This window comes from Haemaphysalis longicornis, unplaced genomic scaffold (genome assembly GCF_048455015.1).
Source record: "Haemaphysalis longicornis isolate Haplotype H1 unplaced genomic scaffold, Haemaphysalis longicornis Haplotype H1 scaffold_1, whole genome shotgun sequence".
Lineage (NCBI taxonomy): Eukaryota > Metazoa > Arthropoda > Arachnida > Ixodida > Ixodidae > Haemaphysalis > Haemaphysalis longicornis.
The window spans coordinates 218,807,829-218,952,007 of record NW_027526203.1 but is presented as its reverse complement, the minus strand read 5'-3'; the positions used below and the strand labels follow the sequence as shown (position 1 = coordinate 218,952,007).

General features: G+C 47.9%; 2 protein-coding genes and 1 long non-coding RNA gene across 3 annotated transcripts; 2 read left to right on the top strand and 1 right to left on the bottom strand.

The window, feature by feature from the left end:
• Positions 1-46,824: 46,824 nt before the first annotated feature.
• On the bottom strand, positions 46,825-72,001 carry LOC144168376 (uncharacterized). Its single transcript, XM_077697379.1, has 5 exons — positions 71,775-72,001; positions 69,317-69,532; positions 66,326-66,432; positions 56,763-56,912; positions 46,825-47,003 (listed from the first exon to the last, which is right to left on the bottom strand). The coding sequence occupies exons 2-5, from the start codon at positions 69,494-69,496 to the stop codon at positions 46,898-46,900; spliced, it is 543 nt and encodes a 180-aa protein (XP_077553505.1). The 5' UTR covers positions 69,497-69,532; positions 71,775-72,001; the 3' UTR covers positions 46,825-46,897.
• Positions 72,002-72,359: 358 nt separating this feature from the next.
• On the top strand, positions 72,360-75,687 carry LOC144142072 (uncharacterized). Its single transcript, XR_013316815.1, has 2 exons — positions 72,360-72,583; positions 73,040-75,687. It is a non-coding gene; the product is annotated as an uncharacterized LOC144142072 (long non-coding RNA).
• A 25,361-nt stretch (positions 75,688-101,048) lies between these two features.
• Positions 101,049-107,973, top strand: LOC144168365 (nucleoredoxin-like protein 2). The gene is made up of 3 exons (XM_077697371.1): positions 101,049-101,401; positions 103,544-103,647; positions 107,684-107,973. The coding sequence occupies exons 1-3, from the start codon at positions 101,210-101,212 to the stop codon at positions 107,907-107,909; spliced, it is 522 nt and encodes a 173-aa protein (XP_077553497.1). The 5' UTR covers positions 101,049-101,209; the 3' UTR covers positions 107,910-107,973.
• The last annotated feature ends 36,206 nt before the right edge of the window (positions 107,974-144,179 follow it).

The following is a 144,179-nucleotide window of genomic DNA, read 5'->3' as shown; positions in this document are numbered from 1 at the left end:
GTATGCACAGAGGAACGTTAATTACGACTTACGTTTGCATTACACGTGATGCCGTACATTTGCAGTGTGCGCGCTTACTTCATCTTAGTAGTCAATGGCGCAGCGTATCCAGTCATTGCGATTTGAACCAAAACACACTGGGCGACTATATTATTTTCAGCAGACGTATTTTTGTCCAGCAAAGCGCTTGCTAAACGGGTTTAGTGTAGCGAGTTGAGCGGACGCGGCACTGAGCAGATGCGCGAACACGAATTTGACCATGCTACGGTAGAACAGTCACTAACTCCCTTCTGCAATGCATTATTGCCTATATTTGCGGAGTGTTTGTGGCGCATCTCAAAATTGGTGGCGACATTTCTTTTCCCTTCTCAATAGGATTATTTCACGGATCAATTTGAGCAACAGATATTGGAGAAGCTTGGCGTTAAAAAAACTAAACCCAAATGCCACTCCCAACATTTTTTCTCACGGGAAGCCACGTCAGCAGCACAAGCCACCTGCACGACGTCATTACGGACGTTTGTTCCAATAAAATATCTATTTGCTGGCACCGATTCATTTTTGTGATTTATTGTTTTCTCTTGATAATCATCGTGACATTGGTCCTCTTTCGAATTTCTTTCGGGTGTATCCCTGTGTTAGTGCTATGTACAAATCTGCCAGAATATATCCCAGCACAAAACAATTCTGTCCAGGCGCCTCCATTAATAACGGCTGTAAACGACCGCGCCCGGTGAAAAAACGTATTGCATGATTAATTAACTGCAGTAACTAGTTACATAATTTGTACCTAGAGGGACTGTAATTTCAGTTTACCCGATCGATTGATCGCAGTCTTCTCTGGCGCGTATTCCCAGAATTACAAGTCTGCGTTTTTCACTAGGTTCGCACATGAACGTACGGCCGCGAGTGTAGTTTAGTGTATCCGGCTGCGAAGTCGGGGAAGCAGGGGCTTTTCACGTCGCTGTACGCGTGCACACACGCACAACAGCATGTGTATGTTTTTAGTCTACTCACAGCAGCCTATAACGACATGAAGGTGAAGGAAACATTTCTACAAAAACGGCAAAGCACTCTAAACTGCGCGTAATTAAGGTAGGCTGTAGGTCGTTAGTAAAAGCGGGCGCAGAGTGAACGCCGCTGAGGATACACAATTATCGGCATTTGCGAACTACGGCATTTGCGAATGAAGCGCACTGTATACTGCCGCGAATGCGCAAGACCTCTGTGCAGTGATTGCACGACCACAGTCACGCGAATGCAAGAACGGAACTACCGAACAGAGCAGTTTGAAATGTCCACGCTCGATTCTTTCGCATTCACGAGCTATCCTGAGGTGTTACAGAATGCCGCACACGTAAACAAAAACCGCGCTGTGCGTATGCGCCAGCGGCATCCGCCCCGCAAATATCCCCGTGTAGACAAAAATATAAAACAAAACACTTTCACTCAGTGCATGTTGGTTAACGGGGCTCTAGAAATCCTATAAATGCTACCAAAGAGCGATTTCGGCGCGAAAACAAGAGCAAACTGCAGCGAGCGCCCTGAAGCGTAGCGAGGGCGTCTGCTCTCAAGTGGCCAACAAATATGGCGGCCCCGCCGCGGAGTTAAAGGGACGGCGGCGCCGCGGGTGAGGGGAGAGAAAAAAGAGGAGGGCAGCGGAGAAGGAGGGAGCAGTTGGCGCTACCTTAGTTCTTTCAGGGACCTTAGTCTTGCGTAGGGTGCCTGGATGTTCCTCCTCGCCGCCCCTCCGTGACGGAGGGGCGGGCGAGGAGGAACATCCAGGCACCCTAGGTAGTCTTGCGCTACTCCCGGCGCGTCGTCTGCTTCGGCGGCGGGCGGCCGCTGCATCCGACCACGGCGGGCCGCCGCGCAGACGTACCGCGGCAGCTTTCTAGTACTGCTATTGCTAAACTTAAAGGGAAGCTGAAGCGCTTTCCAAAAAAATTGAGTTAGATTAACAGTTATGTAGTTTCTTTCGCGCTGATTCTGAATATCACATTGAAATTTGTCGTACATGAGTCCAAGTGGCATTTATCTTGCAAAAAGCGCGGCCCCGTTTGAAAGACGCGCGCTTTTCGTCTTTTGACGCCCCTGATTGGTTGCGCCCCGTCATGACGTCAAAGGAGGACACCCTTCGGCCGCGCGGGTTGTCGGAAGCATTGCGAACGATCGCACGGTCGCCTTTGCGGCAATTTAGCTTGCAGTCTAATTTTCGCACATGACTGGAAGTTTGTTTTATAATTTCCCGTGCTGTTGGTTCAATTATCTTGGAGCTTAAATTTGCTTTACACGACAGAGAACCCCAAAGCAGTGACTGTGACGTCGACTAGTGGGTTCCATCAAAGTATTTTTGAATTAGGCAACCAGCATAGGGGGATTTTATACCTTATGTTAATATTAGGTACTGCCTTAACTGTTTCTTGTTATACACAAAACCATTTATGCCGAAGATTAATGGGCGTTTTATAAACAATCTACCAGTGAAAAGCACGTACGTGCACTGCGCGAAAAAATAGCGTTCATGCGCTGTAAACGTATATGCGAGACACATCTTGCCGGTACACGCATAACCCAACAAGCAGACTCTGCTTCCGCATTTCCTTTGTTCGTTGTCGCCCACCCCAGCCCCGTTACTCATCCCCGTATACAGACCCACACGCGCGCGCCATTTCGGCAGCGGCGCCGCGGCGCTACGACGCCTACGCGATTGCTAGCTGCACTTCGATGAGTGGCGTCTTACTGCTTCACATGCATTTATTCTGAAAACACTGCAGCATACTAGTGCCTGCTCAGCATTATTGGCTGTAGTAGGGCTTGATTTTCGCTTGTGCGTTGCACATTCTGCTACAATATTACGGCAACATCGTTATAATTAATGGACCAGGCGGACAAGGCAGTTACGTTGTAGTTACGTTACTTTAGGTAACAATCACCAAACGTTTGTGATAATGAATCGTTGGCCTGTTTCAGCATTTCTAAATTTAAGCATTTACCGCGCTAGTCGGACAGAGGCAGTATATTTACTCTTCGCTCCTAAATTTTTTAGTATCATCATTATATATTTCACCGACTATCACTGGAGAACACTTGAGGTTATATTATGCAGCCACGCGGAATCTTGGGCAAAAAATTAGGCCCCGCAGTCAACACAAATTATGGCACGGTGGTGGTTCGGAGTGGTTTTTTTTTTTTTTTAATTCCAGACAAACATCATCTTATCGTGACATGTATACTTGCAAAATAAGTAATCTGGTTGTCTTGGTTCTTCTACTTTGTAGGAATACCGTTTCCTCTTAGCCGGGAGAGAACTTCTATCAGGATTGGCCCCGTGTTTTAGTTTCGCCAAAAAATTGTTTTTTTGAACACTGTCCTGAGCCCATAGGGAAAGAAAACCGACATGTTTAACGAAACAAGTATTTCCTGAACAAATGTGACTTGGTTTCTGGAATGGAACGAAACATCCCCGTCCAAAGTACAGCAGTATTCCCCATCCTTCCTAAATCTAGAATCTAATGTGAACATTCACGTCCGTCGCATCAAAAAAAAAAAAAAAAGACCGCATTGGATCGGTTTACAAAGTATTTAACGTAGTGTAGTACATTCTCTGTCATCAAGCACAGCCACGTCGGCTGTCGCTTCCGTATGTTATCAAGCATCCCGGCGTGGCATTATTCTGCTTAGGAATACGGCATGATAACGTATGCCTCGTTTGGCGTTCGTGCACACTTTTTGAACACGAAAATTGTACAAATGAGTGCTATCAACCACAACAACAACAAGTATCATTCACAAGGCAACACGGCGAAAAGAGCATGGCCGAGGCGGCCGATCCGGCCGGAAGTCCAGGTATGACGTTTTTCAGCCGGTTTTCGCCCGCGCTCTTCGGTCTTCCGGCATCGCGCGGCGGGATGGGGGCGGGGCATCGGGCCACTTTTGTTTGCTCATTGCGCCGCTTCTATTGCATGTATTGCGAAAATATTTCGTACACATGAACTATTCAATGTGTACTTGCGGCTAGTCAACTTTTCTTTTAATTCTAAAACCGCTTCACCTTCCCTTTAAACATCTATCATCTTTCCAGTCGACTAGTTTAAACGCCTTCGTCCTTCTAGTCGACGTTACCGCATCACATTTGTGCACTGTTTAAGTGGAAATGCGTTGGGTCGCCTGTATGCACTGACCTGGAAGCGTAGCTCATTGGTTAGCTAAGAATCGACGGTCGCCCTATATTTTAACTGTCTACATTGCGTTTAACTTGATTGATTGTGGGGTTTAAAGCGCCGACGCAACGCAGGCGATGAGGCGCGCCGTAGTGGAGGGCACCGGATTAATTTTGACCACCTTGGGGATCTTTAACGTGCGCCGAAATCTCGTACACACGGGCGGTTTTGCTTTTCGCCTCCATCAGAAAAGCGGCCGCCGCGGCCTGCGTTTAACTTCATGCACGGTAGTTTCTAATCCAATTACCCTTTTCAGCGTAGTTTTTATAACTACTGCGCCGTCTTACCTCGACCAAAAACGACCCAAAGAGTTTGTGAAAGCAGCGCTTTTATAAGTGCTTTTATCTCCACGCGGCAATAGGACAGTTTTTCTGAATCTCGTCGGTGCAAGGTCCCGTTAACCAGCTTCCGATGTAGAGTTCCTATGCTCAACTTTTATATCCGCTGGGCTGGTCCCACCTCATCTCGCCTTTGTGCACTCTGCGGTGCATACGAACATTAGATCACCAAAGATGAAATTTCGCTTTACAGTTCTTACGCTCAGTTCATCTGTGACAAACGCACTCGAATTTTGTGAGTTCACATTAAAGCTTGAATCCGCAATTTAAAGGCATGGTACGCCTGAATTCACAACGATCTTTGACCACCATTCTGATGTCTTGAACTCAAGAAATCCGTTCAGCTGGTCATACAAGACACCTCTCCGAAAGGCGAATCAGTCTTCAATTAGGACTTTTTTTTTAAGGCTGAATTGTACATAACATGACACAAGGATGCACAAGAAAAACCAGTGTTTGAGGGCCTCAAGAACACTGTATTTGCAGGACAACTTATATGTATGCACGGTGTCAGCACCTTTTGATGTGTTTGTGGCGACGGGAAGCTGCCGAAATCGCTCACCCTCAAGACGACTCAATGCCACATCGAAACTTTTTTGGTTGCGTAAAAAGAAAAGGGTGGCTAAAACAACAGATTACTGCCTCCCAAAGCAGCTGTTTACAGAATTACATATGTGCCCTACGCGATTACATATGAGCGAGCACTCATTCAGCCGTTCACGGTGTAAGGCATATTTGCTCGAAACGTTCCAGAAGAGAGGCACACGGAGGAAGCAACAAACGGTACACAAACTTTATTCACCCCAGGGTTTACACAATTTCAAAAGAAAAAAGTTACACACGATAAAAGAGTAACCAATTAAAAAAAAACTGCCTGATTTATCACAACGTAGGCTATGAGGCGACTTATACAAAACGCACACACTTAAAAACCGCAAAAAATACGAAGGCATACTCTAGCCAGCTTTCTTCAATGCTGGTTCTTATCTATCGTTAGCATATTTTACGAAATAATAGTCTTTGTCTGCTGTGCTCATACACCGCTGTGCGTGCAAGTTTTTCGGTTGATTTCAGTCGGAATGGGCTGAACCTGATTATTAAATAGACGTTGGCAATCTTCTTCGACAAAACTTAAATGTGATTGCCGAATGCATCGCAGTTCAACAGATGAGGCTCCAACTCAGCAAGTAATATTTGTTCAAACAATACTGTCAACACTTCCACTATTGGCGCTCACTATTTGCATATAACGGCTGCATTAAACGTGTAGAACATTAACCATTGCTGCTAATTTGCATTAAACCTGTAAACACTAAACCCTTTTTCTACGACACGGCGCAATTTCAAGAAGTATTTTGATTGAGCCACGAGACCACCGTTTGTTTTCGCAGAAACGATCTGGAAGCTCAGTGGACATCAGTGTAGTGCAGTATTCATTGGGGGATGTGCCTCCATATACTTTCCGTGCCCCAAATACTGCTGTATATAGCACTACTGCACAGAGAACAAGCGAAAGGCTTGTGTGGAAGTCGACCCGCTGGGTGTTATAGTTATCATCATAAAGTACCTGCAACAGCGATGATCTTCTTAACGAGGCGAAAGCTGTTGGCGTTTCAACGAGGTTTTCATCACCTGAGGGGCAGAGATCAGTCACAATATCGCGAGAGGAGTTTCCAGTATCTGATGATGCAACTTCTGTTCTAATAAAAAGACGCTTGTAGGAAGCTGTAAATTAACAGGCAGTAGGGCTGTTGTTTTAGCCGCCCTTTCCTTTTTACGCAACCAAAAAATGTTTCGATGTGGTATTGAGACATCTTGAGCGTGAGCGAATTCGGCAGCTTCCCGTCGCCACAAACCCATCAAAAGCACGTGCTGAGACCGTGCATACAGTCCTGCAAATACAGTGTTCTTGAGGCCCTCAAACAGTGATTTTTTTTTTTTTTGCATCCTTGCGTCATGTTATGCACAATTCAGCCTTTTCAAAAAAAAAGTCTTCATTGAGGCCTGATTCGCCTTTCGGAGAGGTGTCTTGTATGACCAGCTGAACGAATTTCTTGAGTTCAAGACATCAAAATGGCGGTCAAAGAACCTTGTGAATTCAGGCGTACCATGAGCACCTTTAAATTTCGGATTCAAGCTTTAATGTGAACTCACAAAATTCGAGTGCGTTTGTCACAGATGAACTGAGCCTAAGAACTGTAAAGCGAAATTTCATCTTTGGTGATCTAATGCTCGTATGCACTACAGAGTGCACAAATGCGAGATGAGGTGGGACCAGCCCGGCAGAATATGAAAGTTGAGCATAGGAACTCTACATCGGAAGCTGGTTAACGGGACCTTGCACCGACGAGATTCACAAAAACTGTCCTATTGCCGCGTGGAGATAAAAGCACTTATAAAGGCACTGCTTTCACAAACTCGTTGGGTCGTTTTTGGTCGAGGTAAGACGGCGCAGTAGTTATAAAAACTACGCTGAGAAGGGTAATTGGCTTGGAAGCTACCGTACATGAAGTTAAACGCAATGTAGACAGTTCAAATATAGGCCGACCGTCCCAATGAGCTGCGCGTGCAGGTAAGTGCATACAGGCGACCTAACGCATTTCCACTTAAGCAGTGCACAAATGTGATGCGGTAACATCGACTAGAAGGACGAAGGCGTTTAAAGGAGTAATGACACGAAATTTCTCGCTTTCAGTTTTTATGCTGTAAAGAATACCTATGGTCCCAGTAATTACGAAAATCGAACCGAAAGGCGTCAGCCACCAACATATAATTAATTATAGCACGTTTATTGCAACCACTTTCAAATTCGGTCGCCGCGCGGGAAAATGGCCGTTCGAAGGAGAGCCTGCAAGCGGACTGCCTGACGTCACGGTCTCCGTGACGTCAGGGACGTTCGCTGCATCGTCTGCTACGGATTGCACGCGGTTCACACTAAAGCGCTGGACACATGTACGATTTGTACACTCGATTCGCATGCGACTGATCGTTACGACTGTCACCACGACTAGTCGTACGCGTGAATTTGAGACACATGACCCGATGCGTGCATGCGATGCGTCGTCGGCGTCGCTCCGCCCGCCGTTTTTGCTCCATGGTCAACTACGACTATCGCTGAGCTGAATTTGTAGATCCCGCGCGTTTAATCGCAAAAAATGGATAAAGCAGGCAATCGTGAAGCGTTTCCTGCCTTCGGAAACAGTTCGCGCACACGCCGGCCGCGCCTGCCAGCTCGGACACTCAGCGGCTCGATCCGGCGCAGACCACGGTAGCAAGACGGTAGCAACCGCTTGTCGCTGCTCTTCTGAATCAATCTGATCGTTAAAATGAAGTTCCACATGCGAGAAAGTAGGTGTTAGTGTGGTGAAAAATTGTGCTTGGGATTGTTATCAGGGCTTATTTTAAAAGCGGCGATCAGATATCTGCCGCGATGCAAGCGTATACGCTGACCGGCCCCCCGCGGCGCGCGGCGGGCGGTGCGCCGACCGGTCGAGAGATGGCAATACCTGCGCGGAAACGTGAAGTGCGCACTTCGCAAGCCTTGCTCACAGCGGTACCGCAGCCAAGCCAAACCTCCTATCATTAACTCTATGCTCCTATCGAAGCGAGACCGCCCACAACAACAGCGCAGGCTATCGCTTCCGGTTCCGGAAACAACTGTATGACGTCATGCTGAATCGGCCGCAAAATCGCGGATAGCCTGACGTCACACCCTAAGCGATTTCGCTAGTGCTGCCGATTTGTAATAGTTCGCGGCCAGGGCAATTAAAATCGATTTTTGATGCGTTTCCAGCCTCGGATCGCTCCAAAAATTTCTGTGGGTAATCTGTACAAACTACTGAAGCCAATTATATCGTTATTTAGGCCTCTAAATTTGGTGTCAGTACTCCTCTAGTTGACTGTAAAGATGATCGATGTTTAAGTTTAGCAACAGCAGTATTAGAAAGCTGCCGCGGTACGTCTGCGCGGCGGCCCGCCGCGGTCGGCTGCAGCGGCCTCCCGCCGCCGAAGCAGACGACGCGCCGGGAGTAGCGCAAGACTATGATCCCTAAAATAACTAAGGTAGCGCCAACTGCTCCCCCCTTCTCCGCTGCCCTCCTCTTTTTTCTCTCCCCTCACCCGCGGCGCCGCGGTCCCTTGAACTCCGCGGCGGGGCCGCCATGTTTGTTGGCTTCCTCAGAGCAGACGCCCTCGCAACGCTTCGGGCCGCTCGCTGCAGTTTTTCGTGCAGTTTGCTCTTGTTTTCGCGCCGCAATCGCTCTTTGGTAGCATTAATAGTATTTCTAGAGCCCCGTTTTACCAACACGCATTAAGTGAGACTGTTTTGTTGTATATTTATGTCTAGAAAGGGATATTTGCGCGGTGGATGCCGCGGGCGCATACGGACAGCGCGGTGTTTGTTTACGTGTGCGGCATACTCAGGATAGTTCGTGAACGCGAAAGGATCGAACGTGGACGTTTCAAACTGCTCTGTTACATAGTATTTCTAGAGCCCCATATTACCAACACGCCCTAAGTGAGGCTGTTTTGTTGTATATTTTTGTGTAGAAGGGGATATTTGCGGGATGGATGCCGCTGGCGCATACGGACAGCGCGGTGTTTGTTTACGTGTGCGGCATGCTCAGGATAGTTCGTGAACGCGAAAGGATCGAACGTGATCGTTTCAAATTGCTCTGTTACAATAATTCCGTTCTTGCATTTGCGTGATTAAATTGTGGTCGTGCAAGCGCTGCACAGAGGGCTTGCGCATAGTTCGGGGTAACCTTGGTTCGTGGCAGTTCGAGCGCTGCGCTGGCTTTTTTGCGTTCGCGTTTTTTGCGTTAGTTGTAGATCATTAGGCAGCGCTCAGTATGCGCCCCGCATTAGCTACTGACATTCATGCCACCTTTATTTCGTGCACTTTACGGTGCTTTGACGCTGTTGCAAAATATATGTCACCTTCACGTCGTTATAGGCCGCTGTCAAGGTCAAAGTTCTCGCGTCTCCTCGTTGGCCTCGCCCAAGATGGCTGTACTTTTGGCAGTGCGTCCGTGGCATAGCAATGTTCGTGCGATTGCCGTTCACAATTACTTCGAGTACGGTCCCGTCGGGCATATCTGGAACAGGCTCGCACAAAAAACGCGCAGTTAAAGAATGCGCTCAGCTTACAATTATAGCTGTAGCGCCCAATTCTATAATAACTACCGTATTCCAAGGCCAGAAGCACGCTAACAAGCGCAATTGTGAATCCTTTTCATGCTGTACAGCTAACATTGATTCATGTGTGGGCTTTGATAAATTACAGCTTGCTACAGCCGAGCTGGCCGTGACTGCGCTGACCTTATTCGAGCAGCCGAAGGCACAACAACTCGGCATCGCGAAGCTACATAAAGAGACGCGGACGCAACACTTGTTTGAAACGAGCAGCTGACTCTTCGGTTGTTATCGGTTGTTATACGCTGGCGGCTTCGAAGCCCTGCTCCGAGGCAGCTGAGCCTAAAATGGCGAATTTAAATGGACAGTGGAGGCGAAGAGAAGAAAAAACAAACAACGCGGGGACGAGGTATTACGTCACTGGCCGTTGGCCAATGGCGCGCGGCGTTCGCCGGCGAAAAAGAAAATGGCAAAAAAAACGAAGAAGGAAAGGAGCGCGGGCGAGGGCGAAAGGCGGCGAGATCTAAAGATGGCGCTACCTTAGTAATTTCAGGGACCTTACGCAAGACTTGACTGCAGCGCCGCTAGTTCTCGCGACCGCCACGCGGCCCGCCTCTCCGGCGGAGCTTTCAAACTTAGTTTATTCTGGTAACGTTGGCTTGTGCGTACAAAGCTCCGCCTGAAACGCTGTGGTGCGACGACAGCCCAGGGACGTTAATTGTACATTCTCAGAATCTTCGTTATGTTATGCTGTTTCTTTTTTTGTTTTGTTTTGTTTCTCGTATGTGGCTGAGTGTTGTCAAGTGTTTCCGTTTGGTTTTGGTTCGTAAAAACTTTATTGTCGTAAAAACTTTATTATATCATCAACCATCTACTTTTTGCCGGGGCTTCTAAGCTTTTTTTCCCTTCATGACTGAGGAGGCGAGAACCGCGGAGGGGGGACGTAGCAAGAAAGCAGCACTTGCAGGAAAGTGTTAATTAGCAATAGTAATAAAGATTAAAATAACCGCTCTGGGGCACGGTAACTTCAACGTTACCGTTGAAAGCGTTGTCTGTAGCTTCCCGTAATTGAATTCCTTATGTGCGCTTATTCTTCTCATTCAGGCGTTTAGTTCATTGAGTTCGTTCAGTTCATTGAAGGTATATTTGACAGCATTCTTACAGCAGCCGAGCAAGAACGTCTCCACGCTTCTCAGCGTCGGAGGTATATAGTAAGTGAACAGGTAAACAATGCAAAATGTATAAGAAATGCTTTTTATTGCACACACGCACCGTAAACAATGAAAAATACATGAAACAATACCTTACACGAGCACCGCATATCAACCTCTTGGCCGCAAATGTCCACGTGACCGCTAAGCACTTTCTCAGTGATAAATAATATAAAATGTCTTAAGCAATATTTTTGTTGCACACACGCACCGCAACAATAGAAAATGTCTTAATTATTGCACACAACCACACACACACACACTGCGTGTCAGCCTCTTGCCCATAAATATCTCCACGTGACCACGAAGCCCTCTCATGCAGTCTCATGGAAGGGACACTACTCGTATATGCTGGAAGCCCCTGAGTAGTTTGCCGTCATTTTCCGAAGCACTTCCTCCGGAACGACGTAACTGGATGATGTCTTTTTTTGCAGACGGAGACTGAACTTGATCCTTAGGATGGATTTCGAAAGGTCCAACTTCATCTTATTATGAAGTTCTGTTTTGGTCAGTGTTACATTAGAAAAGACTCTCTCCGCTTCGGCATTTGACACCGGAAGTGTCAGAGCCCGCATGGCTCCAGCGGCGACTGCGGCGAAGGGGCATATGCCAGCAGCGTCCCTGAATGCCAGCGCTTCATACCAGAAGCTTGTGGCAGAAGTTGTTTCTGTTGTGGCGAATTCCGAGCGAAGCAGTCGTACCTCCGCTTCTAGCTGGCTTTTAGGCACGCCAAGGAGGTGCGACGGCAAGCTGAAGATTTCCCAGCAAGCATTGGGCCCTAACACAGTTTCCGGACTGATTGCTTGAAGCCTGCGGAGAGCAGAAGTTGCATTTGGAATGGGCGTTTGCAGCTGCGTGGCCATTTTCTGCAAAAAGTTAAAGCACCGCTCCTTAATGCAGGTCTGCTCCTGGGCAGGTAATCCGCTTGCCGCGAGCCGTTCAGAAAATGCTGCTCCGAGGTCTGCTTGTACAGAGTCCAGGTAGATGCTCTCCATGTTTTTTAAGTCCAGCGAGAGCAGGTCACTGTTGCTGTTGTGCCGTAACACGGCCGGTTTTAAGATCCGCTTAAGGACATCATTGTACAAATTTTCCAATTCTTGAAAAAGCTTCAAAGGGTCGGCTGTCTGGCTCTGGAACAACAGATTTACCCGTTTCACATTGTGGAGCACCGCTGCAAGAAAAATCAAGTAGACGTGGTTGCAAGGGTCATTGTACATGTCCCGAAGAACACGCATGTTGTAGTTTCGGCTGTCGACGCCTTAAAAAAACTTCTGCAGGCTCTCAAACTGGCTCAAAATTCTTTCGATGCAATCGTACATTGCCAACCACCTTGTTGGAGACCGAGACAGGAGTTTCAGTGGCTCTGCCTTGTCAGTGCATTCGTGGTCTTCCAGCATATGGTTGAACAGTTCCTTGTAGGCAGCCAGCCTGACTGCGCTGTGAGCGAAGTAATTGTGCGATTCCCGGACCATGTACTCCAGCGCCGAAGGCATTGTCTCCATTGACTTGGCGGCAACGAGGTCTAGCGAGTGGCACGTACACTTCACTGAAATCAAATTTTCATTTTCATTTCGCAGCCGGCTCCACAGAGAGTTGTGCTCTCCACACATCGAGTTTGCACCATCTGTGGCTATTCCCACACAGTCTTTGAGGGCTAGCCCATGATCCGACAATACATCCATGACGCACTGATACATCACTTCTGCTGTTCCGTTGGGTATTTCTTTTAAGTCGAGGAAAGTGTCCGAGATGCAGTTCGTTCCGGAATTGTAAAAGCGCACAGAAACGCACAGCTGTTTTGCGGCGGAAACATCCGTGGATTCATCCAGCATTAAGGAATACCCCGGGGCTTCCTTCACCATTTTGTCCAGCTTGTGCTTGAAATGTGGTGCCAACACATTCTTGATGACCGCTGCACACTTGGTACGGTGCATCCGAAACTTTCTGTCGAATTCTTGGTTCAAAATTTCACCAAGTTCATCGACCGTGCTTACAGCTGTGTGCGTCGCAGTGTACAAGGCGATTCGAACTTCACGCCTTGGTTGATCAAAATCTGGCTTGCTCACCGTGTCCAAGAACTGTTTGAGCTGCTGTGTTGCCGGCACAATGTAGTCCTTGTGCTTTTTGGTGTCAGCGTGCTTCAAAAGATCCGTGTAGTGGGGTCTCAATACGCAGTTGCAATATTTGCACTTCGCTGCTAGTTCATGTTCAGTCGACGATATCCAGTCTGGAAAACATTTCGAAAACAAACAAATTAGACAAACATAATGGCTTATACCCCTGTCACACGCGCCAACCTAATGTCATTTTAGACGAATGAGATTCGTTTCAAATGAGATTCGTCTGCTGCCACACGGGCTCAGTCTAATGACATTCGCTGTGAATGACATTCGGTACCGAATGAGTCCAGAGAACTCATTCAACTGTGAATTCGGACCAACTGCGTACTCTCAACAGCAGAAGACCAGAAAAAAATATCTTTAAAAAATAAGAAACTTATTGTTTGCCACTTTTTATTTGATCTTGCCTGTTTTAAAAGCTTTTGCTTGCTTTATTGACCACTTTGAATGAATTACTTCCGCTTTCAGTGTGACCGCATGGGTTCCCGGCTTTTCCAACTTTCAACCATTTCAACATGGCTGCCGTCGGCATGGGGACGGAAAATGCGCGCGACCGCAATGCCGCGGTTCTAGGCACTATAGCCGCGGGAAACCCAAACGAACGAACGCAATGGTCCGAGAGCGAGACGTTCGCTCGGCGACAGCCTTTTTCACGTCGCTCATCGCGGCGTCGTCCCCGCGCGCCGCCATGTTTGTGGACAAATTGCGGTATGGATCATGGCGGATCTGCTTGTTATTTGTCTTGGCTTCGTATGACTTATTGCAACAAATTACGGCCTAAAAAGAGTGCGCATAACGCATGCTAACGCATTTTATATATACTTTTTCTCAAAGTATAAACGCTTATCTGGATTACATCATCATTCCATGCAATTTCGAGTGCGCCAAGTATACTACCCATTGCCATTGACATCACACGTGAATGACACATGAATGACATTTGGTTTGTTCGTGTAGCACCTATGCAGAAAACGAATGTCATTTGAAACGAATCTCATTCGTCTAAAATGACATTAGGTTGGCGCGTGTGACAGGGGTATTAAATGCATAAACTTTGTTTACAAAGAATAATACCGCCGCGGCAAGGATGTCAAGCATCTTCAAATTTAAAATTGATTGATTGATTGTAGGGTTTAACGCGCCGACGCAACGCAGGCGATGAGGCGCGCCGTAGTGGAGGGCTCCGGGTTAATAAGGGGGACGCGGCTTTCAACTTCAGAAAAATGACCAAAACATCGTTTTTTTGAAATCCACATATTCGGCTTCTATGTTTCCTAATCTGTATGTCTGCGAAGTTTTTCCGCTGAAAAGCGTCGCAAAGTGGCATAAAAAATAGTTTTGCCAGGCGCGGTGACAAACTATCAGCGCAAAAGGGCGAAAAAACGGCGATTTTCGGAGCGCTGTATCTCCGCAACGGTGCCACCGGGCGCGGCCATTTTGATTTCGTTAGATCGGCCGAGCGTTCATCTTTCCGGTTCCCCTCGTCTCTTTTATCTTCGTTCATTCACAAACGCACGAACGGCAGAAAAGAAATGACGCACAAACGAAGCTAGAAATAGATGCTGAAGCGCTATTCGCCTCCGGTCGGGCCGCGCCAAGACGGCCCTCCTAATTGGGTGTCGCGGCGCAATGCAAGATGGCGGCCGCCAGAACTGCGTAGCGTGCGGTTTGAGTTCATTTTCGGTGCTTCGCTCGGCCAAGTTCCTATTCAATCGGTGGTATTCAGCACGGACGCTATCGCGATAGGAATGCCTGAGATCACGAGCCAGATTACGGGAAGTTGTGTGGCTCGAAAGGCGGAGGTCATCGAACGGTTCGTGGGGCGCGTGACTCTACCGTCGCCAGACCCCGGAGGGTGAAGGGGTGTGCGCGCTTGCGATAGCGGTTCGTGAAGTGAACTTTTAGTCGGATTTGCGATGTTTACACGCTTAGTTATTGCTGTGATTTGATTGTGGCCTCGCTAGACTTGGGAAAGAAACGGTCGACGCGTCAAACGCTGCGGCGCGCACGGCATAGCCGACGCGCATTGCAGCATCACATGTCTGCGCAACCGGTTACAATTGAACGCCAGTAGTTGTAATTAATGCCTGCGACGTTAGATTTAATCTTAAAAGCGACCTGACAAGCCATATCAGGGATAATAAAAGTACGATATGTCGCGATTAGCGTGCGCTGCGATGCCCGCGAGCCATATCGCCTTTCTTGCGCAACGTTTCCCGTGCGCTTCTAATAATCATGCAAACAGGTTTGATTTAGAAATATAGGAATAAAAATATGTTCTCTGCGTTAAAAATTTACCTTACTGTCGCAGTATTTAACAGTGATTTTTGTAGGGAAATGATTGACACCAATGCATATAATCATGGCTTAGGGCATGCATACTGACTGTGCTGTGAGAAATGTTGGATGCCGTCAAAAGTAGTGAAAAAAACCCCCTTCCATCAAAGTTGGAGTTATGCACAGTATTATACCAAGCTTCAAAGTAGCTCATTTGCACCCTTATGGTATGTAAACTTTTGGCAATGAACACCTGCACGTATGAGTACTGAATTGCTGCACCAGGCAAAGTAATAAAACATAAAAGAAGCCAGAAATTTTCAAATTTAAGTAAAAAAACGCTTCACTTGTTGCCATGGGGACAACACTGCAAAGGGAAGTTGTCCAGTGCGATACTGCCAACCAGCTAACCTACTTTGCATTGAAAGCCCATTGAAAGCCATCTCCCCCTCCGTTTGGTCTGCTAACTGGGCTATGTACTGTTCACAGAGGAGCTGAAAATGATGTTTTGTGGAAAGAGAAAGGCTGTAAAAGGCAATCCAATTTCAAGGCAAGGCCTTCCAGAAGCCCCATGTTCAAAAGGACATGAAAGGCTACAATCGTGACAACTTTTGATAAGTGAAACCTATGTTACAACTTCGGTAGCCGTTTTCTCAAAACAGTTTTTTTTGCCACCTGTGACGCTTGTTCCAGGGATTTCTTTGTGACCGCTGGGTCTATTTTGATTCCGTTTCTTGCATTACATTCCTTGATGAACAGTTCAGGTCGTGACACTCTTGGTTTTCCAGATTTATTTTTTGTGATTTTTTAATTCAAATAGTCGTTCGCAGTCGACATGCCTGTTGCTCATTAACCTCTAAAAAAATGAAAACTAAAAAACATTGTGTTGTAAAAAAAAATTCTAAAACTGTCACGACCTCGTCCGTTCATTTGGGGAATGCAAAGCACTTTGAACAAGTTTTTTATCATGTTATATAAGTTGCTCAAGCTTGGTACAAGCGGAACAGAAAGAAAATTTAATAAATGAAAAAGTTATCAAAATATTACCTTGAAATTTTTATGGTGTTATAACAGAAGCATTTCCAGTTGCTGTGCCAATTTTCATCAAAATCCACAAAGAAATAAAAAAGTTGATTTTGAAAGCCACGTTCCCCCTTAAGTTTCACCCCCTGTGGATCTTTAACGTGCGCCGAAATCTCGTACACACGGGCGTTTTTTGCTTTTCGCCTCCATCAGAAAAGCGGCCGAAAATCGAACCCGCGACCTCGTGCTCAGCAGCGCAACGCCTTAGCCACTGAGCCACCGCGGCGGGTGAATTCTAAATTCCCTCGTACAATTTATGACATCGTAAACCTAAGGCATGTATGGCCCGTGTCAGTATAGAAACCACAAAATGCCGCTACTGGCAACGGAGTGAACCCGTCCGACCCCTTATGTTCATACGATCATCTTCCAAGGCCAACATAACCACAAAGCCCCTGTATATAACACATACCTTTAATTTTTGGGTCCCGCAGCCATTCATCACGAAATCTTCTTTTCACATTAGCGTGCTTCCCCATGCTCCAGTAGTTCTCCTGAACAACCGGAGAAGAAAGGGGTGTGCAGGCTTCCTGTAGGTAAGTTAAAGAATTTCATTGCAGTGGCATCATGTGAAGCAATCCAGGTAAACCACTGAAACATCACCGCTGTCGCAAATTGGAAGATTTGAAGCAAATTCTAGACATAAAACACAAACATCCACCAACCTGCCACGAAAATGAATTTTGTCTAATATCTAACTCTTCCTAATAAACCAAGCGGAAGCGAACGGGTATAGAAAAAAACGGTGCTGGAACAAATGGTTTTAGAATAAATGGTCCAACATACAGGTAGGAAAACATGGTCACGGAACAAATCGTTCTCGAAGGAATAGTTCCGAGACTCTCTGCAGAAAAAGAATGACCCCAATAAAACAACTCTACGGGTGCTGTTTGTTGAAGTTTGTCTAGCTTGCTATAGTTCACTATTGTCTGCTCTCACAAAAACTGTCATTAAATTATCTGTTAATTTTCACTAAGGCCCAAATTAGTGCCGTTTCGCTTGATTCCAGCTGCAGATATTCCATCTTTTTTAAATTTAAGAACTACTGCAAGCCAGAGGCCGAAGTAGGTGGGGAACAGAGCTAACATCATCTGCACAAAGCAAGCGGCAAAAGTGGTAATTACCAAAGGAAGTATAAAAACACTGGTCCCGAGGCATCACTAGACATTAGCTTCTCATAAATCAAGAGAGTTCAGAAATTGCTGGGGTGTATTGTTCCAATCGTTTATGCTGTGGTGGCAGAGAACAGATTGGTGGAAGCGAACAATGGCGTTAAATACAGGGAATAGGAATGACGAGCACGACGAGCAGCAACGGGTTGCAGGAGGGGACTCCAATCTAAAGCAAGTTTCCGGGGATATAATACAGGAATTTAAGGTGGAGAAACATTCTCCTGATGCTTGAATGCCGCTGTTTTGCTTCAGTTCAGAAACGAAATCTGTGCGACGATATTTAAAATAAACATACCGAACAGCTTTAAAATAAACATACCGAAAATAAACGTACCGAAACATACCAAGAATGAATACATGTGACATGTCCCCCTCTCTTTCCCGCATACAAGTGCTCATACATAAGTGCAGCAGTGCTGGGGCTATGTTTTCCTTCATTGGAGTTGGGACCATTTGTTCCGGGACCATTTCTTCCGCGACCGCAAGTGAAACAGATACGCTTGGGCAGAATAATTACGACATACATGCAAGCAATTAATTAACGACAGAAGTGGTGCTTTGGGAATGCTGTCCACGCTACGTGACAAGCAAAGCTTGTTTGACAACTGACACACCGATTGCACCTGATTACAACTGCATGAGTGAGAGTCTCGGCACATCACTGTCGTTTCCCAATATCACATGGACCCGTAACACACAAGCACACACAAAAGCTTCATAACATTAGCATTACATTTTAACTATGTAAAATCTATTCCAGCCCCTAGAGCTGCCTACAGGCGGGTTAAATGCGCCGTAAATAACTGCCCAGAAAGTTGGGCATAGCACTCGATATGCTCGAACAACGCTTCAGTCTGTCGCAGGGCGGTCAACCTTTCATTGCGCAATGAGTCCAATGTCTAACTTGGCTCCAGTGCAGTTTCTCGAAGCTGTAGAGGCAAGCTGACTGAAGTGTTTGCGTGCTGGGGTCCGGGGCAAAAGTAGAGGTGGGCCGCCCAGAATTTGGGAGCGATCCGAATCTTCTTAGGGAATCTTAGCCACTCTACCAAAAAACGATTGATCGGTCGTTCCTATAAAGGCGCGACAAAGAGGAAAAACGGAGAAAAAAACCGTAAAAAAAAAAAAAACACTGGAAGTTTAATTGGTCATGTCCAAACATCATTTAACCAATTGGAAGGGTGGGTGGTTCTAATTGGTCCAGCAGTGTATTGGGCGGGCCCAAATTTTAACTTCAACAGATTTCTTTTTTTCTTTTTTTTGGCTAGGAGATTGGCGAGTGAGCCGTGGTTCAGTGAAAGGGAGCTGCGGATGGTTCTTTTGGAGAGGGAAGGCGTTTTCCTCCCCACCACTGATCTGTGCTGAACCGTTCCGTAAGAGCCGGCAGCCAGGTCTTCGGCAGGGTAAGATTTCCGCTCTATCTATTAGTGCTGCGAGAAAGCAAGTGCCCTCTGGCCGCTTCCACCCTTGCACGAGTCGCTACAACCCCTGAACAGCTCAAACCAATTTTTGTTTGATTGAACCCGAGTTTGTTCCAAGATCCAAGATGCCTGTTTCCGACACCCTAATCGAACGTTACTTCTATTACCATTTGTTCCATGGCTCGTTTGCAGAAACTTGGCGGCTTAGAAAACATTTAGAAAGAAAACTCCGGTCTCCCAAACGAGACGTGGAAACTAATTCATGTATCGTTTAAAGCCAAAAAAATGTGTTATGCAATGCAACCATGGTAAATGACACAAGTTATCCTACTAATGAATATATCAATTCTCAAGGCCAAATAACTAGAGTCTGCATAACACTGGCTAAAGATTTAAATAAGCCGCTGAACCGCTGAAATGAACCAGTTTATTTCAATGAGCTGAGCTGTTCCGAGCCGCTTACTTAAGTGAACTGTTTTTTTTTTTTCATCCACCCTTTGGGCAAAACTGTTTATTGTAGCGAAGTGTACAGTATACGTTGTAAGCGAGTGAGTCCTGAGAGGATCTGGATGATGAGGAACCTTGTGGGGATATTATTCAGGACTACTCCCAATTGCGCGAGCATACTAGCCCGCGATCCCCTCTCTCGGAGGGGCGAGGATAGCCCCTCGTGCCCTCTCCCTGTAAGGGGGTACAGGTGGACCACGTGGTGTGTGACGTATGGCCCCGCCCACAGGCTCGCAGCGGTGGATGCGTGATTCGGTCTGACGTCAGCCAAGAGAGACTCGGGGGCCCGGAGAGACTGGGGGGTGCCGGCTTTGTCAGGTACCTCGTTCGTGCTCACACACTGCTCGCTCGTTGAGTCGCTTCGGCTTGAGCGGCCGCCGTTTTCTCACTTCCGTGAGGTCGGCGAACGTACCGGGAGTCGGATTAGCATGCACCCCTTGGCTTCGTGCTCCCTGCTTCCGCAGGTGTTTTGAGTTGTTATTGGTTGCTCAGTCAGTCTGGTGTCGGTTGCCGTTCTAGCCGGGGCCCATCACCCGCTGCGCTTCGGTGGCTTACGCCACTGGACTAACAGCTGCCGATTACCTGCCCTGCGCGTCGGGCTCCGTGGCTTGAAGCGAACGGTCGGCGGGTACCCCCCTTTCTGCCCCAGGGCTAGGAGTGTCGTACCAGGGCTGGCTGCTGTACCGTGAAATACCCAGAATTGAATCCAGTTCTGAGGAGCTACTTCGTCTTCTCGGGGTGGCTGCGCACGCGTGGCGAGGGCCGTCGCTGCCGTTTACGGCTTGGCTCGCTCGAACCCATGGTGGGCACCTTGGCAGGCTAGGCTGCATTGCACAGGTGAGGGCCACATCTCTGGCGCCAGAACGTGGGGCCGCTTTCGTTCTTGCAATAGCTGCCTCTCTTTAGCGAGCTTTGCAGAGCTTCGCTCATGCATTAGGCCGCTGGCGTCATGAACGCTTGCCTTGAGTAGACGCCTACGCAGGTGTCGCTAGTGTACATCGCATCTTTCCGTGCTTCACCAAGCGTGGACGCGATGCGATGCGATGAGGTTTTTAAGTAGGGGGGGGGGGGGGGGGGGGGTAAGAGGGGGAGAAAGAAGCCCGTAACTGATGATGATGATATCTGGATTTTAATGGCGCAAGGCCAGCTAAGGGCAAAGAGCGCCAAACAAAAGTGATTTCATGACAGCGATGTGAAAGTAAAAGTAGAGGGTTTCAGTAAACATACACAAACTAAAACAAGCTAATGAAGATGACTGGTGTAAAGGGCCATGTTGTCATGATGCATGATAAGAGATGAGATGTAAAAAATTGACATCGGTGAGAAACTTAAAAACAAGCTTGGTGGAAAACATGGGCTCGTCTCCTAGAAAGTACAATGGGTGAAACGGAACGTGTTGTCTTATAGTTGTGGGAAGTGTTTGCGTCGCGTTGTGTCAAGTGCCTTGCATTGGATGAGTACGTGGATTACGGATAGGCCCTCTCCACACCTGCTGCACATGGGTCTTGGAGATCCAGTTAGCAAGTGCGAGTGTGTTGCATGTGTGTGGCCTATCCGTAACCTTGCTAGGGTCACTTCAGTGTGTCTGTTGTGTGAGTCAGTTGTGTATCGTCCCAAGTGTGGCTTTATTACATGTAGCTTGTTGTCTGACTGTTCACTCCAGTGTGTTTGCCATGTTTTACGTAGGTGTTGTCTGATGACTGGCTTCATGTCAGTGTACGGTACTGTCGCTATGTCTAGAGTGTTTCTCAGTGCAGCAGCAGCGGCCATTTCATCAGCAAACTCATTGCCCGCGATGCCAGCATGGCCTGGAACCCAGCAGATGGTAACATTCAGACCTGACGCATACGTCGACATCAAAGATTTAAAAACCAGATTGACAATGTAATTTTTGGAAGACCTTTGGGATGATAATGTACGCACGACGCTTAGTGAATCCGTGAAAATGATGGAGTTTGCGATATTATGTTCATTGATGTGATTTAAAACAAGGAGTATACCATATGCCTCCGTTGTAAAAATGCTAGAATTCACATGCATGGTTTTACAAGCACTGAAATTGGGTCTGTGTGCAGCACAAGACACCGCAATGGATGTTTTTGAAGCATCAGTAAAAAATTCTGTTGCCCCATATTTCGCCTGAAGATACATGAAATGCTGCAAAACGGCAGTTGTGGGCACCGTGTTTTTCTTAAATTGCGTAAACGACAAATCACACAATACAGGACGAAGATGCCATGGGGCTATAGAATCAATGAGAGATGTTGTAAAAGTGTCTAAAAATGAGAAAGCAAGTTCAGAGGCTTTCTCCCTCGCCCTGAGCGAGAAAGGCGCAGAAATAGATGGACGATTTAAAAACAGTTGGGATGTAGATGTATCGTTCATTATAGACTTAATGGGATGGTGAGACATTGATGAAACTTTAAAAGCATATAGCAAATCGACATACTCGCGCTGGTACCCCAGGCACCATCTGTCACACTCGACGTACAGACTTTGCACGGGGCTAGTCCGGAAAGCACCAGATGCAAGTCGAAGGCCCAAGTGCTGCACTGGGTCGAGCATTTTCAAAGCAGTTTCCCTTCCTGAACCATACAAAACACTCCCATAGTCTAACCTCGAGCCTACCAGGCTGGTAAACACTCGCAGCAGAAGTTGTTTGTCAGCACCGTACAAGTGATGCGACAAGACCTTTAGAATATTCAGTGTTTTAATACATTTTTGTTTTAGTTGTTTGATATGAGGGATAAAGGAAAGTTTTTCATCAAGGACTATACCTAGGAACTTGTGTTCTTTTTTGACCGGTATCGAGACACCATTCAGTTTGATGTCTGGATCTGGCCTGATCCCACGCCTTTTGGAGAACACAACACAAGTGCTCTTAACTGGGTTTAGCTTAAAACCGTTCTGATCAGCCCAGCCAGCTAGCTTATTAACACCAAGCTGGACTGGCGTTCGCAAATTGACATATTATTCAAATTGACATATTATTACACGACTTAAAAGATATTTGGACATCATCTACATACATTGTACAGGAAATGGTTCGTGGCAATGCCTTTCGAAGTGAGTTCATCTTGACTATAACAACGTACAACTCAAAACGCCACCTTGAGGCACACCATTTTCCTGCACAAAAACATTTGAAAGGGCAGTACCAACTCTTACACGAAAGGTTCGTTCTGCCAGGTAGCTATAAAGAGTGTTAAACATATTGCCCGAAACACCGAATGATTTCAGGTCGCTAAGTATCCCGTATCGCCAAGCGGTGTCGTAGGCTTTCTCAAGATCAAAAAAGACCGTAGCACAAAACTGCTTGTGGACAAAGGCATCCTTTATATACGACTCAAGGGCGACGAGTTGGTCGTTTGTGGATTGCCCCACCCTGAAGCCGGCCTGGCAGCTCTCGAGAAGACCATTGTATTCTAAGAAGTACACGAGTCTCCTGTTAATCATCTTCTCGAGAAGCTTGCACAGGCAGCTGGTAAAGGCGATGGGTCGGTAACTGGCGGGAGAAGACGGGTCCTTACCCTCCTTCAGGAATGCCACTACAATAGCCTCCCTCCAAGATTTCGGAATGTGCCCCGAAAGCTATATGTTGTTGTATACGTGTAGGAGTGTTTCAAGAGTATCTGGGTGTAGGTGTTGTATCATTGTGTATGTAATCTGATCTGCGCCTGGAGCTGAAGGTTTACATGTGCTCAGGGCAGCCTTCAGCTCATAGAGAGTAAATTCAGAGTTGTAACCAGAATTTGACCTGTTATTATCACGTAAGGACTTCTTTTCACAAGCGGTTTTATGTCTCAGGAAAGTGTTTGTGTAGTGTGCAGAGCTGGAAACGTGTTGAAAGTGTTGTGCAAGAGTGTTAGCCTGTTCTTCCAGTGTGTCCCCTGTTGTACTAACCAGGGGCAGGCTGTGTGTCTGTTGTCCTTTTAGTTTTCGTATTCGTGTCCAGACTTTGTGTGTGTCTGTGTATGAGTTAATAGATGTAAGGAAGGTGCGCCAACTCTCTCGTTTTGCCTCACGGCGCACACGTTTTCCTAACGCCTTGGCCCGTTTGAACAAAATAAGGTTGCCCGACGTGGGGTACCGTCGAAGGATACCCCACGCCTTGTTCTGGGCCTCTCGCGCCCGCCTACAGTCCTCATTCTACCCAACCTCCTCTGATTGCGTGGGGCACCAGAGGCGTGGGGAATGGACTTCTCGGCGGCGTCGAAGATGTGCGCCGTGAGGAGTTGGGTAGCTTCTTCAACGTGTAGGTGTTCAATGGATGTGTGGCGTAGTTTATATGTTTCTGTAAATGTACTCCAGTTCGCTCTATCTTCATTGAACCTGTTATGGGAAGATGGACTGCTCGGGCCTTTACCTAAGTATGTTAATGTGGTTGGGAAGTGGTCACTACCATATGCAGGGTTCGTACAGGTTTCGAAGAGAAAAATTCAAGGGTTTTCAAGGACTTTCAAGCCCCTGTGGGAGGATTTTTCAAGGCCCTCTGCGCGAGGTTATTTTGATTTTTTTACATCAAAGATCTGCAGACAAGGCTTTCAAAAGGCCCGACATATTTATTGCACAAAGAAAAAAATCTCACAATGCAAATTTGCTTGCACTGAACAGAAAAAATAAGAATAGGTTTATCATATATCACAATGCAGATTTGTTCATGTCACACACAATAGAAAATTGTCCTATTGCACCAAATAGCATTAACTGCACAAAGCAAAAAAAAATTAAGCAGCTCCTCCTAGCCACCCTCTTCAGGGGAGCTCCAGTCGCTTTTGCTGAATTTGGACCTTGATCGAGTGAAGCTCAGCTGTCTTGTCCTTTGCCGTCTTCCTGAGGCTATTTGACTTGACAGTGTGTGTCACATCATTTTCTGCCTCTGCTTTTTCCGCATAGGCATCTGCAGAAGCCACGAGGTCATCAATTGTGGCTTCCAGCTTTTGTTTCTTTCTTTTCATTGCGTCAAGCTCTTCCTCTATGCAGTGCTTTTTCCTCTGCTTTGAAGCATCAAGGTCCTGCTTTTTCTGGGCTTCCAGGTATGCTCCGTACCTCTGCCTAGCTGCCGACACAGCAATCCTCAGTTCCTTAGTGATTGGAATTTGTAGGACACCACCTGCCTTCTCAACCGCATCACACACAACCCGTTGCGACACGTATGAAAGCTCCTTCAAGTTCTCTACGCACACCTGCCGGTTCACACTGAATCCACGTTCAACTGTTGCTTGGCCGTGACTGAGGACAAGCAGAAGTTTCACAATGCTCCACAACTCCGAGTAGGTTGAATTGAACTTCAAGAGGTCAGGATAGAATTCATCCAGCCTATCAGTGCCCTTGTCAAATTGTCTAAGTTTATGTTTTTGCTCATGCAGGAGCTCCGTGTACTCAGCCAACACTGTGTCTCGAATGTGGTCAGCCGTTCTACCCACAGTGATGAGGGTATCCAACACTTTTCTGAAAAGAGGAAGGCATTCGTCTGGCTTTGTACACATCTGTCTTGGGTCCAGTGAAGAAAGGCCCCTAACAAATGCAAACTTCAGGGGGCTTCTCTCTAGAACCTTCTTTGTGGCATAGATCAAGAACTGTTTACATTCCATCCGGAACTGAAACACATCCTTTGCGCTTGCATGAGAATTCTTGATGATTTGCTCTGCCTTGTAGCCTATATCCACCTTTTCTAGTGGAATATGGTTCTCACATATCAACACATTGTCTCACATATCAACACATCACTTTCACTGAACCGAAGAAGCCACGTTCAAAAAGCGCTGAAATCACGATTAGACGAATACTAGCGCACGGACGCGGCCGTATGACTCAGCGAGTGATGGCGAGGTAGCGATGCGATAGCGATGGGGATGGAAACGGCTCGTTGTCTTCAGTGTTGCCAGCTGCCTAACAGAATCGGCTACAGAGGTATAAAAACCGGTGTTTTCTTGACTGCGGTTCAGAATGATTAAACAAGAACAAAAGTTCAGCAACAAAGTCCGTTTTCTTGATGACAATTACTAAATTAAATCTAGAATTCAAGAAATTCAAGACTTTTCAAGGACTTGTAAAAAATTCAAGGTTTTCAAGGGCCTTGAAAACAGACTTCTGGAATTCAAGGGTATTCAAGGTTTTCAAGGACCTGTGCGCACCCTGCATATGGGTTAGTGCCAACGTCTCATTCTAGAGATGGAAAGAGTACTGCAGAGGCAATCGCCAAATCGAGGTGTGAATAACTGTTGTGTCCTATATTATGGTATGTAGGCTTGTTTGTATTGAATAGACATGCTCCCGAAGATGTTAGATATTTTTCGATAAGGCGACCTCGGGCATCTGTGAGAGCAGAGCCCCAAAGAGAGTTATGTGCGTTGAGGTCGCCTAAAAGAATGAAAGGTGTGGGTAGCTGATCCACAAGGCCCTCGAAATCCGAGCTCAAGAGCTGGAAATCAGGAGGGATGTAAACTGAGCATAGAGTTATTAACCTATTAAAAATTATGGTATGAATGGCAACAGCCTCAAGGATGGTCTGTAACAGGATAGAATGACACGCCAACGACTTTCGGGCAATGATGGCCACACCCCCGGAAGATGTACCACCACCAACCCTGTCCTTCCTAAATACCTGGTAACTATTCAAAAAGTTTGTATGTCTGGAATTTAAGTGAGTTTCTTGTATACACATGACACTTGGCTGATTGGAATGTAGTAACTCATAAACATCATCAAGATTTTCAAGAAGGCCTCTGCAGTTCCACTGCATGATATTTTCTCTTCCCATTATTGAAGTTTAGATCTACTGGAGTATGACTGTGTTTACGTGTTGGCTTTCGGGGCTTGTACACTTGGAAGGGGCTTTTTCATTTTCTCTACTGACCTGGACGCCGGAGCCCGTTCCTTCCGCTGTGGTGCACGCCGGAACGGCTCGACGTCTAGGTCGTCATCTGAGGGCAAGGGGGTGCCCAGCGGACTGGGCCCCCTAGACTTGGACTGGGCACCCTTTGCGGTGCCCTTCGTTTTGGCCGCGACCGCCGAGGGCGTCAGGAGCGCCCCGGGTGGCACAGGCGGTGCGGCGGAGGTGGGAACTGCTGCGGTTTCCTCCAGCTCCATCTCCTCCGGGCCCTCGCAGGTGCTTCGGGCCGGTGGAGAGGAGGAAACAGTGGGTGCAGCAGCATCCCCACAAGACGTGGTTGCCACCACAGCCGCTGCTGGCTCAGCGAGCGGTGCGGAGGCGGGTTGGGCTGCCAGAGGCAACCCAGAGGGGGGCGGGGGCGGGACCAAGTCCGACTCGCGGTACTGGGTCCCCGCCGAAACAAGACGCCGCTCCGCCCCCCCGGCGAGCTGCGTCGGCGTACCTCCCCAGGGGGAAAGAGGCGAACCTCTTTCGCGCCTCAGGGAAGGAGATGTTCTCGGTTACTTTTACATGGATTATCTTCTTCTCCTGGTGGAACTTCTCACAGCTGCGGGACCATGCCGCGTGCAGCCCCTGACAGTTTGCGCAGGTGAAGGTGGTGGAGTCACACTTTTCAGTGGGGTGGTCGTGTGCGGCGCATTTTGCGCAGGTCTGTTTGCCGCGGCAAGAAGTCGTAGCGTGCCCGAACCGCTGGCACTTGTAGCAGCGGCAGGGGTTAGGTATGTACGGACGTACACCACACCTAATGAAACCAGCATTGATGTGCTCAGGAAGTTTTGAACTGCTGAATGTTAAGATTACGTGCTTTGTTGGTATTTGTACATTGTCGCGACGGATGGTGATTCTCCTGACCGCTGTTACGCCCTGATCCTTCAGGCCTTCCAGAAGGTCGGCCTCTGTTTCACTTAGCAGATCTGGCTGAGATATCACCCCCTGCGAGCTGTTGAGGCTGCGGTGGGGTGTGACAGTGATGTCCAGATCTGCCATGCGGGTTTGGGTCAGGAGATTTGTGGCTTGCTGCTGTGTCTTGACTTCAACCAACACTTCGCCTGTTCGTAGTTTTTTTGCCTCGAAAGATTTGCCAATGATTCCTTCAAGGAACTTGGAGACGAGGAATACAGATTGGGAGGAGACGAATTTGGATTTGTCTATTGATTCAAAGACCAAAAAACGGGGATAGCTGTCTTGTTTCGGAACGTTGATAGTTGGTAGGGGTGGAAAGGAAACTTCGGTGCAGCCCCTTTTCGGGGGCCGATCACGTCTGGGGGGGGGGGGGGGTTGAAAATGCCATATGATACATTGGAAAGCAGGGAGACGGGGGTACTTTCTCCTTTGACCTTACCCTGGTAGTCAAAGAGGTCCCGGAGCTCCCTGCCTGGTAGACAGGCAGGGAGCCCATCGGCCGGAGCTTGACCAAGGCTCCGACGGCCACCTTTACGGCTTCTACCCTTCACCTTTAAACACCTCGCCACTGTTGGACACGGCTTATGTTGGGAACTCGGGGTCCGCGGTGTCGCTGCTCACCGTCACCATGAATACTCAAGGTGCCCCGTGCGGGGAAGAAGCCCGTAACTGTCTGGCATGGGGTGCCGACACCTTATCAAGCCCGGGGGGGGAGGGGAGGGGGATATAAAGGTGGGGATAGCAGGAAAAACTAGGAGAAAAATTAAATTAGGCTAGAAGGTAGAGTGTTCAAATTTGGGAAGGGCGATAACTGCTAAGCGATTGCGCGCAGAAAGAAACGCCGAGCGGAAGGGGTACCGCAAAGGCGAAGGAAGGACCATCGGCGGCTAGGGATAGAGGTCAATGACGAAGGGAATGCGCTCCGGTGGTTAGGGCGACGCGCGTGCGGACGGATGCAGCCTAGCGGAGTTGGCGGTTTGAAGTAAAAATCAAAATAAAAGCGGTCTGAGCAGCTCGGGGAGACCGCAGAGGGGAGGGCGTTTAGAGGCGCGCAGCCACGCTGGTCGCGTCCAGAAAGGCGAGGAGGATGCGATGGCAATGGCAACGGGGGAAAAGCTGGAAAAGCTTAGCAGATCCTCTTTCGTACTTCACGCAACTCCCAAGCGTGTGTACGTGGTGTACGCCTGTCGCAACCGACAAGGCAGTGGCCGGTGGACTCGCAGAGCCCGCAGAGAGGGCATGCGGGGCTGTCTATGCTGAAGCCGCGCGTTGGTCGCGGCACAACCCGTGCGCAGCCTGCTCAGTAGGGCCGCCTCTTGTCGCCCAAATTTCCGAGGAATGCGGGCTGGAGCGCTGTGTGCGGCGACGCGGGCGTCGGGATGGTGCCTGACGAGTTCTTGCGTGATGAGGCTGCGAGCCTCGTCGAGTTTGGTCACCGCTGCAGTGATGGGTGTTGCAACGGAGTGAGCAGCTTTTGCCAGGCAGTCCGCGGCCTCATTTTGCCGGCAATCCCACATGCGTGGGCGCCCATGCACTGCACGCAGACCCTGCAGCCCCGCGAGTACAGCAGGGTGAGCTTGCTGTGGAGTGATACGACTGTGGGGGCGTGTCTGTTAGGTTGGCTTAGGCGCTGGAGAGCAGCCTTAGTATCGCAGAATATGGTGACACTTGGCGGCTGTAGTTCCGAGGCAAGCTCTGCTGCCAAATGAAGGCCTGCTATTTCGGCGGTGGTGGTACTGGCAGGGAACAGCAGGCGGCACTGCCTAGGCCTGTTGGTCGGGGGGGCGATGCACGCCGCCGCCGCGCTGGCCGGCGGGCTGGGGAGCACCGAGCCGTCTGCCCTTCGCCGCCCGCGTCAATAACCTCGAGCGCACCAAAGCGAGTGCCTGGGGGTGGGGGGTCGTGTTTATTTCCCTTGACGCGCGGGAGTCCGATGTTGATGGGTCTATTCGATTCAGCCTGCACATCTTGAACCAGTCCACAGCAGTGCAAAGTGGGTTCCGCCATCGGCGGAACCAGCCCTGCACTTTTTTCGTCTGCTGCTGCACGTCCTCGGCAGGGAGTGCAGGCAAAGCCGTGAACTCGTCCTGCACCCGTCGGCACCACCGGTGAATCGAACGGCGCGGTTCAGGTGCCGCGAGCTGCACCACGGAAACGAATGGCGAAGTGCTGCATCGCCTGAACTGGTTCACGTGGTGCAGGTGAAACTAGCGTCACTAGGTGAAACGAATAGACCCGATGTTTACGTTCCTCGCGCAGTGTGGAGGGAGAGGATCAGCTGGAGGGGGTGGCCGCGTTTGTCTTGGTTTGTCCCGTCAGTTCGCTGTGCGCGGCCGCTAGCTTGCCGGCTATCGTGAGCGGTCACGATTGAAGCCGCAGAAACAAAGCAGCGCCGTCGGGCGTGCGGGCGAGCCGGGCCCGCCTGCTGCACTTGAAGTTGGGCCGGCCACGTGTTGCCCTCGGTGAGACGGTGACCAAAGTGATGTGCGAGTATCGGGAATTCCCGAGTTCACCGTTCCTCCGTCGCCTGAGGCCACATGCGTTGGGTCAACACCGCTCCTAGCTGGGAGAGCTTTCTGGGCCCTGGCCCCTACGACCTCCACCCGGTATTGTAGAGCAAGGTGAGAGGCCGCACTCAGCTTATGCGGGGAGTGTGCCCAGTGGTACGCCGGGTTTGGTTCAGCCAGGACTCCGGCGAGTGTGTTCACTAGATAACAGTCGGTACTGGTTGTGCGATAGTTACGTGTGTGCGGTGCAATCCGGGCGTGCTCCCGTAGAGAGAGGGGAAAACTTTTATTGAGCAGTTATATGTGTAGGGATGGCTTCTCAGTCCAGAAGTCCAAGCGTTGTCTTCGCATGTTCCGCCCTCTCTGTCAGCATGACCTGGTCGGCGAGGTGTGCGCTGGACAGTGCTGCCTCCCACTGCTCGAGGTTGGGGCTAGGGAAAGGGGGTAGCCCCGGTTGGTAGCGCGCGCGCTGCGATCGCATAAGCGTATTGAATGCATCCGGGTGTGCTCCTGTAGCCCCGGATGCTAGTGATGATGTGTATGTATGGTAATCAGGACGTGCTCTCATAGACCCGGATGGAAACGTGTGCGCTGGCGAGCGCATAGGCGTATTGAATGCATTCGGGTGTGCTTCTGTAGCCCCGGATGCTAGTGATGTTGATATGCATGCATGGCAATCCAGGCGTGCTCTCGTAGCCTAGGATGGAAGCGCGCGCGTTGGCGAGTGCATAGGCGTATTGAATGCACCCGGGTGTGCTGTAGCCCCGGATGCTAGTGATGTTGATATGTATGCATGGCAATCCTGGCGTGCTCTCGTAGCCCCAGGTGGAAGCGCGTGCGCTGGCGAGTGCATAGGCGTATTGAATGCATCCGGGTGTGCTTCTGTAGCCCCGGATGCTAGTGATGTTGATATGCATGCATGGCAATCCGGGCGTGCTCTCGTAGCCCCGGATTGAAGCACGCGCGCTGGCGAGTGCATAGGCATATTGAATGCATCCGCGTGTGCTTCTGTAGCCCCGGATGCTAGTGATGTTGGGGTCTAGGTCTTTTCGGTACAGGGCGGTTCGGTACAGGGCGTTTCGGTACGGTCTTTTCGGGACACGGGCGTTTCGGTACAGGACATTTTGGTACAGGACATTTCGGTACAGGGCGGTTCGGTACGAAAACGAATTAGAGCGAGCGTTTGAGGCTGCCAAATTCGCGTGCGTTGTTAACATGAGAGTTGCAAGCACGCAAATCGCACCTGTTTATTACAACTGTTGTTGCTTGTATTTCTGCGTTATTTTAGGTCAGTAGAAATTTATGCGGCCTTGCCAAAAAAATGCCCATTTGCGTAACCGTAGCCACAAAATGTATAGTTTGTCCATTACTTCGTTTCTTTAGCGACAATATCATCATGTATTTTCTACCCGCCGCGGTGGCTCAGTGGCGTTGCGCTGCTAAGCATGAGGTCGCGGGTTCGATTCCCGGCCACGGCGGCCGCTTTTCTGATGGAGGCGGAAAGCAAAAATGCCCGTGTGTACGAGATTTCGGCACACGTTCAAGATCCCCAGGTGGTCAAAATTAATCCGGAGCCCTCCACTACGGCGCGCCCCATCGCCTGCGTTGCGTCGGCGCGTTAAACACTACAATAAAAAAAAGAAATACTAAATATCCGTCCTCTCACGGGGCTGAATTTTTTATTTGCGCCCTCGCGTTTCCCATCCCGTCGTCGCCCACGTGATCGCTTGCGCTTCGGCGCATTCTGTGAAAAAAACCATGCCTTGGTACCCCGAATGGTTAGCGGCACAAATGTCAGCGGGAGCCCGATCTTAGGGCGAGCATTTTAGGCAAGCTCCGCCGCAAGCCATGCACGCTCCTCCCCCACTCCCCGTGCGTCCAGAGAAATTCTGGGAAGACAGGTGACTGACCCCATGGGGAACCTCCATTGGGATTCCGCAGCCCCTTCCGTCCAAAATTTGGTCCAGAATAAAAAATCTACAGGTTTAAGGAGTTTTCGCTGCATGTACATATCAGTTAGTTCTTTAATTTGTTTTTGTTTTGATTTGATTTTGCACAGGATCTCTAGGATCTATTTTTTAAGACAGCTTCTGAGCTCATATTGTGATTATTTAACGCCTACTTACGAATCCGCATACTTTTCAAGCGATTTCTCCCGTAAATATTATTTAAGGGTAGTTCCTCGATCCTGTTTCATTTGTGTACTTTTGCATAAATGTTCTTTGAATCGATTATTCAATTACTTAGACATTCTTTTATATTTTGTTCTGAGTAGCGAAGTTCTTTGTCACAAAAGTACCGTATGTAAACTTCAGAGGTACCAATAAGCCGTGATCCAACGTGGCTCCTATTCGGGGGCGCTGCTTTGACGTGCATTTTTGCTGCGGGAAATATTTTTACACACTAAGCGCTCTTCCGGGCTGTTAAACTAAGTAAACACCTATCTTATAAATAAGAATGAAATGGTTTAACAGTGAAGTTAGCAACATTATCCGTCGGAATAGCGCTGAACTGTTACACTGGGTTTTTCACTTACATCATCCCACGCGATTTGAGTTGCAGCGGCTCATTTTAACCTACAGCATGCCTGTTGCAGTCGGCACTTGTTTTTTTATATATATGCCATGTATAATGTCGTGCCGACACCTGCTTCTGCGAACATCATTTTAACGGTGTGCGGCTCAAAAAAGTACTGATTATGGGGAGCAGCAGGTGACATTGGTCTCAGGTCACGACCATATTAGCAAAACGCCAAGAATTACAGATGAGCAGTTCTTGCGAAGATGAATAACTATGTAAGCTGCATAAAACATTGCAGAGTGCTTTCAACGTCATTACACAGCATTTCCAAATTTGATTCACAAACACAATAAACCCGCCGCAGTCCCTGCTAACTATGAATAAGTCGGGACGGAAGAGTGCGGCGAGGTACAATAGGTGCCTTCCATAATGCATTGCTAATAACACCTCAAGTACTTGCGTTATCAGAAGAAAGCAACGCACACAAATGCAGAAACACAAGAAATTGCAACTTCTTCGTCATTACGTTATAAAGGGACAGGTTCCTTCCCCGTGCGGTGGGACTCATTCCCGCAGCCGTTGTCGAAGGGTCTCCGCAAAGTGCAAAAAGAAAATATTTACCTCACTGATTTTCGAAAAAATAAACAGGTGATAATAAGTCGTCAAAAGAAGGAGTGAAAAAACACGATGATACTGTCACTGATTTGTTATATAACATTCTGGTGATAATAGGTCGCTAAGAAACAAAATAATTAACACTTATAGGTTGTCGGAATGCTACAAATATCGCAGCTAATATTTAACAAATCAACAGAGGTTTTTTTGGGAAGGCCGCATAACCAACTGCTGGCCTAAAATAACGCAGAATTTTGAATAAGAACATCTGTAATAAATAGGTACAAATTCCGCGCTTGTAACCACCCCGTAAACAACGCCCGCAGCCTAAAGCGCTGGCCGAAATTCGTCTTTGTACCGAAACGCCCCTGTCCCGAAAGGTCCGTGTCCCGAAACGCCCGTGTCCCGAAACGCCTGTGTACCGAAACGCTCGTGCACCGAAAAGACCGTACCGAAACGCCCTGTACCGAAACGTCCTGTACCGAAAAGACCGGAGCCGCCGAGTGGCGAGTGCATAGGCGTATTGAATGCATCCGGGTGTGCTTCTGTAGCCCCGGATGCTAGTGATGTTGATATGTATGCATGGCGATCCGGGCGTGCTCTCGTAGCCCTGGGTAGAAGCGCGCACGCTGGCGAGCGCATAGGCGTATTGAATGCATCCGGGTGTGCTTCTGTAGCCCCGGATGTGATGTTGATATGTATGCACGGTAATCCGGGCGTGCTCTCGTAGCCCCGGATAGAAGCGTGCGCGCTGGCGAGGTTGCTGCTTCGCGCGAGCAAAGCGAGCGCCTAGGTGTTTTGGGGCGCCTCTCATGCCGGGCGAGCTGCATTGCAAGCACCGGCCGGTACTGTCATTGATGGACCGAGAGGCGCAAGTGATATGCCCCTCCCAGTTAGTACTGGGGTTCAGCCATGTATCCAGCCAGCCACAGGATTACCCGGGCTTCGGCAAACCGCCCCCGTCGCCACTCTCGGGGCGTGCGGTGGCCCCGCACCGTTTGACACCGGCTACGTCGCCGCTGAAGGCCTGGGTCACACCAGAGAGGCTTTCTTGTCGCACAGGCCACCCGTTTTCAGGAGCAACGCAGCAGTAGACCACGTACGCTGTCGTCGCCTCGGTAAGCGCTACTACACGTACGCTGTCGTCGCAGCGGAGGCTCGGTAAGCGCTACTCACCAACACCAGCGGGCTTAGTGCACGAAATCTCCGGAGACTCCAATCGCCGAGCCACCGAATGACCAGCGAGAATTTTCTCGCCCCGCCGCGGACCCCTCGCCGCGCACGCAGTCGTTCCCAACGGAGGTGCTCCCCGAGATGCAACCTCGTTGTTGCAGCAAGCCAGTAGCTTGATCGAGCCCCTTTCAGGCGCTCTCCAGGCTTCCCTGGGGGCACCAAAGCTGTCAAGACCACTGGTCAGACTGGAAATACCAGTTTACCGCGGTTACGAGGATACCATCAGCGTGACCGACTTTACTGAGGCTCTCACGCACTACCAGACAGCCGTGGGACTCAGCGACAGCGATATGCTCGCTCGTGTCGTGCCAGCCGCGCTTACGGAGCGAGCAGCGCAGTGGTACCAGCTTGCCGGTCACCGAGCCGCCACGTTCACTGAACTCAAGGCGGCAATCCGTCGCTAATTTCTTCTGGTGGACTGCCATCGGAGGATGCGGCGTGAACTGGAGCTGCGCACACAAGCTCCCGAGGAATCCCTCCTAGAGTTTGTGCGGAGTACGGAGGAGCTATATGAAATCACCAAACCGACAGCCCCGAACGATGAACGCGTCGAGAGAGTTATCAGGCAGGCGCACCCCACTTTTGCGGCGTACCTGCGTGACGTTCGGTTCCGCGACCTGGAGGAGCTAGCCGTTGAGGCGAAGCGGATACAGGGCCACATACTCGCTTCAAGAGCGTATCGCCCTCCTCCTCCGGCAAGCGAGGCTCTCGAGCCCCGCTGCGCGTGGAAGGGAGCTTCCTCTTTTCCTCGCCACCCACCGCACGCCGCCCACGCAGTCGGAATGGAAGACAAAGTGGGAAATTAGCAAACGAGCTTTGGACCCATACACCTACAGACACCACATGGCCAATGCCGGGAAAAAGACTGCAAACAATTCTGCAGCGAACAACCGCCCTGAACTCCCAGGTCCGGCGGCAGGCGGAGACGCGCCAAGGGATGCCAATCGCGGGAATACCCGTGGTGGGCTGCGCTCCTATCGTTGCAGAAAAGAGGGCCACATGAAGCGCAACTGGCGCAACTGCTCCCAGCCGCCGGCACAGTTGGGAAACGCAGGTTCCGGCCGAGCGGGAAAGCCCGTTCGGCCGAAGTAATTCTGGCCCCCTCCCTAGGCCGCCCGGGTTACCCCGTTGGCGGGCCTGCGCCGTTCATCAGTGTCGTCATTGCGGGCCGAGCATTCCCGGCTTTATTGGACACGGGAGCTAGCGCTTGTTTGTGTGGAGACGAAGTGTTAAACGTCTTGAAACAGCGTTCTGTTCGCCTCAGGGAGTGCCGAGCTGTGTTCAGCCTTGACAGTAATGTGGTGCGTGCCGGCGGCGCCGCAAGGTTGACAGTTCGATGGTAGGGGCGAATGAGACGATGTTGTTTTATCCACCTGCCAAGGCAGAGTGTCCCTGTGATTTTAGGCCACGACTTTCTTCGGAAGTCCAGAATTACGATCGACATTACGATCCCGCTATCTGACCCCCGATGCCTACCCCTGCGCCCATAGAGTTAATACTACTGCCTGCGCCGCCGCCTAGACATGCGCACGCCTCGGGCGAAATAAGACACTGAACCTTTCGAATACCGCATCACGCGCAGAGCCATTGCGGCCGTGGCAGAGCAACACCGACTAGGCACAGCCGTCGGGACGGACGGAAAAAGAGAAGTGGGGGAGCGAGAGTCCTCAGCCGAAATTCTCGCCATAAAATCGCCATGTCGCCATTTGTGATTTTCGGTCACCACGGGCCTCTCAAAGTCGCCAATTTGGAGAAAAGTAGCCACCAGTGGCAACCCTGGCAGCGCCCCAAACATGCCCGGACGCGGAAGAGCGGGCGGGTCCACGAGTTCCACACAGAGGGGGAGGCCGGCAGACACGCCCGTTCGCGCGTGTTGCCAGGCGGCTTGTTGCCATTTTAGCGCGCGGGAGTTGGCGGCGGCCCTGCTAGCGGGGGTTTTCAATCACCTCGTCCGTAATGAGACGTTAACCGTCGTGCGGTATAAGACATTGACCTGTCGGTCGCAAAGCGGTCAGTAAGTGCTCGTTTTGGGGAAAAAAAGGTTCGTTATACCCACTGCAAGGACATTTTAGGTTCGTTAAAACGAGGTTTTAAATACATGGGCATCTATGGGAATTTCTAGGGGAAATATAATTGCTTCGTTATATCCATTAGTTTGTTATATACCGTTTCGTTATAACGAGGTTTTACTGTAGTTACAGCAGAAATTAGCTTTATTGCTTGCAATAAATAGATTTTCTGTGTATGGTAATGGCATACTTTATTGTGTTCGTTTCTGCATGCGGGGATGGCAGGAGGAGGGGGTAGGGGGTGAGGGGGTCCCGCGTATTGCAAACTCGTAACAAAAACCTTGTTGTAGGCGTGTTCGGCTATTTTGGACTATTGGATATATCGAACTAATCGTGGAGCATATTGCAGTTCGCTATAAACCGGGTTTCACTGTAGGCGTTTCCTAGTCAGCACAACCAGTGATGCATGGCGCCATTTAGGGGCGTGTTTCAACCTATATTCCCATGCTTGTGGCACTCAATATAATCGTTCAGAGCAGTTTGTTCTCGTAGTGTATTGGTGCTGCTCCTGTGTAGCAGACATCCAAACCAGGGTTCGAATCCTTTTGCTGCTGTTCTTTTTTTATTTTTTATTATTCAATAAGTAATACTTGAAGAGCAGAATTTTTTATCATACATTTATGACATATTTAATGCATTTTAAGAGAGATTTCGGGTAATTTCATTACCTTTAGGTCAGCTTCAGCTACTGTTTTTGCACGCTTTTATGGTTTTGCCTCTTTTAGGTCAGTTTCGGCTATTTGTGTTGAATCTTTTTAAACACCATGGTTGTTTCCTGTTGGGTCGGCTCACTGTTTTTTTTCTATTTGCATTATTTTGCCTGCTTTAGGTTGGTTTTGCCTTTTAATACAGGTCAACAAAGGCCTGGCTGAGCTAGCTGTGGTGAGGATTTACGTACGATTACATTGTTTCATCTATTGTAGGTCCATTTTGGCTGTTATTTATTTCAGCTCGGGTGGTTTTGTGTGCTTTAGGCAGGTTTCTTCTGTGACCCCCTAGCAAGCACAAACGACCACTGGCGCAGCTGCCTGCTACTAGCACGCACTTGGCAGCTGTCGAAGCTTACCGTCATCTGTGTTGCGCATGCAACACATTTTGATAATCCAATCAGTTATTTTTTTTTTTGAGTTCTCAAAAGCCGGACATGGCTAGCTGTGTGTGTGTGTGTGTGTGTGTGTGTGTGTGTGTGTGTGTGGGTGTGTGCGCGTGCGTGCGTGTGCGTGCGTGCGTGCGTGCGCAATTAGTTCGTCACTGAAAATACAGCAGTTAGATGCCCCTCGTGGGAACCTCATTGACACTTTAATGATTAGGACAGTACTCCTCGAGTAAGATAATTACATTTAATTAACTCTTTCGTTACCACGCCTATTCAAATCGATCACCGGTGATCGATGATTTATATTGCCTACTTCGACATGTTGTAGTCATTTCTCATGCACCTAATGCGGTCAGTGGTTAGTCTAGGCACTGCCCTTTTAGAATCAGTTTAAATTTTCCCGCTCTGGCGACATTGGGAGTTTTGACGGCGTTTTTTGCGAGCTGAGGTGCGTGAGTTTTTGAGGAAGGGGGCGTGGCCGCTGCCCTTGAGAAAAAAGCATGCAGATCGTCGCTAGGCTGCATTACCATAATATGTTTTTTGTCAAAATGCTCCCGGCAAGTCAAATACCAAATAATGCGGTCAGCTTTGAGTCCGACAGCGCTGAGAGGTGATAATTACTTGAAAATGGCCCCAGCTATTCACTAATGATCTTTGGTTCGGACAAAGGCCAGCTTTATTCTCCCAAAGCTTATTTCTGATGGTCCCCCGCATGTCTAGCAAGTGCGCCTGCCATTTTCAACCAGTTTCCAGAAGTTTCGGTTTCGTTTTTGCATTGCGAAATTCATATTTGGCGCTACTACGCAGTTACCCAACTACAAGCTCATTTGCCATGGCGCCTCCGTTTCTTGCTACTGCTTCTCAAACAAGCATGCCGCTCGCGCTTCCACTTTATCTACGCCTTGCTTCTGCGATAAGAGCGTCCGCTGAAAGTCAAACGATAACACCAAGTCATCGGGTGTCAGTTCAGACGAGGAAAACGCTTCCAATCGGCCTTGAACACCGCCAGCTATTCACCGGCCAGTTTCGGTTTCATACGAGGGTATTTCCAGAGGTCTAGTGTCACTTCTTAGTAGTACTGTCTATTCTGACAGAGTTTCCAAAAGCCTTGTATTTGTTTCTCTTCGAAATTGTTAGGTGGCGCTGCAATGTAGTAGGCTTGGAGTGCTGAACTCTTTTCACAGCCCGATGACGGCTTGGTGCTGAAAGCTTGCTGGGCATGATTCTAGCACATCGTACCTCATTCCTGCAAGCAAGGCTACCATAGTGAGTAAGAACATGATAATAAACCGCAAATGAAAGTTCTGACTGATAAGTGATCATCAGAACGTCAACAAACATCCACCAAAGAGTTTGGTTCTCAACGCCAAGCGGATTTTTTCACATCGCTTGCTTGCCTTCAATATTGTGCCGGTCATAATCATTGACAAGGTGTTTTTACATGACGTGGAGGCTAATTTGGGCCTTTAATAATGTCAAACCACCATATTTCTTCTAGAGAACCATCCAAAATAGCAAAATTTGAAATAGTGGTTGGGCTTCACCACATGGCACGGGCACCACGTGGGCTAACATTTTCTTTTATATCTCGCAAATTGTACTGCACAACTCAATTTTTTTTCTAGGACGGGTTTTTGAAATGTCGACCTACAAAATGTATATTCTCAATTTTTTTCTACTACTGGTGGTTTATTGTACACAACTTACGTTTTCTTATTTTATTCGACGCGTGGACAGAAATTTCGAATTCGATAATTTTTGTCGCAATCATTATTTAGGAAAGCCTTATTAAAACTGGTGTCGTTGGAAAGCGCGTGGAATAACCTGCATTTATGTCACTGCAATGTGTGCCTAACCAATATGTACAACGCAAAAAAATGTTTTGTTAGACCCTTAAAAATTGGCCAATTTCCCGCGGTAACGAAAGAGTTAATGAAATCTCATTAACAAAAAAATTACTAACCGCTTTTCCACTCTACTGGAAACATTATGCACGAGGTTTTCTTCGAGTAACGCCATTGCTCTTTTTTAAAATCTTGGTGCATGATAGCTAAAGCACCCTGTATATATATGTGTGTGTACGAGTAAAGAGACTATGAATGAATTCATAGCTTCCGTAGGTTATATACTTGGATTACACAGTAGCAGTGCTGTTGTATTGTCATTACATTGGCACGCTAATGGTGTTGAAGTGTGGAAGGCAATCGTCTTTTTTTCCGCCATTTATGCACTTGACTTTTTCAGGGACCCTCCTGAGAGAAGTCTGAGAAAAATTGTTCCTGCACAATCCATGTGATTTCAATGCATGCAGCCCAGCAATAAGTGATAGGACAAATAGTGAATGCAGCGTCTTCTAAAGTGATTCGACAGACTTTCAAATGAGGTGAGACAAACACATGATCCGCTGTAGAATATGTCAGAAGAGAAAAGGCAGCATTCCGACTGGGCTTAAGTTCCCTGTCACAAGGCTAGCTGTTCTCAAGGAATGTATTGCAGCTACCAAAGAGGCGAACAAAAAATGCCCACAACATACTGAAGAATGGCTTGTATGCGCAGCCTGTCAGCATACCCTTTTCCAAGAGACAACAATGTTCTACCCCTTCCTAGTGCGACAACCGTGAGGAAATGGTGGTTTCAAGTGCGGCTCCACCACATGGTTTTCGACGCAAGGGCTGACGGTTTTTGCTGACCCATTTCAAATTCAAAATATTCCTTGCCCTGTTGTCAGCCAGAGTTTTCGCCATGCTTCGCATTTTGCCACAGAACTATCTGCCATGTCCCACAGACAATTTCGTTCCTGAAGACAAAGATACTTGGAATGCCCATTAAAAAAATTGGCTGCCGACTGATGCCTTTTCTCTGATGCTCCTTTGTTAATTGAGGGGGGCAACAGATGAAGGATACTCTACAGCAGGGGTTCTCAAGCATGTTGGTCCCAGGGAACCCTGCTAAGTTCCGTTAAGTGCCAAGGAACCCCCCCCCTCCCGCCAGTTTTCATTCCGTTCATGCTACATTAACGTGCAATAAATTCAAAAGCAAGCAAGGGTATCGTTTTTTTTCCCCCGTCGACTTTACGCGAATGCGTACGCTAGCGGCACCTATCTCCAAACAGGAGAAATGCGCATGGGGGTAATATAAGGCCGAGATTCAAGTGCAATAGTTTAACCACGTGGCCCGTTTTCGGAGTCTGGCTGGCTACAAGCTGCTGGCGAGATTTATTGCGCAGCTCGCGCGTTTCTGTTATGCGCCGAGATGTGCTTACTATCACTCGGGCGTGAGTAATGGAGGTTCCTTAGATCGATCGCACCCCAAGTTCACCATATAAGACTTTGCGACTGCGGAACCAGGGAAAATTTATCAGTGGCTCGCGGAACCCTGAGGAGGGGCCTGCGGAACCCCTAGGTTCCGCGGAACCCACTTTGAGAAACCATGCTCTACAGGTTCCTTGGTATACGCAATAAAGTCGCCTGCACGATCCCCAACTGCCACCTTTCCCGTCCGATGGAAGGAGTCACCTGCCAGATCGACGGCACCCCAACCCCCTTGAATAAAGTCCTGGGCTAATGAAAACTGAGCAACACCAGGCACTGGCAAAGCACTCGTCCTTTTCGCCACTGTGCGCATTTTGCAACTTAATAGAATGAACAGAGCACTTCTTCATCTCCTGCTGACAGTTCCCTTCCTGGCAATGGAGATATTTGGAATGCAAGCAGCAAAAGCAGTTTGGAGCTCTTTCTCGGCCAGAGAGATACAATGCGACATTCGATGGCGCATGCCGTATAAATTCTGTGGTCTCCACAAAAGACTTGCCAGCACCAGGCACAGAGGTGCCGACATGACTGGAGTACTCCGGTTTCCGTGCTGCTTAAACAGCCACCTCACCGGCACAATCCTTACTGCAATTTCCCCACCCGGAGGCAGAAAGCGTCACCTGCCAGATCAACGGCCACCTGTCCACTTCAATAAGTTCCTTGGCTCCCGGCAGCCATGAGAGCACCAGAAACTGCTGGAACACTCTCCCTCAGCTGCAAATCAGCCCAGTGTGCGCCTCAGGACAGTGAATGAATCAAGCAACCGCCCTCGTACAAAAAGCACACCTGTGTATCACGCACACTGAGCTGGCCACGTTTTCATCTCGGACGTAACTGAGCTAACCTATAATATCATCGCTTGGAGCAAAAGCAGTGGGTTTCTGCCAGAGACCCCTTCATTTCTTAATATGCTTGCTTCCTATTGATAGCTACCATGTAAGTGTGCTGGGTTTCCATTAAAACAACACAGGTTCTCTTCACTCGGTGCTTCTGCTCACAGTAACTTATTTTCACTGCCTTCTTTTCCAATTCTTTTCTTTCCAACATTTTGCTTTCCCCCCTCTTTTCCCCTTCCTAAATTACTGTTTTTTTTTTTTTACCTGCTCCTGCCATACCTGGTTTCTTGCAGGTTATTTTTTATTTCTCCTCAATCATGTGTTCCTTAGTGTTTGCTTTTAAAGCTTTCATTCTTATGCTATGTTTAGACTATGGTTGTAACGCGTCTAACAGCTCTTTCGGCGTATCGAACGTAATGGCTATAAAACATCTTACCGTAGTTGAGCCGACACCTTTGTTCACATTCACTGCTGCGTAAATTATGGTTTTTACGGCAGGCCAATCAAAATGGCAGCTGCACAATTGACCTCACAAGCAGTCCAATATGGCTCCTGTCAACACGCAAGTGCTGGCTAGGTTGGAGGAAATCCACACTCATAATGAGCTTAAAGTCATGCATTCGATTGCCCGAGGACGAAGAAGGCGACACAGAAGAGTTTGGGTGCGTCCAGTATTCCTTTACAGGGCCGTGGACGGTGACTTTCACAACCTTTTCGCCAAGCTCCGAGTTGGAGATGCCACAACGTTTCGCAACTTCATGTGCATGTCGCTGCAGCAGCTTGACTTCCTTGAGAACCTAGTGGGACCACTCATTGAGGTCTGGAGCACACATCTCCGAACATTGATTTTACTGGCAGAGCGCCTTGCAAAAACTCTCAGGTAAGCACACTGATGCCTCATAGTAGCAGCAAAAGTCCAGGCGGTATAGCTAGTCAAGATGCAAGGCTGCCAGCTAAATGAAAAGCAACCCGAGTGCATGGCTTATTTTGAATAGAAAGATTACATATAACTTAATTCTTATTACACTAGGAGCAGCTGTCGCAATTTTTAGTTTTAAGCGGCTTGTGTTGCACACTGGGTACTTATACTATACGGTTGTTCAGAGAAATTTGGCCCCCACATCTCCTAACCGAGCGGCCGCTAGAGCACTGTTTCGCTTAATGGCTTGTAGCTTCATGCATCCACAACATTTTGCGCAAAACAAAACCTCCCCCCTCCCCCCTTCTCACACAACAAGTTTCGGAAGCCGAAGAATGCAAGCTTTAGTAAACCCACTAAATTATGTATTATGGGACTGTGGTGCTAGGTAGCATGCCTAGCAAAGCATAGTGTACTTTGGCAGCAGTGACCTTCAACTATTCCCACAAGGACAAAGTCTTACCTTACAAGGAAAAAGAAAAAAAAAAGAAAAAAAGAAGAAGGTGTCAAAGTTCAGCTGCCTTCTAGTGCAGGTACTATTATTCCTGCCATTAGCTGTGGGGACCACGTGGGTCCCCATGCTGGCTGCGCAGCGTTATTGGGGCTAAATGGGCTATTCTGCCCAGCGCCGCTGATACGGGGAAGCCGTGGCGGCGGCAAAGTCTGGCGAGCGTGTGCACCCTCGCGCATACGCAGTGTGTGCTTCCCCGTTGGCGATCATGGCGCACGGAGTGCCAGCCCCCTAGCGGCCGGCTTCCCCGCCGGCACCCTCCTCCCCCTCTGGAAACCTTTCTCTCCAACCGAAATTACGTCGGAAGCAGAACTGCTTGGCTTAGGGCTTTTCCTGTGAGGGCTGGAACCGCGCGGGTCGGACAAAGGAGCTGGTGTTCCTCGGCCCCGAGACGAGGCGAGTCTCCCCTCAGGAGAAGAGCCAAGTCAGCGGCCACGAACGGTTTACCAAGCTTCTGGGAACTCCGTCCCCCGCCCAAGCTCGGGACAGCCTGTCCAGAGCGTGTCCCATTTTATAACCAAGCAATGAAGCCTGGTTTTTCGACATCTCCAGGCTCCGAGCGCATCACTGGCACCTCCCAGTGAGTCGAATGAACCCTCGACGGTGTCCCTGTGACGCTGTGGTGGGGATTGTGGCTTTGGTTCTCGTGTTTCAGTACAGTGTCTAGAATAGGGAAGTGTGATTACCACCAAGCAGCTCGCATGGGAAGCACTGACGTTGCTTGGCGATAGTGCCGCTAACTGCCGCGATCTCCCGTTTACACATCAAGCCGCCGTGAGAAACGCATGGTTGTATCGTCGACTGCGTGCGTGGTGCAGACGTTTTGCATTGTATTTTCGAGAAAATGCTGCCTCGAACATGCACGATGAGCCGACGACAGAGTCATTGTTTTGTACACGGAGGCTTTGAGAGTATTTTAATAAATAAATAAATAAATAAATAAACAGCGGGTACAAATCATGCAAGGGGAAGTTTTCGTTGTCTGGTGTGCCGAAAGAAGAGGAAGTAATTCAACAATGGCAGTGGAATATTCCAATAGCTGACAGGCCGCTGCAGTGCGACGCAGCCATCTGCAAGCTCCACTTCGACAAACAGTTCACATCGTGCCACTTCGAAGATGTTGGTGGCAAAAGCGTGCATATTGAGAGAGCGAGGCCGTTTCTTTTGTCTGGTGCCGTTCCGACCATCTTTCCAAATGAGCATTCCTACCTGTCAACGCCGGTTTCCAGAAAAAGAAATCCTAAGGAGAGGTTGTGCCCACCACCTGCTCTTCACGAAAAGCGACAATGGATGGACGAGGCACCAAAGCCAATGCCAGGTGAGGAGCCGGATGAGTCCGCTACGACCACTACCGAGCCTAGACTTCCATTCAACTATGTGGATGTTGCCTTCCCGTCAGACAGCTGGGGAAAGCACGTGCTCAGTGGTGCATCACTAAAGGTCGCGTACAGTATGCGCTCCCGGACCTGATAGGAGTCTTCCGTGCACCGTGAAGCTTGTGTCTACGGCAGGGGTTCTCAGGCATGTTGGTCCCAGGGAACCCTGCTAAGCTCCGTTAAGTGCCAAGGAGCCCCCCCCCACCTCTCGCCATTTTTCATTCCGTTCATGCGACATTCAGGTGCAATAAATTCCGAATTTATTGCACGTGATGGTTGACTTTATGCTAGCGCGTACGCTAACGGCACCTATCTCCAAACAGGAGAAATGTGCATGGGGGTAATATAAGGCCGAGATTCAAGTGCAATAGTTTAACCACGTGGCCTGTTTTTGGAGTCTGGCTGGCTACAAGCTGCTGGCGGGATTTATTGCGCAGCTCGCGCCTTTGTGTTATGCACTGAGATGTGCTTACTGACACTCGGGCGTGAGTAATGGAGGTTCCTTAGACTTAAGCACCTCGGGTTCGGAACGAGGGAAAATTTATCAGTGGCTCGCAAAACCCCGAGGAGGGCCCTACGGAACCCCTAGGTTCCGCGGAACCCACTTTGAGAAACCATGGTCTACGGTAACAGACGACACGGTGACACATGAAGTGCTTGTCCGGGGTGTGAAAGTTGTGTGCTAGACGAACCTGGCGACCCATCTTCCATTTTCCAGGCCATGGATAGTATGCATGTATGTTCAGGCGCAGGATTTCTCGAAGAGTTCCCCGTTTGTGCGTTCCCATTCTAGTTTGACCGTGTGGAATGGGAAGCTTTACAACAAGAAGTGCACGCGAACCTCAAGTGATCGGTGTGTAGCTTCCAAATATCTTCGGAAGATCTTTATTTGTTCCTCCGCAAAGCGAACCGGGCCTGTGCCTCATGTAAAGACGGCCAACCACATCGTTATCACCAGCAAGTGTGGCGTCCATCTCTGTGTTTGTTTTTGTTTATTGGTGGTGGTGGTGGCGCACGGTGCTCGTTTTCAGTGAAACTAACACCATTAATGTTTAAGAAGCGACAGATGGCTGGCGTTATGCTTATTTTATCTGAAATAAATGTTTAAGCTCAGTTCTACCAAGAGAAAATTTAGCTCAAGCAAAAACAAGCCAGACAAATGGTTCGTTAGGGAGAAGACTTTGTTGCATTGACTTCTACGCCTAGCTGATGGGGAAATGGAAATATTTCATTTAAGCGGAGTTCGTTGTAGCAAGGTTTGACTGTACTGCCCGAAGAAGCCCAAAAAATGGGGTCGCAAAGTTTTCGTGCTCGTCGGTGCAAATGGCCTATCCTAGAAATTGGAGGTGTATACCAGACAGAACTCGGCGCAAAGAATTTCAAGAGAGCCTGACTGTGGAGCAAGTGCAAATGTTGCGTACGAAATTGTGGATATATTTGCCCATGGAGATGAAACCGTTGGGGGGCAGAGGTATACAGCTTTGCTGTAAAAGTCTCGTGTGTTTGAAGCACGAAGCATTCTAGTGCAAGGCGTTGAAAAACGAGTGTCCCAGTGTGTTCTTTCAGTATGCGTTTTTACCCACGAGAATGAAATGTCTAGCACGAGGCATTGGCAAACGAGTGTCCCTGTGTTTTAGTACCGTGACTACACGAAACAACGACGACAACAGGAGACGCCAACAGCCCGAGCCCCTAAGGGGCTTTCCCCCCACCCACCCCCAAAAAAACCACACACCCCCACATCCTCTGCCAGCTTAGTTAACCCACTGATGTAAAATTTTGTAACACCCTTGGCAGTCTATTGGTACCAGCCTTTTGTTGTATGCAGGATGGAAAATGTAGAGTAGTAGTTTGGGATGTTGGATTCCTCCAATTGCCAATAAAATTTTGACTACAATGCAGGAGTGTGGCTCCCAGGTTCTTGTGCCATCCCTACACAGAGGGCACAAGGCTTTACAGCAATATTTCTAAAACTGCCACATTTCCACGACCACACAGTTATAAAACTCCTGCATATGGGCCTCTATCCTCAAACTAACTAAATCCAGGTATCCCGCAGTTCATGCTGGTGTGGTGTAGGAATCACTTTGATGGAAAGTGGCAGAAATGAATCAGCTTATAATTGTTCAACCAGTTAGCATAGCTTTAAGCCAAGAGCACAACACGTCTGCCAAGACTTCATTTCACCAGACACATCAACGCACAATAACACCTAAATACTATGAGCACTGAAACCAACTCAACAAAATTCAAAAAGCTGTACACTACAATGCGCTCCAGCCCATGCCCAGAAGAAGGAGAGCACCGAGGGGGGGCGCCACCCGTCCAACTGCCAGGTACCTATCCTCAACTTCCAGCTCTTACCAAAAACTGGTGTGGGCAAGATGAGAACAAACCCAATTTCTACAACCCCCTCGGAAGGCAGAGGACCCGCAGTAGGGTTCATTCCCCTGTCACCAGCCCAACACCTGTAACAACCTCGGGAGTGAGTCAAAGCCACTGGTGTTCAACGTGCCTAAAGTGACGCACCCACCAGCAACTATGATGGACTGCAGTGAAGTAGACAGGCTGTAGCCCCGGGGCCCTATCTTCTGCTGTGCACGGAAGCACCAGCTTTGTCGTCGTCATTGCAGAGGGACCCCATCTAGCAGCTCTGAGAACGGCGCCTTCGCCCTCTGCTCTCGGAAGTGTCGCGCAACCCATGAGACACTGGTTGCTCTGCGTAGAAACCTGGAGAGGGGAATGGGAAAAAAAGAATGAGCTTTACCATGTGGGATGTTTTCTGCTATGCAACATGCATGACTGTAATTGAGAGGCATTTAAAATAGTAATTGTTTTTAACTCTTTCGCTACCGCCGGAAAATTGACTAATTTTAGGGGTCCAAGAAAACATTTTTTTTCCTGCTAAAAAATTGGTTAGGCACTAATTGCAGGAACACAAAATGCAGATTATTTAACGGCCTTTCCAATAACACCAGTTCTTTAAAGGTTTTTATATATCATAGTTGTGAAAAAAAATATCAAAATCCAAATTTTTGTCAAGTTGTCGAAAAAAATGATAAAAAAGCAGTTGTGTTTATCAAACCACCGGTAGTAGAAAAAAATTAAAATATACATTTTGTAGGGAAACATTTCAAAAACACGCCCTAGAAAAATTTCGACTTGCGCGGAACAGTTTGTCAGATATAAAAGAAAATGTCAGCATGCACGGTGCTCGTGTCATGCGGTGAAGCCCAACCTCCAATTCAAAATGTGCAATTTCGGGTGGTTTCCTGGAATAACCTGGCGGTTTGTCATTATCAGAGGCACCAATTTGCCCCCACATAACGTAAAAACATCATGTCAATGGCTGACTTTTCATTTACAGCGAGCACAATATTTGGGACTAGCACGCGATGCGGAAAAAAACATGCATGAAGTTGAAAACGGAACGCCACGGCTGATGCTTGTTGTCGTTCACGGTCAGTTATCTCTCAAAACATAAAGCTGAGCTTTATTATCATCTTCTTACTCGCAATTGTAGCCTTGCTCGCAAAAATGAGGTACGATGAGCTAGAATCGTGCCCTGCGATCTTTGGCCGAGTAGCAGTTGCGCGATGAAAAAAATCAGCACAACGAGCCTCCTCTATTGCAGCGTCACCTAACATTTTTCAAATGAAACAGTACAAAAACTTATCGGAGACTTTGTCCGAATAGACAGTTCAACTAAGCAGCAACATTAGACACCTGGATATACCCTCGCATGGAAACGAAACTGGAAGTCGAACAACTGGCAGTGTAAGGCCGGTTTGAAGCGCTGTCCTCGGCGGAACAGATATCTGGCGACTGGGTGTGATCTTTTGACTTGCATCTGAAGTTCTTATCGCAGAAATCGGGTTAGGGTGGGGGAAATCAGGAGCGCCGTGCTTTGTTCGAGGATCAGTCGCGGACGCTCCAGGCGCCATGGCAGGTAGCCTTGAAGTTGGGTAACTGCGTACTAGCGCTAAATTTGACTTTCGCGATGCAGAAACGAAACCGAAACTGTTGTAAACTGTTTGCGAATGGTCCTGGGGTAAGTAGAACTACCACAGTACTTAGAACAACATGCGCAAAGGCAATAAAACTGCCTAAAATCATAAAGTAGCTTTGCAACCAGGCACTGCTTGACATTTTCAGCCGATTTCCGGGATTATTACTGTCAGAGCGCGAACCTGACGATTGAAAATTGTTTGCTAGTTCCCCATTCACACCCTGATAGCAAAAAACAAGCGCTGGTGCAGAGTAATTACGAGTTGCACGCATTCTTCGTTGGTAGCAGTGACGCGCGATGACCACGCCCCTTTTCCACACCCAGGTGATTCAAAAGCGTGTCAAAAATCCCATTTCAGAAGCAAAAATTAAAACAAAACTGATTTTGAAAGGCCATTTTCTGATCTAACTCCGAACAAGTTTACTTGTTCGAGAAACGCCTGGAACGCTATGAAAAGGCACTCCCAAAAGTATCGATCAAATTGATCAATTTTGATAGGCGTGGTAGCGAAAGAGTTAAAGGGAAACTAAAGCTTAATGAAGTTTTGTTTTAACTGAAAGATCATGCGTTTCATAGCACTCTCAGCTTTTAATCGACGAGCAACAATGCGTTATTTCCTGAGAAATCCACAAGAAAAGCTGGCAATACTCTCTCCCACCTCCCTTTCATTTTTTCGTGACGTAGACATCGCGTCACAAAATAGGAGCTACGCATCGGTGCGGTCTGGCAACAGTAGTTGTTACGTCACCAAGCCATGGTCGACCACTGAGAACGTTTCTTTGACCAAGGAGGCTGGCTTTCACATTTACTGTTTGTCACCGACTGAATGAGAAACGCTTTTCACCGCACCAGCGGCCGCTGTGGCCTCCTACATTGGACACCCAGACTTCCTGCTGGCTGCGAACGCAGCAGTGACAAGCGCCTTTTCAAATATGATTTTATCGCGCAAGAGCTGCTTTCCCGCTATGCGTCTCACAAGCGGCAGCCGTCATCTCAGCTCATCTGGCGATCACATCCATCTCATATTCTCTTCCCTCCTGTGACGCGCTAACCTGGCATGAAATACACACTCGCTTCCCGCAGCTGTCCTGAGTACTAGTCTTCGTGGCTGAATCGCCTAACTTTGCAGCGGCTCAGCCCGGCCCAAACATAACAAGGGTAGAGCTATGCACGCATGATGTACGGATTATTTATCAACAGCGGCTCGCAGCGAGCTGAAGAGCACAAGTTTGGATCGGTCGAATAACCCCCTGCAGTAAGTAACCCTAACCATCTTGCTCCGTGCCCCAACCTTTAACGGGCGACAAGGTTCGAACCAGGTGCGGGCACGCCTTGCCGATAACAACAGCCGCGCGCACAGAATGGATTAGAAGCTCAGGAGGGTCTGGTCGCTTAAACACTTGCAGTTCATCTAGTTCCTTTTGCCACTTCCTGCCGGAGACATTGCTTGCAGAAGCTCGGGCGTTCACCGTGGTAGGTTATTGACTTCGCCAATTGCGCACCAATGCTTTTCCAAAAGGAAACTGAAAGCATGATGGCCGACGTGTGAGGGAAGCAGCCTGTCTCACAGTGTATAAAATCTGTTGTCTGCGTTTTTTAAATTACCTCAGCTCAAAGAAAGCTTTGATTTACATGTATTTCACGTGCTCAACCCCTTCGGAACTGTCTATTTTAGGAAAACCATGAGCTCTTGCCATGCACAAATATTGTGACGTCACAAATCGTAGTACCCAAAAGTGTGCGGGGCATCGGCACCCGTTTTCACGATTCTAGCATTTTCTACCCTATTAAATAACTGCGAGTTGCAAGAATGGTTATTTCGGATTCTCGGCACCTTAATCTATCGATACAGGCCAACTTGTTTCCACCAAGCAACCAGCTGATTACAGCAAGAGTGTTGGAAAGACGAGAGCAGTGCGGTAGCATTTGGCCGCACAAGTTCAAACATTATGTGATCTATTTATTTCAAGGGGCCGCTGCTAGAAAAATTTCTATGGACCCAGACTAGAGCCACTAAATATACTGTGTAAGAGTACCGACACTTGATGCACGTGAGTGAGTTGTGGTGGCCATTTTGTTTCTGAGCAGTGTTGCTGGTTTTAGCTGCCCAACCGCTGCTGTTTTTGACAAGCAGTGCTCCTCTACTGTGGGGCACAGTTTAGTCTGTTTGCGCGCACATGCGGTGGTGTTCCTCTGCACCAATCTTATTTTTGTGGGGTGAAACATGTCCAGGCAGTCAGGTTGGACTCTCCCACCCTCTTTTACGAAGTTCAAGCTCAGAGCTGCTTTACGTCGTCGAGCTCAGTGTACGACAAGGTGGGTTGGCCAGAGTGTGTCAGAATGCCATCACAACAGGCTGCTGCACAAGGCTGCCGCTGGGCTCCAGAGCTCAAAAGGACGCCACATGCTTGCCAAGATGCTGCAGTACGTGCCCAAGACGCACAGAATGCATTCGCCAGGCACCAAGACTCAGCTGTATGAGCCTAAAAGCAGAAATGCAGGAGAGACCCGAAAGCAATGTGAAGTGGAAGGAGCAGTTTTACTCAACCCCTCTGACTACAGCTGCTCTGTACACAGTGCTGACCCCAACTAGTATACAGAATTTTGCAGCACTTTTCAGAGCAGGAATAAGGCAGCCGTGTAGGGCAAAGAACAGTTTTTCAGAAGCTTTGGAGTAGAGAAGTTACAATTTTGGATCCCCTCAAAAGCTGGAGCTGCACAAAAGTAGGCAAATTTGCAGTAACTAGGTGCAGATTGTTGCCGTAGTCACTTGCATAAGGATTGCACCCAGAACTTTTGTAATTAAGTACTAGTGAATTTTTTTCTCCTTGCATAATGATTTCACCCCAAACTTGTTGCTGCAAATACTGTACCATGAGAGCCACCTTCTTTTTCCGATTGATGATCGCACATGAGGGCCGAGTGCCACCAAGTGAACACTACAGAAACCACGCTGTGCACTGTGTTAGAGGGATGTAGCCAATTGCGAGTGGAAACAGCAGTGACGACAAAAACTGCGACGACAACATACTTTCCCTTTTGTAACACTCTTGGCTTTGGGCCTCTCTTATTTGTCATTTGGAACTGCTCAAGAACTGCCCCACAGCCGCTCCATATTTTATTTGCCGATAGAAATTTTATTGCGACAGCAGTTTTGCACTCCCCAGGAACTTCTCTAAACATCTCTGTACAGGCAAACAAAAGAGACCATTTGTCAGTCTATCGATATTCAGCAAGGGGGCGGCATGCAAATTAAAACACCATGTTCAAGTTGAAGGCGATCAACTATTCTTTGAAGCACGGCAACCACGTGGCCAGCCAGCACTTCGGAAGTGACAAGATTCACTTCCGATACTGGAGACACTAGCACAATAAACTGAAGACTACAAATAATATGCACCCGGGCTTTGATGAGCCTAAGACCAGCAAGTTTCCGCATATTGAAGAGGCGGTGCTAAATTGCATGAGGGACCTCTACAAAGAAGGATGTGCTGTATCTCTAAAATGAGTCCAGATCCAAGTGCACACAATTGCCAAGAAACCGGGTATCCCTCCGCGAGGCTTCAGGGCAAGCAATGGCTGGACTACGCGCTTCATGCGACAGAATGGTTTGTCCCTCAGATGGCAGACAACATTGTGTCAGCGGCTGCCTTGTGCCTATGAGGATAACGTCTTACACTTTCACCAGTTTGTACCTATGATTCACCAACAACAAGGTCTCCTCCCAACACAGGCAGGAAATGCCGACCCCACTAAGCTTCGACATGCCATGAAGCCCAAGAGCCGAGAAAAGGGTCCACGGAGTGTCCTTATAAAGACGTAAAATGCAGAGAAGCAGCGGCGCCCCGTGACATTGGTCGTGATAGGGGATGGACGAAAACTGCCATTGTTTGTTATTTTCAAAAAGGAAACTTCTCCTGTGACACCCACATTCACTGGAGGTGGTCCCGAAATGGGGTGGATGATGGCAGACCTTACGGTCAAATGGATCTCAACTGTCTGGCAATGGCGACTGGGAGTGCTTCTTTTCCTGCTTTCATGGCCACCTTGTGGAAAGTCGTGAAGCTGGAAGAAGTACACACGGATATTCGCAGTCATACCAGGCGGCCTCACGTCAGCGCTACAGCCTCTCAACGCATCTTTGAACAATCCATTCAAGGATAATGTTTGGAGGCCGTATGCAGACTGGATGGCCACGGTCAAGCATGCTTTGATGCCAGGTGGTAAACTCAAAAGGCCACCAAATGAACTATCTTGCACCTCGATTCTGAAAGGAAGGAAAGAGACTGGTGACAATGTCATCGTCAAGAGTTTCGAGAAGTCTCACTCAAAGCCTCCGAGGAAGACTTTTTCTGGCAGCACGTTAGCGATGTTAGCAATGACAATGTGGATGCCGACGAGGCAGCGTGTGACAACAGATGGGATTCAGACCCTCAGTGAGCTTGCGTTTGCCAATGGTAAGTATAGTTTGCAATTGATTCCCTTGCTTACAATACCCATCTTATAAATATCAAAACGGTACAGTTTCTTTCCTGTACCCCAGAACTTTCCCTGGGGATTTCACCTCGTGCAATGATCACACCCCCAATCAAGCTTTCTGGGAAAAAGTGCTATCAATACGCGAGCAAATAGGGTATTGGCACGACTACCAATAATGTTCCTCCACAGCCATTAATAAAGTTCCAGTCTTTCTGCTGTAGCCTGGTGGTGTCCATCTTGATTGGAGTTTAAGTTTAAGGAGTACTGACACGAAAATTTTATGTTCCATTTTTATTGCTTTTATCGATGCTCAATGGTCTGGCAAACCCAATACAGCAGTTTAAATACTTGAGCGAACGATATTTAATTAGTACATTAAACGGCCTGAAAATCGTTTGTTTCAATTTTCCGTGCTTTTAGCCCGAAAGGTGCATAAGACAGAATCCTGGCATGACTTCACTGCTTTGTGCGGACGTCAAAACACTGCAGAGGGCGGTGGGGGCGTTGTTTCGACCGCGCCGCTGCCTAAGCTGAACGGCTGGGCTGCCTGAAGGTGCTAGACCTACCATTGCTGCAGAAATTCGATGACTGCTTTCAATAAAAGTCTTGATGGCGACTTCTATTGTGATTCCGGGCTATATTACCGCTTCCTTTCCCGGGTCTGGAACTTTATTTTTGCCAATAGTGCCTTTCTCGGCCACGGTTATGCCTGTAGGTCAGGCTACGTGCACCCTTTTATGATTGCGCCAGCGCGCAGTCGCCGCTCGCGGGGCCGCGTGCGTGAAGTGACGTCACGAGTTTTTGACGAGCGCTGGCCGCGTCACTTCTTTTGGCTACCCTGGGATGATGTCACGCTGACGTCCATTTGCTGAGCGCCGCTCCGCATGCTGTTCCGTCAGTGTGATAAATGGGATCAAATTAAAGTATGTTCCTCGCGTCGCAGGACACTCATATTTCAGCCAGGGTATTCTGTTGAGTAAAGGAAGCGAAATGTGCAATAATACCTATTTACGCTGAAAATTGGTGTCAGTACACCTTTAAAGGAGCCATGAAGAGAAAATGCAAGTTGGTTTTATTCGAAAGATTTCGTGTTTTATAGTGCCCCCAGCGCTTGTCCGGATATAAACGGTGCTTCATTCACTGAGAAATTAAACAATTTAGGTTAAAATTTTGATTTTCCCGCTCAATCGTGCGTTTTCGTGGTCCCAAGTGACATCACGGGAACCGACCGCTCTGCAGCCTACCTAGAGTACCTTCATTCACCCATCCGCCGTACAGGGTAGAGACACGTAACGCTGGCGCCGCCATGTTCGGTTGCTCGCTCGCCGCCGAAGCAAGTCATTGTGTCAAAACCGCGCTAAAATTACCGCCGCAACGCGGTTTACTGAAGAAGTTTGAATCATATTGTCTGTTTCGCGTTGCTAGGTCTCGTGGGAAACGAAAAGAATAACGCGTTGAGCCCGTTGGCCCAATTGCGGCGGCACGGGACCGTTCAAAGGTTGTCTCCACCCTGTAGCGGTGTTGGTTTGTTCCCGCGTTTCTTTACGTTCCGTAACCTAGATGGCGCCACCATACCGTGGCAAGCGTTTGGTTTGTTTTTGCCCGCATTTAAACCTGGCTTGTTTTTGTTCTGGGAGAAAATATTCGTTCCCTAAAACAGTGCTCGCTCGACAAATGGGGTCACGTAAGACACCGTTGCTTGCGTCAATCGGCCAGTGTCGTCTGAGACCATGGAGTCTGAGACCATAGAGATTCTGAGACAACCCCAAGCCCCATAGTGCTGTGCAGCTAAACCAAAGCATGCTGTGCGCAGTACGAACAGCAGAATGCATCAGTACTTCTATGTTTACATGTGCTTTCGTAACTTCCACTGTTTGTCCCATCATTCCTATTGCTTTGTAAAGAATGTGCCCTAAATTTAAGCGCAAATCGCTCGTTCGTCTAGTTTGTAAGCTCTACCTAATTTGCGTCTGCTTCTGCCAGCCTCCGCCAATCGCAGAGCTTAGCGCATGTGACATCACAGGTTCTGTTGCGGGAAATGAGCTGGTGGGTCGCATGACCATTCCCGTTTTTCCTAATTATGTAGCTTATTTGAGCGAAGTTTACGTTAAAAGTGGTGTCAGTATGATTCTAACGAGACAATCTTTTGAATGAACCAAACTTGTGTTTTCTCTTCATGGCTCCTTTAAGCTTCCAGGATACGAGCTTTTCGCCAACAACTATACAAAACCATCAGAACTGTATAACGCACCCTCCCTGTTGTAGCCGCCTCCATGACCATTTTTATCCCCTGGTTTTATGGAAACACGCAGCCAGTATGAACTACAGGCGATTTCAAAATGGTACTTTGAAAAACAGCACACTCGCAGCGCCACTGCCTGCAGCACAAGAGCATGAAACTAACCAAAGCAAGGCACAGTTGGCGGAGCTGTTAAAGAGCCGTGGTGGGTGTGGCTGTTTGAGAAGACAGCTACAACTTTCCAATACTGCACACCAATGGTGAAAATGCATCGTTAGCTGAACTGATCTGGAACTGAAGTGAAAATTAAGGTGAACTGGAAACTAAGCTGCACTGAAAAGATGCAGGCGGCCCAGCACAGACCCAAGAACAGGATATTAGAGCATACTAAAAAGCACATTACTGACATGACCCGCTTCCACTGATACCCGATGAACCACTTAGATGTGCTGACTTATCTGGAAAGTATTCAGACTTGAACCTGGTCACCAATTGCAATCAAGATCACACCAACTCATTCGCGTGCAGGAGCGGCAGCAGGTGCTCAATCTCAACTGCATGCCTTATCGTGCTGCAAGTTGCTGTGCTTGTGCTGCGCTTATGGGTTAGCATATGGTCATCCCTTGGTCATTTCAGCTGAGGCGCTCATTTTAAATTGCCCCTTTTCCCTGAAAGAAATATCGGCTTTTCAGGGGTGGGAGGATTACGGAAGGTTTAGCTTGTGTTAAAAAAAAGATGACACCAAATAAAATTTGAAGAAACTCTGAAACTAAAAAACTTTTTTTAACTTTATTACATTACCGCTTTAAAACAGCAGCTACGAGTAGCGCTGTTCAACAGAACAGCAGCTACTCGTTCTTTCGTGTGCTGGTATGAATGCATACTCTGCAAAAAGTGGTGCTTTCTGCTTCCTACCGCACTGCTGCTGGCCATGTAATTGTGCGTTGTGCCTCCCGCCCCCTTCCATCTCATGGAGCGCTCTCATCCACACAATTTCACTCCTTGCGCGTGTTTGCACTACTTGTACAATTGACATTCTCCTAACAAATATATATTGTTGTAACACTTGAATTGACGCTTAAAAACTGGCAAAAATGTAATTGCGGTACGACAGCCCAAAAACCGGCCAATGCTGGCCGGTTCAAAGTACAGACTGGCAACCGGCCTCCTGTCTAAAAAACCGACCGGGCAGGCGGGTCAAAAACTGCACAGGTGGCAACCCTATGGTCAATGATTGTCCCTCGCAAATGAAAAGCAAGTTTCAGTAAAAAAAAAGGCTTTAAGCACCGTGGTACATCACCGCAGCCGATAACGGGACCAATGCTGATAACAGGACCAACAAGCTGCGGAAGCAGCGTGGCATTCTTAAAAGGTGTTTCTAGATTACACGGTCATGTGCATGTACTAAAAAAAGCTATTCATGTTTTGAAGCACATGACGACAGAGGCGTGCTGTCCAGCTAGAATTGCAGCAATGCCATGAAAAATACCGTGGCTTTAAAGAAACATGCGAATAGCGAGAGAAAGAGGAGGCGACAGTTGTGCAGACCGCATTTGCACCTTGGGAAGGTTGCCGAACCAAAAACAAATGTATGCTAAGAAACCCTCCAGGCACATTGGCACCCTTGAAGCAATGAGCACACTGTAGTTTGGTTGGGCGCAGCAAGGCACAAGGAAGCGGATCGATCACAGGCTCGGTCAGACAGATCCAGTGGTACTAGGTGGAGTGAAGCAGAAGGCATGCATGTGGCGAGTGCACGTACCAAGGTTGGGCAGTACGTCCCCCGATCCAGGGCTGCCTGCAGGTCAAGAACAACACCCCCAAGGCTTGCACTGTCACTCTGGAGGTGGGCCTGGAACCAATGCGGTGCCTATTCGGACACCACAGCAGGGTTGTAGCAGGATTCTGCATTCTGCGCACGAAGTGTCAGCAGTTGGCATGGGACTCCCATGGTGTGTATATATACCGGTGAAAGTTTATCATGTAAATAAGGACAAAAATAATTTCCAGAGGCTAAAATGAAACTCCACAACCATCAGCGCCTCAACTTTCACAAATGAAAAAATTTGGCCAACAAAATTGAAGATTTTATGCAGCTGCAAAAGCAGACAAACTGCAGCCTAAGCTGCATCTTAATGCTTTTTACACCTGTTAGCAGTATAAAAAAGAGCAAGCATGATTGGAAGGACATGGGTTACAGGCCAGGCTATGAAAGCAAACAGTTTGCTTGCAGCAGCATAGTGAGCAGTGACTCAGTGCTTTGACCTTAAAGGAGCCATGAGGACAAAACACAAGTTTGGTTCATTCGAAAGATTGCCTCAATAGAATCATACTGACACCACTGTTAACGCACACTTCGCTTAAATAGGCTACATAACTAGGAAAAAACGGAATGGCCATGCGACCCACTAGCTCATTTCCCGCAACAGAACCTATGATGCCGTATGAGCCCAGCTGTGTGATTGGCTGAGGGTGGAAAAAGCAAACGCAAATTAGGCAGAACTTATAAGGTTGCCGAACTAGCTATTTGAGCTTAAGTGTAATGCATATTCATTTTACAGCAGTAGGAATGGTGCGGTAAACAATGCAAGTTACGAAAACGCACGTAAGCGTAGAAGTACCGGTGCGCACTGCTGTTGGTACTGGGCGCACTATGCTTGTTTTAGCTGCACAGCACTTCGCCGATTCGAAGTTGTTTCACAGCACACTCGCCGATTGGCGTAAGCGGCGTTGTCTTACGTGACCCTGTTTGTCGAGGATACCCCAGGTTTCACGAGATGATCACTTTTTGCAGTAACAAAAACAAGCCAGGTGCAAATACGCTCAAAAACAAAGCAACGGCGGAACATGGTTCATGGATGACTAGAGCAGCGCCATCTGGGAGGGCTGACGGACAGCAAGGCCGCAAACCCGAATGACGCAGTGGAAGTTCGCTTAAATACAAGCGCTGATGACGTCGTTGCTGACATTACGAAAACCCACGATTTGGCGGGAGAATCAAAATTTTAACCTAAATTGACCAATTTCTCAGTGAATACGGCATCTTTTGCTGCCGGACAAGCACTCGGGGCACTATAAAACGTGAAATCTTTCGAATAAAATAAACTTGTATTCTGTCTTCATGGTTCCTTTAAGGTAAATTGCACTTTGCTCTATGGCAAAAAACGCATGTTCCACTGGTAGATCTGGAGTGTACTCGTATGTTTAGCTCGTTGATTGAGATGAAACTGCTCTGCAACCGAGCACTCTGTCTTGGCCCAAGACAATTAGACCGAGTCAACCAGAACTCCAAGACCTCCTTACTTGCAGTACTGGCCAGCCAAATCAGGCCCTTACCTAGCTTCATTACTTTTAAAGGTCCATCATAAGGCTGTGAAAGACACACCCTAACGAGCAAGTCACAGTGCACATGATACACGTCATGCATGCACAAACATATGAGCAGTGTCAATGGCAAAGTTTGTATTCATTTCATTGATGCTTCATTCCGGTGCACAAAAACCAAATAATCCTCTACGTATCTTGCGACACGGACCACCTTGCCTCCAAGCACCTTTTCTAGGTTAACATCAACTTTCCCCAGAAAAATGTTGCTAGAACTGGTGCGACCCTCGAACCAATACATACGCCTGCATTTTGAAGGAGCACCTTTTGCTCCCATTTGATAAACGTCGATTGCAAATAAAACAGCAACAGCTCCAAAAATTCTTCTACGGTCAGACCACAGTCATTTTGGAACTTTAACTCATCGTTGCTGTCTCTTATACATTCTTCTACGCACTTCATTAACTCTCGTTGTGGGAGGGAGTAATACAAGTCCACTACATCAACAGGGTTCGTACAGGTTTTCAAGAAAAAAATTCAAGGACTTTTCAAGGACCTTTCAAAAAATGAAAGAACACTACGGTAGATCAATCACGTTACATTTTATTGAACAGAACAAAGAAAAGTGACTTCACTTGAACTTATTGCACGTTAAACTTGATTCGACTAGATTGCACAGTTTCAATCGACTAGATCATGGTTTCTCAAAGTGGGTTCCGCGGAACCTAGGGGTTCCGCAGGCCCCTCCTCAGGGTTCCGCGAGCCACTGATAAATTTTCCCTGGTTCCGCAGTCATGGTGAACTTGAGGTGCGATCGATCTAAGGAACCTCCATTACTCATGCCCGAGTGTCAGTAAGCACATCTCGGCGCATAACAGAAACGCACGAGCTGCGCAATAAATCTCGCCAGCAGCTTGTAGCCAGCCAGACTCCGAAGACGGGCCACGTGGTTAAACTATTGCACTTGAATCTCGGTCTTATATTACCCCCATGCGCATTTCTCCTGTTTGGAGATAGGTGCCGCTAGCGTACGCATTCGCGTAAAGTCGACGGAAAAAAAAAACGATACCCTTGCTTGCTTTTGAATTTATTGCACGTTAATGTAGCATGAACGGAATGAAAAATGGCGGGAGGGGCGGGGGGGTTCCTTGGCACTTAACGGAACTTAGCAGGGTTCCCTGGGACCAACATGCTTGAGAACCCCTGCACTAGATGAAGTTCTTAAGCTCAAGGCAGGTCTTTAAGTTTGTTTTCTATTTGCTTCTTAATGCTGCTGAGCTCTTCAGCCTCGGCTTTTGCGGTCTTTCTCAGGCTGTTTGATTTCACCACGTTCTTGATGTCAGCGGTTGCTTCAGCCTTTTCTGCATATTCATCTGCAGATGCCGTTAAATCGGCAACAACTGCCTCAAGCTTCTTTTTCTTCATCTGCAGGCCTTTAACCTCTTCCATAATTCTCTGCCTTTTTGTCTGCTGGGAGTTTTCCTGGCACTGTTTCTTTTGCGATTCCAAGTGTGCACTGTAATGCTGCCTCGCTGCGGACACAGCTACTCTAAGTTCTTTTGAGATAGGAACGTTCAGAATCCCACCTGCCCTCTCCACTGCGTCACATGATACGCTGTGAAACATATGACAAACCTTTCAGATTCTCTACGGAGATCTGACAGTTGATGCTGAACCCCCGTTCGACAGTGGCTTGCCCATGGCTCAAAACAAGCAACAGCCTGACTGCTTTCCACAGCTCTTTGTATGAGGCATTGAAGCCCAAGAGGTCACGAAAAAACTCATCCAGCCTGCTTACGCTCCTTTCAAACAGACGACGCTCGTGCTTAGACTCTTGCAGTAGTTCACTATATTCTGCCAGTATACCTCCTCGTTGGCTGCCACTCAGTCTTCCTGCCATGGTCAAGACGTCCAACACCTTCCTTAAACCTACCAGGCACTAATCTGGCTTCGAGCACATCATCCGGGGGTCAAGGGAAGACAGGTTTCTAACCATGGATGACTTCAGGGGACTTCGTTCCAGTATTTTCTTGGTCACAGCTGCCAGAAATTGTTTACACTCCATTCTGAATTGGAATGCATCCTTCGGACTTGCTTTCGAATCTTTGAGTGCTTGTACGCATTTGGGGCCGATATCCACTTCATCAAGCGCAGTGTGGTTATTAGGGTTATCAACATCCACCCTGAGCAAACCACCAACCCCTGCCAATGAAGACAACACTGAAGCCTTCATGAACTTTGCAAGGAGCTTCCGCACAACACTTTCAAGGTCTCTACCAAGAAAGAACATCATTGGCTTGTCGGACTGGTAGTCTTTCAGGAACGGCTGAAGAATGGAAGCAACACTGAGAGCAAAGTTCAGTTTTGCCAGAGTCAAGGGGTCACGACAAAAGCTGTGCACATTTTCAAAGGATGCACACTTTGGTAAGCTCACCTGCTTACTCCTTGCAGACTCCACATATTTCTTTATGTCATTCCAGAGAAGCAAAGCTCTTTCAATGACAATTGTGTTTTCCACCCATCGATGGGCCATAAACAGCGGAAATGTGTCCTGGCTGGTCACGGTAGAGAAATCTTCCCTTCGTGCTGGTGAGTCTCAGAAGAGTGCACTCAGGCTTGTCAACAAAATGTCAATGCCCCACTTGCTCGCTGTAACACCCGCCCTGTAGGCACTGTGGATGGTATGCAGGCCACACGTCCCTCAGTCAACACACTGGACCTGATGGTTTTCCTGCAAGTGCACTTGCATGTTCCTGAAGAACTTCAGGTTAACGTTTGGCCCGTCCATCGAGATCTGAAGAACCTTGCCAAGTGGCAAAGGCTCCAAAGCCTTTAGAAGCACTTCCTGAATATCCTCTGCCGTGGAATGCCCCATAAAGGCGGATGTGCAATATCTGGTGGCCACCCTGTGTGACGAGTCCCAATAGCGCACATGCACGTCCATCTGCTTCTCTTGCAGGAAGTCGTTCCCCGACTTGTCAAAAAGCTCGATGTAATAGTCACACTTCTCTACCTCTTGTTGTATGCACGACAAGAAAAATGGCCTGAGCCCATGACATGCTACATAGGCGCATTTTTTCTCCCCGCAGGAAAACGATTTGGCCACGTCGCTGTCAGGAAACATCCACTTGAACAAGTCGCCGCTTTGCGCCGACGATCTGTACGAGTAGTGGGAGGTGACCACTTTCATTGCCCAGAGAATTTCCGCATCGGTAACCACCTCGTGTGATTTGCAGGCGCTGTGTAGATCCGTCACCTGCGATGGAGCCGAGCCAGTGGTCCGCCCGCTTGTGCTTGTTGACAGATAGTTCTGCAATCGAGTTTCCAGCTGCCATTTGCAAGATTTCACGGTGCTTTGCACTTTTTGCGTGGCTTCTAAGAGCAGATTCACCCATCGAAGCGATGCCGAGCGTCTTTCTGCAGCGTGTGCATTTTGCGCAGTGAGGGTCTGATGTATCCGGCGCAACCCAGAGCTTATAATCGTGGTTGCTGAGCCAAGCGCTTTGGAACTTACACTTCCCAGGCATTATTCTGAACTATGCCATTTGAATGCACAAATCACTGGATCACTACGCGCACCATAAGCACACGAGGGAAAAAGACAGCAAACAAAGGCACCGGAGTCGCCGGAGTGGGCACAGCACAATGTGGCCAACAGACAATGCCTTTTTAATGGGTTGCCAATAAATCCCACTCAAGACGAAGCCAAAAGAAACAGTTAAATACTACTAAATTTAACTGTTATGATACGTGCTTGATTCGTGTAACTGCCTTTTCGTTACATAAAACCATGCTGGCGCAACTTTTCTTTTTTACGAGGACATCGAGACTCTTTAGCCCCATTGTGGCAACTTATGGCTTCTGGCCAACCCCGAAGTCGAAGCAAGCCAAATAGAAAAAAAAAAAAAAAAACGCTGCGACTGCGCGTTTGCCTTTTTTTTCGCGCAGGAAGTTTAACTGGTTTGACCAGTTTGACTTCGGGATCCCGAAGTCACGGAAAGCGGTAAGCACCGAATTTTGACGAATCCACGCTCAACCGCCATAAAATGGGAGCTGCACAACCGAGCCCCGTGAAAACCCTAAGAATTCAAGGGTTTTCAAGCACGGCAAAGAATTTTCAAGCACGGCAAAGAACAAGGCATCCAAACAACAATGGGGCCATCAGTCGGCAAAGTTGGAGTGCAAGCACTGATCTGTTTTCAGTTGCATTTGAAGGGACACAATGCCAAGGAGATTCATAGCAAACTGGTAGCAGTGTATGCTGACAATGCCCCAGCCTACCACACTGTTGTAAATTGGTGTAGATGACTGCAATGTGGACAAAAAGATTGGACAACGAAGAACAAAGTAGCCAGTCATTGTTCAATGTAGTGAGCCACAGGTTGCAATGCAAGTGGGGGTTCTAGTGCAGCACGTCAATGCTAGTGCGGGTTCAGGGCACAACAACCTGTACACAACCAAGGGCGCTGTGCACTGGGTTCCACAGTTGCCAACACCAATACAAAAAGGCTTGCGGAAAAGAGCAGCTGCAAAAAAAGTTGAAGATTTGCGGCAGCAATATGGGTAACTTTTTCGAGCACTTCATCCTCACAGATGAGAGTCCTGGGTGCAGCATTATTACCCAGAAACAAAACCACAAAGCAAACAGTGGCCGCATGTGAACTCAGCTGAGATAGAAACAGCCAAAACTGCGCCATCATCAGAGCAGCCATGCAGACCACGTTCAAAACACAGAGGAAAGCTCATGGAAGGCGTCCATCTGTGAGATGACAATGCACCGGCTCACTCGGCCCAGGTGACGGTGACACGCACAGCCTCCTGAGGCCATAACGTTTTGCCCAAAGCCCCACATTCACCCAACCCCACATCCAACGACTTCTCCCTCTTCCCCTCATGAAGAGCCCACTCACTGCAAACTTTCCTGGAATGATAAGGAAGCAATTCCCAAGTGGAGCTCTCCCTGAACTCCCGGAATCAACTGCTCTACAACGGTGTTCAGCAGCTCATTCATCGGTGGCCAAAGGGCACCACGGCTTTTAGGTAAGGGTGTACGATAATGCAGACCCCAAGTAAGTCTCATTGCTTAATCTGTGTTCCTTCATGGCAATAATACACGTGTTATGAATGCACACTGAATCGGGTGTTAAGCACTGCCCCCGTGCGTTTAGTACTTTTGCCAACAAAAGGTGCCGAGCACCATGAGTGATCTCTACGGCTGCTTCCATGCCTTCCAAGGTGTTGGTGACAATGTCGGTGAGTGTTGGTGACAATGGCAACAGTGTCCCAAACAGACGGGAAACGAAATGTGCAACTTCTGCTCCAAGCGTGATCTATTATCTGCTTGCGTCATTAACATAGTTATTGGTGTTTTCTTTTTAATGCGTAGCATTCTTTCCCGAGTACCCCCACAGACAGTACCGTGTAACGCCCTGCATTTCCACAAAAATGCAGATATCACGGAAGTTCCACCTGTAATCGTCACAATAGCGTAAATGGAGATAACTGGCAGAACGAAATTTTGAAAGCCTAAAAAATTACAGGAAATGCCAAGCAGTGTGTTAACATGGGCCGATATCTCTCGTTTTCGCACAGCCCCGGGCAGCTTTGAGAAATCGAATAGTAGATATTTGATTCGCGCATTAAATTATTTGCAAAGGTACAATTCAATTCGTGTCCGAATATTTGAGTATTCGCACACCCCTAATCATCGGGGTTTTTAATGCATTGTGTCTATTGGGAGTTTGGCGGGACCGTGGTGATACGTCATAAGAAGCGGGTCGCTGTAAAAGAGGGTCACTGCAAAAGCAGGTCGCTGCAAAAGCGGGGGACATAGCATCAGGGAAGCATTGTTGATAAGAAAGCAATACCAAAAATTAAAAAGACAAAATGACAAAGCTCAGGAACAAGAATTTGTCATGCACTGCTATGAAGAAAAATGGGTTCCTGAACGTGTGGTTAATACGGCAATTATATTTGACTGGCTGTAGTCCCTCCAGTAATTGGCATCTTTGCTAGGCATGGTAGCACCTAGTATGAACTTTGCAAGCATTGCCAACAGGTGGTAACTCTTGATTCCTCACTCATGCCACTATATTCACGTGAACTGATTAATTGATTGTGGGGTTTAACGCGCCGACGCAATGCAGGCAATGAGGCGCGCTGTAGTGGAGGGCTCTGGATTAATTTTGACCACCTGTGGATCTTTAAAGGAGTACTGACACGAAATTTTCGTTTTACGTTTTTTCCGCTGCTATGCGTGCCTACCAGCCCACTAATCATAGAATGATAGATTAGGCGGTCGAGCGCAGCGTAAACATTCATTTACGGCGTCGTTTATTCGTGCCAGTTTCGGTTTCGACTGAAAAACGCCGAGCGGCCGCCATAACAGGATGTGTCACATGACGTCACCATTCTTGACGCATCGCTGCCTCTCTGGAAGCGCGCGCGAGCGAGCGCACGCGCGCGCCCAGACCGGGCGAGGTTTTCGCCGTCCCCACGGGCCCGGGCAGCATGACGTCAGTCCCAAAACCATGACGTGTACACACGCCCGAGCAGCGCGCGCCAACCACAGCCAGCGCGTCGGCTTTGTCACGGGAGCCCCGACGTCGGCAGTTTGGGGCAAGTAGCACATGATGTCATGTCGGCCCGCTCTGGGCTTTCTCGTGCGGGCGAAGATTAAAATAGATTTTAAATATGTTTCGCTGAACTGTTGCTGTTGAAACTTGCTGGGAGATATCTCCTGATAAAAAGGAAGCGTTTTACATAGTTATCACAGCTTTGAAATTTCGTGTCAGTACTCCTTTACGTGCGCCAAAATCTCGCACACACGGGCGTTTTTGCTTTTCGCCTCCATCAGAAAAGCGGCCGTCGCGGCCGGGAATCGAACACGCGACCTCGTGCTCAGCAGTGTAACACCTTAGTCACTGACCCACCGCGGCGGGTATATTCACATGAAACTTTTCGCTTTATAAATTTTACATGAATAGCGTTCCACTTTAGCTAACTAACATACATCGTTTAGCATACCCGTTGCATTCAAAGAGAGCACATGTAAAGCTTTATTGCATAGCCTTAGCGTAGTGCCAAAAGCCAACCCATCAAGGCATGCCGCGCGATGAAGCTTGAAAGTTTGCATGTTGTGTGGCAGAGCTAAGCTTTACTGCTATTCGTAAATTTCAAATACTATTTCGAATATTGGCAGACAAGGACAGGCACTCCTGTTGGAGCACCTGTTCTTGTCTATCCCATCCTTTGTCTTTTCCTCTGCTTAACGGTGATTTAACAAAGACTTTTTTGGGATTTTTTGGTGAGTGATATATTAATATTCCCCGGCAAACCATAACGCCAGAAAGAAAGAGACAGGACTGTTGCCACTGAAGCAAACAAGCCTAGGCCCAAATGAGGCAGACTGCAAGGGGGCAAGCACTGCCTGCTCACCACATGACTGGTTGCCATGACGACCACTCAGCGCATGAGAAGCAGCAGTGTCAGTGGGAGGTGCTGCCGCGAGAACGAGCGCAATGAATTCAGGAGGATGGTCAGTGGTATGGTCTGTTCAAATTAATAACCGCAAATGCCTCTGCATTGTCACTCCCAGGAGTTTTCTCACACTGAGCTACACTATTCTGATGGGAGTGCAACACCAGTTAAAATTAATTGGCATTTTGATGTAAGGGCTTCAATTGTACTGTCCTCTTTTTCCTTACCATTTTGTTTGTTCTCAAAGTCATGGGCTGAGTGTGGCAATACACATACGAGTGCAAAAGCAGCATCCTGATACAAGCACTGGCTTGTTGGTATAACATGCTAAATAACCTGCTATGTTATACACTAACAATAACATACATTATATTATGTGTATGCCCATGTCACAAGTAAAGTACATTTCCAAGCAGCACTTGTAATCACAACTCTGAAAAAGACATTTGCCTCTAACCTTTCCTTGGGGGCCCTATGCTGTTTATCTCCAAGGTGAAAGGCTGACCTCCTACAGCTGCCTACCTGACTTTGAACGATGGCTTCTTCCACTGGGCTGGGCTGCAGACATCGATCCCAAGAGGTGGGTACCCATGGGCTGCGAGCTTGTAGTGGCCACTGTCGAAGCTCGCCTGCGCAAGTTGAGACTGGGCTCCTCACTCATGGAACAAAGTACTTGACTTTTGCAATCAGCATGAGCCTGCAGGCAACAAGATAAGACAAGGACCCACAGAGTTTAAAACGTTGGGGAAAGTGGGGGTATTCAGACACAGTACCAGCCAGGCGTCATAACAAAAATAGCCGTAAACTAGGCTGAAAGGCAAATTAAATCAAAGTGCTAATCGCAAAATTTTCTACCTAACCCGCATGAAAGTCCCTTTGCATTAAAAAGCAATAACTGAAAATATGACAACCAAAAGTACAAACTGTGGTTGAATGGCCAAACTGTGCTAGCTGTAATAAGTTGCAGTGGAAGAAAATGAAGACTCCAGAGTAGTCAAAAAATAATCAGACCTTTCTTTTGCGAGAAAGTTGGTGCAGAACCCAGAATGTGAAGCTGGTGTGTTTTAAAGCTGGATGCATTACTGTAACTTCTGTGTCAGGGGCGTGGAATGACCAAGCAATGTTTCAGAGGATCAAGATAGCTTTCTGCTGCCTCAAATGAGGAGCAAAGTCCCCATCTGCCCCCTATACCACTGAGCAGCAGGAGAACCCACCGCTGTTTCCCACAAGCAAAAGAATCGCAATCACACTCCCCATTCCATTTCCCACCACCAGTGCGGTGACCCCTATGACGACTGGATTCCTGGAGGGGAGCAGGTCACAAGAAAGACGATGGATTGTGACATGCATACATACTGTATAGCACAGCATCTCCATCGATCCACCCCTCAGTTGAGCATGCCCTGCAGGATGACCAGCCCCCTGTTCCTCGTGAAGAGAGGCACCGCCGAGCCCACTCCTCTAGCTGTTCACCCAGCCATGGCGTCACCATTTCTCTCAAATACGTTCCTTCACACCCCATAGCATGGCCTCAAACATGATGAAATGTATGCCCACAGTAGACTGCGGTTAAAAGAAACACATACGACACTTAACGGAGGTTTCCTCAACAGACCTGTACAAATTATGCTGCAGAATTGAAACGGAATCCCGTCTGGGAGCAAATAAGGAATGCAAAACCACTGAAGTGAAGAAATATACCGTTAAAGGAATGTGGCAAAACTCTTTTCCCAGGCTTTAGGAATAAACCAAGATTTGCTTTAAGCAATAAAATAATCACACGACTCGAACCACCCAGAGATCCCAAACAAGTAATGAAATCAATTTGTGATTATGCTATTCAAAAAACACAGTCCGGCTACGCATATCCTTTGTCCCTAACACTTACTTTTTTTCTCGTACAATTTAGCTGTGACGTCCCGCAATGCTGTAGAACATCATGTTTCCAAGTGTCAACCACAATGGCTAGCAGCACACTGAAGTTCAAGCAGCACCCAAAACTTGTTTTACTTGCATTTAACAAACAGCAAAACTAGAATAACATATTAAGCAAACACATTTTCTTACAACATCAAAAGCCTGTACTCAGGCAAAATATTTGTCTCGGCATTCGGGACATATCATCAAAAACTGTAATCTTGTGGCTGTAAGTGAGAAAAAAATCCTACAGGGAAGACACTTTAGACAGTGTAATTGTAAAAACATGACAGCAATTTAGTCCCACAGTTAAAATATTTTTTCAAGTAATGTTTGCACATGTGTTATAAAGTAATTTGTGCCGGTACTGTATGTGCCACCATCCCCCTCAGCGCCGACAGAAGCAGAAACTGCCACAGCGCCGGTAGGGAGTAAGGCGGTGCAACATGCAGGGTGCCTTGACTCGCTGGAGGCTGCCATGCCCCTAAATGAGGCAGTGGTGGGACTGCAAAGCTCGGCTGGAGGTGCTACCGCCGCCACCAGCCACTGCTGTGACAGACAGAAGATCTTGCCTCCATGTGGCTTTGCACATGCCCAGGTGTTGCCTAGCAACAGAGGCGCAGGATCCTTTTCATTGTATTATTTCTGAAGCACGGCTGCCACCTTTTCTTGGAACAGAAAATCTAATAAAAAGGAGTGGTACATTTGCAGTTAAGAAGGACGCGGGTTCAATTCCGGGCTGCGGTGGTTGCTTTTCTGATGGAGGCGAAAAGCAAAAACAACCATGTGTTCGAGATTTCGGCGCACGATAAAGATCCCCAGGTGGTCGAAATTAATCCAGAGCCCTCCACTATGGCGTGCCTCATCACCTGTGTAGCGTCGGCATGTTAAACCCTACAATCAACCAGCTTACAGTAAAACAAGCAGTACTAAGGAAACAAGCAAAAAAACGTCGGCATTTAACGTCACTGAAGCACGAGTTTAAACAAACGTTTTTTTAAACAAACGTTTCCCAGTCAAATGTCAATATTGAGAGGGTGCCACTGGCCAACTAAAAAATTGATTGCTTGAGTGTATGGTTTAACGTGCCGACAAAACGCAGGCGATAAGGCACGCCGTAGTGGGAGGCTGCGGATAATTTTGACCACCTGGGGATATTTAACATGCACCAAAATCTCGTACAAACAGGCGTTTTTGCTTCCTGCCTCCATCAGAAAAGTGGCCGCCGTGGCGGGGAATCCAACCTGTGTCCTTGTGCTCCCGACTAAAAACTTCAGTTCCCTCCTGACTGAAGACTACCAAACGGGGCAAAACTAACACGCTTATTTTGCCATGAAGTTTTTTCGAAGCGAAGATTGCAGGCGAATGACGTTATAAAATGAAGTTACATGACACTGTCACTAAAACAACCACGCCGTCTGGAGTAATTACTACTGATATCTGTGAGTGGACACCGATGTGCCCCTGCTGCAAGACATTTCCAATGCATCAACAAATTTCAACGAATACTGAACCAACAAAAATTGGTGATTTAGTTCCCAATACTAGAATGTAGAGTAAAAAAATGAGCAGTTGACACATTGGTGACTGCCACACCTGTCCCGACATCCTCGGTAGATGGGTCCCATGAGCGTGCAATCGCCAGCGTCCAACAGGCATGAAGCGGTTCCTGGTGGATGCCCACAGCCTCAGCAAAAGGTAAGCCCCCCCAGCTCCAGCAGCAGCTGTGACAGCAACAGTGCCCACTTGCAGTGCTCTCAGTGCCAAAGCTGCCATTGTCAGCAGTGCTGCCCAAGCAGAAAGGTGTCGCACCTAGAGTGGAAGCAAAAGGGAAAGAGGGATAACTTAACACTCTTTCACCAGCCGTTTCCCTGCAGGCATATGGTGAAAGATGCAAACACTAAAAAATTTGCCTTTTTTTTTCTTTCTTGCACTATCGGCAAGGGGATATGTTATCCACATCTCTGCAGTCCCTCGTGCCATGATGCACACTGTTCTGCCCTCCAAATGAGGGAACCATTTAACAGCACTTGCCAAAAGTTGAATAGAGCTGCAAAATGGGGGTTTCCTTTAACACAACTGGGAAATTTTCTGTCGTCGCAGGGCAGCACATAACACAACTGCAGCTCTGGAGACACGTCACACCACAATTTTCCGAGGAAAACCAGGAAACACACGGACAACATTAAATCTGCATTTCGGGAGCCAACAGACGATGCAGAAAGCAGAGAAGTGGTTGCATAATAAATAAAAGCAGGAATAAACGAGACCCAGGAAGTACAGTTAAACCTCGTTATAACGAACGTTGATAGAGCAAATTATCGGCTATAGCGAAATAAATACAGACTTTGGTCGGTCCCACTTTATTTCAATGACACTTATTCTTTTATAACGAAACTGAAACCATGAGAGCCGCGCGATATTGGATATAACGAAGAAATATTTGACCAGGAGGCTGACAAGCTAATTGGAAAAAACCCCTGTAGTCTTAAACTGCAGAAGTATAAAGGCCCTTTCGTTCATGGACACTGTGGAAAACTTCATCCTGCTCAATGCTGAGTATCAACCAGACAAAGATCCCATCCTTCATAAAATAAATAAAGATGCAGTCCTGTTTTGTCAAGTGAACTCTTTTCTGTTGTAATTTTAAGTACTCATGTTCCGGTTCATTGAGCTTGAAATGCAACAACGAGAAAGGTAAGGGTTACGTTGTGTATAGTGGGTTCAAAGCCTCAAAAAATGCATTTTTGTATCAAGTATTTTTGAGCGAGCCAGACTGCCGATTTGTTATAGCTGATTTTTACCTCTACTGTTATAACGAATATCGGTTATAACGTACTAATTCGCTGCCCCTATACTACTTCCTTATAGAGAGGTTCAACTGTATGCACAATACTTGGACAGAGCAGCACCTAAAGGGCACTCTGCCCAAGTATTACAAATCAATACTTGTGCGGGACCTGGTGGGGAGTAAGCAATTTGAACTATTAATTCTCTTCTTTGATCTCATGCTCCTCATACTGGTACCTCTCGTCTTGGTCTTTACGACCGATTTTGATCCACATCTCCAACCTGTCAGTATAACGCCAGGTGAAAAATGGTTTGCATGAAAACAAGGCCATGCATGCCACCACACCATTGTGAAACGAGGCCCTGGGTAGCTGCATGATAAATGGCAAGCCGTATGCCTAGACCAATGGGACATGAAAGGCACAATTTAGCCACACAACTTTTTTCCATTTTTGCACACATGTGCACTAAAATAAGAAGGTGAAATTGCACGAGGAAAAGTGCACAAGGCTGAGTAAATTTAACAGGTATCTTTTCACAGCTGTGCTTCCCCAATTAAAGTATGCACGTTGGCAGAAAGCAGAGGTTCTTCGGCAAGCCATACTGCCCCATTACCACAAATTAACTGCAACGTAGTGAAAACAGATGTGGGAAAAATTAAATTGACGGTTGCCTCCCCAATCTGTGACGCATACACAAGACAACAATGAACTTTCCTAACCATGTTAGAAACAGGTACCATAATCAGCACAGAGAAAGACGCATAAAACCATGCACCTTGTGTGGAACCCTCCCGGAACTTTCGTCGCACAAATCAGAAATGTCCCAGGCTGTGGGTACCGGCGCTCTAGTGATTCTGGATTACATGGCCAGTGCTTTAAGTACCCAAGCCACGAAACCACAGATTCGTCAGTAAGGCAAACATTGCAGTAAGACAAAATTTAAAAATACAATTGTAATGTTACAGCAGAATGAATGCATGTATGCGAATTTCAGGAAGCCTGCGCGCCACTCATAGATGTTACCTACCAAAGGTGGTACGGTGTAGAGCATGTCACGAAAATTCTGTGAAAGATTTAGGGCTTCGACAAGCTCAAAGGCCAATCACAAATTCACGATATTAGCCCTTTGAGAGCCTGTGAGTTCGCCGACACAGCACATTTGACGATTTCATTAACATTCAAGATCCACCAGTGTGGAGCCAGCACTCAAGCGGCAAGCTAATTCCTCAAAAACAAACTCTGCTTCAATTCTCATTACAAACCTGCCTGTTGAATTCTCGCTGATCAACATGTTGCCCGTATGTACAAGACAGAATGTCATGCAACGTTTCCTTTTCAAAAGAGACGCGGCACGCGCCTCTGTTGACACGACAGTCGCACGTGTCACATTCAATCAAAACATCGGCGCTGCACGCCGGAAAGAGCACAAAGTCGAGGTTGTCGGATAACGTCAGAAACGCAAAAGACCGGACAAATACTGCCCCACAGCTGCAAATATGTGCAAGCGTTCTGACTCCCAAAAATTCCAAATCCCGACAAAAAAAAACACAAAAGCAACGAGTGGTGGCGCTACGGCAGACAATGTGACGCTCTTTTTAAAAGCGATACTAGCAAGTATCATAGCGTCCTCGATAAACACGCACCGGTGTTGCCCCCAAAACCGGCGCGGTGCACAGTGCCCCACGACGGTGCGTACCGGCATGCATAGAGTTTCATACAAATAACCATGCAAATCATAATGCAAATAACATTGTAAGAAACTCTATTCGCCCACCTGCCCTTCAGGGGAGGAATTAACCGACCATTTCGGCGGGTGAGGATGAGCGCTAGGCGGATGTGACGTCACGTTTGTTCCCAGCGCTCCCGCGCGGTATGTTTACATTTTTCCGAGTGCTGCCTACACGGCGTGCGCGCCGTAGAGACTCAAGTAGCCGCGTTGGACTTTTGCTGTCAACGCAAGTGTGAATGGTTGTCGCCCTGTCAATCGTCGTTCAACAGCTCCAGCGTCTTCTGGCTCTACGGCTGTGCAATCAGCCGTGGGCGTTCAACTATCCACCATCGGCCGACTCAGGTGAGCGCTCCTTTTTGGCGGGTTTGCATTCAGTTCGCATATCACCTACTGAAAAGCTCGCTGCAGTTATATTAGCGACGTTTACGAAATTCTTAACGTCACGTTCTCACCGTCTTGCGTCATTGTCACTGTTTATGCTGCTCTGTTCGCCTCTGTCGGCGATCGCGAGCTGTTGACGGTTTGTTGCACGGCGCGGAAACTCGCTCGCATGCAAACCCGTCTCGCCCATGGCGTTTCTTTGTCTCTTCTTTAATGTGGCGTCATTAAAATCACTTGTTAGCCTCGAGGCTTTTTCTAGACAATGTGCCTTGTGCTAACCGTGTTGTAACGAAAATGAACTTGCAGTAGGAGCGTGACAGGACGCTGTTGGGAAGGTTTTCGTGTGTGCGTGTGGTTCGTGAGGGCGTTGTAACCAACGGTGTTTCATTCCTCATGTTCCATTTCTTTCTCTTGCAGCATCTTTTGACTGCAGTCGCGGTGCCCCTAGCCTGCCTGCAGCACTCATCCTGCCATTCCAGTGGGAACTAATGTTCGCAGGCTAACGGGTTCCCGCACTTGCCTGGCTTGTAATTTATGGTATACTTTAGATCCACCATTGCGTTCTCACTGTGTGCGTACATTTAAAGCGAGTGTTTACACTAACGTGGCAGTAGATAGCCATGAAGAGTAAGGTAGACAGAGAACAAAGTGATTGCGTTGCTCTTGGAAATACTTTACACGAAATAAAACTGCTTCCTGCGAGTTCGCAGTGCTTAGTGCAGTAAAAAAGGTTCTGTATAACAAATAATTTGATGCACCCAAACCCATCTGTGATGAACATACGTTGTGCATGGATTATTTAAGGGCAAGTTATTAACTCTGGCAAAGCAAGAAAGTGACCTCTTTGTTGTGCAGAAAACTAGTTTAGTAGTAATTTTGGCTTTTGTCTGGACATTGTCAACAGGAATAGTAGCCTTGGCGCACGACTTTGTGGACACTTTCCTGTCGCCTTCCTTCAATGCCAACACAGCGGCGAAGACGCCTCGGCAATCGAAATCACATGATGTCAGGCAGTTACTGCTGGATCATTCATTCTACCATGAGGGCATCCTCTACAAGCCGTGAGGCCTTGCTCTGTTTTCTGCTGGGGCTCTTTTCGCTGCCAAGTACCATGGTCTTTTTGGGTAAAGCTCCCCAAAACAAAGTGGTCTTGTCCCTGTTGGAATTGTCATGTTATCCATATAAAATTCAGAACACTGATGCTTCTGCTGCAAATACACGAAGTGCTGCAGATTTGCACATGTGGGAGCTCGGTTTTTATCTACGTGTGTGAAAGATTTGTCGCATGATACAGGGCGGAGATGCCATGGTGCTATAAAATATGTTAGAGAACTTTGGATTGTATCTAAAAAGGAGACAGCAAGCTCTGACGCTTCCTCTCTAACTCTGTAAGAGAAGGGCGCAGAGAACGATGTTTGATTTTAAAGGAGTTCAGTCATCGATGTGTCATGAAAAACTGATTTAAAAGGATGGCGAGGCATGGATGAAATTTTAAAAGCATAAAGGAGATCTGTGTATGCTCGCTGGCGTTGTAGGTTCCATTTGTTGCACTCCACATACATGCTTTCAACTGGACTAGTCCGGAAGGCACCACACGCCAAACGGAGCCCTAGATGAGGCACAGGGTCCAGCATTCTGAGGAATGTTTTAGTGGCTGACCCATAGACAACGCTACCGTAGTCCAATCGTACAATGCACTTTTTGTGTCGTCGTATAGGGAGCCTCAATTTTTATGCTGCAGTGTAAACCATGCCAATGCATGTTTGTAAATGTCCATCCCACCAACAAATTCACGGCATGCCTTGACAGTAAGCGCAGTTTTGTGCATCTAGATAATCACCTGTACCTATTTATCACAGGCCTGCAACTTGCACATGGTCGGGTTTAAGCACCCTAAATGTAGCAACTGTAGCCGACCATAACACATAATCTTGAAAACGCTACCTTATCAACGCGAAAGCAATATGTGGCCCATTGACTAAGCAGCCACTATCCACTGTCTGTGCTAGCACAACAGCTCCTAAATTGGCCGGCAGTGCAAAGAGTGAATTGAGTTCAAAACAACTTTGGGAAGAGTTGAAACCGCATGGGAACCAAACCCAGGACGTCCCTAGTGCAAATCCAGCATTACATCCTTGACACCACTATAGCTCAGTGGCTCTAGCTGACTAAAGGTGGACCCAGGGAGCGCACTGTGACCTTAAACTGAAAAAACGTCCAGAGGTACAAGCAACCCGAGATACTACGAGTTTGAAATTTCTTGGCGATTCATTAGGTCACACGCTCAAGCTACAACACATAGCCATAACATCCCCACTCAGGTGAATTGGCCAGTCACGATGATAGCTGCTGTCAGAAGCTCACAGCTGTTTCACCAATCCCCATTTGTCTTAAAACAATGCTGCTTAAATTACACACTGGCCAACTGCACCTCGTTGAGTATATTTTACGCTCCTGGCATTCTGCATTGCCCTTGTTTAGTGTTAAAGAACTATGTATTTGATCACATGTGAAGACTGCCATTTCTGTTGGAGAGCATTTGATGCTTTCAACCTGAATGGGTTGACTCTCATCAATTCAACACTGACTGCGCACTTTGATTGTGGTGTAATAAACAGAAAACCTGGATAGAGCCAAAATACTGAAGAGTAAATTATGCTTGGCTTATACATTGCACAGCATAGCTGTAAACGTCAAAATTCGACTTTTTAGGTTTTACATGGCAAAGCTCGGCATAGCTTGGGCCAACTATGAGGTGTACTGCAGTGGAGGGCTATAGGTTAAGTCAGGCCACCTATGAATCTTTTGACATGCTTCGAAAACTTGGCACACAGGCATTTTTTTTGTTCTACCTAAACCAATGCTTTGGACTGGCCAAAATGTTTTGTACGGGTGAAACTGCACTATGCAACTGCAAATAAGAATTGAACCAACTTACTGTTGTGTCCCTTCGAGAATCCAGTGCTTGCCTAATATCGAAAATTGCATCCAGGATTCCAGCAATTGATTCAAGAAATGTACTTGTATGTCCAAGGAACGAGCTCGAATAAAAAGTTACCCTTCTTTATCTGCATTACTTGCATATATTTATTTGAAAATTTTTAGCACGAAAACAACAAAACAGTACAAACAGGCAGTGCTGTCACTTTTCGTGCTCTCTCTCTCTCTCTCCCGTGCTTTGTTGTTTTTGCACTGTTTATTATTTTAAAAATACGCCAAATTTGCCATTTTAGTTGGTTTTGTTTGTTTTGATGTTATGCTGTGTTGCCAAGGAAACTGTAAATGTCACCTCCAAGAAAAAAAAAGAATACCTAGCATTTGTAAGTGTATGCTTCTTGATGGATAGGAACTCTTACTATGTGAAAGTGAAGCCAAGAAAACACCAAAGTCGTTACAAACACTGAAGAATGTTTATTGACATGGCATCACATCACTTGCTGGACATGCAACAAGGCCCCATAACGCTGCTCACGCAAGAGTGCAAAGCATGCTTTGTGGCTAATACCACTTGATAAAAATACAAACAGGCACTTATTTGCCCCAAGGTGACCCTGAATGCAAATGTGACGTGCACAAAAGTGTGGACAAAAGTCGAGAGCACCTTTATGTGTTAGATGACGAGACTGCTAGCACAAGACAGGAAGGACCAAAGGGTGCTTGCTCAGTATTGTATGGCTCTAAATAGGTGCAGATTGCTACTCACTGGACCAAAAGTCCTGGAAGACCCCGGATTTTAAAGCAAAACTTTTTATGTCTCACCAGTGGAATATGCCATGCCAAAAAGGCATTGCAGAAAAGCCAACTTTCTCTGACAATGATAGTGATTGTGGGTGAAGAAGTGCAGAAAATAAAACGCTTCCTGTAGTCGGAAACGAATCAGGACCGTCGCGTTGTGAGGGTCCTGATTCGTGAGGGTCCTGATTCGTTTCTGCGGTGTGAGGGTCCTGAAATTAGACAAAAATAGTGTACCTCGCAATCTAACGACGACGGCAGTTGAATGCGAAGCTTTCGTCATGCAAAATCAAGCGGCGAAGTTTCAAAGCCACTGCGAACAAAAGTCCAAACTGCGTGCAAGTCAAAGTGATAGCTCAACGAGTCAACGTTTAAGCTCAGATGACAATAAAGCAAGGAATCCCTCACGAGAAAACCGAGTTAACCATTGTTGTCGTAAGACAAAGGGGTGCATGTTTTTTTACTTGTAATTATGTCAATTACTGAACACATGAAAGAACAAGTAACGGAGAGCAAGGAGCAATGATGAAACTGACAACAGCCACAGATTTGCACATGCCTATTGCAGAGAAGGAAATCTGGAGAGGCATTGTCTGGACAGGAAAGGGAGCAGTAGAGGAGCACAGCAGTTGCGTCTGAACCTTCCCACACAGCCGAACAGGGAGGGAGAATAAGGCAAATGGACGAAATTAAGGGTTGGGAGTCTTAGTAGCCACTGTACTTTCCTGTCAACCAGGCGTGTGGCTGGATGGAATAGATGAACAGCAACGTGGGAGCTAGAGGACTGCTTGCTGGCGACACTACTACCACCCAGTAGTCTACTCCACAGTGCACAGTAGGAGGAACCAAACTGGAAGTGGGGCTGCAAATCGGCAGGATGTTACAAATGGAAAAAGTGCTGCGTGGCGTGGCTGTCACAAGTCAAGGTCAATCACCCTTAAGGGGAGGTGCCAAAACCCCTTAAAGAGAAGATGAAGACATGACATTTGGATCTAGTGGCTAAAAATGAACCATTCATGTAGCGCCCCACCGTAAAAGGGGATTGACCTTCACTCATTTCCTGAAATAAAGTTTAAAAGAAGTTCATCCCGGGCAGTTGCCACCAGCACCCTAGAGTAGTATGGTGGAAACACACCTCAATCTTTGCTTTTAGGAGGTCTTTTACCGAGCTGTCTACCAAAAATCAAATTATTTTTTTTTAAGGGGGCACACTGGTCTTAAACCAAAAAAACATGGGTTTTAAAGTTAGGACGATAAAAATCGAGGGATAGGTGTAATTTTTCATTGAAACTGTAGATATGAAATTTCTTTCTGTGTAAAACAACTATATTCGAACTTATTTGGATTTTTATGTTTGATTTTTTGACAGCCTTTGTAAGGAAGGAAGGAAGGAATAAAAGTAAAGGAAAGGCAGGAATGTCAATCAGGCTGTGGCCTAGTTTGCTTTCCTACACGTGGGGAAGGGGAACCATGGGAAAAAAGATGAAAAGCAGTAAAAAAAGGAGCAGGTAAAGAGAGAGCGTGTAAAAAAACTGCTGGAGGGATGCAGCTGAACAATGTACCGGTGAACTGTGCACAAATCAAGGACTGACTGCCATAAGACTAACATTATCATAATATATGGTCTGTAGCAGAAGTAACAGCTGTTTGGAGTTTGGGCCTGGACGGCAACACCAGTTTTTCTGGTTCCCACCTTCTAGGGCCAAACTTCAAATGGTTGTAACCCCTGCTACAGAATGATAATGTTAGTATTATTGCACTCCTTGACTTGTGCACAGTTCACTGGTACTTTGTTCAGCAGCGTCCCTTCGACAGTTTTTTTTATAAAGGCTGTCGTAAAATCAAACATAAAAATCCAAATAAATTTGAATATAATCGCATTACACAGAAACAAATTTGATAGCTATATTCAGAATGAAAAACTACATGTCCCCCAAAATTTATTGTCATACCTGTAAAAATAATGTTTTTGATCAAAGACCGATGTGCCTCCTTAACTCGAAGCTTTCACTCTTGCAACTTGAGTCAAGGTCCGAAATCTAAACTGCTTCGACCGTGTCAGAATGGCGCAGTCTGACAGACAATGGTTTCATAATGCAAGGGACGCTGGTTCCATTACGACCACGGGAAGCGTTTCTTATTGAGGTGCTTGATGTGCTTTTGCTTATCACCCTGATCGCTTTGTGAAACCCACTAGACAAAAATGTACAATTTCTACTACAAAACTCATCTAGGACAAACGGGGTAACACCCAAGACGGAGCAAGCTTCTGCGATGAAAATGTTTGACAACAATTCCGAAGGACAAATTTTTCTTATTTCCTTACTTCCAAGTTTCCCACAAAGGTGTGCAGTTTTCCTTTGTTACTGTACGGCTGCACTTCAGAAGGATGTCGAACTTTTTGTTCACAGAAGGCATGCATCTCCGTTCAGCTTGGACCCCTGCAACAATTGGCAGCTAAGTGTGCCTATCAACTACCGTGATAAAATTCTTGGTACTTGCAAGAAGAGTACACATGTAACGAAAGACACGAAAGGTACGAACTGGCGAAAGGTTTACCATGTTTCTTGTAGGCAGTTCCTCGTACTCCGAATTACTTGGTATATTAAACCATTTTTGCCGCATAAAGCTGCTCAACTTTACATGCTTCGTTGTGGTGGGAAGAAGCTTTATTCTGTGTTAATTATTTTGAAGTGCAGCATAGTCCTTTTGTTTTCTGTCAACCTCATCTGCACTGAATTTCAATTAAAAAATGAGCGCCCTTCCACTGTGTGAAGGATGACCTGCAAAGCTGGATGCAGTCCACGGAGTGCACGAAACAAAACACGTTTGTCGTAATTTGCGATGGAGCATCCTTCCTAGCCAATTAGCTGAATGAACCTCTGAAGGATCCAAGCTTTGTTCTTGCAGATAAACATGGTCCTGCCTGTGTCCCTCCCGCGTCGTAACCATCTTACTCTTTGTGTAAAGCCGGGTTCAGACTGTTGCCACAACTGTCGTAATAACTTTAAAGAATGACGTCATTTCACGTCTCAGCCAAACGAACTGCGTGACATGCCATTTTTTTCGTCCATAGATCACGATGCGGCTTTTGCGTCGGTAGTCTGAACATAGCTTAACATACAAACCCAATCCGCTGTACCACTAAGGGCTCCGGACAGTTCCCATTGGGCCGTTTAACGTTCGCGTTTAAACCTCACACCAGCACAACGGACATTCCATCCATCAGGGCGGGCAAGAAACCCATGGCTGCGCGTGCCCGCCCCCCCTCCTCCCTCCCACTATTCTTCACTACAAACCTGCGCACGCGTAAACCGGCAGCCAGACATGTGCACGTGCTTAAAAGTGACAGACACCGTCGAAAATATCCCCTGATAGCCCTCTGAAGTGATATTGGCTCACGCTGGCGTTCCAAGCGGGCAAGCTGTTGTTCATCCGGAAGGGATTTGTCGCTACTCGAAGAGGTGAACTTGGTGCGGTAACGGCGCCGCCAGCAGCTTTCTGTTGTTTTTGTGCCCATTGGCGCTTGTGATCGGGCCAACGCTTCAATTCTTGCTCTTCGTCCTCCAAACAAACGGCATGCATCCGTCACATAACGATTTAAAACCTGAAAGCCCTTGAGCTCTATTCTCCAGGACAAAGATGTGGCTGTACGTTTTCCTTCCCGCTCGTATGGATCTTCCTGTGTGTGTAAGATGTATGTGTAACACATCAACCCCCACCCGAACCGCTTGATTAAGGAGGACAGCCAACTAACTGCATTGAGCCATGTAATTTTGACATCTAAATCTCGCACCAGCGCCACCGGCATTTCAGTAGCAGCGGCAAGAAGCCTAGCTGTGCGTGCACACCCCCCTTTTTTACCCGCAAACTGTGCACGCATAAACCGGCCACCGATGATGGCGCATACTTAGGCGTGAAAGACACCGGCGAAAATGTTGCTCGGAAGGCCTTCCAAGCTCAAAAAGAAATATGGGCTCAAGCCGGCATTCCCACTGGGGAAGTTTCTCTTCTACCGGCAGGGATTCGCAGCTATTTGGCGAAGTGAATTTGAGCGTCAACAGTGACGGTGAGTTTCGGTCGTTTTAGGGGGCTGCCCTTTGGTAACCGCTACCTGGGCTTCGCGAGAGCGGCGTCTGTTTTTGTCCACGTATCCTAGTGAGCGAACACAGCAGAGACGAAAGGAAGAAAACGGAGAGGAGTGTCTGGCGAAGGCTGAAGGGGAGTACGACACGTGCGGCTATGGCGTCACCTCTTTCACTGCCTTTCCCTCGCACGTCTTATGCACCGCCACCAAGGAGTGCCCTCCCCCTGACACTTTCCCCAGACGCTGTTCCATTCTCCGCTAATCCAAACCACGTGACGTTTGCGCGGGTGGTTCAAACACCATATGCAGCAACATGCTCGCTGCTCAATTGTGCGGGGCTAATCCGAACCATGTGACTATTGCGCGGGAGGTTCGAAAATGATTTGCAACATGCTGGCCGGCGGCGGCGGCGCACTACGAGGTAGCAGCAGAGTAACCCACGCCGCCGTATGTTCACTGATAACGCGAACACTTCCTGAGACTCAGCAGAAATGCGCCATGACCGAAAAGACTGCAGCTCGCGCTGCGCACATATTTCATATTAGGGAGTGTAGTAATCATGAGTGCATTTTTACGCCAGTCCCTGCTTCTGTTTATTTTTCGCAATCATCTGATAACCGCACCACCGCTGTTAGCTGCCGACTGTGTAACTTGCCAAAGGGGCATCGGCAGAGGCGAGGGGGAAAATAGTTGTGAAAGAGGGGTGAGCGGTGGTGAGGAGGAACCCCGGAGCAGCGCCGAGTAAATCGATGACACCGGAATGAAAACTGGGGGGGTTAGACATGTACTGCTTTGCAGTAAAAAGTTCCCAGTTTTCAATGTGTGGATTCGAGCTTGTGGATACTCCATGATCAAAACCTATAAGTGTGAAAAAGTATTGATGTAACCTATTATAAATTTTGGACGATGCTATATGTACTACGTAGTGAAGTCCCACAGTCCCACCAGATTTTGCTATACCCAACACCAATATAGCATTATCTAGGTGCAGTCAGAAACACTTTTTTATATGTGTTCACGTACTTTCAAGCATTCGGAGGGTCAACATGGCTGCTTGTCAGTGCTTCTGACCGATCATCCATGGGCTGATCCCACCAATCTGGCTGCCACAAATCACAATAATAACGTGGAAGTCTTCAATTGTGGGCTGGACTGACACACAAAATTCGCGCCAGGGCTGTCAAGCTGGCGGGGCAACTTTATGATCGCGGCGTCAACCCACCACAGTGGTTCGAACACTTGCCCAGTATGAATGTAGCTATTTCTGGCATCGTTGGTTTGGCCCATAATGCTTGCTTTACTGATGTTTAAGTACAACACCTGTGTCGACTGGCAAGCTTATATTTCCTCAACAGCTTCTCTAGCTCGCCCAGACTTTCTCGATACACAACTCTGAGCTGACGTGCGAGCATGTCTGTACGTTGTGTGGTTCCTTGTTAATGAACCAGACCATGCAACTGAACAGTGCGAATGCAGATTTGATGCTTTCAGTGCATTTCACTACTTCCTTCAATCAACAAGAGAGAAACTGTCAGTAATGCTCGGAGAAAGACTGGGCGAGTCAGGAATGCTGCTTAGACATTTCCTAGTACCATATAAATAGTGTACTTAATCTTCCTCAGAGCCAAAACATCATTTTAGGTTGTGGTGAAACAGACCATTCTTTCTTTTTGAAGCACTCCTTTGTTTATGTATTGAAAACCAATTTGCCCAGAGGCACACTTCATAAGTTATTTGTGTATATGGCTAATTTTTTACATTTTAACATTTATATGTTCTCATTGTGTAGTACGATACTAATCTTGAGCATATCATTTTCGAAACAGAGGTGGTTTTCTTTAGGTGGCAGTTCCTTTTCTCCACAAAAAAAAAATAGCGCTTACTGTAAAAAGGGTTCAAACAATAAAAAAGGAAATCTGTTTTAAATAAGGACGAGAAAGGTTCACGTCAATTTATATGGCTGAGAAAAAGATTATGGCGGTCACTAGACGTGCTGTGGTTCCCGTAGGGCTAACAAGTGATTTGCAAAAAACTGGACAACACTTCCCATGGTGCGGTCACATGCGGTTCTGCACAGATGGCATCTGGCCCCATTTTGTCTGACTGGCAATGAAAACTGCCTGCTTCAAAATAACAAAGACATTTTTTGGCCACATTTATATTCAGGCAGAAAGTGTTGTGCAGCCATTGCACATAATATTGCCTGGTATGAAAAATGTGCTCAATAAGTTTCGCAGGAAAGCTGGTTTCGAGAATTGAATCGTGCCATAGGACGAAACAAAATTAACTAATAATTATAGTTAAAAACAACACAACAGAAGTCCTGAGTTTTGCCATGGATATTTTTGTGCTCTTTCTGTATCACGTTTACAACCAGCATTGCCGTGCTGTTAATTACATTGTACCTTTGGTCTCATAGGTCACCCAGAAAGGACAACACCAACTGAAGCCGAGGAAGTAGTGTAAAAAAAATTCACTTTATATTGTAAAACAATAACAGTATTGATGTATTCTTGAATGCGTAAGAAACAACAGCCTCCCTTGTCCCTTTTGGATGCAGACCTATTTTTAATTACCAGCAAACATTCTTTTTATTTTACGGTGAAGGGGTGGGGCTGCTTCCTTTCCTTCAGCTTGTTAAGTTGGCCGTTTTTCATATATGACCAGGTATTTAAGCATTCAGAAGTAGACGCATCATGATCAGGTATAGCTTGAGTCCAACTGATTAGGCGCGTTCTGATTTTTGTCATGCTAAGCGTCACACTCCGAATGCTCCCCATGAGCACAAACGAGTTGCAGTGAATGACTGAAGATAGCACGTAATTTTTTTATCAACATGTAACCGCCTAAGAGTTCACATGGCATAAAATTAGTAGCGGTTGCCCAGCAGTTGGGCAACACGCCACTATTTAAACTAAATGCAGATGCTACTCGACAGTTTTCCTCCAGCTTAGAGACTGCCTTTTCCATGTATTTTCTAGTTCATAAATATACCACACAATGCTTGGATGCAGCAGCTCCCATAAACTACAAAATGACAAGAATAAGATGGGCATTGCTTCCACAGATGATCTTTTTGTATCATTCATGACATGAAATCTCCAACTGAGTCTTTGGATCTTGGTAACAAACTGTTTCAAAGCACAATGCAAACCGTGATGAAGAAACAGCATTACATCAGGTGCATAGCCTCGGACACTGTGCAGCTGAAAAAAAAATATCTATAAGTCTTCCTGCTTCATTTTCCTGTGTCTACAATACAAAGCGCGTTTATTAACAATAAAAGCAGGGTGGTAGGAGGGTGTAAAACGTTTAATGATCGCATTGCAAAATAATGTGCCTTACAGGAGCCATGAAGAGAAAACACAAGTTTGGTTCATTCAAAAGATTGTCTCGTTAAAATCATACTGACACCACTTTTACCGTAAACTTTGCTCAAATAAGCTACATAATTAGGAAAAAAAGGGAATGGCCATGTGACCCACTAGCTCATTTTTCGCAACAGAACCTATGATGTCATACCAGACAGCCCTGCGATTGGCGGAGAGCGGCAAAGGCAAACGCAAATGAGGCAGAGCTTATAAGCTTGCAGAACGAGCTATTTGCGCTTATATTGAGGGCACATTCTTTTTAAAGCACTAAGAATGGTGGGACAAACAGTGGAGGTTACGAAAGCACACGTAAACATAGAAGTACCGATGCGTACTGCTGTTGCACTATGCTTGGTCTAGCTGCACAGGACTGCGGGGCTTTGGGATTGTTTCAGGCGACATTGGCCGATTGACGCAAGTGATGATGTCTTGCATGACCGTATTTGTCGAGGGAGCACCATGTTTCACGAAACGATTGTCTCCATGAACAAAACAAGCCAGGTACAAATACGTTCACAAACAAACCAAGGGCAGAAAATGGCTTGCCGCGGTGTGGTGGTGTCATCTAGGTTCACTAACGGTAAACAAGGTCCTGTGATGTCATTGCAGACCACGAAAACGCATTTAGTGGGAAAATCAAAATTTTAACTTGCATTAACTAATTTCTCAGTGAATAAAGCACCGTTTGCATGCGGACAAGCGCTGGGGGCCCTATAAACACGAAATCTTTCGAATAACACAAACTTGTGTTTTGTCTTCATGGCTCCTTTAAGCTTTTTTTTTAAATGCTATGGATGAGCTGCTTCACATAAAAGGCGTATTTTACAACATTCTTAGCCTTGCATGGCTTTCTCGCACAGCTTAGACGTCATGTGAAAAAGCCAACTTGGTCTAGCAGCTCAAGGCAAGGTAGGCGCACCTTCTCCCGTTTGCACTCAAGAGTTTGCATGAGCAGGCATTAATTGACTGCTGCATAATCGAGTAAAACTGAAGGCACTTCGCACTATGAGGCACAGGGCAGCGTAGTAGACCTCTCACTCGAGGATCTTCAGCGTAAACCAAGACATCGCGTACAAAAGGTAATTTTTTTGGCTTTGTAAATTCAATGCAGCCTCGGCAGCCAGGAATCGAACCCCAGACATTGTACATCCCTGCAGCCACAGGAGACCATGAGAGATCTGAGCAATCTGGCACCTCAGAAATCTCATGAAGATGAATAAAACTACCGTGTGATATTATTTAGAGGGTTTACAAAACCCAAGGATAGACAGCATAGGGGCACTAGATACTTGCTTACACAAAACTCAAAAGTAAAAAAAAAAAAAATGACGTGGGCACCCAAGGCACGGTATATCTACGGTGTTGACCAGCACCATGTATTGTGTCCTGGCCGACCACGTAATTTCTGTGCCTGCCTCCACTGGAATGTGAAAGGCGCCGTAAACAGCCCTGTGGTCAGCCATAACCCATTACACATCCAAGACTACAGTGCAAACTTTGTCGTGACGGAAACCACGTACGATGCCGTTTGCACGAAGGTCACGCCAGCCTGCCTCATAGATTGCGCGATATCGATAGTGCATATAACAATTTCTGGTGGGACTTCACTAGGTGGTACATATAGCATCGTCCATACATTTTCAACAGTAAAAAAATAAAGGTAGTAAATAAGCAGTGCATAAGCTATCCCTACCTCTTCATTGTTTCACTACTTACTGAAAAACTTGTGCTTGAAAATGTCAGGCTGGAATGGATACGTAGACCAGGGTGGTATTGACATTGGCCTAAATAACTGAGTTTGATTTCCAGTACACACGCTGCTGTCTTCATGGCTATCAACTACCGTGTTACTGTAAACCCTCACTTGAAATGTACGCAGAGTGAGAACGCAATGGTGGATCTAAAGTATACCATCAATTACAAGCCAGGCAAGTGCGGGAACCCGTTAGGTTGTGACAAGTGGCCTGCGAACATTAGTTCCCACTGGAATGGCAGGATGAGTGCTGCAGGCAGGCTAGGGGCACCGCGACTGCAGTCAAGAGATGCTGCAAGAGAAAGAAATGGAACATGAGGAATGAAACACCCTTCAGGCAGCAGTAAATAAACAGTCTAGGATGAGTAAAAAAAGGTCAAACGACCGAGAAGACCACACAAGCAGTGCTCTTGCCCGCCCTGCGTTATCCGGGTCGTTCCCGCTGAATTCCATTGGTTATTGAACGCCGACTGGCCTCACTATTAAAGATGAAAACACATAACGAAGTCAGCATCCCTTAGCAAGCACTCCTGGCAAGCAAAAGTGCTGGATGCAGTAACGAGTGCAACAGGCTAAAGCAGTGTGTTACAACGCCCTCACGAACCACACGCACACACGAAAACCTTCCCAACAGCGTCCTGTCACGCTCCTAACTTCACCAATAGATCGTACTGCAAGTTCATTTTCGTTACAACACGGTTAGCACAAGGCACGTTGTCTAGAAAAAGCCTCCAGGCTAACAAGTGATTTTAATGACGCCACATTAAAGAAGAGACAAAGAAACGCCATGGGCGAGACGGGTTTGCATGCGAGCGAGTTTCTGCGGCGTGCAACAAACCGTCAACAGCTCGCGATCGCCGACAGAGGCGAACAGAGCAGCATTAACAGTGACAATGACGCAAGACGGTGAGAACGCGCCGTTAAGAATTTCGTAAACGTCGCTAATATAACTGCAGCGAGCAGAAAGCAATTGAGCTTTTCAGTAGGTGATATGCGAACTGATTGCAAACCCGCCAAAAAGGAGCGCTCACCTGAGTCGGCCGATGGTGGACAGTTGAACGCCCACGGCTGATTGCACAGCCGTAGAGCCAGAAGACGCTGGAGCTGTTGAACGACGATTGACAGGGCGATAACCATTCACACTCGCGTTGACAGCAAAAGTCCAACGCGGCTACTTGAATCTCTACGGCGCGCACGCCGTGTAGGCAGCACTCGGAAAAATGTAAACATACCGCGCGGGAGCGCTGGGAACAAACGTGACGTCACATCCGCCTAGCGCTCATCCTCACCCGCCGAAACGGTCGGTTAATTCCTCCCCTGAAGGGCAGGTTATTCGCCCCGAGCGCGAACACAGTCGGCCCCTGGCGGCGGCGGGACGAACCGCTCCTAGTGTGGATGGCGCTCTCGCGTCGTCTGCTTTTTCACGTTGCGTGCGGCGCAAGACGCGTGCTGCACACGACAAAACAACCAATATGTGTGCTCGTTTGGCAGTAAGCAATGACATAGTTGCCTCTACTTGCGCATTTCTTCTAGAAACGCAATAATCAGCGGCCGTTGCGTGTTAATGCGCTGGTTTAATTCCACGAAACATCTTCGCCGTGGTCACCGCTTGAGTGTGAAACGTGTTGTAAAAATATTGCTTCCACACATTGCACTTTTCGTATTGTTGAGTGCAGTCGTCTGCCGTTTCGGGAACGTCGAAGGGTGCTTTTTGAAGGTGGCGTGGTGATTATTTAAAGGTTAAAAGTTTAGTACGCGGAACGGGTAAGAAGCGACAATACCTGTGCATGCGCGTGCAAATTCCACACCCTTGTAAAATTGCGCTGTGTCCTCATATAAAGAAGAAACAAACAAAAACATTTACCCATACATTACCGGACACGTATTTTACACCCGTAAGCGCCTGTGTGATCGTGTCGTTCCCGTGCCTTTTTCTAAAATAAATACCATTCTTGGACAGTCGTTGTTTATACTAAGGAGGAGGAATAAACATTTATTCAACTGTATCGAGTTGCTAATTTTACGTATTATTTAAAATACGTTTCTATGGATGCGCAAGAGTATTTAGGGGAGATTTTTCGGTAAAATTAAGCATCTGTGAGTTTGCGTCTGTCATGTGGCATTCCGTGTGTCATTTTCATATACCGACATGAATCACCTTGTCCAGAAACGTGTCTCACTCAGCATAACCAAACGCCTAATATGGTCACGTCTTAACCTCTTAAGGTGGACCTAAGTTTAAAGAAAGAGAAAATGCGTAATATAATGCCCGTTGTTGCCCACATGTCTGGGAGGTGTGTGCCATGACTCACTGTTTTTTTTTTAATTTTTTCCCACAATGCTTGCTTTCAATACAATTTTGAAAAAGGCGAGCCACAATTCCTGGACAATCTCGGACCAAAGGGGGGTTAATCAGTTTTGAAAATACGTGTTAAAATACTGCTTTACTGCTTTTTCACCGCTACAGAACACGACGACCCCTAGTGTAGTTTCGATTGTAAGTAATACTGATAACCATAGTTTGGCTTTTCGCGTTACATGCATTCTCTTCTCGCTGCTCTTGCAACGTTGGCAGGACCCCCCCCCCCCCTTTCCCGAAAAAAAAAAACGAAAAGCAAAACCTGGAGAGGGCCGATAACAAGCACGAGAAGTTATCGGCCCTCTCCAGGTCTTGCTTTCATCAGGTTTCAAAAAGTTTTGTAGTACAAATGGAGCGGTTAAGAACGGCAGGTTTTCCTGAGCATGTTCTTTGTGCAACAACAAGAAAGCTTCTTAGGCGGATAAAAGAAGTTACCTCCGTAGAACCAAGGGAGGGTGAACCTCGTAAAAAGAAAAAAGTGGTAGTAATTCCGTATAAGCATAAATTGTCACATGGGCTCAAAAATGTAGCTGGTAGATTTGGTATAAATGTTGTTTTTTCAGCACCCATTAAGATGGGAAAAATATGTGGTCAAATAGAAAGAAAATTGGCAGAATCTGATATTGCAGTTAAAAAGAAATGCTCTGTTAACAGGTCCCCTCTAGTCGAGTGTAAAACGGGGGTGGTATATCAAATTCCGTTTAATTGTGGCCACGTTTATGTTGGGCAAACCGGTCGTTGCATTAATATAAGATTATTAGAGCACAAAAACGCACTAAAAAACAAGAAGGATTCACATGTCACCAGACACTGTTCCGAGCATGGGTGTTTTCCGCTTTTTCATGACACTACCATCCTTTCGGTTCACACTAATCAGACCACTAGGGAAGTTATCGGAGCATTTCACATTAGAAAAAGAGGTTATATCTGCATAAGTGAGCCGTCGATAGCATTACATGAAAAAGAATTCTTATTTCTAGATAAGTCCGTGACTTAGTGTTTGGTGTTACTTTGTAGTGATAATCTCGATGTGCGTCATGTTGTGAGCGCACGTGGGTTTTGGGGACATAGTATATATATGCGTGGTGCAGTTTATTAAAAAATAGTTGTGAGTACAGCGTCGTCCTGTCGTCTTTCCCTCCTAGTGTCCCCGTTTTTTACGCTGTTTCGTCAAGATGATACATAACCAGTACCAACTCGCCCAAATGTTGATCCTTCTACAAAAAACCTTGGTTGGGCGCCAATGTGGGCTAACGTACGGGATAGCAGAGGACCCCGGCTAGCTTTGCTAGAGAACGCTACGCGCCGTACACTAGCCCTGCGGAATCCGAAGACTCACGCACGGGTTCGAGTACTCACATGCGGTAGACAGGCTCCGGCAATCCAAAGTGAGGCTTTATTGCCTGGCAGATACAGTGCATACACCAGACAACACGACTATCGCTCGCGGGGAGACAGTGGCTCCTGTCGCTCGCTCAAGCCGCTGGGCTCAGACCATCCGTCATCACGGCCGCGGGAGCAGGGGAGGCATCCCGAGGCGACCAATCAGGGCAGAATCTCTCGGCAGAGTCCCCGCGGACCATTCGCGCGTCCCGCAGGTCGGCTCGGGGGGAGAGGGGGTCTCCCCCGGCGCTCGAGGAGAGGGCGGCGAGGGAGAAGGCGACGACCGGTCCTCCTTCCCCCTCGCTCTCCGCACACGTTCGCGGCAAGCCGGTTCGGCGCGTCGCGCGGGGTCATGAAGAGAACACGACTTACGTGACGCGCCGGCTACCCAAAATGGCGGCACCCAGCTCGCGGAAACATGTGCAGGCGAGGCGTAAGGAAACAAGGGTCCCCACAGCCTCCATCAGAAAAGCGGCCGCCGCGGCCGGGAATTGAACTCGCGACCTCGTGCTCAGTAGCGCAACGCCTTAGCCACTGAGCCACCGCGGCGGGTAGTTCACACTAATTGCTTCCTACCTAGAACCAGGGACTGCCTTTGATACGTCTAGGCCTGAAGGTATCATCACCAGCACTCCACCGCCCCAACTGATCTGCGGCGATTTCAATGCTCACAACGAAATTTGGGGGAGCGCACAATCAAATTCTCGCGGAGCAAGGCTCGCCGAGCTGATGATGAAATATTGTATAGAGCCACTGAATGACGGCAGTGTTACGTTCCTGAAAAACGCAGCAGTCAGCAGCTGCATTGATATTTCGTTTGTGTCAAGTCATTTCGTACGAAAATTTACTTGGAGAACAGACTTAGAAACGAGAGGGAGCGATCACTATCCCGTTCTCATATCTTCTCCCAATGCGGCTGTACATCGAGGCGGAAGGAGGATCACACTCACGGACTGGGAAACCTACAAAGCCCGCGTAAATCTCAGAATTACGGCGGCAACTCCAGACGACGACCTTATTCCAACTATGACCAACGGCCTTCAGGAGTCCTCCTGTACCGTACCGAAAAGGCCGGAGCCGCCCTAGCGTCCGCTGCTAGCATGGCCCCGATACTCCTAGCGCCCTCTGGTAGAAAGGAGGCGAACCCGAACAAGTTCTCCATGGAGCTGCTCTGCTGCGCCTCCGAGGCGATCAGTCACCTCTCCTTCCTACACCGTGACCAGAATTCACGCCAACGCTAAATATTTCGATATAAAATGAGTAAGATATATTGTAATGATTCCGCAGTTACCTATATTACCTTGCCCAAGACGATTTTGAAAGCATAAAAGAGCTGTGCTAGTTCATAAAGGCATCTGAACCATTGGAAGCGCGGGAAGCTGGAGTAGGGGCGGAAATTTTGCTCGCTCATTCTAAAAAAAATTGTCACTTATCGTGCTCCTGATCATCATTTAGCAAGAATGTAGTAAACTACATAAACTAATATTGCTTGCATGAAGCGCCGAGCACAGCGCATTTGCTGTGCCGTAAAGTTCCGGAAGAACGCCCACCCAAATTTAAGTACAGTGATATCAAGTGAAAAATACGAGATGGGCGAAATTTCGGGTCAAGCGCGGAAAGGACGAATAAGTGACCGCATCTACACATGAAGAGAGGATCCGGGTTTGTTTTGTTCACTCATCGCGCGGCGCTAAAGCCATGGATTTTACGGGGTGGGCGCGCGTCTTTCAGTGAATTGAATATTTCACCCGTAAAAGGGGGTGGGCGATGTTTCGGGGGAGGGCGTTCACTCGGAACTTTCCGGTAATCTAATCAAAACGCGAGCGTACATTTCGCCGGCGCAGGGGGCTCGCTACTACAGTCGGTAGAAATTCTAGCCTCTGTATCGATATATGTAGCAACGGTAAAAATAAGTTACCGTTCACGGAAACTCTCGCGCATGCAAGGTCGACTTCCGCAATCACCAGTATCTCCTGCTCAAAGTCCGCAAAGACTGAAAACGTAGTTAAAAAAAAAAAAAAAGGACGTAGTCGTATCATGTGCGACCCACTCGCTGAAGTAACCATGGTAACGACGACGCTCTAAACCAAACCGCCGCCGTCAAAAATCGCGGACATTCCGGCGGCCAACCATGAAATGAGTGCTTCGCCTCGGACGAGGTCGGACTATGTCGTCATCGCAAGCCGCCGAGCCAACAAATAGTTCTGTCTCGTCGGGGTAATAACTTTTGTTAGCGTGAGCAAATATGCTTACTATTTTTGGACTTGTTTCTACAAGAACTATAGAGTAGATTTCTGACACAAACAAAAACACTTTGAAATCCATCTCAGGCCCCCTTTAAGCAGACAGCGATGGCGGGACTTCTGCTCAAACCTGGATGTTCCCAAGCCTATATCGCGAATTTGGCGCGTCGTTAAGGGAATGCGCAGCAACGTTCAGCAGCTGTACCCATTCCGAGCGCTAGCACTGCACGTCGACATTCCACTGAAAGAGGCGGCTGAAGAGTATTGTAGGTTACTGTCTACGAGATCAGTACCTCCGACGCGCCCCACAATCCGCCTCTTTCACAACCCCACTGCGCATGCGCAATCCCCTAGCGGCCAAGTCCCTAAGCAGTCCAGTAGGGGCAGCAGACAACATTCCCCACAGCTCCCGCACAAGCGGGAAGGGGTCGTGGTTGTATTTACATCGTTTGATTTTTTGTGTGTGCTCGTTGTGCGCGGAACAATTCCCACAACTTGTGCTACGTTCCGCTGTAACTCGGAGTGCCGAAAAGGGAACGGTGTCGGCTTCTATCGCTTCCCGTCGGCCGCACGCGATCGGCTACGGCGGCTTGCGTCGCTCGCGTCGGCTCGGCATCCTGGCGGATATTTGATCGCTGCTATCTGTGCAACTGCGAATGACAATCCGCAACACAACTTTTCACTACACTATCATCCCCTTTCTCGCATGTGGAACTCTATTTAAGTTATAACTGCCGTTTGAGTGATCGGTGACCGAAACATCTGCGTAGCCTGTTTCGATGCTTCCGCGCAGGTATCGCCATCTCTCGGCTGCTCGGCGCACCGCGCGCCGCGGCGACCGGTCAGCGTATAGGCTTGCATCGCGGCAGATATATCTGATCGCCGCTTTTAAAATAAGCCCTGACAACAATCCCTAGCACAATTTTTCACCACACTAACACCTACTTTCTCGCATGTAGAACTTTTTAGCGATCAGATTGATTCAGAAGAGCAGCGACAAGCGCGGTTGCTACCGTTGCTACCGTGGTCTGCGCCGGTTCGAGCCGCTGAGTGTGCCGAGCTGGCAGGCGCGGCCGGCGTGTGCGCGGACTGTTTCCGAAGGCAGAAAACGCTTCACGATTGCTTGCTTTATCCATTTCTTGCGAACAAACGCGCAGAATCTACAAATTCAGCTCATCGATCATCGTAGTTGACCATGGAGCAAAAACAGTGGGCGGAGCGACGCCGACGACGCATCTCATGCGCGCATCGGGCCGTCTCAAAGTCACGCGTACGACTAGTCGTGGCGACAGTCGTAACGATCAGTCGCATGCGAATCGCGTGTACCAATCGTACATGTGTCCAGCGAACTGCCGGCCTTTGTTGAGCTGGCGATCGTACTTCATGCCAGACGACTCCAAGTACTGCTCGCTCTGCTACTCGGACGGCACACGGATCTGTCCGAGATTTCTCTGCCAGCCCTCATTCAGTGATAAGAAGCCGCCTGGTATTATGTGATGACCAGGGGCTGTCGTCTTAAGGCGTTATAACACCAACACAGAAGAAAAACTTCGGCTGCTCCTCGCCGTAATGTGGGATTGCCGTGCATACAACGAGAACGCAGCCGGAGGAAACGCCGGCAAACCCTACGGCTTCAACTTCCGCTAGGCACGCTAGGTGGCAGCACACCGCAATGAAAGAGGCGGATTGCCCCCTCCGAAGTCCCGCTTGCAGCTTGCTCCGCCATCGACCTTCCTTTTAGGGGCGAAGCTCCTTAAGTCATGGGTCTGTCCATCCCTTGTGTCTCGTGGTACGTGACCGCCGCATGCTTTCGGAGATGTCGCAAAGTGGGCCGCGTTGCAGGCGCAAGAACCGGCTGCAACCGGCAGCGCAAACTCGGCACCGGGAGTGCGAGTTTGTCTGTGTTCGCCAACGGAGGCGCGAGCGCACTTGCACTGCGAGGGGGAGATCACGCAAGAGATCACGCCACGAACGCAGGCAGTCGTTCTCGGAGATCGAACGAGACGCAAGGACCTTTGCTCGTTTCCTCTCGTCTTGTTCGGCACAAGTTCGCCCTAAATAAAAGTTCTTTCTTTACCGTTGTGTCCCATCCTACGTGACAAATTGTGGTGAGGGTGCGGGGTAGTCCTCGATGGCGCGGGGTCTTTCACCAGGTCTGGGCCTGGGAGCATTGACTCCGAAAATAAAAGTTGATTTGTACAATGTACGCACACAGTCTTACGTCTTTCTTAATGACGTAATGGGCGAACTTTCACGGGAGGGTTACGGTTACCGATGATCTCCCCCTCTCAAGCTTCGCCCCACTTATCATCATTCATTCCGTGGATATGGCGTGATTTTTTTCTATCCAAGAGTCAACGCAGCCATTTGTCGTGCTAACAAACGCTCTTCACCGGGTCAAGACGAAATAACCTACGAGGCCATTTCTCACCTGTCCCACCACTCTCGCTTGCGTCTCCTAGAATATTATAATTCCATCTGCCTCTGTGGCATAGTACCTTCCCAATGGAAACTAGCTAAGCTAGTGGCCATACTAAAACCTGGTAAATCACCAACGATGTATGACTCTTTCCGACCAATAGCTTTGCTAAGCTGTGTCGGCAAAATTATGGAGAAAATGATATTCAGAAGAATGGTCTGGTATCTTGAGAGCAAAAAACTCTATCCGCCTCAAATGAATGGTTTTCGCGAAAATAGAGCAGCCATTGACAACGTGATTACACTAGTTTCATCTCTGGAAGAAGAATTACATAAGGGATGCGTTCCTATTGCCGTATTTTTAGACATTAAATCGGCCTTTGATTCAGTTTTTCATGATGCCATTCTGACATCCCTTGCTGCTCTTGGATTTGGTGGAAAACTTTACGTTTGGATCTCAAGTTACCTACAAGGGCGACAACTTTTCATGTCCACGCCGGAAGGCCCAACTTCCTACTATACTACACAAAAAGGAGTACCTCAAGGAGCCGTCTTGAGTCCTCTGATATTCAACCTCACTCTTATTCATCTGAAGCGAGTACTCCCATCTGGCGTCCACGTCACACTTTATGCGGACGATATCTGCATCTGGTGTGCGTCGCGATAGCGTAGTACCACGAAGCAAAGGCTGCAGAAAGCTCTCGCAAAAATATCTGCGTATCTTACACCCAAAGGACTACACCTATCTTCCGAGAAAACTGTCGCCATTGCTTTTGCTCGCAAGCACATGAAGCGATATCCACTAGTTCTCGGAGGCCGCACCCTACAATATGTGCGAACCCAAAGATTCCTCGGAATCTCAATAGACCGAAATCTTTCCTGGGCTCCGGAAGTGAAGAAACTACGTACAAAAATAACCGCAATGTCAAAAATCCTCGGGTATCTCGCTGGCAGTCGCTGGGGCACTGACTGTCGACAGCTCTATGGTACTGCTCTGCAAAGCCTATGTCGATGGTGTACTGCGTTACAGCCTCCCTGTCCTTCAGAAGCTTCCGCCCACAAGCAGACAGCAGCTAGATGCGGCCAGAAACAACTGCCTCCGCATCTGCCTCGGCCTACCGAAAGGGTCGTCGTGCTTGGGTACGATCGCTGAAGCTGGCTGCCTACCTTTGGACGTGATTCGACTCCAGGAAACTGTGCGAATTCATCTGCGCCATCATCTGCACGCCAAAATCCATACGCTAACACGCATGGCTGCAAATGGTAATTCGAATTTCGGGCAAGCACTCAAGACACTAAACCTTTCCGTTCCCTCCCAGGCACCAAAAGCAATGCCATCCAATTTTCCACCCTGGACCCTTTCGCCCCTACATATCAGATGCAGCATCCCCGGAATTGACTCCAAAAATAGCATGCCTCAAAGTGGACTCCTGCAATTAACACTTCACCATATCAGCTGGATGTACTCTGACCCGCCGCGGTGGCTCAGTGGCTAAGGCGTTGCGCTGCTGAGCACAAGGTCGCGGGTTAGATTCCCGGCCGCGGCGGCCGCTTTTCTGATGGAGGCGAAAAGCAAAAACGCCCGTGTGTACGAGATTTCGGCGCACGATAAAGATCCCCAGGTGGTCAAAATTAATCCGGAGCCCTCCACTACGGCGCGCCTCATCGCCTGCGTTGCGTCGGCGCGTTAAACCCCACAATCAATCAATCAAATCAATGGATGTACTCTGACACAAACCACATCTTCACAGATGGCGCATGCACATCTGACGCAGTTCCTCCGGAATATTTATTCCCTCTACTGGCCACACGTTCTCCTATCGCCTCGAGCGTGCTACATCACCTATGACCGCTGAGCTTCACGCCATCAAGGAAGCTATGCGCTACATTTTACGCCAGCGGCCAAAGCCATGGGCTGTTTTACAAACTCGAAGGCGGCTCTCCAAAGCCTGCAACGCAGCGACTGCTTCACCATTCATGAACATGCCTCTCGTGACATCACGTACTACCTGCACCACCTTGCCAACAACGCTGGACACCGTATAACGTTTCAGTGGATTCCCGGTCACTGTGGTGTTCTAGGTAATGAGAAGGCGGATGAAGCTGCTCGCAGGGGCCTGGATATGCGCAATGTGAGGAAGATTTTCTTCACTAAGCGTGATGCCGCAACTACGGCGAAGGCGCTCGTTTTAATGGAACGGAACCGTCTCTGGTCCCTTCCAGATCACCACCATGCCTTCCTGCGCCACATAGACCCTGAGCTCAAGATGAGGCTGCCAGAGGTACTTCCGCGCCGATTAGAGACGCTATACCACCGACTTAGCCTCAATGCAGCGCTTACGAAGTCATACCTTTTTCGGCTTGGTATCACGAAAAACCCTTACTGCGACAACTGCGGATCGTTGGAAACCGTGGAGCATCTGCTGTTGGAATGCCCAGCATATATCAACGCAAGGTGGAATCTTGAGCAGGAACTACAGCGCCTCATCCCAGGACCAATTACCTTGAAAGCCCTCCTTGGTCCATGGTCATCCCCACGAGCTCAACCGGCGTTGTTCGCCTATCTGGACAGGATTGGTGTCATTGCAGTGATTTAGAGTAAAAAAAAAAAACGTCTTTTCAATCACACTACTGACACGAACTGAACGTCATCTTTTTGTTATTTTTCTCTTTTATTTTATTCTATTACTTCCTCTTTCTTCTGCCCTGTACTCTATCGGGCCTTTTCTTTCTCCCTTCCCCCTTCCCCCGCCGAGTAGCATGTCGGTGCCCTAATTCCGGCAAACATCTCGGCTTTCTCCTCTAATAAAGAACCTTCTCCTCTCTCTCTCTATCTGTATACTCGGGCGCAGCATATGTCATCATCGTCGTCATCCTAAACACAGTGTGTTACATCGATAAATGCAACACTTTAAACTTTTCCCCTGAGTGAACCGCTGCTCTTTTCGCGCTCAAACGACACACGAAGGTGGCGCTTTGTGGTCTGTTTTAAGTAGTAGTAGTAGTAAGTATTGTTGAATAAGGCGGACTTAGCCTTGCATAGCTGCCGGCAATTGCTCCGCCTAATCGTCCCCAATACCATATCAAATCTCTCAAAGTCATAACACATCACTTAGTCCTAAAATAACAGACCCGCTATGTCACCACACCTCACTTAGTCCTGTGGACTGCAAGAATCCGAGTAGGAGATGAGACACATCTCTTCGCACAATCCAGTGGTCCCTAGGAAAAATAATGTCCTCCGATGTAGCATGGGGCACTCCTAACTTCTGGAGATCACGAAAAAAGTTCGTCCGCTCAGGGTTGGTTTTGGAGCAGTTCATAATGAAGTGATCAATGTCACCAGTCACACTGCACGAGGGGCACAAAGGGTATGAAACAATGTTGGTTTTATGTAGCCAAGCTGGTGTACGGGCTGAGTCTGTTCTTACGCGGTGGAGCAGACAGGCTTCGGCTCTTTTCAGGGTAGAGTCTCGTGCTCATGCAACACTAAACACTCTTGGAGTGCTGTGTCCCAAATGGCCTGGGAAAAGGGCTACTTTGGACCCGCCTTGGTCCCACGAGAGTGTGGATTGTGCATTGACCATCCCTCATATGCGCTCGAAGCGTTGTACACCTATTGCTGAAGCCCGATCGCTGGTGCTGGAGCATTTGGAACGGGAATACGGGGACTCTCTGCACATATACACTGATGGATCGGTTGACGCAAATAGTGGGGTGTGCGCGGCGGCTTTTTTCATACCCAGTTTGAATATTTCGTGGGCTGCCAGGGTGACGCCTTTGGTTTCATCTACAGCGAGTGAGCGTGTTGCCATAGAAGCTGCGTTGCGCCAACTGTCATCGTTTGAAAGGCAAAAAGTCACAATATTCAGCGATTCAAAGTCAGCTCTTCACCTATTGCAGCGGGGTATACCTGAGACCTGTCAGCGATCCCTACTCCTACTAAAGCGGCTTAAGCATGAAGGCTTCACCGTGCAGTTCCAGTGGATCCCGTCGCACGTCGGTGTAGCGGGAAATGAACATGCTGACAGCTTAGCCAAGGACGCCTTATCTTCTACAAGGACGGTGCAAACGCGGTGCGATTTGCAACGCATACAGAAACAGACCGTTCGCGAGCACTTTAGGCAGCTGTGGCGACCAGTACATCAACCAGTCTGTTTTAAGTGCAATGCACTTCTTAAGCGACCCTGAACCTGCGTCCACCAGCGATGTCCGCGCACGTGGATCTCCACGTGCGCGCGCAGCCTGGCCGCTGACATGGCACATACCCACGTGGGGGATTGGCCAAGAATCGGGCGTGAGAAGGGCTAATGCACCTGCCTAAAGGAGTACTGACACGAAATTTCAAAGCTGAGATCCGCTCTAGCAATCAAGTACAACGACAACACAAATAGGTGTATGTGAATAAATGCATCTTTCTTCCTTTGTAGTTGTGTGTGTGTGTGTGATCTCTCGTTCGCGAACATTACCGAACCGCGCAAATTCAACTCGTGCATTCGCACTTTCACATTCTTCCCCTCGGGGAAATGCGGGGAATTTCTCATTTTGTTTGACACTGGGAACAAGGACGGTATACTTATCTGTTTATTCTGAAAACAAATATAAGCGATTTTCGCCTATGGGAAAATGGCTGCCAATTTGAACGTGCAAGCTGATCTTGAAACGACGGCGCCACTGGGATATGCAAAACGAAACACGCTATGGTGGATCACGGTATGAAGGAGCCAAATGAGATAGCAGACGATCAGAAAGCGTCTTCTGTCGATAGTTTATGATGGCCACAAATAGTTACTTAAGAGCTCTTACGAATCATAGTAAGGCTGCCTTTTTGTCTGGTGTGAATTATCTCATGACGCTACGTCACAAGCACAGACACGCACGCACAGAATAATAAAAGTATAACGAGGAAAAAACAGCAAACGGGAACAAGGAATCGTGAGTCTTATTTCGGAAAGCGGGGTATCCTGGCAGCAGACCACAGGCGATCTGAAACCAGATGACTGGTATTGACAACGATGAACCGGGGGAATACGTTACTATGATTCGTATGAGATATTTGCGGCCATTATAAAGTATCGACAGAAGATGTTTTCTGATCGTCTGCTAGCTCGTTTGGTTCCTTCCTACCGTGAATCTCCATTGCGCATTTCGTTTCGCATATCTCAGGTTTCGCAAGATCAGCTCTCGGCTTCGGGGACGCCGACGGTGTGGTGAACGTGCGCGCTGTAGCGCCTACAAAGCGCCGCCTGGAACGCTGCATGGTGTGCGACGGCAGCTCAAAGACGTTAGTTGTACATTCCCTGAATCTTCGTTCTGCCAGGCTGTGCTTTTTTTTTGTTCCTCGTATGTGCCTGCAGTGTGGTCAAGTGTTCCCTTTTGTTGTGCCATATGTTTGTGCCTCGTTCGTGCCACGTTATTGCCATGTGTTATGTTTGTCATGCACTTCCCTCGCTTTTCGTTCTGGTAGTGTGTGCTGTGAACGCCCATCCGATTCAAACGATACAGCCCAAATATCATCATCATCATCGGCTTGCGCGTCCAAATTGGCCACCAGTTTCCCATAGGGGAAAATCGGTTTGATTTAGTTTCAGAATAAACAGGTAAGTACCGTCGTTGTTCCCGGTTTCAAACAAAACAGACCACAAAATGCGACCTTCGTGTGAAGTTATAGAGCGCGAATGGAGCAGAGGTTCACTCAGGAAATTTTTGAAAGTGTTCCATTTATCGATTACACCCTGCATAAAGACAATTTATAACTCAACGAGTTCAATTTTGTATCAATTCAATTACATTGCTCTCGACAAAAATTGCTGCGAACCTCCTTTCTTCGCTCAACTATTTTTCCTTCTGCTCCCCCCCCCCCCCCATTAGTGGATCACGAACCAATCCTGTTTGTTTTCTCCGCTATTATTATCATCATCATTAGCAGCAATGCCATTCCGCGTCCAGAATGCCAGTAGTCTACAGGCGGCAATGTTGCCGGCGCGTCTCGGCGACTGAACAGAATTAAGCTCACTGGGACGTTCGTGTAAGAGGGTACGCGCAGCGGGCTGCTACGTGTTGGCCAGGAACAGCTTCAGCGGATCGAGCTTCGCACAGCAAGAACTGACGATCCCGTCTGCGTCGCGAGGCCTAACGAGTTAGGGCAGCTAGTTGGTCTGAGCGTGAGCCTTTGGGCTGAACCAAGACGCCTCTCGACAGCATACAAGGCAGCATCATGTCCCCTAGACGCCAGAGCCAAGCGTGCTGACCCCGTGATCGAGGGCTCACGCGCGAAGGTAAGCGAAATTGGGAAACGAAGGGACCCAAATCTACCAAGGGGTAACCGCATGGAGCGACGGCGGCAAGCGACGCGAAAAACGTTTACCAAATGCGTACAACAAACAGACAGTGGGGCTATCAGATTTACAGTTGGACTCACCGCGGACTCCCAGAGAAGCAGTCCGGCGTTCGTTTTTCCCTTATATCTCTAGGGCGTGGGGATTCCTCCGACTACCCGCGGACTATCCGCGGTGAGTCCGGGAGTGTAAATTGAAAAGGCCCAGTGCGGGGAACAGCGACGAGCGAAAACAATTGATTCGCTGCCGCCAATGCTCTTCGTCGTCATCGCCCGTCGCTGCCGCTCGCTTGAGGCTGCTTCTGGACCGCAAAAAGCGAACGACGGCGACGGCCCGTCGCCTACCGCTGTATCTTTCTGGGTATATTCTGTTCTGGAGGCAGATGAGGAGAAAGGAGCCTGCCTGGATTTGCCTGTATATCGCTTGTTCGGCTCTGGTCAGGGAGTGGTGGGGGTGTAGGAATGTCTTCCTACCGTCCTGTAATACTTGGCTATGTCTATGTAGCTTATGATAGGTTTCCACCCCCTTGCACAGGCTCGATTCCTTACTGCTAGTCACCCTTACAACGAAAGGTTCTCTGTGCATCGTACGTTAGAAGCGAAAACAGAACAGCCAAAACAGTCTTGTCAGAGGACCTGCTGATGGTGCAAGTCCTACTTGACCAGAATGTGCAAGCTGCTACGTACATCAGAACACTCCAGTCTAGGCACCGTAACAGAAGCTACAACACACTAACGAACTGAAAAGTTAGGGTTAGAGCTTCCTTCGTGACAGTTGTGGGCTGAGCTCAGTGCTTTCTTTGGTTTTGCTTTCTTCAGCCGTTGTCAAGTTCGGAGTACTGTGAAAGCTAACGCAAGCTGTGGACTTCCGCTGACTGGTCCCTACGGAAAAATCGCGACGACAATGGCCGACATCTTCAAGAACAAGATGCTCATAAAGAAGGACGGCGAGCAGCACTCAGCTGACACAGTGCTCAGTGACAAGAAGCTCATTTGTCTGTACTTTGCAGCGCAATGGTGCCCTCCATGTCGCATGTTCACACCTGTCCTGACCAATGCCTACAAGGATGCTAAGAAGGAGAACCTCAGCATCGAGGTGAGTTTCAGAGCGCTGCCACGCGAAGTACTTATCTCAGTTTCTAGAGGCTGCAGCGTTTCCAAGTGCCCTTTATCTCACCACCAAAAATTTGCCCGGCTGCGGCGAAGATATGAAAGTGCATTCGAATACTTAGGGGCGTTACGAAGTTCTTTTACCACAACTTTTTCCTGCTAGATGTGCACTTCCGCTAAGGCGTAGAGACCAAGTACAGTAAGCGTTAAGGCTGTCAAGGACTTCAGCTGCTGCACCAATTTCTTGCTAACCCAACTTAAGCGGCTGCCGCACAAGTTCATAACTCTCCCTCGTATGAAACCAAGGTACGGGAAGCACTTCCTGCCCTGAGTGAACTAGCACAGCGGGCAGCAGCACAACCCCACGTTGCAATATCTTTTTCTGCCTAAGGAACGCATTCGCTAGTCATCAGGTATTCGTGAAAATTTGGGGGACGCTTACTGCACAAGCATTATTCAAGAAATACCCAATCTAAGCCACTGGGAATGCAGAAAAAAAAAATCAGCCCACACATATATTTCCACCCTCGTACGCCAACCCCAGAGTTATAGCCGAGTGGTCTGAAGCATTTCCATGCAATGCATCCGGATGGGTGAATCCCCGATTGAACGTGTTTTTTGTAGTTGATTTATTTTTATTTAGCCAACGCTTTCTATGCTGGATTCGCAATTTTGCGCTGCAACCTTCATTGCTCCACGAGCAAGTTGGCAGACTGCGTGCAGACTGACACTGACGCGCTGGCAAGTTCTCGTTAGCAGACTGCGTTGACACAAGCACTGACAGTGTTAACATAAGCACTGACAGCTTGCGGGCACAGTGTCGAATCAGACGGCTGTCGGCCTGGTGCGAACACGCATCTTGCGACACAGGAACGAGAGAGGTAGGCTCCAAATATGGGGCCGAAGAGCGGCTAGCTCTGATGAAGCGGAGGGCGTTCAGCCACTGCGTATGCCTCGGCTAGTGAACGTTACAATTCTAAGTGCTGCTAGCAGGCTCATTTGACCCATTTTAGAGCCGACAACAAGGCAAAAGTGCGGTATTTCGATTCCTGAGATAGCGAGAATGCCCAACCAACGATAACTTCGGATGCTAAGCATGTTCTTGCACGAAACAGAATCCGAAACTGTTTTGAACCTCAACATTGGACATTCTCCAATGACATCACAAGATGAATACGTGTCACTGGTGTTAGTTGTTGCAGCTGCCGCAAATATGGTATTTTTATTCTTCCAGGCTGTAGATTAAATGCTACTTTATTGACCGGATAAACGATTAAAACTGTGTTTAACTGAGCCAGTTTACGCAATTCAAACAAAACACTGCAGGTTTGACAAATTCAGTTCAGTGTCCATTTAAGGCGAAAGCCCTAAATGCACCATTCTGCGAAAAAGCATCATTGAAGTTGTCGTCCAGTGAAGAAAATGGCCGCTGCTGTAGGCAGTAAATAATAGCACGTGTAATTTGATGGGATTTGAACAGCGGTCTGCACAGTAGCAGCCCAGTGTGCGCTATCTCTGCACGTTTTCAGCATAGAACAAAAGAGTTTTCTTTCTTCGGGGCACACACAAACTTGGAGGATTTGCCAGGGATCGGGGGCTTTGATCGGGTAACATACCCGCTTCATAAAATTAACACAACTATCAACTGGAAAAGTAAAAGTTGCACTATATTGCATGCCTTGTCACAGCTGAACGTGATAGCACGCGACTAGAACAGGTGCACACCAGCCGCGCAGAAGCATGAATCTAGAGCTGTGTCGTGTGCCAGCCTGCGTGTTGACGTAACACGCGCCGTAAGACGAAGAAACAAAAACCAAGAAAGAGCACCTAAATGTTTTGTTCATGCCTCTTTTTTTTTTGTAACGCTAAGCTTTGTTTCGTTCATCCGTCCTGAGTTTTCTGTTCTCCTTCTACAGTTAAATTATAGGTAATATAAGCGAGCTTCAGACAACAAATGCGGAATCGCGCAATCAGACAGCGTACGGTCTCAATATATATTCAGGGGAATTGAACAGGCATATTTGCAAAACTCCGTCGCTTACCTAATTGATCTTTTAGACTATAAAATGGCAGCAGCATGAAAGCTATGCATTCCCCTAATTTACCAGGTGATTGTCGCGTCGTGCAGGTCATCTTTATGTCGGGAGATCAAACCGTGAACGACATGATGGCGCACATGCGATCTTCGCACGGGGACTGGTACGCTCTGCGTTTCGCCGACAGGCTTCAGAGGTGACTACCTGACGGAAGCTGTTCGTACTCGAAAAGTTTAAGGGAATTATAAAGAGGGACCCAAAATACAAGAATGCACTGAAATTTTGGTGGTGAAAGGCGTGTGCAGAGGTGGAGACGATTGCCCCTTTAGGTGCTTAGATTTTCAGTGTTCTGTCGTCTTTCGTCTTCCTGAATGATGAGTGAGTGGATGAACTATTTAGAGAGAGATAGACTGATAAAGTGACTGAGAGAGTGGACGGGTGGGCGAGAGAGCGGAAAAGCTAGTGTGAACGGCCGAGCGAGTGGATGAGTAAGCGAGTAGGCAAGTGGGTGAACGAGCGAGCTTGTGAGTGATTGAGTAGGTTGGTGGATGAGCGAGTGAGGGAGTGAGCAGAAAAGATAGTGTGCAAGTGAGTGAGTGAGCAACTGAGTGATTGATTGAGTGGGTAGGTGGGTGAGTAAGCGAGTGACTAAATGAGTGGATGAACAAGTGAGTGAGTTAGGGAGCAAATGAGTGAGTGGGTGGGTGAGCGAGTGAAAGTGAACTGGAAAGCTAGTGAGTGAGCAAGTGGGCGAGTGAGCATGTTAGTGAGCGAGAGGGTGAATAAGTGGGCGAGCGAGTGGGTGAGTGAGCGAGTGGATGAAGAGTGAGTGAGCAAGTGAGAGAGTGAGCGGGAAGACTAGTGTGTGAGTGGGAGAGCTAGCGGCCGAGTGAGCAAACAAGCGAGTGATTGAGTGAATGGATGAACGAGTTAGTGAGCGAGAGAGTAAGCGGAAACACTAGTGTGTCAGCGGGCGAGCGAGCAAGTGAGTGAGCAAGCAGGTAGGTGAGTGAGCGAGCGAGTGATTGAGGCGGTGAGTGAGTGAGCCAGAGATGCGTGTCAACGCGAGTGTACACTCGCGAAAGTATGGCGAGCCCCCAACGACAAGCTAAGCCGTTAGGTAGGTTGTGTGCGGTATTCCTTATTCACCAATTTTAAGCGTAGCAGAGAAAGAGAACAGTTATGGTCAAGAGAGCCTTGGATGCCTCACCAAACACGAAAAGTGGCCGCTGTCGTCGTTCGTCGGCACGAATGGTACCGAAACGGACACTGCTGTTAAAGGGGTCCTGAAATGCCTTCCGCCGATGAATGGATGTACATGTAACCAAATAAAGCAATGTATTAGCAATCTCCTCCTGCAAGAATTTTGTTAAAGCGATGAGTATTAGCTGAGAAATCGTAAATCAAAAACCGCGAATTATCGTCGCGCCGTATTTCCTCCTCCTTTCAACTGTTTCTTCGCTGTTGGCCTCCCCTCCCATGATGCTCCGCTCCTCAGCGGTGACGTACTTCCGCTATTGCGCTCCCACAGACTGCCGTCTGCTACGGGCCAGCTCTTTCGGCTTTTTCATCTCTGTAGACACCATGGACACAGGCTGGAAAAGCGAACGAATGACCTGGCCGCATGTGTGCGGCCTGGCCTTGCCCTTTCGCGGTGTACGTAGGTGCAGTTGGTATCGGCGGCGAACTCGCAGCCGCGTGGGGAGAATCGTGCGCTCGTTCCCTTTGGTGCACCGCGCACTGTTTATCCAAAAAGCGCGGTCTCAGATGTGGCCCCGCTGGTGCCGGGTGTTATTTTGCGGTGGTTGTAATTCCTACTACCGGCGGCATGTGAAAAAAGACATTTTCAAACGACACAGAACCCGTGCACAAAACGCGCCGGATCGGATCGCTTTATCAGCGGCGATGAACGTGAAGGCGAAGAGCAAACCAACGCTGCACTCGATCAGCTAGAACCCGTGTTCTGACAAGCTGCACCCGTGTGTTGCATTCAACACTCACGGGAAAGCGTTTGTTTGCACTTGTTTGGATAGTCGTAAAATGTCCAAACACTCCGGCACTCCGCTAGCAGATCAGCCGGCGAGACATTTCGGAAAACATTTGACAGATGGCGCCGTATGCATTAGTGTGTCGCTACGCAAAACTGATGAGACGCTCTACTAAAACTCCCATCGCGGTGTCACGTAGCGGGACGCAAAAATTTAGCGTTTAGCGTATGCAAAGGCCACAAACGCTGTACTAAAACTCTATTAGCAGCAAAATAGCGTGCGTATGTGAAACCGCTTGCGTTTACAAAGCTGCACGCCGAGCGCGTACGTTTCAAACCTAGTGACATCGTTTAAATACACTGCCAAGCACAGTGTAACGTAGTTAGATATCAACCGTATGCTCAGGCGACAAGCAAGAGCTTGTTTTATGTGGGGCGGAGATTGCGCATAAAGGCCCCTTCGCACTTGCGACGAAAGCGAGTGAGAGCGGCAGGAATTCCGTCGCTTTGTCGCGTGACGATCGTTTTTGTCGAATGGTCGGGACAAATTTTGGTTGCGCGACAGAATTCCCGTCGCTTTCGCTCGCTTTCGTCGCAAGCGGGAATGGAAAGTTCTGCCTCTGCCGTCTGCTACGCAGCTCGGAGGTAACCGCGCGATCTGCTCGGGCCGGATGAACGCGCACACTCCCGCACGGCAGCGCCCCAAGCGGCAGACGGCCGCGTACATCGCTCCCGGCGCCCGCCTGGAGCCCGCCCTCGGCACACTAGCCAGTATATTTCAGGCACTATAATGGAGGAAAGATTTTTTGCTTCCGATGAACCTAGTTCTTTGCCCCTGTGTTTTTAAATACGTGAAGTGGTTAGCACGTCGTCCTCACGCAGCTCTGTATCGTCGTAGCATCGGTGATTGTCCGAACGAAGCTTGCAGCTAAGCCAATGCAGCGACCGAAGCTGTGTGCGTGTGTGTGCATCGCCTCCTGTGTGTTGTGGACGCGTTCGTTTCGCGATGAAATGCGACATTGTACTTCTGCGGGTGGATAGTGCTTCCCATGGTCTGGATTATCTTTCTCGAACGACGTACCACTCAACCTCGCATGGGGTATGTGCAGTGTGCCTGGCTAAAAGCCTTCTCGCTTGCGCGCCAGAGTTGTGACTTGCTGCTCGTCCCCGCAAACCGGGTGTGAGGTGAGTGCCGAATTTACGACGGGCAGGAGGAGGCAACTCATCGTCTGTCAATCGCGGTTCAGACTTGCAACGCATGTTGTGACGTTGCGTTCGTTCGAAACGCATCTCTGGATTGTTTTGAAGTTGAATAAAATGTACGCGTCAAACCCGGGCATTCGGCTCAGGGCGTTCTCTGCGATTGCACCAAAGAAGTGCCACGGGACTTTCTTTATGGTACGTACTCACGTAAGATAAAATCCACGTCGTGTTATGGCCGTGTGGCATTCAATACAAACGGTTAAGCGTTTGTTTACACTTGTTTCGTTTGTCGTAAAATGTCAAAGCACTCCGGCACTCCGCTGGCAGATCAGCCGGCGAGCCGACGCTGAGCAGACGACTCATCTCTTTGCCGGAAGTGCGTGAAAAAGCCGCCCAATAGCAGGATGTCTAGCTCATGACGAACATCTGGGAATCGATGATGTAGACATGTGAAGATGGCGGCGTCTAAAAACACGAAGGAAAGGGTGAGAAAAAAGCGACAAACTTTGCAACAAAAGTGTGAGCTTTCCGCTGCGCGTAAAAGAGTAATACTTGGCACAGGTGACGTTGGCGACCCAATCTAGCGATTGCGCTAGTTCATTTAGTGTGCTCAAAATGCCTTTCAGGGCCCCTTTAAGGGAAAATATACAAATAAAACACATTTGGGTCCGTGTGTTATTTGAACCCGGACCGCAAGGGGAGCAGGCAAGTGCGCTAACCACAGCGCTAACCAGGCACCCTGGCAGAATGGAACACAAATCAGAGGCTGAAGCGTGCCCCGTGAAAGGTGCACGTGACGGCACGTGAACAGGTGCACGTGGAAGAAAACTCTGGTATGGGGATGCTTGCGCATGAATTGCTGCCACTTTGCCTGTCGGGGTAATTCGCTTGAAAAGGCAAGGAAACGAACGCCAAGAAAGATACGCACGCACGATGTAGCAGCAAAGCAGTATTTGATAATTGCTAAGATTTCACGTTTAAAGCACGTTAGCGGACTTAGGTGCACTAGGAATTTTTACTGACATTCAATTTTGCTGCGCAGTGAAATAGAGGAGCGCTACATGGTGCCGGGCGTCCTAACGCTGCTCGTGCTCAGGCATGACGGCACCGTGGTTGACTTCAATGGGAAGAGGCTGATCCAGGATCATGGCGTCAAGGCGTTCCATCATTGGCTCGGCTCCAGCCTACCCACACAGCCTCGCGAGACTCTTCCGGACGCTGCAGCCGACGGGAAGTGCCACTGTGTAGAGGAGAGTTCGACCGCTTAGATGTGGTCCGGAGCCTCATCAACCTGCCTCAGCTCTATTGCATCCAATAAAAAACTCGCTGCTAGTAGCTGTTCTTCCCGAGGACACTGGATGTGATGTTGATACAACAGGCAAAATTCAAGTTTATTTTGTTCAAAATATTTGGTGTTTTAGCCTAAGCGCTTGTCTGGCCGCAAATGACGCTTTATTGTCAAGAAATTAAACAAAGGAAGACAAAATATCAATTATCCCGTTGCTTAATATGTTTTGTGACGTCAGCATTGACTTATCAAGGAAAACAAAAGTTAGTATGTTGACTGAGCCTGCCTATGTCCGATATTGCACCTTTGGTTACCATGGTTACTGCCCGGTTTCCTAGATGGCATACCCTTCAAGGACCGCTGTTCACACTTTTGTTATGGTTGGGTACAACACGACAAACAAGGTCAGTAAGTGGCAGTATCGCTTATGCCAAGCCAAACGCGCCTGCGGCTTTTTTAGTAGCGTCGGCTGCCATAGTGCCGTGCGAAATGCCTCTATGTTTACGTGTTCGTTCGTAACTTCCATATTTTACCCCGCTATTCTTATTGCTATACAAATAATATCCACTAAATTCAAATGCAAAAGCCGGTCCTGCAATCTTATAATCCTTGTTGAATTTGCGTAGGATTTTGTCAGCCTCAGCCAATCGCAAAAAGCTGCCCAAAATACGTCATAAGTTCAGTGCGGGAAGGTAGCTGGCGAGTCACATGCCAATTCTGTTTTCCTCATTACATAGCCCATTTGAGCGAAGTTGACGTTAAAAGTGTCAGTGTTATTGTAACAAGGCGATCTTTTGAGTGAACCAAACTTGCATTTTGTCTTCGTGGCCCTTTTCACTTGGCAAAATTCTGGCAAGGCACCAAGGAAGGCTTTCATTCGTGACATCTCGCATTTTTAGGTCTTTAGCCCTTGTCGATATCGTTCCATCGATGCTCGGAAGCTCCGTAGTCAAAAACTAGGAATAAACGCCAGCAGATGACGAAGTTAGCAATACTTTTAATGCGAAAGCACCCCTAGACTACTAAACTGGATTTAGCCTTTGCCTGTATGAAGCCTTCACGCTGCGTGGGCCGGAGTATTACTTTAGTTCTCGGTGCCTCATCCACTGCACTCACGTGAAGCTCTGAAATCCGTACTATCAGTGGTGGAAGCGGGCTTGGGCCTTTTGGAGCAGCTCAGGGAGCAGGAATAATGATGTCCTGGAGCAGCTTTGGAGCAGTAAAAGGGTTGTTCTGGAGCAGCTTGGAGCACCAAAAGGTGAACTTACGAGCAGTTTAAGTCTGTTTTGGAGCACACTTCTAGAGCCAAATGTCATTTATTTGCAGTTTTTCACTTCTGGTAAGCACAAAAAAATTCAAATGGCTTTTACTCTACATTCAGTCGATATTGAGCAGACCAATTTTTCGAGAAGTTCGAAAAATACAAGTTTCCAGAATTAAAGCATAGCAATCACCAAGAAAAAACTAGAGATAAGCGATGCTTTAAACAGCTGCGCCTAACTAAACGTCAGACAAGTGAAAAATAACACCACTACAGCCATGAGAAACAATTGAGACAAGACCAGAGCTACGCGAAATGGTCTGTCTTGCACCCAAGATAGAAAGTTTACCTTCATTGTACACCTATATAGTATAGACAAAAGAAAAAAACCTGAGAGGAAGAAATTAAGAGGAACAGAAGCTAAGAGGAAACTAGAGATAATATGAACTAAGCCTTACTAGATTCCAGAGTAGAATATTGATTGATTGTGGGGTTTAACGCGCCGACGCAACGCAGGCGATGAGGCGCGCCGTAGTGGAGGGCTCCGGATTAATTTTGACCACCTGGGGATCTTTAACGCGCGCCGAAATCTCGTACACACGGGCGTTTTTGCTTTTCGCCTCTATCAGAAAAGCGGCCGCCGCGGCCGGGAATTGAACCCGCGACCTCGTGCTCAGCAGCGCAAAGAGTAGAATATTAAATGTTCATATTCACAAAACAAAACAAAAATATCCTAGCGTATTCACTTAATATAGATGCTCCTAACTAAGCAAAATACTGTGCAACTGCATCGTGTTTACCCAAATAATGAACATACCAGTCTTTATCAACTTGTTTTTTCCGAGCTTAAACAGCAGGCTTCCCGGAGGGAGAATGGGGGAGAGGACCCCTCCCCGCAAGAAACCGGCGGCGTTGGGCAAGACACCTACGGAGCTGATTACTCACAGATAGTTTCTAGCTTAACACAACGTTTTTAGATTGCTTAAAACCTCCCCTTCGCTAGGACATCGCCTGTTTTCTCAATGTGGTGGACAGGACGTGGTGGCATCTAACCTTTGGAATGGCAGGATAAGATAAAATGGCGAGCGCCCGACTGAAGAATAAAAAGTACTTTTCTTTTCATTTTTTACACTAAGTGGAAAGATTGCAATGACGGCTGGTGCCAATGCATGCATCACGGCGCAGCGGGCTGTGCGGTACGTGAAGTTACATTTCGGGACAGTTCGCATATCACCCGCACCCCAAAGTCACTCCCAAGTACTGTGAAACCGCACTGCCATTTGGAGACCGGGAAATTGTGAAAAGTAACTCCAAGCTCCGAGCACCTTTTAGGGATTTCACCAGAGTGCGCCACGCCGTGCATTACAGCTGAACGAGTGAGTGCCTACAGCTCCGTGCTCAATGCAACTGGCATTGAACATCCTCTCAAAGTTGCCTCACATCCAGCGGCGCCGCTTTGGACCAGTTTCGGCGCACTTCTGCCGTTTGAAGCAGGATGGAGCAAGGAAAGCGTATTGTAGCCGCGTGGAGCAAATGGAGCAGCACTTCCACCCCTGGTACTATTGCAAGCGCTTTCATCTGGAGTAACAAAGATAGGCTGAAATGTTTTACTGTCTCTTTCTTTGCCGCTGCTCGTGGGACCAGGGTTCTTGCAGCAACCTAGCTCACGTGCACTCGAGACTCGGCCGCAAGGCTAGCTCCGCTGAACTCCGCCACGGACCGCCAACTGGCGTAGTGGCAGCGAACAGCAAGGAACACACAAGACCCAGAAATCGCCAACACCGACGTTTATTGCCACCGCAATAAGGAACGTCGGGTGCATCGCTCTACCACCGCCGAGACCACGTGGTCAGGACGGGAGAAACAGGCACGAGGGCGGAAAAACGAAGGCGAAGACGAGCAACACGTACTATTATGAGCAATATGAAAGTATGGTCCCTAGAAATATGTGCTAGTCTGCCGTCCGCGCGCTTTCTCTATGGGAAGGCGTGTCCGCGCCGCTGATGCACGCACAGCGCTGCGCAGAGGGCGCTGCGAGCAATCGGAGCGCCCGAGCGGCCGGAGCGAGAGCGGCCGCAGGCCGGCCTGTGCCGCGCGCTACTGCCGCGGAGCGCGAGCGCGCATCGGGGTTTTCGGCCACTTAGAGCGGTGAAATAGAATGGTACGAGGTACATCAGCTCACAATTGAAGGTATGATAGTACTATAAGACCTTTTAGTTTCACATCCCGAGTTTTTCGCGAATTAGGCTACGGAGCCTCATTGCGGCCGCTGAATTTCGTGAGTGAGACCGAAGGATGAAACCTCAGCAACCAGCGCGGCCGTTTCACTACCACCGCTAGAACCATTATTAAAGTGAAGCTTTCTATGTCTCACTGATGGCCTATGTTGCTTTGAAAAAGCACTGCAAGAAAGCCAACTGTCTCTGACGACGGTGATGTTTGTGAGTGAAGTGAGAGGGAAAAAAACGCTTCCCGTGGTCAGCATCGAAGCTGGGTCCATCGCGTTATGAAGCCGACGTCTATCTCATTCCGCAATTCCAACATGGTCAAAGCAGTTTGGATTTGCAGAGGAGTGCATGGACGTGCACATGTAATTAGTCAGAAAAATTATCCACTCAGCAACGATGGTTGAACACGAAGCTTTCTTCGCGTGAAATCAAGCGCCAAAGGGTCGATGTCAAATCCGGCGCGATCATAAGTCCAAAATGCGTGCGAGTCAAAGTCAAAGCTCAACGAGTCACAGTCAAACCTCAGACGACAAGGAATCGCTCACAAGAAAGCTTCACGTTCAACCATCTTCGTCGTCAAGGGGTGTGTGATTTTTTTACGCAATGTTCAGACAGTGAGGTCCCGTTCAAAAGGAGCTCCCTGCGGCACCATAAGCTGCATTTGTTCCACATCAAAACTACCGGGTCATTCCCGAACGTTATTGACGGTGACAAGCACGCAGCCGGCTGGTAGGCTGACAAGAAGAAAAGCGAAAGCTTGAGTAAAACGTTTTGGCAGCAAAAACTTGTTCCTATATACTTTGGGCAGAGTGCGGGGGGAGGAGGGATAACGCAAGGTATATTTGGTCATGACAGTATAAATAAACCTCAATATTTTTACTCCTTGGTTTCAAACAGCCGCGATTATAATGATTGGCCATAACACAAATATTCTCCCGGTTTGCTTTCTCCGCGTGCGTCTCGCAATTCACTCCGAGTGTGTGGGTGATCAAAAAGAACCTGTGCAATGAGGAATGCAAGCGAAGTTACTGATTTGCAGCCGGGTGTTATTAAAAATCAGTTTCACGTACCCAGTGCTGGCGAATGTTTTAAATCGTGGTATTCACGAAAATTACAGGCACGCAAAAGAGGTTTGATAGTATCCAAATTTTTGACAATTTCGAGGTAAGCGGAGTGCTGGGTCAAGCAAAATGCGAAAAATGTATGACCAGATCACTGGAATAAGAGCTAGTGCTGGTAACAAACGCTCCAATGCACAGAAACGCTTCCGGAATGCAGGCAAAAATAATTTGCAGAAAACATTTTTTTTAGGTATTGCAAAAAAAATAACTGCGTCATGCTCGCCCGTTTCGCCTTCGCATATGGTCCCAAAAAAGTGTTCTCGAGCTTCTCAATGCTGCATCAACTGTTGGTCGCCAACGCTATATTCTATTTTGCGGTGAAGCAGGCAAAGCATATGTTTTTCTTGTTCCTGCCGTTTTTGGCACTTCTTGAGACACGTCGTCGTCCACATGATCAGAAGTGTCTTCCCGAGCTATATCAACGATGTAGGCGTCGGACAGCACTCCGCTAACGGGACATCGGCGGCGCACAGTGCGTACCCCGTGCAAATTTGCCGTTCGCGACGGTGTTCCGCGCGTAAGGGTAGCTAAGCTTTAACCGAGAGCTTATCAGCTGCCTGCAGCGGATGTTGCATTGCGTCCTCTTTGTCAACATTTCGAGATATCCGTGATCCCCGAAAAGACGTTTTGAGTCAAAGGGTGGAAAATGTCGCATATGGCAGGTAAATGCACGGCAAAAAACGGTTTCGACTTAAAACCGATATTTCGAGATATCCGAGTTCTAGTTATGGAGAAATCACTGTATCTGATGACTGAAGGTGATAAAACTTCGTATGCATGTGCACACGTCTTTTTTTTTTTATTCGGCATTTACATTTAACAGATTCCCAGTTGACTGGACGTAACTGAGGGGGCCGCGAAGACGTGCGCTTAAGGGCCTCCAGATCAACGATGCGAAAGGCCAGAAGGCGCCGGCTCAAGCTGCTTTATTTACATACACGTACAGGGGACAACATCTTGGGAAACGTGCAAAGAAAGACGGTTCCAAAAAGCCATTCAAATCAGCGGAGCGCCGACACACCACACACACATTTTCACGCGCTGACTAATTCATTCACAAAGAACGGTATTCACAAAGAACGGTTGTTTGCTTGGTAATGTAGCTGAAGTGCCGCATGATGTTTCCAAGCTGGAAAACGATGCCGTGCCGGCAGTGTTCCCGAAGCCCCCGTGTATGTGTCGAAATCGGTTCGACACATACTCGGGGGCGTAGCGACACGATTCCGCGGTTTTTACAAGGCTCGATTCTTCATAATACGCGAAAACGTACTCCTGTCACTTCACGCTTCGGTTAAAACTCTTCGTACTGGTAAGAACCAACTTATTTGGCTAATCTGGTTTGTCGACAGAAACGGATAGGGTTCGAAAAGCGGCAGTTAAAATGGGCTGAACCCGCCCAGAAATAGGACAGAACAACGAAGGCAGCAGCGGCACGGCAGAGCGCCGTCCGCCGCTGCCCATCGCGCCGGCCGGCCACCGCGCTCCGATTGACTGCAGCGCCGCCGCTGCATGCATCACGGAGGAGCCCCCTTCGCGGCCGGCGGACGGCAGACTAGCACATATTCTAGGGACCATAATGAAAGGGAACACAAGAGCGCGTAGAAAACACCCTCAGACCCAGCTATCAGTGATACGCTGCGGTCGCCGTCGGAAACAAAGTGGAAAGGGCGACGCTGTTGTAACAACTGTCCCCATTCCCGCCGAGCGTATTATCGGCTGTCCGACGATGTATTGTTATCGGCGAAATGACGTATACGATGCTGCTTTGTAGAAATGTCAGCGCGGTGGGAGTGCCAACAGTTAGTGGAAGAGCGCCCTCCTTTCCCCCTTTGGTTTTCACAGCGCCATCCGCGTATCGCTCCGCGTCTGTTTCGAGGCTGTTTGCCACGCGTTCCTGTGTTCCCTTTCATATTGCTCATAAGAGTACCTACGTCCGCTCCCGATGACGGCTGGTATCCAAGACAGCGTCCGTTTCGGTGCCATTCGTGCCGACGGGCGACGACAACGGCCACTTTTCGTGTTTGGTATAGGCGTGACCACTACCCCTACGTCACATACTTTTTGTTTGCTGCGAGTTGCGTCATATTTTTGTTTGCCTTCTTTTTTGTTTTTTTTCTCGCGCACTGGACTCGTTCGGCGGATGTGCCGTGGACTGTGCTAACATGACGGAAAAAAGGCGCGAAGTATGCTGTGGTGCCGGGCACTACTCCGCGGTGCCGTGGAGGTCGCGACATCTGCTGCATTTATTGATTGCTCGTTGTAGACCTGGCAGAGCAGCTGCTGGTCAGTGCTCGCGCTTGCGCAGGCACCGCCGGGCTGCGCAGGCTTCAGAAGGCCCAAAAGGCCCAAATAAGTGTAGTGGCAGTGCGTGGGTGCAATGTGAGGATGTGTGGACACTTTGTGGACTTTTTCCGCGGCGGTTTCCAGAGGTCTTATTGCAGAAATCTTGTGTGGTGACTGCACCGGAGGCAGTTCCTTTTTTGAGGGAAATTGGTGTGTCGAATCTCTGACCGAGCATATATGCTCCTGCGAAGTTTAAGAGGACTGTGGAGGACGGCTCCACATGAATGATCGCGCCTTCAGAATGCCACTCTGGCCAGTGCGACCGTCACTCATGATTAAAAGATACAGTGATAAAAATCAGAAAAGGTGGCGATCGACAACTTACTTTCTCGCATTAGACTACTGATGCAAGTCTTACTGGCGTGGTTTGGTGGGCTTGCAACTCTAACTAAATGTTTCAAATAAATAACGTTTGTTCTGGGGAAAACAACATCGGTCGGAGGCAAACACTACAAGTGGTGAGGAGCCAAATCATTCCCGCCGTCTTCTCAGAATTGCAGTGAGTTCAGGTGAGCTCAATTCATTTAACAGTTTCACTGCCTGAAGCCAGACGAACCCCATGGATAATTATGTACTTTTGTTGCATAATGGTATTACATGACAAAATGCATGCCAGGTTTTATGAAGTGTAATGAAGATTTCAAAGCATGCCTGTTTTATCTTGACGGCGTCGAAACAGTATTTTGGAGGAGCAGATAATACCTACCCAATTCCCCAGCACGGTGGCTAACATCCCAACACGTCACGTAGCTAGTTGCAGCAGTAACTGCAGACTTTTACTTATGATACTCGTATAAAGTTACAGCCAGATGGTAAGTCTTGTTCGCCCGGATGAACAGTACTTGCATGACAATGTGGTACATACGATTAAAATCACAACTAAATCAGATCTTGTCTCCATTTAGTGATAGAATCTGGTTAATGTGTAAGAGGTGAAGCTGAATTTCACCTTTTCAAACAATGTGCTGTGCAGACATTTCTCGCATGCATTTATTTTAGCTTTAACGATACTGGCATGCCTTTGTTTGATTCATTAAAATTCTCAGACAAGCTCCAATTAACCTGTTTCATCGTTCCCGTTGGGTGATGTAAGAAAAATTGGATAAGGCAATTGCGCCTGTTTTCATTGCTTTGGCAATTTTTGTTAATGAGTGACTAGTGCTACTGCCATGGGTGATATCCTTTATTCATGGTAATTCGATCTACCATTCCATACCTACATGTTTCGGCACCTTAGGGACTCTTTCAGGTACTATAATATCACCAACATTGGTGAAAATGAAGCTGTCTAGTGTTTATTTTATGCCATTTTTTAATAAAAATTCTGGAGGTATCCTGGCTAAACGTCATTATAAAGCAGCTTGATGAGGACTGTGAACCTATTCCAAATTGGTGACTTTATGAAGAAAAAACTAAATCACACAATACATGCCCTTTAATTCCTGCCCGAATAGAAATTCACAACTTACATTTGCACAAAGAATTGGACTATTAGTGCAAAAATACAAGATTAATAATTTACAAAAACACATCAAATAATGTAGCGCACATAATACAAATGATAGCAGGTAACAACGGAAGTTAAAGGTATAAGCGTGGAATTCAACAATATAAATCGAATAGCGTAAGCTGAGAATGAGGCTGCTTATTGATCAAGGCTTTGATAATAACAATAATTTCTTTCTTTTTTGAAGAGCAGTATGCACGCTATTCCAGCCCAGTTAGGCAGTGGCAAACAATCTAGGCAGTTCAACACCATGTCTGGACATCATGCTTATGCTGTTAACACAGTTGTATATGAGAAAAGTGAATTACACCCTAACGGAAGGATAGCACAATTAAACGGCACATTTCAATACCTATTAGAAGAATTCATGTGCAGCTATTGGTATGGAGAAGGTAAATTATCAACGAAAACTCCAGAGTGTATGGCGGCTTAGTAGAGGGAAGCATCATCAACTGAAGTTTTGTTATGGAACGATGGATGTCGTAATCACATTCTGAAGCAGGATAGATACTTAGGTGGTACCAGTGTTTTAAGTTAGAACAGCTGAATAGGCAAAGGCACACGCAGTCATATCACTTGTTTCACAAGCTAGTAGTAGTTTAAAAAACACAGAGGCGAATCACTAAAACTTACTTGAATAGTGTGGCTAAAAATAAGTATATGGAAGAAAAAATGAAGGAACTTAACAGAAACAAAGATATCTAATGTTTTCATGAAAGCACTAAGGCTATGTAAAGGAGCTGCAGTAATAAAAGGATAACACAAGGTAGTAATGTACACAAGTACTGCAGTTGTGATATCATTCCACTCTGCTAGTAATTGAAAACAAATGGAAACAATATTTTCCAACTTGCGGTGCTTTGTTGTATGTTTTTCGCAGCATCTCAGCTTTGCTATAGATGCGCCCCTTAGATCACCAGTATTCTTTGTTGCTGGAGCGGATCTTTTCAGTTCTGACACCTCATCAGGTTCTTTACTGTGGCTGTGTCTGCGCTTTGTTCCTGAACAACCTTTTGTTGGTGAGCGTCTCAAATTAAGGCCTTCACTTGCTCAAGTGCTCAACTGCAGCTGTTCGAGTACATTCTCTAAAATTTTGCTGTCTGCGCAGTAGTAAGCCAGATTTTTTGCTTTATCAAGTTCCCTCAGTACTTTTGCTTTGATTGTGCCCACACTGGATGAAGATGACCTTTCCAAATCTGGCACACTTTCAAAAGTGTCACTGGTGATTGCAGTCTCCACTGTTTCGACCGGGTGGGCCGACCCGAGCCGAGCTCCGTCGCCTCTGACATACGTGTGGTAACGTGGTGCGAAGAGCGGCCAGCCGCTGTTGCAGCCGTGAAGAAATCCAGAAGCCGTAGGCTAACGTAACTGTTTACTTCATAGCGAAAGGTGAGCCGAAGCCAAAGAACAATACTCCGACGGGCGAAATAACAGTACAGGACTCGAGCGGAGTGACAGCAATGGTTCGCTGCTCAAACAGGAATGGGTTACAGCGCTTGGGTGGCTCTATTTATACCCAAAAGCGGTAACGGTCAAAACATCGTTCCCTCTACATTTGCGCACGCTACGAACGTCACAGACACACACAATGCTCTTTCCAGAGTTCGTGAGCAGACGATAGCATCGGCGCATGCTGAGTCCGAGAGAGGGGAGAGAGGAGGACTCCGCTGCGATCGCGGGGCCTCTGTGTCCTTGGGACGGGTCTCGACGTGTCGCTGGCAACCGCCGGAGTTTGAAGCGCGTTGAAAGCGAGTCGTCTCACCCAAGCTTGTCGAAACTTGAAAGTATGAGTCACCGACACGATGGGGCCTGTTTCAAAGGCGCACGCAGTGGCTTCGCCGCACAGCCGAGGAGTGATGCGGGAAAGTACGGCGGCAGGCCGATTCATAACACCACGTAATTATTGCTCATCACCAGTGTCATGCTCTTCTGACCTTTGGCTTTCTGCCATGACGAGATCATGAAGAGCCATTAAAGGTCCATTTCGATACACTTCAGGAAGCTTATCGAAACCCAGTTGGTGCTGCGAGTATACCAGATGAAGGCGAACCTTCGCATCTGCCTGCCTCAGACGTAGCTTTTAGTTGGCAGCGATGACGCATTTCCGTGGACGCTTGATGAGCATCGATGATATCAGACGGCCAACAGCATCGCCTCCTGTATTTTACAATGCCAAACGCATCGTGCGCTTCCCTATGGGAGTGAGTGGTACGCCTGCAGTTCCCACATGTAAGGTGGGGCCCCGATCTGAACCGGGATCACCCAACCGTAACTGAATTCGAGAGAGGCTTGTGCCTGGTTGCCAAGGCAACCAATGTTTGAGATTGCCAGGTAATGGCGATCTCGCCAGCGTTAGCAAACTGAGAGCTGCGGCCGCCCACGTTCCGCCAACGCTGCCGCTTTCCACCACGCGTCGCCCAAGATGAACCGGTCACATGACTAAAAGCGCTGGCAAGGCTAGCGATTGGGGGAGAGTGGCCGGAGTAGAAGGAGAGGGCTTGGTCGGCTGGTCCGGGCTGATGCGTTTGGCATTGTAAAAATACAGGAGGCGATGCCAACAGCCACGGAAAACCGAAAAATGATCCCAATAATGCCATCGCGTTAAAAACACCGGGCTCTCCGCTTCCTGTACATGATAAGGAAGCCAGGCGAGGCTATGCACTGATAACAAAACACAGCTATAAACCATCAAGACAATATCAACACTCTTAATTTCTTCTGTTGGCTGGGCAAAATCCATTGCGGACGATATTGCTAGGTCGACCAATCCAGGCGTTACTTCTTCCCTTTTCTTTCGAACCCCTCGCTTTCTGCTCGTTGCGTTATGTTTCAGCTTCACTTTTCCGAGGAGTAATGTTTTCTCATTCTAATGCCACAGCATTAGATTTAGCGAAAAAGCCGGAGTCGGCGTTAAAGGCAGGCTCCTAAATTCCCATAGGCAGCAGACGGTCCCCCACTCGCGCCCGCGAAATAATTAATAAATCACAGCAGAAGGCGCCCAATTAGCTGCGACACGTTCCATAACGCGTTCTTTACAAATAAAACCGAAAAAATCATGCACCCTTCTGTCTAACGACGATAGTTTTACGCGAAGCTTTCTCGTGACGGATTGTTTTGTTGGCGTCTGAGTTTGGACTGAGTTTCGACCATGCATCGAAATGGAGCGATATGGTAGACGCAGGCTTCATAACGTGAGGGACCCAGGTTCGATTCCGGCAACGGGAAGCATTTTTAACGCGAAAGCGTTATTAGGCTCGTTTTTCGATTTTTCCGTGGCTGTTAGCCGTCGGCTATCAGCCGTGCTCACCAAGCGTCCGCGGAAGTACTACGTCATTGCTACCCCACGGAAGCCACGACTGAGGCAGCAAGATTCGAGGGCTGGCCTGAATCTGGAATGTGGCCCAGGGGCGACGGAAGGGTGGAAAGGAGGACAATGGTACTACGGAGACGAAAGAAGGGGCATGCATTTTCAGCTGGTGCCGCTCCGGCGCAGTGAAGTTCGTTCAACGCCTTGTCGGTGATAGCATGCTCGCCAGACACGGTCTCCAGCCGTGCCCGCAACTGACGCAATCGCACGAAAGCGCCGGAAGGTAAAAAAAATTAAATTTTCGGTGATTGAGGTGCGGAAGCCACACTGTCTATGAGGCGCGTCGTAGTGGAAGGTTCCGGAGTAATTCCGACCAGCTGGGGATTTTTAACGTACGCCGAAATGTGGACACGTGGGCGTTTCAGCTTCCTGCTTCCATCGGGAAAACGGCCGCCGCTGCCCGGAATCGAACCCGGACCTTCGGCTCAGCAGCGCCACACTTTACCCACTGAACCACCCACTCTCCAACGGAACTGATGCCGGCACCAGCACTGGGTAACCTAACTACAACCGGGGGTAAATGACTAACATCAGTCTCTCAGAAATCACGGAAGGCATTCATTATGCGCAGAAACAAACTTAAATAGAGCCCAGTATATATAGGGTCTAATCAGACGAATTTTGAAACTACAGTGATCTCCCGTTAAGACGAACTCGGTTAAAGGTGTGCTACCAAATTTGTTGCTTGCGCATTCATTGTTGCAAACGTTTTATATTTCGTTAGACAGCATGATACGCGCTCTCACATGCACATATTCCGAGTAAAAAATTTATTATCGCACGATTCATGTGAACAGGATTCGGTTTCGATTTCTGGGCGCCGATGTTGCGAGGACGCTCTGCCACGTGTGTCTACCATGCGGCTCTGCGGTACGCTGCGACTTTACTGCGGCGTCTGGGGTGTGGGCCCGTTCGTCACATGGCGTTTCGTCATAGGCCGGTTCGTAATAGGCCGTTTGGTCACATAGGGTCATTCGTCATAGGCCGGTTCGTAATAGGCCGTTTGGTCACTAGGATCATTCGTCGTAGGCCAGTTTGTCACTTAATAAGTTCGTTACAAGAACGCAAAAACAAAATTCGCGGCTTTTTTTAGACGTAAGTGGTTATGAGGCATGACTATAACTACTCTGCACACCTTTTCGCAGTACCGGCCCTCTTAGCGGCCGCCACGGCGATCCTAAACTGGCAGTAAGGCACGCCACAAAAAATGTTTGGCTTTCGGGGAACCCGTGCACGAATTATCCTGGTCCTGCAGTCCATACCGCTCCCACCCGTCCCCATTGCCTTCCACATGAATGTCATGGTAACAGGCGCATGCTCGCGTGACTAATTTGCAGTGGCCGTAGCACTCCTTTTTCTTCACTTTTTTTTTCATTTTCGTTGCTCCCTCACTGGTAGACTAAGGCTCACAGCGTGGTCATTTCTGCCCATTTCTTTGGAAAGTCTTTTTTTGTGTGCACATAAGAACTCACTCGAACTGTCCGAAAGGAGTATATAAAATCGTGCAGCGCTATAGGAGGCATATCCGCTCCCCAAACAGCTAGCTGAGGAGGCGCCTTTTTGTTTATTTTGCCTCAGAGCTACTTCCAAGAATGGCGGACCGGCACCCCGCGCATGCGCAGATGGCTACTGGAAAAAGGTCCATCAAATAATTAATTGCACCACTTGTATTAAACCTCTAATAAGGGACACGAAATGGCCCATGTGAAATTTCCAAGAACGAGAAGGTCGGTGCTACCACTTTCCCTATTACGGGACCACTTATAACCAGACGCCTGGCCCGCCTTCCAAGAACTTTGTTGGGCTATGTCCCTGTCTCACTTTTCTGTCTTGGGTTGTTGAACTCGTATCTATAATCTTGTCCGAACACGTCACCCTACTTTCCCACTCTGGCTTGCATTCTTTGTTGAGCTTTGCTAGATCTACGGCCAAAAGTACAAAAAAAAAAAAAACTAACTAAACCTGTGCCTCGCTTCTATCTTTCGAATCGAAAAGAAAAACAACACGTGGACATTCAATTTGTGCACCTGTGACGAACTTTCCTAAGTGACAACCTGGCCTATGACGAATGATCCTATGTGGCCAAACGGCCTATTACGAACCGGCCTATGACGAATGATCCTATATGTAACCAAACGGCCTATTACGAACCGGCCTATGACGAAACGCCATGTGACGAACGGGCCGTATCCCCGGCGTCTGCTCCCGCACACACGTGCTTCAACACGGAAGTAAACACGCCGACTCGTCATGTCAAGCCGCGACAGCTCCGACACTGACTCTTTGTCTGCATCCTCGGATGCACACAAATAAAAACCATGGATATACAAACCATGGAAATGCAATTGGATATGCAAACCATTCCCCTTAAAAAAAACCGCTAAAAAAAAAAAGCTGCCCGCGCAGCGAGTTGAACCCGTGACGTTGACCGAGCGTGCGCGACGCGCGAGGCCACTGCGCCACCGCCCAAACGGTTTCACACAGAGAAATAGCCGGTGTACTAGACGGAGGCCCATCCTTGGAGTCGTACGTCGGTATTTACTAGCTAGTTTACAGAATTCCTGGCTTGTAAACTCAAATTTCTTAAATAGCGCTTGCGCAGCAAGGTTCCGCGAAGCCCCCGCAATAGCTTAATGCCATCAACTCTGCTCCTTCGCGAAAGCGATCGCAAAAATAAGTGTGTCCGGCTGTGACTGCGATTTTGCACTGTAGGGATAGTGCTTGCCGTACTTTGGTTTTACGTTTTACGTTAAAAACCTTAGCCGATACCAGAGTCCTTCAATGCTTTATTGGTAACGAAACTCCTCCGTAACTCAATGGGAGAGCTTCATATGTTGCGTTTGGCCGCCACGCAGTGGCGCCACCATCTCATTGAGGTCACTCCTCGGGCGGCGTTGCGCTGGCTCGGACGACGGAGACGCGGCGAGTTGTGTTTGTTTTGTGCGGGAAAGAAATGTAACATTAAACTCGCGCTATTGTGATGTTACTTAAGTAGTGTAACGACGATGCCGAACACGTGTTGTGTCCCGGGATGTCGTTCCGGGTACAAGGCTACAACAGAAAAAGTTTCCTTGTTTTGTTTACCGAGCGACGGGGAGCTGCGTGAGAAATCGAAGCGCGCCATTCCAATGCAAGAAACAGAATATTTCAACTTCGATTTAAAGTATGTGAGAGTGTGTGAGAATGAAAAAAGCAATGTAACCTTTTGAGAGCCTCCTAGACCTATAATTTTACAAGGCAAACTTAAAGCCGTTTTTTTGTCAAATCAGTCAGGTAGTAGCTGTGCTTCATTACCTGTTTGCAAACTTGCATTACCTTGCGCTCAGGCTCGCATGTAAAAAAAACCTTTGGGATGTCCCTGTGCTTTTACTTTTCATATTTCAACAAACTATCGCTTATGGTTCGTTTTGTTTGTTTTAGATGAGACTGCATCTCATTCACTCGCCTTGTCCTTCCATACGGCGTTGTTGTTGTCCGTCCACACCTCTCCCCCATTCTCCTCGCCGCGCGAGCTGCGCTCTCCGCCACTCACCCCCTCTCCTCTCCGATAGCGAACACTCTCTCGCGAGGGGCATTAGATTGGATTCGATTGGGTTGGCTTGGCTTGGCTTGGATTGGATTTGGATTGGATTGGATTAAAGTGGATTGTGTTGGGTTGTGTTGCGTCAAAGCCGCGCCACGTTGCGTCATAGCCGCGGTCGTTCCAGCACCGAACCCCCAAGATGCGTCGCATCTCCACAGGGTTCCCCTCGCGGGAAGGTGGGGTAATTTTTGTAACCGCGCGTGGCCGCTTTCGGTTTTATTATCTGGTGTTTTAACCGAAGTGCATGTTTGCTTTTTTTTGTCGTACGTCGCGTCGGGCAATTGTATGAAATGGAAAGGGTGTCACCTTGTGACTAACTTGATTTTTTGTTTCTTCGACAATGTTCTCGTTCCTATTTCCATGGATCTGAAATTAATAACGTTCCGAGAATAATGCATGCATAGCAAACGCTGCGCAACTGTGCACGTCACGCTGCGGACTGCTTCTTCGACGTTTTTTTTTTTTCATGCTAAAAATGCCCAATAGTATTGCTGTTTAGATGAATTGGTACATACTTGTGAACATTTTACGCCGCCGAAACGCAAACCATCAAAACCACGGAAAGAAATCTGTTACATCGTGTGTCTTTTCGCTACCACGCTTTTAAATCCTTGTAAAAAGGAAACGCAAAAAGAATGAAACTGGTTTCTTTCACATGCTACAAAAAAATTTCGATATTACAAAGGGAGACAAAGGAGTGTGGGTCAGCGTACAAAGATTGATTGTAGAGCTGGAGGTCGCTTTAATAAACTTCGTTCAGAAGAACTTTTCGTCGATTTCGCGGGGGCCACTTTTCTGATGGAGGCGAAAAGCAAAAACGCCCGTGTGTATGAGATTTCGGCGCACGTCAAACGTCTCCAGGTGGTTAAAATTAATCCGGAGCCCTCCACTACGGCGCGCCTCATCGCCTGCGTTGCGTCGGCGCGTTAAGCCTTACAATCAATCAATCAATCAACTTTGCGTCGATTTGGCTACGTGGCAATATTCTGTTTCCTTCGTGTGCTGCACATAACAGCGCAAAAAATAAATCTTTGTACGCTGAACCAAACTCCTTTGTCTCCCTTTGTAATATCGAAATTTTTTTGTAGAATGGGAAAAAACTAGTTTTATTCTTTTTGCGTTCCTTTTTACAAGGATTGAAAAGCGTGGTACCGAAAAGACACACGATGCAACAGATTTATTTCCGTGGTTTTGATGAAATGCGTTTCGGCGGCGTAAAATGTTCACAAGTATGTACCAACTAATCCAAACAGCAATACTATTGGGCATTTTTTTATTGCATTATCGATACGCCCGCAGCAGTTCATGACTACAGAGCTACCGATGTATAGTAGTTACAACTTTTGCTTTCAGAAAAAAAAGCAATAGGGATTTTAAAATCCTGAAACACGACGGCGCAGCGCTTCTGCCCGAGGATGCAGAAGCAGTTGCCGTTCGCGGCAGAAATATACGACAATTTATTTGGAAAAATAAAACCCCATTGAAGGCAGGTGGTGGTATACACAATGACTGCACTATACATCGCTAACTACTACGAAAAAAATAAACACTTAATCAGTGCGCAGAGACCAAAAGCAGCGAGCATTTGCACTCCAAGAGCAGCAAACATGCCGCACGCGCGGCGGCTGGATGCCCTTTGTGCGCCGGTGGCGCCCGTAGTGGCGCCCGCGGTCCCTATATGAAACGAGCGCCGAAGTTTCGTGACCAGTAAAGCATTGAAGGACTATTGAAGGACTCTGCCTAGCTCTTCTTCTGCACGAAACTGACCTTATATTTTCTACAGGCGAGCCGATCGCACACGCATTCCGGGGTAGGGGATACGGCCCGTTCGTCATAGGCCAGTTCGTAATAGGCCGGTTGGTAACATAGGATCATTCGTCATAGGCCGGTTTGTCACTTAGGAAAGTTCGTCACAAGTGCACAAAATGAATGTCCACGTGTTGTTTTTTTCGACTTGAAAGAGAGAAGCGAGGCACAGCTTTAGTTAGTTTTTTCTGTACTTTGGGCCGTACATCTAGCAAAGCTCAACAAAGAATGCAAGCCAGAGTGGGAAAGTAGGATGACGTGTTCGGACAAGATTATAGATACGAGTTCAACAACCCAACACAGAAAAGTGAGACAGGGACGTAGCCCAACAAAGTTCTTGGAAGGCGGGCCAGGCGTCTGGTTATAAGTGGTCCCGTAATAGGGAAAGTGGTAGCACCGACCTTCTCGTTCTTGGAAATTTCACATGGGCCACTTCGTGTTCCTTATTAGAGGTTTAATACAAGTGGTGCAACTAATTATTTGATGGACCTTTCTCCAGTAGCCATCTGCGCATGCGCGGGGCGCCGGTCCGCCATTCTTGGAAGTAGCTCTCGGGCAAAATAAACAAAAGGGCGCCCTCTCAGCTAGCTTCTTGGGGAGCGGATATATCCTCCTTTCGGACAGGTCGAGTGGGTTCTGATGTGCACACAAAAAAAGGCTTTCCAAGGAAAGGGGTAAGAATGACCACGCTGTGAGCATTTGTCTAGCAGTGAGGGAGCAACGAAAATGAAAAAAAGGGAAGAAATAAATGCGCCGAATGTCTGGCGCTTTACGTTTGCATTTATCTCGATCGTAGATGTGGCGACGACGTTGCTCGCTTCCGACGGCGCGTTTCGACGAGCGGCGTGCGGCACCACCGCTCACCACCCGTTTCAATTTGGCGCCGCGGCGTCCTGGAAGCAGACTACGCGCCTCCGTTGCTATAGCGACGGGGCGCATGCGCAGAGAGCAGTGGAAGTGCGATCAAGTGCGAAAGATCCCCTCGCGAGGGGCACGATCAAATGCAGAGCATTTCCGGGGGCGCACGACGTTAAGTAGTTTGCGTTACGTTAATATTGTTGCACTTGTGCAACTGCTGACGAGAGAGCGCTCGTCAGCAGTAATTTGAATGAGTCAACGATATAAGGCGCGTTCATAGTGTCCCATTCTGTGTCGGCTTTGTGGCGCAGTGGGTAGAGCACCATGTACATTGCGTTCCGCCCGCAGGGTCGAGGGATCGAAACCTGGCGCCGGATAGTATTTTCTTTTATATAGTGTAGGGGGAGGGGTGCGGACTACGACTACGGACGTCAACGCGGGTGACATCGTGAGTTACTGAAATGCTCTGCATTTAAAAGGAGTGCTACGGCCACCGCAAATTAGTCACGCGAGCGTGCGCCTGCTACCGTGACATTCATGTGAAAGGCAAGGGGGACGGGTGAGAGCGGCATGGACTGTAGGACCAGGATAATTCGCGCACGGGTTCCCCGAAAGCCAAACATTATTGGGGCGTGCCTTACTGCCAGTTTAGGATCGCCGTGGCGGCGAATAAGAGGACCGGTACTGCGAAAAGGTGTGCAAAGTGATGCCTCATCACCACTTACGTCAAAAAAAGCCACGACTTTTGTTTTTTCGTTCCTGTGACGAACTTTCTTAAAAATGACAAACCGGCCTATGACGAATGATCCTATGTGACCAAACGGCCTATTACGAACCGGCCTATGACGAAATGCCATGTGACGAACGGGCCTACACCCCCGGGGTAGCGGCGTCGCCGAAGAGCATGGCCGAAGCGTCGAACGCCAAAATATATATGTATACGGTTTGCATTAGCGCTAGTGTTGAGTTGTATGGGCTTTATGAACCTTGATTGATTGATTGTAGGGTTTAACGCGCCGACGCAACGCAGGCGATGAGGCGCGCCGTAGTGGAGGGCTCCGGATTAATTTTGACCACCTGGGGATCTTTAACATGCACCGAAATCTCGTACACACGGGCATTTTTGCTTTTCGCCTCCATCAGAAAAGCGGCCGCCGCGGCCGGGAATCGAACCCGCGACCTCGTGCTCAGCAGCGCAACGCCTTAGCCACTGAGCCACCGCGGCGGGTGCTTCATGAACCTTGCTGAGTTTATTACACTACAGAAACTTACAAAATAGAGCCGCGTTTATTGCGGCACGAATGTTGTCGGGGTGCAGTTTTCGCTTCTCGGTCGATTCCCGACGACGCGTCGGTTAGGCGACCGGTTTTGTTGGCGTCTTCGGTCGTAGAGTCGGTCACACTACGGCGACTTTCCATCGGCCGACGTGTTTGTGTCGCCGTCGGCGTAGTGTGACAACGCGGTCTGGCAATTCGGCAGTTGACCGATGGTTTGGCGACTCGTCGGTGTCGTCGGCGTCGCGTCGTCGTCGCCGTCGTGTCGGCCTAGTGTGTCTGATACGACCAAGCGACCAAACAAATAGTGGTAACTGGAGTTCACGTTGACGTCGCTCGAGTCGTTAACGTGGTATGACGTCATAAACTTTGCTATGCCTGGAAATTCACTGACGTCATGGTTAGTGGCGCTAGCGATGGGTCCCGATCTCCAGAAGAGCTTTTAGGTAATTTTTAGAAGCGAATTAAAATATATATTAAACGCTTACTGTACCCCGCACTTCGTGTTGATGGTCCTTGCATACAGAGAAAGCCTACAGCAGGCTTTTTACAGACTTAAAATTTGGTGGCACAACACCTTTAAGACTAATTCTCGTTTATGCTGAACAACGTGGGAACGTTTGTTGGTTTTTCATAGACGAAATGCAAAAAAAAAAAAAAAAAATCCGCCTAAGACGAACAGCCTTGCACGTACTCTTCGGTTAAGACAAGCAACTTGCGGCGTGACCATGCACCACTGCTGGCGATTTTGGGTAGCGAACATGGCAGTCTTGGCGTGGTGCGGCGGTGCCTTCACGCGACCAGATGGAAAGAAAGGTAAAACAAAACCACATCTCGAAGCGTATTAGCACCACGGAGGAAGGGAGGGAGCGAGAAAAAGGAAGATACGCGAAAAAAGCTACCACTTCCCCCACCCTTCAAGGTACTGCGGGGAGCTAGCGGCAAAGCAAAAGAAAAAAAAAGTTAGAGCGAGTTTTGTGCCGGCCCTGCTCTGGAGGAGAGAGGCGCGCAAGACTGGGAGGATAAAAAAGTAAAAAAAAAAAAGCGACGACGGAGGCTTCCTTTTCGCGAACGTAGCAGCTCTCCTGACCAATGCCGTTTCCCAGCGGGAGCGTGTGAGTTCGCGTCGGCGTGGCTCTAGAGTCAAGCGACCGAGCCGAACTCATAATCCCCAAAAAGAGAAAATCTTTAACCAATTACAAAAGTCGTGAAGAGATCAGTGCAATTGGTTAAAGATTTTCTCGTTTTTGGGGATTGAGTTCAGCTCGGTCGCTTGACTCTAGAGCCACGCCGACGCGAACTCACATGCTCCCGCTGAGAAACGGCATTGGTCAGGAGAGCACCATTTCAAGTGATTGAACCTTGAACAGTGTTCTTTTTTCGATTATTCCCTCCCTTCCTTCGTGTCCCTCTCCTTCCCCAAGAGTGCATTCATGCCCCCTCTGATAATAAAGGCATTCCTCCTCCTCCTTTAACCAATTGCCCTCTTCATAAAACGCCTACCCAAAAGACGAGCAGGCAAGAAAAAAAAGTAGAAATGGTAAGACTCATTAATTCAGCCACTGATCATGAGCAGTGAATTGCAGAGCGTACCGCACCCCAAATTTACCCGCAGCGAAGAAAATCAAAGAAACACCATCATCAGGAGAGCATATAAAGCAGTCCGCAACCTTGCCGTTTTGACCGTGAGACAAGCTGACAACCGGTGGGCCACCAGCGTGACAGAATGGACAGCGAGAGACGGGTCTAAGGGAAAGAGGAGGCCACTAGCTCGATCAACGGATGAATAACAACATTCAGAGGCAAAGAACGTGCCCCGGCAGGGCAGGACAAGAGCGGTTGAGGTCAGTGGGAGATCTTTCGTCCTGCAGTCGACCTAAACAGTATGTTGATGACCATGACGATGAATAGGGCTTCAAATTGGGTCTTCATAACGCCCTTGAAGAAATCAGAGAAACCACTCTCTTAGCACCAAGAGAGCTGCTGGTAAAACAAAATCGGGATGGGCCATCTTATGGAAGACAGGCTACCCCTCTGAAAAGAATTGACTGCGAGCCATGATGTAATAGTCGTCGATCCAGTGGCTCGGCATAAAAACTCTCCTCAACCGAAAACATGGATCCAAACCTACACAAGAGCAGGGGATATGGCATGATCGAGTTAATTTGAGGAAAGTTCCAAAATCATGAGACCACAGTAAACACCGACTCCGGCATGTACGAGAGTACGAGACAGTAATTGTCGTAGTTGACTCCATAGTCAATCTTTGTTGCATGACCCTTCTGCGTATAGGGACAAAGAAACGGAAGTGGGGTCATCCTCTTGGCAACCCGACTAGCGGAAGCACCGAATAGAAGAGTCAGCATCATTACGGACTCTGAAAGGGCATTAGACTGCTTTCTGAAGGCAGAATACCTAAAGTTTTCTGCAAGATACTCCCTTCCACAATTCAAAAAGTTAATAACATCACCTGGACACCCGGACACAAGGATCTGGAAGAGAACGAGGACGAGGCACCGACCAAGAGGCACGTGAAGTGTATACCGTGCTCATTGCGATTACAACTACCGCACTCCCCTCAAAGAAACGCTAAGAACATCTCATCCTGTGCCTAGGAACACAATTTTTCCCTTACTACAAGGGGCCTCAATGCCGAGGAATCACAAACTCTGTGGAGTATAACCAGCACAAATATCTACAAATCTATGTGTGCGGAGAGGTTCGGTGAGAACATCACACTTTAACTTAAAACTCCGTTAAAATCGGGGAAACATACACTCCCTTCCACGCAACCCTGCCATGTGCAAGGGTGTTCTCAGGGGACAACACAAACATTACATATTCCACTGCTATGGAGACATGGGACCAGAGGTCGGCGAACTCACTCATGAGTCCACTCACTCAGACTCATTTGGACTCAAACTCACGCGTGAGTTTGAGTGAGCGCGAGGCTAGTGTGGCATGGTGAGTTTGAGCTTGAGTGAGTTTGACCTGAGTGATCCCGACTGAGTTTGAGTCCGATTGAGTTTGAGTACGCCTGAGACCTAGTGATTTCTGAGTCCCTTTTGAGTTCTGAGTACATTTTGAGTTTGAGTCCATTTTGAGTTCTGAGTACATTTTGAGTTTGAGTCCATTTTGAGTTCTGAGTCCATTTTGAGTTTGAGTCCATTTTGAGTTCTGAGTACATTTTGAGTTTGAGTACATTTTGAGTTCTGAGTACATTTTGAGTTTGAGTCCATTTTGAGTTCTGAGTACATTTTGAGTTTGAGTCCATTTTGAGTTCTGAGTACACTTTGAGTTTGAGTCCAATTTCAGTTCTGAGTACAATTTGAGTTTGAGTCCATTTTGAGTTCTGAGTACATTTTGAGTTTGAGTCCATTTTGAGTTCTCAGTACATTTTGAGTTTGAGTCCATTTTGAGTTCTGAGTCCATTTTGAGTTTGAGTACATTTTGAGTTTGAGTACATATGAGTTTTGAGTCCATTTTGAGTTTGAGTACATATGAGTAGCCTAGCAGGCAGCTATGGTTGGCTGTTAAGATTCATGCGTCACTGTGGGCTCGGAATTCGGGTTACCTGCGGGTACGGCACCAATCGCGATCTGCATGATCGGTTGGGAGGGAGGTGGTGTCTGATTTTTTTTAGTTTCTTGTTGAATTTTCATGGCCATAAGCACTTGCTGTATACCTAATTTTCGCGGCTGGGCGCGTGAGTAATAATTGACTGGTGAGGTCATAAAAAAGGGTTGTCTTAACTTTTCCTCCTGACGGATCCACTAAGAGCGTGGGAAAGGGTGGTGGGAACGCACACGGCGGGGCTGGCGTGCTGGTTGTTCGCCTGCTACTGTTAACGGCTTGATATACTAGGGGTCACAAAGGAAGAGGTGAGAGCCGGGGGGAAATGGGGGCGGGGGCTCTCCTTTCTGTTGTTTCAAATGAATTAGCCGAATTTACAGGGCAGCGCCCCTTAAGACAATAATGACCACATTAGATTGGGTGAAAAGTGAAAATGATGAGGCTAAGGCGTGTAAGGTACCAATGAAAGGTCCGGATTAACGGAATCACGCGGGGTAAATAAAAAGATGCTTCCTGATTGAGTCATTAGGCAGTCATAATGAGTCATAGATTGGGTTAAAATTCAAAATGACGCTGCGAGGGTATGTGGGGAATGAAATTCAAGGTCTCGATATGGGGAATCATCCTGGACGAAAATGAGTTATGGATATATCATGACGCAGTCATGGTAGATTCAGTTAAAATTCAAGTTCGTGACGCTAGGGCGTGTGGCGTATCAAATTAAAGGTCTCGATGAGGGTAATCATGAGCTTCCTGATTATTATCATGACAGTCAAAATGGGTCATAAATTAGGTTAAAATTCACAATGATGCCACTGAGTGTCCCCGGCATCAAATTGAAGGTCCCGATAAGGGAAATCACGTGGGACAAAAATGTGGTAGGGCTATATCATGAGATAGCCATGGTTAGTCATTGATTGGTTTAACATTCAAATTGATTCCGCTAGGATGTGATGGGTATCAAATGAATGGTCTTGATGAGCGGAATCACGTGGGAGAAATACAAAAATGCTTCCACGTTATAACTATGAGATTGTCATGTCGAGTCTTATATTGGGGAAAATTAGAAGTGACCCCGCTAGGGTGTGTAGGGTATCAAATTTACGGTCTTGACGAGGGGAATCACGTGGTACAGATAAAAAATGCTTCTTAGTTCGAATCATGAGATAGTCATTATGAGTCATAGATTGGGTTAAATTCAAGGTGAGGCCGCTGAAGCATGTGGGGCGTCAAATTGAAGGTTCCAGTTAGGGGAATCACGTCGGACACCTAAACAATGCGTCCTGGTTACAGCCATGAGAGTAATTGTTAGTTTGACTGGTATGAATTCCATATGACCCTGCTAGGGTGTGTCTCGTCGAGGGGGATCACGTGGCTACAAATATAAAAAATGCTTTCTGGTTATAATTATGAGGATATAGCAAAAGGTACACACTCACACTCACACGCCCACTCACTAACTCACACTGACTCACTCACTCACTCACTCACACTCACTCTCACTCCACTCACACTCACACTCTCACTCTCACTCCACTCACACTCACACTCACACTCTCCCTCACACTTACACCCACACTCACACTCAACTCACACTCACACTCTCACACTCACTCACACTCACGCTCACACTCTCACTCACACTCACACTCACAATCTCACTCACACTCACACTGTCACTCTCACTCACACTCACACTCTCACTCACTCACACTCTCACTCACACTCTAACTCACACTATCACTCTCACTCACACTCTAACTCACACTATCACTCTTACTGTCACTCTCACTCTCTCACACTCTCACACACTCACACTCTCACTCCACTCACACACACACTCACACTCACACTCTTACACTCACTCTCACACTCTCACACACTCACACTCTCACTCCACTCACACTCAACTCACACTCTCACTCTCACTCTCACACTCTCATTCTCACTCTCACTCTCACTCACACTCACACTCACACTCTAACTCTCACTCACACTCTCACTCTCACTCACACTCACATTCACTCTCACTCACACTCTCACTAACACTCTCACTCACACTCACACTCTCACTCACACTCACACTCACACTCACACAGTGACACTCTCACACACCCACACTCACACTCACTCCACTCACACTCACACTCACACTCTCACTCTCACACTCTCACTCACTCACACTCACACTCACACTCTAACTCACACTCACACTCTCACTGTCACTCTCTCACACACTCACACATGATGATGATGATGATTTCTATTGGTTTCCCTTTGTATCGGGGTGATGACATGTCATCTTACCAAAAAAGACTAATATACCTATGTTTTACACTTTTGGTTCAATACTAGCGCTGCTTAGGGCAGGCACAAAAAGCTTATTAGGCACAAAATACTTTTTTTTTTCTGTTACAAGTGGTAACTGTCCTAGGCAATATTCCCCTCTCTGCTTTTCGTCCACCAGCATTCTAATCTTCTTTTCGTCCCCTCGACAGCCTTGAAGTTAACTTCCTCTGTGATACCTTTAAATCCTAGGGCTTCTGACAGCCCAATATTCCCTTCATGTAGATTTGGATGGATACCCTCACATTCTAGCACGATGTGCCGCATAGTTTCTGTTTCTTTTCCGCAGACCACGCATACCCCATCATTTTGTGAATACTTCCCCACAAAACTCTTAGTTCGCAGGCAACCTGCTCTAGCCTCAAAAAGCAAAGCACACACTCACACTGTCACTCCACTCACACACACACTCACACTCTCACTCACACTCACACTCTTACACTCACTCTCACACTATCACACACTCACACTCACACTCTCACTCTCACTCACACTCTAACTCTCACTCTCACACTCTCACTCACACTCACATTCACTCTCACTCACACTCACACTCTCACTCTCACACTCACTCTCACACTCTGACACTCTCACACCCACACTCTCACTCCACTCACACTCACACTCTGACTCTCACTCACACTCACACTCTCATTCTCACTCACACTCACGCTCTCACTCTTACTCACAGTCTCACTCACACTCACACTCTCAGTCACACTCTCAGTCACACTCCCACTCACACTCTCACTCACTCTCACTCACACTCACTCTTTCACTCTCACTCTCACTCACACTCATGCCTCACTCTCACTCTTACTCACAGTCTCACTCACACTCACACTCTCACTCTCAGTCACACTCTCACTCACACTCTCACTCTCACTCACTCTCACTCACTCTTTCACTCTCACTCACACTCGCACTCTCACTCTCAGTCACACACTCACTCTCACTCACACACACTCTCATTCTCACTCACACTCACGCTCTCACTCTCACTCACACTCTCACTCTCACTCTCAGTCACACTCCCACTCACACTCACACTCACACTCTCACTCGCACTCACTCTCACTCTCACTCTCACTCACACTCTCACTTTCACTCACACTCTCACTTTCACTCACACTCTCACTCACACTCTCGCTCTCACACTCACACTCTCTCACTTACACTCACTCTCACTCTCACACTCTCACATTCTCACTCTCACTCTTTCACTGTCTCAATCTCTCACTCTCACTCTCACACTCTCACACTCTCACTTTCACACTCTCACTCTCACACACTCTCTCACTCTCTCACTCACTCTCAGTCTCACTCACTCTCTCAGGCGAAAAGCAAAAACGCCTGTGTGTCCGAGATTTCGGCGCACGTTAAAGATCCCCAGGTGGTCAAAATTAATCCGGAGCCCTCCACTACGGCGCGCCTCATCGCCTGCGTTGCGTCGGCGAGTTATACCCTTCAATCAATCACTCACTCTCTCACTCTCACACTCTCTCACTCTCGGACTCTCACACTCTCTAACTCTCACACTCTCTCTCTCTCTGTCACTCATACACTCTCTCTCACTCTCACACACTCTCTCACTCTGAAAGTCTCACACTCTCTCACTCTCACTCTCTCTCACTAATTCTCTCTCACTCTCTCTCGCTCACTCTCTCTCTCACACGCAATCTCTTACTCTCTCACTCACACACTCTCTCAAACACACACACACACACTCACACACGCGTGCATGCTGGAAGTTAACAGCTGGGTACGGTGGCAATCATTGCTTACGACAGCGTGGTGTTTTTCCGAGCTACGACGGCTCATCCCACCTATCAGACGCTAATAAAAACTAATACAAGTGCCTCAGCAAACAACGAGGTACGTTTTTGTTTGTCCCACGTGATTTCCCTCCTCGAGACCCTCAATTCGATACCTCACATTCTTTAGCACCACATCTCTCTGCATTTTCACCCAATCTGAGACGATCTATGACTCCCGTGTTACACGGTTCGCCATTTTCGATATTTTTCTTATTTTTTTAACATTTATTTTTATCAATTTTCTACATTTACGCTTTTATAATGATTACAGGTTGAACTTCCGTGATATCTCCATTTTTGTGTATATGCAGGGCGTTACAAGATCATGGCGGGGATAGGGGGAGGGGTGTACTCGGCAAAGAATGCTACGCAATAAAACAGCAAAGGTATATCCATGAACGCCTCGCGCTTCAGAGATTCGCGGGGACAGTTCGCTTTGACACAAGGCGTTTTTTCAGGATGCAGAGCAAGAATGCACGGAACCGTAACCCTAAACAGCTTCGACATAAATGAATGGAGCAGTGAGCGCACGTCCCCTCACCCAATCTTGCTTGTTTCGACCTGGGGACCCAGCACACCATCGAGCCCGGACCGCCTCTGTCATGAACACGAACACGGAGCCTACATCAAGAGTTTGGTATCCAATATATACGTACAATTGCATCCAACCAGCGCTACTCTTCATGGACAACAGGTATAGCTGTATTAAATCTGCAACGAAAATTGTTTCCGACCTCACAGGAGCTACGGTGTCATGTCGTGGCGAATTCAAGAATTTGAGCTCACGAATTTGCGCCCGTAATATTTTTACCACGCGTGAATATGAAAGCACTGACTGCTAATGAAATCAGAGTCCATCTGACCCCCAGTAAATTCCTAGCATGAGATAGTTCTGAGGCTATTTGAGTTCTGAATTCATTTTGAGTGCTCAGCCCATTTTGAGTTGAGTTCATTTTGAGTTTAAGTCCATTTTGAGTTCTGAGTACATTTTGAGTTTGAGTCCATTTTGAGTTCTGAGTACATTTTGAGTTTGAGTCCATTTTGAGTTCTGAGTACATCTTGAGTTTGAGTCCATTTTGAGTTCTGATTACATTTTGAGTTAGAGTCCATTTTGAGTTCTGAGTACATTATGAGTTTGAGTCCATTTTGAGTTCTGAATATATTTTGAGTTTGAGTACATTTTTAGTTTGAGTACATATTGAGTTTTGAGTAACATTTTGAGTTTGAGTCCATTTTGAGTTCTGAGTCCATTTTGAGTTTGAGTACATTTTGAGTTTGAGTCCATTTTGAGTTCTGAGTATATTTTGAGTTTGAGTACATTTTGAGTTTGAGTACATATTGAGTTTTGAGTACATTTTGAGTTCTGAGTACATTTTGAGTTTGAGTCCGAGTGAGTTCTGAGTTTTGCGCTCAATGTGAGTTTGAGTTTGAGTGAGCGCAGATCTGGTGCTGAGCATTGAGTCTGAGTTTGAGTGAGTGGTGTTTCGAAAAAAAAATTGTGAGTGAGTTTGAGTGAGCCGCGCCAACTTTGCCGAGGTATGCATGGGACGTAGCGTTGGCCGGCTCTTCAAAATGAGAGCGAGCTCATGAGAGGGTAAGGGAAGGAGCTGCTGCATCCGGCGCCCTAGGCTTCTGTTTCCAGTCTTGAGCTCCCTATCTCTTTGCTCCCTTTTCCTAAACCCCAAATATTTCTTCCGTAACAAACATCTTCTCTCCCTCTGTCTTTCTCTGTCTCTCTCTCTCTCTCTCTCTCTCCTCTCTCTCGATCTCTGTCACTCTCTTTCTTTGCAAAAAGCAAGAAATGTTCAGTCTGGCTTAGACATCAGAAAATAAACACTTTAAAACACCAACACCGACACCTCCTCGCTAAATTTGACCACCACCCGCCCGCAACCTTTTACGCGCACATCTTAAGCCACAGAAGCACAGAGGGCCTTTGTCTCTCCTGAGCCACGGCAATTAAACACCCTCGCTGCTAGTCTTTCTTTCTCAGCTGACCTTGAGTGCTCGCGATCCCAAATACAGAAGCTGCGTTCGATAAAGCTCCCTGGGAGTCGAAGTAACGCTATCGCGTCTTACATCAAGGCCAAACAGAGATGTCACCCGCAAATTTTTCATTTCACTTTACCCGGCGTTTTCGCGTCACAGACGCCATCAGTGAGAAAACTAAAGCTTCCCTTTAAAATGGCACGGGGTTCAGAAATAAAAGGCCAAAAGAAATGAGCGTGTGCGCTTGCGCAGAGACACGTGGAAGAGCAGAGTGGGCCTCTAGGTAAACTGGTTCGGCCATGCCTAGAAAGTATTTTTTTGTGTGTGCAAGAACGGCCGTTATTTAAAACTTCACATTGTGCACTAAGCCCTCACTCAGGCCAAGGGAACATTCACAGTTCAACTAGGTGCATGCATTTCGAAGGTCCCGTTGCGGGTCCTTCTTTGGTGTATTTTGCTGACGATTGAATTTTTCTAAGCTTTATCCTCCCTTTATCCTTCCAAGACTCGGTTGTAAAATTCTTCGTGCATGCATACAAAGTTCAGCCGCACAAGTAGCATTGCGCACAATGTTGACAGCAGGTTGATGTACACACCAAGTTCACACACAAAAAAACATTGGCCGCGTATCTGCTCATTTCGTTGCAAATGTCGTCAAAAGACCATAGCCTTTATCGACTTTTGCCAAGTAAATGCCTCCCTACGCTTTCCCGCTCACCGCTCATGTTGTTCCTCTTGCGTCGCACTCCTCCCAAGGTAAAGACCCCAAAGGTTTGCTTAAGTCATTTTAAATTTCCCGCGTTCCACTGCTCCAAACCGGGTGTCTCGATGCCAACGCTGCCGTACGGCGAAGACACGCGTGCATCGAGTCGCCCTGCTTCAACGTTTATAGAACCGCGTTTCCCTACTCCACGCGCGTTGCAAGCAGAACGTGGAACCTATCTAGTGGAACTTTTCGTAACTGTTGCCGGTTGATTTCTTAAAATGGCACCGAACAGAGTCGGCCCCTGGCGGCGGCGGGACGAACCGCTCGTAGTGTGGATGGCGCTCTCGCGTCGTCTGCTTTTTCACGTTGCGTGCGGCGCAAGACGCGTGCTGCACACAACAAAACAACCAATATGTGTGCTCGTTTGGTAGTAAGCAATGACATAGTTACCTCTGCTTGCGCATTTCCTCTAGAAACGCAATATCTGCGGCCGTTGCGGATTAATGCGCTGGTTTAATTCCACGAAACATCTTCGCCCTGGTCACCGCTTGAGTGTGAAACGTGTTATAAACATTGCTTGCATACATTGCACTTTTTGTATTGTTGAGTGCAGTCGTCTGCCGTTTCGGGAACGTCGAAGGGTGCTTTTTCAAGGCGGCATGGTGATTATTTAAAGGATAAAAGTTTAGTACGCGAAACGGGTAAGAAGCGACAAGACCTGTGCATACGCATGCAAATTCCACACCCTTGTAAAATTGCGCTGTGTCCTTATAGAAAGAAGAAACAAACAAAAACATTTACAGTGCACACGACCCGTGCGCTATCGCCCATACATTACCGGACACGTATTTTACACCCGCAAGCGCCTGTGTGATCGTGTCCTTTCCGTACCTTTTCTAAAATAAAAACAATTTTTGGACAGTCGTTGTTTATACTGAGGAGGAAGAATAAACATTTTTCAACTGTATCAAGTTGCTAATTTTACGTATTATTTAAAATACGTTTCTATGGATGCGCAAGAGTATTTAGGGGGGATTTTTCGGCAAAATTAAGCAGTTGTGAGTTTGCGTCTGTCATGTGGCATTCCGTGTGTCATTTTCATATACCGACATGAATCACCTTGTCCAGAAACGTGTCTCACTCAGCATAACCAAATGCCTAATATGGTCACGTCTTAACCTCTTAAGGTGGACCAAAGTTTAAAGAAAGAGGAGAAAACGCGTAATATAATGCACGTTGTTGCCCACATGTGTGAGGGGTGTGTGCCATGACTCGCTTTTTTTTCTTTTTTTTTCCCAGAATGCTTGCTTTCAATACAATTTTGAAAAAGGCGAGCCACAATTCCTGGACAATCCCGGACCAAAGGGGGGTTAATCAGTTTTGAAAATACGTACTGCTTTTTCACCGCTACAGAACACGACGCCTAGTGTAGTTTCGATTGTAAGTAATACTGATAACCATAGTTTGGCTTTTCGCGTTACATGCGTTCTCTTCTCGCTGCTCTTGGAACGTTGGAAGGACCCCCCCCCCCCCCCTCCCCTCTTCCCGAAAAAAAAACTAAATGCACAGAATTTCATTTTTTTAACCAATCCTCAAGAATTAAATGCCAAGACAAATGCGATATTCAGTTTACAAAACAAAATAGTTACCGGGAACCCGTTGCGCTGATTCGCAACGAGAAATAAAAAGGAAATGTTTTACTACATCTGCAACGGCGCAACTTCATTTATTGCCATCTTTAGGGTTCGTAAGCGACCTTATACGCAAGAATGCAAACACATCTCGCTGTTGCAGGCACCTGTTAGATTTTAAAAGGAACGCAAATGGTCAACAGAGAAGCCGTAACAGAAACTTTGTGCTCACTGTGAGGTCCCAGAAGTTTGGTTTGCACACTGTAAACCTGCTTGGCACTTTGCGGAAACCTAGCTAAACATGAGATGTTGATTGTACTGCGTGCATTGGCAATTCAATTCGCAAGTTCACTTGCGACGAAAGCCGTAAATAAGTGATACGAAACAGTTATTCATCAAACCTTCCTTCAGAGTCGCTAAAATTTCATTTAAAAGACCCATTAGAGCGGTTACATTTATATCTTTCCGCTGATCAAAATTCAGTAATTTTATGTTGCCTTTTGAACACACAAAAAATATCATAAGCTCTTAGAAAGAATTTCGGGGCAGTTAAGCAGTGTTACCATTTAAGGGCATCCCACAAATGCAAGAATGCGTCATGCTACCAGTGAAAGCGATTGAGATTGCCGTTGTAAACTGAATTTCAGAGATCGAGGCTTCCTGATTTGTTTCTATTTATGCTTTTGTTGAAGGCTCAAAGCCATAGTCTGGAAAGATCGAGCTTGCTACGAGCTACTGCGTACAAGTTCATTGTCACAATTACGGCCATTCTGAGATTCCCGATGAGTCGTCGCTTTTTTTGGCGTAGTAATGAAAACTGACTGCCGCTTCCATGCTGTACATTGAACGTTGAGGAACCGAACTACGGCATACCACTCTTGTTTGCACCTTTCGTGCGCACATACGGCGGGAAAAAGGCACGAAGCGCGCCCACAGTGTGCATTCTTACGGGCCGCTCTGCGGAGCATCCACACTAGCAGCGCGACGCTGTCGCCACCTTCATGTCGAGCTCGCGGCGAATAGTGGCGCGGGCGACAGCAGGCGACGGCGGTGGGTGGTAAAAAACATTTTTTTTTATTGAGCAGCCAAGGCAGCTGGAAAGGGACGTGGTCAGCCTCCTACGTCCAGGAGGCCGCGAGCCTGCGCCGAATCCAGGGCTCGTTGCACCAGGGCGATTTGATGCTCCGGCGCCGAGCTGGTCAGCGCAGACTCCCACTGCTCAAGGGAGGGGGAGTGAATGGGGTGGGGGTGGTGGGGACATGAATACACAAGGTGGTAGGTTGTGAGAGGGATGTAACATTGTGGGCAGTTGTGGGGGAAAATGGACGGAGATATGTGGGAGAGGATAGTGTGGTTGTAGAAGGTTTCTGTTTGTAGACGCCGATATATGTGAGCTTGGTGGTTGGAGAGACTGTGGTGTGGAGGAGGGTATGTTCTTCTGATGTGTGTGTAGTGCGCAAGGAGGGAGCTGTAGGTAGAGTCCAGTGCAATTAGGATTTCATGGTCAGAGATGCGGCGCCCGGCGGTGTCGGTCCTTGCGGTTGGGAGTGCCCGGGTAAGGAGAGCGCGGGCTGCGGCATGAGCCGCCTCATTCCCAGCAAGGCCAGCATGGCCTGGGGTCCAGACGATAGAAATTTCAATGTCCTCGGGAAAGTGTTAGAGCACAGGGAGGGCCTGGGGTGGTGCAAGGCCAGCTTGATACAGCCGACAGGCTTGTTGGGAGTCCGTAATGATGGTAAAGTATGATTGATGCTGGTGTGTGGTAGTTGCATGGGCGATGGCAAGCGCTTCGGCTGAGGTGATCGGCAGATTTCGATAGGTGACGGCTGTGGCCAGATGTCCGTTCGAGTCCACAGTAACTAGGGTGGTGCGCGTGCGGTCGGGAGTTGTAGCAATATCCGTATATCGGGTTTGAGAGTCGGCGCCGTACCGTTTATCAAGCATCTTCACCCTGGCTTCGCGACGTCCTCGATTGAAAGATGCGGAGGGAATTTTTTTTTCTGCAGTTGATGAAGTATTTAATTTCGCAAAAGTCAAGCATGTATGATTTTTTTTATAAAGGAACACTGCAAATATCACTTCTGTATTAATTTGTTGTCTTATATTTGCGTAATGTCTTGTTATTCTTCAACAATGTTGACAAGTATGAACATTACACCGGACTTAGACGGGCACATTTAGCTGTGACTATATAAGACTATTGCGCAGGCACCGTTTCACTTTGGCCCGGTGGCTGAATCGAGTCACAGACAGACAGACGGACAGACAGACAGACATACAGACAGACCAAAATTTCTGGGTTTAAAGGGGCACTGACACAAAAATTTTGCATCTTGTTTTTTTTTTTGTTGCGATAAGTAGCTAGTGACCTACTTATAACCTGTAGAAACTTCATTTGCTTCAGCGTGCGACGGTTGTTTAATTAGAGGCATTTTCAATGCGGCCAGTTGCAGTTTCGGTTTCAGCGAGTGCCGCGAAACGATGGATTTTGTGGATTTTGTGTGAACAAAGCTGACCACGTGACCGTGGAAGGGATATCACAGTTACAGACCAGAGCCGCCGTAGCACTGTCGAATCCGCATCGACGGCAGTTTCTGCGAATGCCCCCCCGTACTGATCTCGTGAGGCACCTAATTAAAAAGCGACCGTGGATGTGACGCAGGCGCTGCGAGTGCAAATGCTACCGCGGCTAACGAATGACGCGCGACGCTCGAGACGGTGGGTGGCAAGACGCGCGCTGGGAGCAGCCGGCCGGTCTGCCTACAGGTCCGCCTACAGATGTGTTCGGCTTAGCACTGCGGCGGATATTCGAGTGCCGCTCTCGTAAGCGGTGCAGATGACAATTTTTAATGCAACCCGCCATGGCACCATTAACTCCTTTCTCATTTAAGCCACCATGGTCGGGACTTGGGGAAAATTTCGTGCAGCGGTAACAAGCTATCACTCGAGCTACCTGCGCCGGCGTGGGCCACTTCGCGGCCGTGGCCGCCGCCTGCACAGCGACCGTGCGGCTTGCTCAGTGGCCTTTTCGTGCCTCAGGCGCGTTTCCGCATCCAATGGTAATAAACAGTAATATAGAAACAGAGTGCCTGGAATCGCTGTAGAACTTTGGTCGCGGCCAGCTGCTCGATGAGCTGACGAAATCACGGCGCCTCCGCCGCCAACGATCGGGTCGTTCGTTCTCGAGAGCAGAAGCTCCGCCCTCCGGCCCTCCGATTGGAGCGGCGAGCCGGCAGTGCGGAAGCGGCAAACACAAACTCGGGACGTGTTTGGATGTTGTTTATTTACACTTGCGCGTGGTCCTCTGCTGGCCGCTCGGTTGCGTTTCGCACACTTCAAAATTGATTTTAAATATGTTCTAGGCTGTATTCACCCCTGATATTTTGCAGATGATGTATATGTGTTCCCACCAACCTATCTCCGAAGTTATCTTGCCTTCAAAATTTTGTTTCAGTGCCCCTTTAAGTAGCCCAAGAAAGACTATCGTCTTTAAAAAAAACGCGCGCCACTATAGAGCTGTGGTTCCAGGAAAGCACAGGGCCACTTCCGCGACGCGAGAAATCCCAGCGCAGCGCCCGTCCTCTGCTGTCATCTCTTTAAAGGGACACTGAAGTGAATTTGTCAAGCTCCCGTTTTTGCTTGCACTGCGTAGACTGGTTCAAATTAGCACACTTTTCATCGTTTATCCGGCTGACAAATCGGTAATTATTTTACAAAGCGCGAAAGAAGAAAAACTACCATGCGCGGTTTGCGGCGGCCGCACCAACTAAAGCTGTGACGTTGGGAGGAGCGGGCACCGTGATTGGACGATGCCCAAGGTGAGCAACCAAACAAGTTTCGGTTTCGGTTTCGGTTCTATAAAACACAACCGGTGGCGTTGTTGGATGGGCATTCTCAATAACTCAGTAATCATCGTTCCGCGCTTCTGCCATGTTGTCAGCTGTAAAAATGCGTAAAGATAAGCCTCCCAGGACGGCTTGGAATCGTAGCATTCACTAGCCGAGGCTTACGCAGTGCATGGACGCCCTTCGCGTACCCGCAGACGCCCAAATGTCATGCGCTTTTCCCCCATATTTGGAGCTTGCCTCACTCATGCCTGTACCGCAAAAAGCGTGTTCGCACCAGGCCAAGGGTCTGTTCATCCTGGCCTGTGCCCACTGCCCGCAAGCAGTCGGTGCTTATGGCAATAGCACGCCAACGAGAACTCGCTAGCGCGCCAGTGCCAGCCTGCGCGCGTTCTGTGAACTAGTTCGTGGAGCCATGAACGTTGCGGCCAAAAAAGGGTGAACTCAATGTAGAAAACATCGGCAGAAAACGAAAAAGTTAACTTACAAAAAAAAAAAGCACGTACCCGCGGGGACTCGAACTTGTGACTTGCAAAACACTCGCGGTGACATACCTAGCGCCTCAGACGACTCGGCCACGGGACTTTTTTTTTCTATAATGCCGGTCTTCGACACAACACAGAAACAAAAAACAAACTTATTCACATGAGCAACTCGAGCGACAAGCCACCAACCTATATGAAGGCTGATGTCTCTCTAAAATTCCCTAAGCATAGTCAAGGGTTCTATCCTTGACAGCCACTCAGGAGTGTATGCCTTGCGCTTCTGGACTTCTACGTACTGGGATATAGACTCACGAAAACATTGCCGCGTAGGGAGGGCGTCCACATCACCGTGGAGCCAGGCCATGCGCGAGCGCCATATGCTATGGAAGGCCACCAACATAACGAGGTCCAAGGGCGCCCCCTCCTCGTTTTCGACCGCTAGATAGCGTACGCCATGGGGGCTCAGCGGGAAATCTTTATGAAGGGTCCTCTGGAGGACATCCCACCAAA

Bases quoted from the DNA above. Each gene is read 5' to 3' on its own strand.
- LOC144168376 (XM_077697379.1), bottom strand. From the start codon at position 69,496: ATGGCAGCTTTGGCACTGAGAGCACTGCAAGTGGGCACTGTTGCTGTC. The intron at 66,433-69,316 runs GTGTGGCAGTCA...CAACTTGCGCAG, and splicing joins TACCGAGGATGTCGGGACAG to GCGAGCTTCGACAGTGGCCA. The intron at 56,913-66,325 runs GTAGGCAGCTGT...CTTCGTGCGCAG, and splicing joins AAGCCATCGTTCAAAGTCAG to AATGCAGAATCCTGCTACAA.
- LOC144168365 (XM_077697371.1), top strand. From the start codon at position 101,210: ATGGCCGACATCTTCAAGAACAAGATGCTCATAAAGAAGGACGGCGAG. The intron at 101,402-103,543 runs GTGAGTTTCAGA...CGCGTCGTGCAG, and splicing joins AGGAGAACCTCAGCATCGAG to GTCATCTTTATGTCGGGAGA. The intron at 103,648-107,683 runs GTGACTACCTGA...TTTGCTGCGCAG, and splicing joins TTCGCCGACAGGCTTCAGAG to TGAAATAGAGGAGCGCTACA.